Source organism: Piliocolobus tephrosceles, chromosome 7 (assembly GCF_002776525.5).
Source record: "Piliocolobus tephrosceles isolate RC106 chromosome 7, ASM277652v3, whole genome shotgun sequence".
NCBI lineage: Eukaryota > Metazoa > Chordata > Mammalia > Primates > Cercopithecidae > Piliocolobus > Piliocolobus tephrosceles.
Window position 1 is genome coordinate 94,533,214 of NC_045440.1, and position 120,034 is coordinate 94,653,247.

The 120,034-nt window shown below is 39.5% G+C and overlaps 1 protein-coding gene and 1 pseudogene across 1 annotated transcript; both read left to right on the forward strand.

The window, feature by feature from the left end:
• Window positions 1–7,292: 7,292 nt before the first annotated feature.
• On the forward strand, window positions 7,293–72,570 carry TMEM67 (transmembrane protein 67). The gene is made up of 28 exons (XM_023222860.2): window positions 7,293–7,565; window positions 8,195–8,283; window positions 10,868–10,961; window positions 18,813–18,912; window positions 20,357–20,426; window positions 20,523–20,597; window positions 27,523–27,585; window positions 35,882–36,036; window positions 36,160–36,268; window positions 37,245–37,331; window positions 38,091–38,156; window positions 40,883–41,039; window positions 42,176–42,299; window positions 43,798–43,903; window positions 47,233–47,289; window positions 48,810–48,908; window positions 51,309–51,407; window positions 52,085–52,171; window positions 53,279–53,378; window positions 53,473–53,612; window positions 55,708–55,848; window positions 59,682–59,762; window positions 60,845–60,961; window positions 64,609–64,725; window positions 64,830–64,934; window positions 65,559–65,661; window positions 70,924–71,066; window positions 72,014–72,570. The coding sequence occupies exons 1-28, from the start codon at window positions 7,343–7,345 to the stop codon at window positions 72,092–72,094; spliced, it is 2,988 nt and encodes a 995-aa protein (XP_023078628.1). The 5' UTR covers window positions 7,293–7,342; the 3' UTR covers window positions 72,095–72,570.
• Window positions 72,571–109,992: 37,422 nt separating this feature from the next.
• Window positions 109,993–110,520, forward strand: LOC111549716 (annotated as a pseudogene).
• The last annotated feature ends 9,514 nt before the right edge of the window (window positions 110,521–120,034 follow it).

Below are 120,034 nucleotides of genomic sequence, written 5' to 3' on the forward strand. Positions count from 1 at the left end.
GCAGGAGGTTCGTTTGAGTCCAAGAGTTTTAGGTGAGCCCTGGGCAACATAGTGAGCCACCCCCAACCCTGCTTCTCAAAAAATTTTAAAAATAAAATAGCCGGGTGTGGTGGTGCACACATGTAGTCTCAACTACTTGGGAGGCTGGGGCAGGAAGATTGCTTGAACCCAGATGTTCAAGGCTTCAGTAGGCTATGATGGCACCACTGTGCTCCATCCGGGGTGACAGTCTGAGACCCAATCTCTAAGAAAAAATAGGAAAACAAAATAAAATTGGCCAGGGGTGGTGGCTCACATTTGTAATCCCAGCACTTTGGGAGGCTGAGGTAGGAGGATCACTTGAGTCCAGGAGTTTGAGGCCTAGGCAATGTGCCAAAACCTCATCTCTACAAACAATACACAAATTAGGTGGGCATGCTACTGCCTGTCTGTGGTCTCAGCTACCCAGGAGACTGAAGTGGGAGGATTGCTTGAGCCCAGGGGGCTGAGGCTACAGTGAGCTGTGTCCATGCCACTGCACTCCAGCCTGAGTGACAGAGACCCTTTCTCAAAATAAATACAAAAATAAATAAAAATAAAATAATGACAGAAATAAATGCTTACAATATGCCAAGCACAGTGCTATGCTAAGGAGGCAGTGGTGACCAAAACACACACACACACACACACACACACACACACACACACACACACACGATCCTTGCTTTCACAAAGCCTGCAGTTCCGAAAAGTAAAACTAATGAAAGAATTACCCAACTAAATGTGAATTTACTACAGTGATAAGTGCTATGGATGAGAAGTCCATGGTACTCTGAGAGAATTTCACAGGAGAGCCTGGCCTGGTCAGGAATGGTGGGAGATGTTCCCTGAGGAAGTAATGAATGAGCTGCTTGGAAAGGAGGAGTTAAAAAGATAAAAGGAAATTGCTGGGAAGGGGAGGGAGTGGTCCAGGCAGAGAAGTGAAAAGGCTTGGCAGCATCCAGGGAAGGAAAAGAAGGCCAGTGCAGGTACAGAGCACAGGAGCACACAGGACAATGCAGGGCTGCAAGAATAAGTCAGACCATGCTGAGGGTTAGGGTTCATGTTAAGGACTTTGATCTTTCCATCGGAAAAACAGCAGGCAGATGATATATTAGGACTTACATTTCAAAAGAGTACTCCAGCTGAGGTATAGAGAATAGATTAGAGAGTGGTAAGAGTATGTTCATGAAGACAGGTTAACAGGTTATTTTGGCTTCCAGTTTAATGTGACAGTTTAAACACAGGTATTTATCTCCACTCCTTCCGGAAATTCTAATAAATAACAGAGAAGAAACTTTTGAAAAGACAAAAACTAACAAGAATAAAGAGAATAGGGTAAGAGGAACAGCAATAAAACTTTGCAAGCAGGAAGCAAGTGGATAGGTGATAATTTCCTCTGTGGATCCAAGAGAGCTGAATCCTAGATTAACAGTGGGAAGAGCTAAGAAGCAACCTTATATGCACCAGAGAAGTCCTCAAAGGCTTAGGAGACAATAATATCTTCTGTTTGTGTAGGGGAGTGAAAACAGAAGTGATTGAACATCAACTTTCAAAGCACTTTCCTTCCAATACCTAGAAACCTGTCTCTCTCCCACTCCAACAAAAGATTGAAAGTTTATTCTCAGTGCATTTGCAAACAGGGATTCTATTTAATATATGTAAAAGAAGGGCATCATGTGAACGATGAAACTCACACCCTCTTAATATTACACCCAGGATTAAAATCTCCAAGGAGAAGAATCTTTCTGAGAAATTTGATCATCTCAATAGGCTAGAGAAAGGGGACAGGAAGAATGAGGGAGTGCCCTAAGAAACTACCCAGGCAGTGAAACCCCGTCTCTACTAAAAAATACAAAAATCTAGCCGGGCGAGGTGGCGGGCGCCTGTAGTCCCAGCTACTGGGAGGCTGAAGCAGGAGAATGGCGTAAACCCGGGAGGCAAAGCTTGCAGTGAGCTGAGAACCGGCCACTGCACTCCAGCCCAGGCGACAAAGCGAGACTCTGTCTCAAAAAAAAAAAAGAAACTACCCAGGCAAGTCACTCTACACATTGTTGCCTGGTCAACAAGCCCTTCCTATCTTTGTAGAGCCTCTAATTAGCTTGTCAGTATACTTACTCTTTTTTTTTTTTTTTTTTTTTTTTTTTTTTTTTTGAGACAAAGTTTTGCTCTTGTTGCCGGTTCTGGAGTGCAATGGCGCAGCCTCAGCTCACTGCGACCCTCACCTCCTGGGTTCAAGCAATTCTCCTTCCTCAGCCTTCTGAGTAGCTGGAATTACAGGCATGCACCACTACGCCCAGCTAATTTTCGTATTTTTAGTAGAGATGGAGTTTCACCATTTTGGCCAGGCTGGTCTCGAACTCCTGACCTCAGATGATCCACCTGCTTTGGCCTCCCAAAGTGCTGGATTACAGGCATGAGCCACCGTGCCTGGCCACCCACTTTTGTATGTGTGTAAATTGCAAAAGATCACCAGATTTAGGAGGAAAGCCTTTTATACAAAACATAACTTCAAAGAAACAGTTTATGCAACAGAGGAAAACTTTAAAACACTACTTGTAATGTACTCCAGGAAATAAAATATTGCAGCATGGAAGAATTAAAAAATACCACAATTAAGATATAGCCAGAAAACAAATGAGAGCTCTTAGAAATTAAATGTATAATAGAAGAAATGAAAAGTTCAATGCAATGTTTGACAGATAAGCTCATGAAAATCTTCCAGAAAGTAGAATCAAACAAAATAAAATGAAAAATGAAGCCTGAGCTTGGTGGCTCATGCCTGTAATCCCTGCACTTTGGGAGGCCGAAGTGGGCGGATCACCAGAGGTCAGGAGTTCGAGACCAGCCTGACAAACATGGAGAAACTCTGTGTCTACTAAAAATAACAAAATTAGCCGGGCATGGTGGCACATGCTTGTAATCTCAGCTACTTGGGAGGCTGAGGCAGGAGAATCACTTGAACCCAGGAGGCGGAGGTTGTGGTGAGCCGAGATAATGCCATTGCACTCCAGCCTAGGCAACGAGCAAAAAAACTCCGTCTCTCTCTCTCTCTCTCTCTCTCTCTCACACACACACACACACACACACACACACACAGAAGCTGGGCACAGTGGCTCACGCCTGCGCCTGTAATCCCAGCACTTTGGGAGGCCGAGGTGGGCAGATCACGAGGTCAGGAGATCGAGACCATCTGGCTAATAAGGTGAAACCCCATCTCTACTAAAAATACAAAAAAAAAAAAAGAAAATTAGCTGGGCGTGGTGACAGGTGCCTGTAGTCCCAGCTACTCGGGAGGCTGAGGCAGAAGAATGGTATGAACCCAGGAGGCGGAGCTTGCAGTGAGCCGAGATCACGCCACTGCACTCCAGCCTGGGCAACAGAGCGAGACTCCGTCTCAAAATAAAGAAAAGAAAAAAGAAAAATGGAAAAATAATCTGAGAAAATTAGAGGAACAGTCCATGAGGTCTAGTGTCTGAAAAATAGGGTGTCCGGAAGGCAAAAAAAAAAAAAAAAAAAAAAATGGAGAGAAAGTCTTTAAAGGAATAGTTAATAGAAGAAATCATTTCCCAGTGTTAAAGGTCATGAGTTTCTTTGTTGGATTGCAACATTACAACATGTGTTCCACACAAAAGATGACAATGAAACATGCCCAGATGTATCACTGTAAAATTAAGAAAAATGAGAAGGTGGGGCACAGAGAGGAACATCCTGAAGACTTCAAGTGAGTAAAAAACAAGTTACACACAAAAGGTTAACAAATCAAAAGGGCACTAAGTGTCTGGAGACTGGAAATAAGCACAGGGTTCACCACACAAGTACCCCAGCTGTAAGATCTGAACCTCACTAATTCCCCTTTCTGCACAACCTCCACTTCTGTTTTTCACCTTCTTTGTAATATTTTAATTCATTAATCTTGTCTTGAACTTACTTGCCTTTAGCTTTTCTTTATTCCTGCCCAGAAAAGCACATCCAGAGATTCAAAGGCAACAATAAAAGACAGGGCTTAAGAGTGTGGGCTCTGCATTATCCAAAGCGAACTTGTCACAGAACAAACCTCAAAATTAGGGTTCAGCCTGAGTGGCGATGTAGGTTCTCAGCTTCATGCAGGAAGGAATTCAAGAGCAATCTGACAGAATAAAGTGAAAGCAAGTTTGTTAAGAAAGTAAAGGAATAAAGAGTGGCTATTTCATAGGCAGAGCAATGGCATGGGCTGCTAGACTGAGTATATTTATGGTTATTCCTTGATCATATGCTAAACAAAGGGTGGATTATTCATGAGTTTTCCAAGAAAAAGATGGGGAGTTCCTGGAACAGAGTGTCCTCCCTTGTTAGACCATATAGGGTAACTTCTCTAAGTGGGCATGGCGTGGGCAAACTGTCATGGTGCTGGTGGGAGTGTCTTTTACCATGATAATCCATTATAATTAGCATATAATGAACAGTGAGGATGATCAGAGGTTGCTTTGGTCATCATCTTGGTTTTAGCAGGTTTCAGTCCTCTTCTTTACCTATCCTGTTTTATCAGCCAGGTCTTTATGACCTTATCCTGTGAAATCGGTCCTGCCAACCTCCTATCTCAAACTAACACAGGAAAGAAAATAAAATACTGTGTGTTCTCACTTATAAGTTGGAGCTAAACATTGGGTACAGATGGACACAAAGAAGGGAACAATAGATACTGGGTGCTACTTGAGGGTGCGGGGTGAGAGTACAGATCAAAAAACTACCTATTGGGTACTATGCTTATCACATGGGTAAGGAAATAATCTGTACCCCAAGCCCCCGAGACACTCAATTTACCTATATAACAAACCTGCACATGTACCTCTGTACCTAAATTAAAGTTTAAAACAACAACAACAACAAACCGAAGAAAAGTATGGGCTCTGGTGTCAAATTAACAGGGTTAGAACCATGAATTAAGTGTGACCTTAGAGAGTCACTTATACTTTCGAAGCCTTGGTTATTTCATGTAAATTAAAGGTGATGATAACAGTCCCAATTTAGGATCAAATGAGATATTGTAATACCGGACACATTAAAAGTGTCTCCATGGGACTAGCCCAAACTGGGCCTACTCTGTTGATAACAAAATATCGTGTTACCTTTTAGATATAACAGAGCCAAAAACTGCAAGTCATGCAGCCCAGGCATGTACATTAGAAAAAGCTTGGACCTCTAACAACACCCAAAACCAATGAATCCTTTCCTTGGAACCAAGAAGACCAGGACATGACTGGAACCTGAACTTGGAACTCTTTCAAAAGTGATGGGTTCATTTGACTGGAGGATCGGGCCTAAAATCGGCCTCTACGTACCTTTTTCTAAATGGTCAAATTTTAAGTCCTCCAATCAGCCTGCCAGGACACATTCGTAAATCCTTTCCCTTGGCTTTCCAAGCCCATGAGTTTACCCCAGATGCCAAATCAGGGAGACAGATTTGAATGCACTCCTATATCCTTGCTGAACAGTTGTGCAAATAAAGCCTTTTTTTCCTCAAAAGCTTGTGCCACATAGTATTGGCTTCTGTGCGCACATTGGATACAGAGCTCATTTGCTTGATAACAAAAACAAGCTATTAATACCTATTATTTCTATTATTATTCACCCCCCAGCGCCCCACCATGTTAAATATTCCTATAACTTTCATTTCTACCTTAAAATTTTATTTATCCAATAAGTTTTCACTTAGAAACTATCTGCCACAGATAACTTTCTTTAATATCACAACCATCTACCCAGCCACCCAAATCAGAAACCTGGAAGTTATCCTTGATTCTGTTTCTTTACTTCCTATGTCCAAATCATAAAATTCTTATAATTCTTCTTCCTGAATAGCTCCTTTATTCATCCTCTCCTGCCTCTCCTTTCCTCCATGGCTCCAATTTAGACTCTAGATTTCTACCTTAGCCTCGCAAGTGGTCTCTAACTCTAAAAGTTTGCATATATTTGTCCAGGATTTTTTTTTTTTTTTTTTTGATACAGGGTCTCTGACATCCAGGCTGGAGTGCAGTGGCACGATCACAGCTCATTGCAGCCTTTGGGCTCATTGACCTCCTGGGCTGAAATGGTTCTCCTGCCTCAGCCTTCCAAGTAGCCAGGACCATAGGCATGTGCCACCCACCCAGCTAATTAAAATAAATCTTATTCGTAGAGGTGGAGTCCCACTATGTTGCCCAGGCTGGTCTTGAATTCCTGGGCTCAGACAGTCCTTCTGCAGTGGCCTCCCAAAATGTTAGGGTTAGAGGCATGAGCCACAGCATCAGGCTTAGATTCTTTTATTCACAAGAGGTGTAAAGGTGATCTCATTTTATATACATGTCAACTAAAGAAAAAAATAAGGCTTTTAAAGACTCAAAGTTAGTTTTATTCGGAGTCTTACTGAGGAATGCAACACTGGGGAGTCGTTCAAAGAGTTTATGTTATACTGCTCCAAAGCAGCGGTTCTGCCCACAGTTTCTATTATCAAGGGATGGAGTTCTGCATGTGCTCAAAAGTTACATTAAGCATGCTCAGAAGTTACACTGGAGCAAAATCTCATCAAAGTTTTGGTTGGAGAGTATATCTGATTATAGGTTACAGAGGCATAATCTTTAATCCTGTCAGACGTTATCTTACCTACAGGAAGAGGCAAGAGCTATGATCACTGAACGTGTCTTTTTAGAAAATGAAGTGATTCAAGCAACAGTTTTGGAAACCTGTGCTCTATCCTCTTACTGTCTTTAGGGCATTCTTCTGGAGGACTGTGTTCAGTCACTGAGTCAGGGGCTTTGTGAAATTCCGCTGGCAACAGAATGAGCAAACATGGTCTCTTCCGTTTCCTACTTTGTCTCACATACATGATTTCCTATGCTCAAACCTGGCAGGAAAAATTTTTTTATTTTTTCAGTGCTTGAGCTATAGTAATCCTTCACTGAGTTTTAAGTCAGTGGGGTTTTTTTTGACATCAAATTGTTAAACTACAAGTCATGTTTCCTTTAACGTGAAAATTACCTAGTCTGAATAAATTCTGATGTAAATATAACTCGACAAATTATGATATTTTCAATTTACGATGGGTTTATTGAGGGGAGGGGGCAGCCCTATCGTAAGTAGAGGAACTCTATACACTTTTGAAAATACCGCTGGGCTTCAGGGTTAGCCTGCCTCTAACCCACTCTTTACTGGACCTGCCAACTTCGCGCAGGGTTGGTAACCTAGCAACCAAGAAACACCAGCAGTGACTTCCGGTACCCAGACTTGGGTTGTCCAATCAGCTCAGCGGAGCTGCCGCAGAGGCTGATGGGGGGCTGACGCCTGTGAGGCTTCCAGCGTCGGTACCATGGCGACGCGTGGTGGGGCTGAGGTGGCAATGGCGGCTTGGTCCCTCTTATCCTCCCGGGTCGTGGCCGTGTTCCTCCTGTTGTCCCTCCTTCGCTTCTTACAGGCCCAGACCTTCTCTTTCCCTTTCCAGCAGCCGGAGAAGTGCGACAACAACCAGTATTTTGATATCTCCGCGCTCTCCTGTGTTCCGTGTGGAGCTAACCAGAGGCAGGATGCCCGAGGTAAGACGGTTTGAGGTGGGCCCTGGCAAAAGTAACACTCCCGCCTTGGTCGACCCCTAGTCTCTGGAGATGGAGTTTCATCATGTTGATCAGTCTAATCTCGAACTTCTGACCTGAGGTGATCCACCCGCCTCCGCCTCCCAAAGTGCTGGGATTACAGGCGTGAGCCACCGCGCCTGGCCCGAATACATATATATTGTTTAGTGACGTAGAAATGTAAAATTTCCAGCAGCAGTTAAGTAGTTGAATAGTTTAGTTATACTTGCACTTAAAATGGTAGCAACACAATACCAGCTGTGTGACAGTCTAAGACCTTTAAGTATAATAACTAATTTTATACTCATACTAATACTATGAGGTAGGTACCGATTTTTTTCTCCTTTTTATTGTAGAGGAAGCCAAGGCAGAGAGTTTAGTAATTTGTTCAAGGTCGTGCAACCGAGTAGGAGTACTAAGTTTGGAACTCAAGAAGTATGTTTCTGGATTTGAACCCAGGCAGTACTGGCTCCAGAATCCTGCTGTTAATCACCATACTGCTTCTCAAGATCTTCAGACTTATTAAAAGTTTCACTATCTTGGAACTTTATTTTTATTTATCAAGGATAAAGTTGGCTTTTTTTTTTTTTTAGGAACTTCATGTGTATGTCTACCAGGATATCAGATGATCTCTAATAATGGAGGACCTGCTGTTATTTGTAAAAAGTGCCCAGAAAACATGGTATGCATAATTTATTTTAAAATAACTTAACTGTAAAAGTAATAAGTTAAATATCTTTATTTTTCAAACTATAATTTAATGTTTAATGTTTCCCCACAAACTTTAAAATTACTATGCTAACTTTATTTTTACTAGAGTAACTTTTGGGAAATCAGCGAAATTTTATGCAAACTTGGAGAAAACAGAAATGTATTTCTTTTAAAATCTGAAATCCCAAAAACCACAAAGCTGTAAAAATTTTAAGTTTTTGTTTTTACTCATAGAATAACTCGATTATGAAGAAAATTAGATGAATAAGGAATATATAGAGCAGTTTGGGATGTGTGCAATTTGGGATGTGTATATTCTTTGACTGATGCAAATGGAGTTGTCTTAGACCTACCATGTCAACAGTTTATATGATTATTGATGTTCATAATGATATCTGAGGTGTAATTAGTTCATGAAATACCAATTGCATTAATAAATAGGTTAAATAATGTCTGTTTCTGTTTTGTTAGTAATTTCATTATATTGTAATTTTTGAAAAATTAGTAAATAGTTACTATATATGATAATTCTCAATTAACAAATATATTTTTCAATCATGTTGGATAATTAAAAGTCTGTGTAACAGTTCTGACATTTACAGTAATGTTTCTTCTCATTGTCATATAAAAAATATTCTGGGAATTTAATATGAAGTTATCAATTGTCCCAATTTACAGCTATCTGTATTACTTGTAGTCTGATTACCATTTTTTATATTACCATTTATTTTATATCTTTATAATAGATTACCATTTATTTTATATCTTTGCAAATGTTGATCCTACCTGAATTACCCATGATAAAATGCTGCTAATAAAAAGTGGTCTCACAGCAGATTTGTTTTTCAGTGATATTGTTTAAGTTATTGTAATCTTTAAATTGTCCTATATAGGCCAGGCACAGTGGCTCACGCCTGTAATCCCCGCAATTTGGGAGGCTGAGGCCAGTGGATCATGAGCTTGGGAGACCAGCCTGGCCAATATGGTGAAACCCTATCTCTACTAAAAATACAAAAATAAGCTGGGCATGGTGGCGTGTGCCCGTAGTCCCAGCTGCTTGGGAGGCTGAGGCAGGAGAATCACTTGAACCCAGGAGGCAGAGGTTACAGTGAGCCAAGATCACACCGTTGCACTCCAGCCTGGGTGACAAAGTGAGACTCTGTCTCAAAAAAAAAATAATAATAATAATAAATAAATAAATAGTCCTATATAAATGTATTGCAAAATAGGAGTATTTCTTGATAAATTCAGTCTTTTCAACCAAAATTTAAAATAATTTGTGGCATTGTTTTTGTTCTTTATAAACTTTGGGTACAACGGTGTTTGTAATTATTGTGTTTTCTGCCCCAGGCTTTTCCTAAACCATATACTATAATAAGCCCAATTTTGAATGCTGTCATACTTTATCAAAAACCTTTACTAGGCTGGGCGCAGTGGCTCATGCCTGTAATCCCAGCACTTTGAGAGGCCGAGGCAGGCGGATCACGAGGTCAGGAGATCAAGACCATCCTGGCAAACATGGTGAAACTCCATCTCTACTAAAAATACAAAAATTAGCTGGACATGGTGGCATGTGCCTGTAGTCCCAGCTACTTGGGAGACTGAGGCAGGAGAATCGCTTGAACCCGGGAGGCGGAGCTTGCAGTGAGCCAAGATTGTGCCACTGCACTCCAGCCTGGTGACAGAGCGAAGACTGTCTCAAAAAAAAAAAAAAAAAGTGTACTAGTACAAGCCATAAATGGATAGAAGAAAATATTCTCATGAATCAATTTCAACAACTGTGTATAATTTATATTTCATAAAATTTACCCATTTTGGATCATAAATGAATTTTTTTTTTTTTTTTGAGACAGAGTATTACTGTTGCCCAGGCTGGAGCGCAGTGGCGTGATCTCAGCTCACTGCAACCTCTACCTTTCTGGTTTAAGCCATTCTGATACCTCAGCCTCCCAAGTAGGATTATAGGCGTACACCACCACAGCCAGCTAATTTTTGTATTTTTAGTAGAGACGAAGTTTCACCACGTTGGCCAGGCTAGCCTCAAACTTTTGGCCTCAAGTAATCCACCCACCTTGACCTCCCAAAGTGCTGAAATTACAGATGTGAGCCACCGTGCCTGGACTAAATTTTTTATGTATTTGAATTTTTAAAAATTAGAATAATGTTTTAGAACAGGTGAGATTAATCTATTAACTGACTATTGATTCAATCTTTTTGTGTTGTGTTGTGTTTTATATTTGTAAACGGAAAAACGAAATGACAAATAATTATGAAAGTAGGCATCCATTTGAATTAAAGATCCTGAAGAAGAGAGAACTGTTATCCAGAGTTAATCCTTTAATAGTTGTCAGGACATAGTAATAATATAGAGCTTAATTTTGGAATATAAGCATGAATTATCTCTCCAGGGAATTTTTATGTGGCTCATATATGTATGATTTATTTGAATGTTCACTGCAGTTACATACTATTATGGCATTTTGAACTTACATGATTATGAAGAATAAAGTTAATTAAAAAAGAGAAAGGCTTTTTTTTTTTTTCTTTTAATTTAGAAAGGTATTACAGAAGATGGCTGGAACTGCATTTCTTGCCCTAGTGGCTTAACTGCCGAAGGAAAATGTCACTGTCCCACTGGCCATATTTTAGGTAAGAATTAGATTCCTTACAAAGAAGTAGTGATAATCTTCATTTGTGTTTTTGTTTTTGTTTTTGAAAAGGGCATTAATTTAAATAGTTAAACGATTACTTACTATTTTTGTAGTGGTTCAAGCAATCCTCCTGCCTCAGCTTCCTGAGTAGCTAGGACTGCACACATACACCAGTGCAGCTGGCTGATTTTTAAATTTTTTGTGGAGACTGGGTCTTGTTATGTTCCCCAGCCTGGTCTTGAACTCCTGGCCTCGAGAGATCTTCCTGCCTCAGCCTCCTAAAGTGCTGGAATTATAGGCATCAGTCACTGTGTCCAGCCCTTAATAGTGTTTATAAAAATTATTTTTGTACAAATTTAGTGATACTTAAGACATCAGCAGGCATTGAGAAGAAAATACAGAGTTTTGTCTGAGTTTTTTGAAACTCTTAATTGTGTAAGATTAGATGGTTACTTCTTTAACATAACATGATAAAATATGTATGTCTCAACTCAAAAACCAAGTTGATGCTTAATAGGGAAAAAGTGTAAGCGTTCCTATTAATGTCAGGACCTGGAAAATGATGCAAACTATGCACTTAAGTAAGAAAAAAAAATATTTATCACTGGAAAAGAAAAGGTAGGCCGTTAATCCCAACATTTTGGAAGGCCAAGGCAGGTGTATTGTTTGAGCTTAAGAGTTCGAGACCAGTCTGGGCAACACAGTGAAACCCCATCTCTACAAATAAAAAAGAAATTGTTCAGGTATGGTGGCATGCACCTGTAGTCCCAGCTACTCGAGAGGCAAAGGTGGGAAGATCGCTTGAGCCTGGAAGGTTAAGGCAGCAGTGAGCTGAGATGGCGCCACTGCACTCCAGCCTGAGCGACAGGGTAAGACCCTGTCTCAAACAAACAAGCAGAAAAAGTAAAATATCATTGTTTACAGATGATTTGATTGTATGTTTAAAACACCCAAGAGAATGACTAAAAATTACTATAAACAGTGATGAAAGAAAATACCTCATACACAATAGCAACAAAAAGGAAAAAATAAGTAGGTATATCCTTTTTTTTTAATTTTAATTTTTGGATTTTTTTTGAGACAAGAGTTTTCACTGTTGTTGCCCAAGCTAGAGTGCAATGGTGCGATCTCAGCTCACTGCAGCCTCCCTCCGGGTTCAAGCGATTCTCCTGCCTCAGCCTCCCGAGTAGCTGGGATTACAGGCATGTGCCACCATGCCTGGCTAATTCTGTATTTTTAGTAGATAACAGGGTTTCTCCATGTTGGTTGGCTGGTTTTGAACTCCTGACCTCAGGTGGTCCGCCCGCCTCAGCCTCCCAAAGTGCTGGGATTACAGGCTTGAGCCACTGCGCCCGACCTTGGCATATACTTTAGAAGGAATGTACAACATAATTAATTGAAGAAATTTGTGAGTATTGCTGAGGGATATGAAGGCAGGCTTTTATAAGTGAAAATGCATTCTCTGTTTTTGGATGGGAAGATTAAATATTAGAAAGATGCTAACTCTCCTACCAGACTGTATATTTTAAAGGACCCTTGGAAATTCTATGAGGATATTATTTGTTTGTTTTGGGGTAATAATATGCAAATAGATTCTGAACTTTATCAGGAAAGATACATGAGATCTAAGAAAATTCTGGGAAGGGAAAGAAGGAACTACCCCATCAGATAATATGCATGTTATATAGCTACTGTAATCACATGTATGACAGACTTATGGGTACACAGACTGATTGATGGAACTTAGACAATCAGAATAGATTCAATTCATATGGGAATTTGGTATGTGCAAAAAGTGGCATTTCATCCAAGTGGGGATAAAACTGATAAATGGTGCTGGAAAAACTGAGAGAACACCAAGTTGGGTTTCTACCTTATTTCTGAGAAAATTGAACTCCAAATGAGTCAAATACTAAATATGAATATATGAAAGTTCTTAAAGAAAATGTAGGAAAAACTTGTATAGTTTTGTTGTAATAGGCCTAAGTATAACCAAAAATACTCAATCACTTTGGAGGCCTAGGTGGGAGGATTACTTGAGCCAAGGAGTTTCTGACCAGCCTGGGCAACATAGAGAGACTCTGTCTCTCCAAGAAAAAGACAAAAAGAAAAAGAAAAGAAAAACCACAGAAGGAAAAAATTGGTAAATTTATAAAATGCCATAAAAATTATAATACCAAAAACCAAACTACAAACTAAAGAAAAATATTAATGCATACAATAGACAGAGGTCAAAGTTCTTCAATAAATGTAAAGGTCCTACAGATAAATAAAAGTAAGATGAATAGCCCAATTTTTAAAATAGCCAAAAATCATAAATAAAGTTCACATAGAAAAAAATATTTTAACATGAGAAAAAATGTTCAACCTTACTCAGAGTAAGAAAATGTACATTAAAGCTAAAATGAGATTTTACTTTTAACCTACCAGATTTTATTATAAAACTTTTTCGACCAGGCACAGTGGCTTACACCTGTAATCCAGCACTTTGGGAGGCCAAGGTGGGCAGATCACCTGAGTTCAGGAGTTCAAGACCAGCCTGACTAACGTAGTCACTACTAAAAATTCAGAATTAGCCGGGCATGGTGGCACATGCCTGTAATCCCACTTTCTTGGAGGCTGAGGCAGGATAATTGCTTGAACCCGGGAGGTGGAGGTTGCAGTGAGCCAAGATCATGCCATTGCACTCCAGCCTAGGCAACAAGAGTGAAACTCCATCTGAAAATAACAAAAAGAAACTTTTTCAAGTTTGACGATGTATTTATAAGGATACAGCGAAATAGTTATTCATGTATTAATAGGGAAAATTATAAGTTAGTGCAACCTCTGTGGAGAGAAAATTTACAGTGTTTATCAAAATTAAAAATACAGATTATCTTTGCCTAGAAAGCTCTCATCTAGAAATTTCTTATTTGGATACACTTAACTATATGCCTGAAGAAGTGTTGAATGTTTTTTTCTTGCAACATTATTCCTAAGACAAAAGATTGTAAACAATATAAGAGTCTATCAAGATGAGATCAGCCAAATAAATTATGATATAGTCAAACAATGGTATAGAATGCAATTGTGGAAAAATAAAGAGGCAGTTCTACACATATTACTATGGAAAGAAATTTAAGATATATTGAGTAAAAAAGCAAGATATAGAATAATTTATTCATTCATCTACAAGTATTTATTGAGTACCTGTTATTTATCAGCACTGTTTTATGTATTTGGTATTCCACTATTTATCTTTTTAAAGACCATTATATATGCATATGTGCTTGTATATGCACAGGCTATTTCTGAAAGGATTCATAAGAAACTGGTAACAATGCTGCCTCCTGAGTGAAGAACTGAGTGCCTGGGAATGGCGGGAAAGAGACTTAATTTTCATTTTAAATGCTTTTGTGCTTGGTGCGGTGGCTCACGCCTGTAATTGCAGCACTTTGGGAGGACAAGGCAGGTGGATCGCCTGAGGTTAGAAGTTCGAGACCATCCTGGCCAACATGGTGAAACCCCATGTCTACTAAAAATACAAAAATTAGCTGGGCATGGTGGCAGGTGCCTGTAGTCCCAGCTACTTGGGAGGCTGAGGCAGGAGAATCACTTGAATCTGGGAGGCGGAGGTTACAGTGAGTGAGATCATGCCACTGTGCTCCAGCCTGGGTGACAAGAGCAAAACTGTCTCAAAAAATAAAATAAAATAAATCCTTTTGTGCCTTTTATTTTTATATTTTATATATTACCCATTCAAAGATTAATTTTTTTTTTTTTTTTTGAGGCGGAGTCTCACTCTGTCACCCAGGCTGGAGTGCAGTGGCCGGATCTCAGCTCACTGCAAGCTCCGCCTCCCGGGTTTACGCCATCCTCCTGCCTCAGTCTCCCGAGTAGCTGGGACTACAAGTGCCCGCCACCTCGCCCGGCTAGTTTTTTGTATTTTTTAGTAGAGACAGGGTTTCACCGGGTTTGCCAGGATGGTCTCGATCTCCTGACCTCATGATCCGCCCGCCTCGGTCTCCCAAAGTGCAGGGATTACAGGCGTGAGCCACCGCGCCCGGCCTCAAAGATTAATTTTTAAATTATCTCAATTTTTTTTTTTTTTTCGTTTTAACAAATGTTTTTTGTAGTGATGGGGGTCTTAGTATATATCTCAGGCTGGTCTTGAACTCCTGACCTCAAGCAGTCCTCCTGCCTTGACCTCCCTATATGTGGGATTACAGTTGCCTGGTCTTATTTTTTTTAGAGACGAGGTCTTCTTATGTTACCCAGGCTAGATTCAAACTCCTGGGCTTAAGCAATCTACCGCACCCAGCTTCTTAGTAGTTTCGTTGGCACTGTTGCCTCCATTGAAAATATTAACTTGATTCTCACGGTATTTGGGGGGTGTATTCTTAGGGATGTGGCTAATGAAAGTTTTATGAGTTGGATGGCAATATGAAATTTATTACACTTCATGATGTACTATTTCTACTATAAATTTTAGGATTATGGGAAGATGAAGGTAAGTCAGATTTAATTATAAATTTGAAATAAAAACTGTTAAGGCCAAATATGCTGGCATTTATTTAAAGTAGTGCAGTTCAGTAGAAATACAATGCAAACCAAATATGTAATTTTTAATTTTCTTGTCTACACATTAAAAAAAGCAAAAAGAAACATGAAATGAATTTTAATAATATACTTTATTTAGCCTAATATTATTTGAAATATTATCCTTTGAACAGGAACAATTTTTGAGATATCTTCATTCTTTTGTTCTTCTTTTTTTTTTTTTTTTGAGTTTCACTCTTGTCGCTCAGGCTGGAGTGCAGTGGCACAATCTCGGTTCACTGCAACCTCTGCCTCCCAGGTTCAAGTGATTCTCCTGCCTCAGCCTCCTGAGTAACTGTGACTACAGGCACCTGCCACTGCACCCAGCTAATTTTTGTGTTTTTTTAGTAGAGATGGGGTTTTACCATGTTGACCAGGCTGGTCTCAAACTTCTGACCTCAGGTGATCCGCCCGCCTTGGCCTCCCAAATTGCTGGAATTACAGGCATGAGCCACCATGCTCAGCCCGTTCTTTTGTTCTTAATAAAATTTTGAGATTTCAGTTCTGGCTAGGCACATTTCAAGTGGTCAGTAATCACAAGTGGCTAGTAACCACAGTCAACAGTAACTGTATTGGACAGCACAAGTTAATATCAAGAGAAAATACATACTAGTACACTTGCTATCAGCCATGTGTGTAAGCCAGTTAATTACTGGAAGAATGAAAACTAGTTTGAAATCTTATATAGTTAACCACTCAAGTTATGTTTCTATTACTGTAGCTATGTTATTGTAATTCTTATAATTCTTCATTCCCTAAATTAGATGCTCTTGAGATATCTGTGGATGAGAAGGAGGGGAAAGGAACGTTGTTTGCTGCTTTCTCTAAACAGTGGCTCTGACATCTTCTGGCCCCTTTGGGTTAGGTTACAGCTGTGGAAACAGTATTTTGCTATTTTAGAGGGTACTATTACGTGATTAAAATTCTCTATGGTGCAAGAGAAGGGAGAGAGAATAGGGTATTATTTTACAAACATTATCATGGAAGTCCTCTCTGGAAAGGTGAAATCTAAGAAAGACTTGAAGGAAGGGAGGGACAGAGCCATGAGGATGACTGGGGAACATCATTCTAAGCAGAGGGAATAGCAAGTACTAAGGTTCTAAGATGGGAGTATATTTGGCATTTTTCAGAGAACAGAAAGTACACTAATGTGGCTAAAGCAAAGAAGTAAAGTAAAGTGGAAGCATCTGGGTCTGAAAAATTGGGGTGATAGTGTGCAGATCATGTAAGACCTTTATGCTGTGTTAGTGACCTTTGAAATTGTCCTATGTGAGATGGGAGACCATTTGGAAAGTTTTAAGCAAAAGAGTGACATGATCACACTGAAGTTTTAAAAGCTTCACTTTAGCTTCTGCATGGAGCACAAAACCAGCACTCCAGTTAAGATGCTGTTACGAAAGCCCAGGTGATAGATGTTGGTGCTTGGGCCAGAGTTTTTTCTTTTTTCTTTCTTTTTTTTTTTTATTTTTATATTTTATTTTTGGACAGACTCTTGATCTGTCACCCAAGCTGGAGGGCCGTGGCATGATCACAGCTCACTGCAGCCTTGACCTCCTGGGCTCAAGTGATCCTCCTGCCCCAGCCTCCTGAGTAGCTGGGACTACAGGCACGTGCCACCACACCTGGCTGTGTGTGTGTGTGTGTGTGTGTGTGTGTGTGTGTGTGTGTCTGTATAGAGATGAAGTTTTGCTATGTTGTCCGGGCTGGTCTTGAATGCCTGGCCTCAAGCAATCATCCTGTGTTGGCCTCCTAAAATACTGGGATTACAGGATGAGCCACTGTACCCGGCAGGCCACGATATTAGTTGTAGAGGTAGAGAAAATAATTTTGTTTCTGAATATATTTTGAAGAGAGAGCTGACAGAATTTGCACATTAATTTTTTTATTTTTATTTTTTAATATGGAACATGAGGAGACTCTTAAGGACTGGAACCACAGTAAATAGTCAAATGGAGCTGTCATTTATTGAGACAGGGATGACTGTGGGAGGAACAAGTTGCTCATCTTTACTTTTGTTAAAATAACTTTTTACTACCATGCAAAAACTTAGAGCATTATGGATAAGACTTAAAGTCCTTTTTGACCATTTTTCCCAATACTGTTTTACTATTGCTCCTTCAACTCCAAAGTAACTGGTTATTTGTGTGTGTGTGTGTACATGTGTGTGTGTACGTGTGTGTGTGCATGTGTGTGTGTGCACATTCAGAATTTTTTTCCTGTTATATTGTAAGGATCTACATTATATAGCCTCAAGAAACATAAGTGGTATGTTTGCATAAATGTTTCATACACAAATATTGTTCTAGCATACTTTTTTCAGTTAATGGTATACTCTGATACTCTGTTAGATTTACCTGATTCTTTTTTTTTTTTTTTGAAACAGGGTCTCACTCTTGCCCAGGCTGGAGCGTAGTGGTGCGATCTCAGCTCACTTTAACCTCCACCTACCAGGTTCAAGCAATTCTCATGCCTCAGCCACCTGAGTAGCTGGGATTACAGGCACATGCCACCACACCCAGCTAATTTTTGTATTTTTTTAGTAGAGACAAGGTTTTGCCGTATTGGCCAGGCTCGTCTTGAACTCCTGGCCTCATGTGATCCACCCACCTTAGCCTCCCAAAGGGCTGGGATTGCAGGCATGATCCTCCTCACCTGGCCTTACCTGATTCTTTTTCATCTGTTCCATAGTATTTTGTAGCATGGATATACCACCATTCTGCTATTTTAAATATTCATGTTGTTTCTAACAAATAACGCTTCAATGAATATACTTATGTACATGTTCAAGTGTTTCTGTAGGTTAGGTATCTAAAAACAAAATTGTAGTGTTGTAAGGATGTGAATTTGAAACTTTAATAGATACTACTAAAAGCCTTCTAAGTTGCAGAAATGTATCAGTAATCTATGAAAATACTTGCTTCGCTATCCCAGTGTGACAGAAATGTATAGATAAGAGGTAAGACAATTTTGAGGAAAAAAATACTGACTTAATTGTTATGATGACGTGGAAAATGATTTTCTGTATTTTACTATGTGAAAATAGGGAAGGCATCACTTCTTTCTTTTTTTTTGGAGGCATGGATGGGTATGAAGGGATCACTTCTCTATACTTTATTATGGAGATACTTGTTATGCCTTTAATGCAAATAAAGTGTTTTGAAAATTAATAGAATAATGGTTACAATTGGGTTTTGTTAAATATTTTTTGAATATGTAGAAGCTTATGTGTTTACTATGAGTTACATCTTTTTTTTGTTTCTAAACTGTTTAGTGGAAAGAGATATTAATGGAACATTGCTGTCTCAAGCAACTTGTGAGCTCTGTGATGGAAATGAAAACTCTTTTACGGTAGCAAATGCTTTAGGAGACAGGTAAGCAGTGTGATGGGGCTGACTTCATTAATATCATCTTATACTAATGTATAATTTGTACTTTTAAGAGTGTTTTCCTATCATATCACTTAGTTCACTTAGTTTTCACAATAACCCAAGGAAGGATATAAGTAAACATTAACAGATACAGAAGCTGAGGCCTAGAGCTTGAGAGACACTAAGGTTCAAATTTTGGTCCAGTCTATTAGTTGTCTGACCTTGGATAGCTCACTACTTTACAATCCCTTGTCTTTGGAATGGTACTATTGCCACCCACTTCATAGGCTGTAATGGCTCAGAAATAAGTAAGTACAGTTCTTAGTATAGTGCTACATAGTAACCACTCTGTAAAGGGTAGCTATTTTTGTTTGTTGTTATGTAATTGGTATATAATCTCTAATATAATTATGTGCTAAGTACTGTACTAAAGCACTTATAATACATAAAACATTAATGTATACTAATAATAGCCCAGGTACCCTGACTTATAGTCCCATTTTCTATTGCTTCCTGTTCCCCCTTTGTGCATGTGTTTGTGAAACACACACACACACACACACACACACACCCCTGCCTGCCTATATACTTCCCTCTAATTTAAGCATATATACCAATTTCAGCTTCTTTAATTTTTTTAGAGGCCTACATCATGACTCCCTCCAGGCACAGTTTTTTCTTTAGTTTCCAAGTTTAATACAGAATATAGTTGAGCAGCTTTTCTGAGGGCTACTTAGTGTTGGATCATCTTTTCTCTAAGGCTGACCTGAGTTACGGCATCCAAATACCAATTTTTTTTGCCCCCCTAATCTTTCCCCAAACCTCGTCTGTTTTATGTCATGCCCCAGCCCCACTCCTACCTGCTCTATTTTGCAAGTGAAGAATACCTATATATTCACTCATCACTGGTCCAGTACCCTCCCCCATCTATCTCATTCATTAATGAAAATATGAAGTATTTTTCTAAAATAAACAAAGATGATAAATAGAATTTATTTAAAAGTGTTGGCTATAGCTTTGATAGGAGCTAGAGATGCATTTCTCTTCAGCTTATGCTACCTTTTTACTTTGTGGCACATAAAATAAGGAAAGTATATTTGATATAACTAATTGTAAAAATTGATTGGGTTTCATTTATATGAGTTTGTTGGTCTCTTGTTAGTTGAGTGACTTAATTATCTTTGATATTCAGAATTATTCATTCTGTACATTCCATGTGGTTAAAAAATACTCTTCTATTATTGACTAGTTTTACATACTTTATACTTTGTAACACAGAATGGCCTAAAACTATTCAAATCCATGTTATTTTAAATTTGTTTAACATATTTACATAATTGCTTACTGAATGAATCTACTCTAATCCATTGTTTAGAAAGACAGCTTTTCTATTAGGTTTAGTATAATTTATTAACATTTTAAAAATTATTTTTGTTATATTGAACAGGTGCATCCGATGTGAGCCAACATTTGTTAATACCAGCAGGTCCTGTGCATGTTCAGAACCTAACATTTTCGTAAGGCTAACCAAATTGATAAAGTGTATATATTTTTAATTCAATTGCTTATGCCTTTTCATAAGCTTCTATTTTTTCCCTCATTTATTTATGAAGACAGGGGGATTATGTTTCAGCAACACAGGGAATTTTCCTCTACGTAGAATTTCAACTGCACGTTATGGAGAAGTTGTGAGTATGCTTCAATTTTTTTGGTCTGTTGTTAAGAAATTTTCTATATTTCATCCATTAGTAATTAATTTCAGGCTAGAATGAGAAACACTTTTGTATAAATCATTTTAAAACAAACAAAAAAAATCAATCTAAGAAACATTAGTCTAATAATTTAGCATTATAATTTCTAAGTACAGTACTGAGTCTGTACCATAGCCTGTTTGTTTTTCAGTGTGCTACAGAATGTTTACACTAGAAATATCTGGTATATGTTCTGTGTAGGATGCAGTATAATGCATTTACGGGCACCAGAAACTCTAGATTTGAACCCTGGATTTGCAAGTCATTAGTTTTGTATCCTTGGACCTTGAGAAGATTTCAAAGCTTCAGTTGTCTGTAAATTGAACATAATAAAAATACCTTTATCACAGTGTCTGTACATAGTAATCATTAGAGAAATCAGGATTATTCTTAATTTGGTCAGATTGTTCCTTATTATTTTATTTTATTTTTGTTTGAGATGGAGTCTTGCTCTGTTGCCCAGGCTGGAGTGCTGTGGCGCAGTCTCGGCTCACTGCAACCTCCACCTCCCGGGTTCAAGCGATTCTCCTGCCTCAGCCTCCCAGGTAGCTGGAGTTATAGGCACCTGCCACCATGCCTGGCTAATTTTTTGTATTTTCAGTAGAGACAGGATTTCACCATGTTGGCCAGGCTGGTCGCGAACTCCTGACCTCGTGATCCACCCACTTCGGCCTCACAAAGTACTAGGATTACATGCATGAGCCACCACACCCAGCCAATTGTTTCTTATTTTATGGATGAGAGCATTGAGGCCTAGAGTTAGAGCTTTGGCAGCAGGTGCTGGTGATAACCACTTCTAGGGTATAAAATGGAAAGTAAGTAGAGGAATTGGAACTACAGAAGTTGCAAATCCAAGAGAACAGGAGTTAGATGACTGGGAGTTAGAATAGGAATTAATGAATGAACATTGAAGATGCTTAGTACGCCAGAGTTAAGGGTGGACAAGGTGTGATCTGGTTGTTAATATCATTATTGTTAATATTATTATTGAATATAGGAGTGATTAAGAAGACTGTGAGGATAGCAATAATGAGGGTGGGATCTAGGATCTTGATGAATCAGGCAAAAATTCCTCTCCTCCAGTATAGTTTTGTGAGGAAGACAGGCAAGTACCAAGTAGTTACAAGACAGCAAAATAAAAGCTAAAATACATAGGGAGCTCTGAGATTATCCAAAAATTGGCTGATCTGTAACAAGATATGTGTCTTCTGGGGCATTCTTCTCCAGATTGGAGTGCATATCTGTATATGATTATTAAATTTGCAGGCCTTTAATTTTCCTTTTTCAAAAAATTTAAGTTGAAATAATTTTGCTTCAAGTCCCAGCAATGACTCTTTGTTCTTTCTGGTCTGAGATCCCCAATCATTTAGTGGTCATGTCCCTTTAGCTTCCTCCAATCTGAAACTAGGTCCTCAGTGTTTCCCTGTCTTTCATGAATGCAACAGTTTTAAAGATTACAGGCCTTACCATCCTGCAGATACTTTCCTCATACTGAGTAACTGCTTAGATGAAAGCCACAAAAAAGATGTCATGTTCTTCTCAGTGGACTGCATCACATCCAGGGGCACACAGTGTCTACCTGTGCTGCCACTGATGTTGTTAACCTTGATCACCTGCCCTAAAGTCACCATGACTACCATAAAGTTACCATTTACCATTTGTAATTGATTAGTATTTTGTGAGGAGTGTTTCTGAGATTACACTTCCTCACTAACCTTTAACTCACTAGCATTAGTCTCCATTGTTGACCACTACTGTGATGATTGCCAAAGATTAATTTTTGATTTCCATCCACATTTGATTACTTCCACATTTATTAATTGACATTCTATTATAAGGAAGAACTATCTCTTCTTCCCAATTTATACACTTATTTTTTAAAATTCATGTCCACGTGGATGTGTGGGTTCCTAATTTATTCAGTTAGTTATAATCCAGCATACTTATTATTTGTTTAGGTGCTCAAATTGTCCTACATCTGGAATAAAAGTCCCTTCAAGTTGGCTCCTGTGTATTTTTTTTTGTTTTTTGTTTTTTGTTTTTTTTTTTGACACGTTCCCATCATTCTTTGAACGTTTACTTACTTTATGGTACAAGATTTCTAGGCTAATCTTGTACTTTTCCTGCCTCAGACCTGGAATCAGCCGTTACTTTCTTTCTTTCTTTTTTTTTTTTTTTTGAGACAGAGTTTCACTCTTGTTGTCCAGGCTGGAGTGTAATGGCACAATCTCGGCTCACCGCAACCTCCACCTCCCGGGTTCAAGTGGTTCTCCTGCCTCCGCCTCCCGAGTAGCTGGGATTATAGGCATGCGTCACCACACCCAGCTAAATTTTTGTATTTTTACTAGAGACAGAGTTTCTCCATGTTGGTCAGGCTGGTCTCGAACTCCTGACCTCAGGTGATCCCCACCTCGGCCTCCCAAAGTGCTGGGATTACAGGCATGAGCCACTGCACCTGGCTGGAATCAGCCATTTCCTTAATCAGTTTTGTAGGATAAATATTTAGAAACCGAGATTAACACACTTAGTATGTCCTCTCAGCAAACATAGCTAGGAAATATACACATATATACATACACACATCTATGACTATTTCTGTGTCTGTGTATATATACTAAAAGGGCTGGGCGTGGTGGCCTGTAATCCTAGCACTTTGGGAGGCTGAGGCAGGTGGATCACTTGAGGTCAGGAGTTTGAGACCAGCCTGGCCAAGATGGTAAAACCTCATCTCTGCTAAAAATACAAAAATGGCTGGATATGGTGGTGCGCTCCTGTAATCCCAGCTACTCGAGAGGCTGAGACGGGAGAATCACTTGAACCTGGGAAGTGGAGATTGCAGTGAGCCAAGATCGTGCTACTGCCTTCCGGCCTGGGTGACAGAGCAAGACTGTCTCAAGATAAAATAAAATAAAATAGCTCATACTGATCCCTTTAATTCTGAAGCAATACTTCAGGGTTCTTTCTAACCTTTCCCTTTGATAGGTTTGAAGTATCTTCTCCAGGAGTGAGAAAGCTGGGATTCATTATCCTCAATTTATTTATATGCTCAATGTGACCAATCTTCCAACCCCCTCACTTTCTGTTCCACCCCCACATTCTCCCTCCTCTGCTAGCACCGTGCAGTTGACCCATTATAGACTTCTTTGATAGGTGGGTAGGGAGGAACTGTTCCATCCTTAATGTTGTTCTGATTCAGTTAATGTATTTCATTTAAACATACCAGATTTTTTAAAAGTTAAAAATAATTTAAAACTAAATTAAAAAAAAAAAAAACCACCTCGACCCTCCCCAAAACTTTCCAGGTCCCACATGCAGACACTGCAGTGGTGACTGGAGGATTGGGCACTGGGAACAGGAAGGACACCACTGCTCGGCCTGGGGCACCTGAAGGACAACCTGGAGCACTCCAGGAGCACAGCAAAGGTCTAGCAGAGCCAACACTGGTGCGAGCAGGGAAGAGCAGCCTGACGGGCTTGTGGGGCAGCTCCCGCCACTGTGAAGAAAGGCTGCCTGCAAGGCAATGGCCGTAAGAGGCCAGCAAGGGGTGCCTGCTGTCTCAGAGGACCCCCCAGTCCTGCCAGGATGCCATGAGGCAGAGGGTGGAGGAAACGAGGTCAGCCCGATTCCACATCGCTGCATCCCACATACTGTCCAATGGCAGGGAGGAGAGGCGAGGGGCCCATAGGAGGAATGAGAAGAGTGGTTCCATTTGCCATGAATGTCTGTCTCTCGTCTGTCGAGGCTCAGACCTGGCCAGGGATAGCATGACGTCACCACAGCAATTGTGCACTAAACATACCAGTTCTGAACACTGATTCTTTCCTAAGGACGGATTTGAGATTCCTGATTTTAAGTCATGTTGCAACTGCTTTTCAGACTGGTGCCGTGTAGCCAGATTATAAAACGTGTAAGCAAAATCTAGTTAAGATGTTTTGACTACCCTAGCCTAGTCTCAGTTTGCAAGAATAAGAACTCAATTTTATCCATGTACTTGTAAGTCAGTCAGATTCTAAGGGCTTGTTTAAAGTAATTAAACTCAGACGAGATTAGATTAATTGATAAACCAGAATACATGTTTATTAGTTTTATGTTGAGACGGTAATTGCCAGTTAGACTGAAATATTTGTATTGACTCCATAACATACATTCTTCCTAGTTGGAAAAGTCTACTTTGAACATTAAGGTCGGAAGTTTTCTTAGAGAACAAAATTGGAACATAATTCTGTTTGTATAATTTTATAACAAGGCATCCAATCCTACTCATCCTACTCTTGGAATATACTTGCTAATCAGAAAAAATTTTCACATACATGAGTTAGTGTCTCCCCCCATTCCCTTTCCCTCAAAGACATTAATAGTGAACTACCTTTGTGGTTTTTGGTTTTCCCAGCTTTTATTTTGAAAAATTTCAAAATTGCAGAAAAACTGAAAGAATTAAACAATGACTATGCATATGTCTTTCACCTAGGTTAACGAATTATTAATGTTTTGCCACATTTGCTTTCTCTCTCTATATATATAAATATATACACACACACAATGTTTTTTTCCCCTGAGCCATTTGAAAATAAGTTGTAGACATGACATTGCACTCCAAATACTTTAGTGTGAATCTCCAAAGAATAAGGCATTTTCCTAGAATCATACCCAAGGAATTTAAAGTTAACATATTATTAACTGATATCCATTCATACCCAAATTTTCCCAGTTGTTCAAAAGTGTTCTTTATTCTCCCTGCCTTTTTTCGGGGAAGGGATACCTAGGATCCAATCAAGGACTAACTGCAGTTAGTCTTTCTAGTGTCCTTTAATTTAGAACATATCCCTGCTTCACTTTGCTTTTGTGGTTTTCTCCTCTGTGTTTTTCTGATTGTTTTCTCGTGATTAGACTCAGTGAAACATATTTTTGCAAGATATTATATAGATGTTGTATACCTCCCATTGCATCACAACAAGGGGCATGTAATGTCTGTCAGGTTGTCCAGTTATTGGTGATACTAAATTTGATTGCTAGGCTGGGCGTGGTGGCTTTCTCCTGTAATCCCAGCACTTTGGGAGGCCGAGGCAGGTAGCTCACCTGAGGTCAGGAGTTCGAGACCAGCCTGGCCAACATGGTGAAACCCCAACTCTACTGAAAATACAAAGATTAGCCGGGCATAGCAGCAGGCTCCTGTAACCCCAGCTACTCGGGAGGCTGAGGCAGGAGAATTGCTTGAACAGAGGAGGCAGAGGTTGCAGTGAGCCAAGATCGCGCCATTGCACTCCAGCCAAGGCAATAATAGGGAAACTCCATCTCAAAAAAAAAATTGATTTCTTGGTCATAGTTGTGTCTGTCACTTCTCTCCATTGTAAAGGTATTGTGATTAATATGTTAGTCTGAGACAATGTAAATATCCATATCCATTTTAGTATTCATTAATGAATCTTGCCTGTATCAGTTATCAAACTGGTCATTTCTAATAACAATCCTATTATTCCCTCTACATTTATTAGCTAGCAATTGTCTGTAGAAGCACTTTACTTTTTCTCTGTTTTTTTTTTTTTTAAAAAGCTTTATTATGAACTCATAGAATCTTTGTTTACTCATTGTGTTATAATCTGTTACTGTTATTCTTCTTTTCGAAGTTCAAGTTGTACCAAATTTGAACTTTCTTTCAGCATAGCACCTGTGTTGTTTTGACGTAACTTTAGACTTTGGGGATTTCCTTGGTTTCTCTATACCATGTTCCAGACTCACCTTGTATAATTATATTTTTTAATAGTTCCACAATATTCTGGCTTATGCATTAAAATTTGTATAATGGTATCTCCAGAGAATATTTAGGTTTTCAGTTATTAACTATATTGTCATCAGCCATTTTATGCACATAAATATGCTTTCCCATTTAGAGAGATTATTGCTTTAAGATAAATTTCCTAAGTGTTCCTAAATTTCTGGGTTAGAGTATATGGATATTGCTTTATAAAAGTATCACGCACCTTTAACACTATCAGTGGCATTGTATGTGGCTCCATTTTACATGCATTTGTCAGTACTGTTTTGTTGCATTTCATTTTTTACCAGTTTGTGTGCATGTGTTCTTTAGCCTTCTATGCATATTTTTTTTTACAAAATAAGTTTTGCTTATTAAATATACAAAAATAGTACCTCATAATTTTATAGATTTCTCTGATCACTGTGGTGCCATATTCATATAATTTAGTTGTATCACTTATGTGTGTGCCCAGACAATTTTCTCTGAATGGTGCTTCTTCGTTTCTCATATTTTAGCAAGATGTGCAGATAAGCTTTAAAGCAATGTTTTTTAACTAGAGGTTTTTATCTGTAGCCTTCAAAACTCATGTAATTGCCTTGGTCTCATCTGGAGAGACTGATTCCTTTTTGTTTGGGATGAAGCCAGGCATGTTTTGTTTTTAGAAAGTTCTGCAGGTGATTGTGATGCCCACCATTGTTTGAGAACCACCACTTTGGAGATGTGAAATTATTTCCCCCCATTTTGTTTTATAGCTTGCCAGTTCAGTACAGTATTTACAATAATTCTAAACCAGTAAATGTTAACCACTCAATACTAAGTCAGGATCTGTTATTTTTTCTTTTGCCACTTTATTTTTTATGTTAGTGAAATAGGCATGTAGTATTTTTGGATTTTAGACACATTTTGTCTCATTATATCTTTTGCCTAAGTGTGATTATTTTGTAATGCGGTCTTATTTATAATAATTGACATTGGTTAAAATCAATTCTTGTATTCCTATTGGTATCTTTTTTCTACTAACATTGTGAAAGTAATGTGAGACATTTCCCATTCAACAATATGCATATTGAGGTCATTTGAACTCAAAATTTATCTTTTGGTTTACAGGGCGTGTCTTTAACTTCAGAATGGTTTGCAAACTATTTGCAATCATCAGCAGCTGCATGTTCGGTAAGTTTGAATTTTTAAAAATAAATTTCATTTTATTTTGAAGAATTATACCATTTATTTATCCAGATAATAAAAGTTTTATTTCTAAGTAGCTATAGCTTCTTGGTCATAATCTTATAAGAAGAATAAACCCTTTCTTGTGGGCTGAAAGGGAATATATAAAGAAGATGTTATTTAGTGTACACATATTGGATGTCTCCAAGCTTTTTTAGCTGAAATGGAGTGTTGGGGGAAACTGACTGTCATTTAGTAAATGTTTATTGATGACCTACTGTGTGCCAGGCCCAATTCTTAAATCAGGTTAGATATTTCAGAAAAAGAAAAAAACAAACCTTCATGGAGCCACAGCCTAAGTAAATGTCAGGTTGTGCTAAGTGCTATGAAGGCAAATAGTTAAGAGTAAAGTACATAGAGGGGGTGGGGGATGATATTTTATATAGTGATCAGGACAGACATCTCTGACAAGGTTATAGTTGAGCAAAGAACTGAAAAAAGTGAGAGTGAGCCATGTAAACATCAAGGAGAAGAATGTTCTAAGCAGAAACCATAGCAGGAGCAAAGACCTCAAAGCAGAGTTTACTGGCTTATTCATGCCTAAGAGAGGAGGAGGAGGCTGGAGTGGCTGGAGCAGAGTGAGCAGGGAAATGAGTGGAAATGAGGTCAAGGATGTAGGGAGTGGCTATAGCAAAGCCCTGGAGCTTATTTTAAGGGAAATAGAAGGATTTCATGCAAAGGACGACATGATAGAACTTCAGTTCTTGAAAGGATCATTGTAGCATGGAGAATAGAATTTTTGGGGTAAGGGACCATTTAGGAGAGTATTAGAGTAATCTGAGTGAGAGGCAGTGGACCATTGCACAAGGGTGGTATTACAGAAATGAGAGAAGCGTTTGCCTTCAGCTTTGCTTTGAAGATTTAGCTGGCAGAATTTACTCATGAGCTGGATAAGGGGCAAGAGAGAAAAAAAGTTCCAAGTTTTTCACATGAATAACTGTAAAAATGGAATTGCCTTTTCCTGATAGGGAAAACTGAGAAAGAAGATTGAGAGGCAAACTCAACAAATGATCTCATTTTGTTGTTTATAAAGCAGATTACTTAAACAAAATGGATTAGATTTTATGTGTAAGATCTAATATGTAAATTATTATTCTTTCAAATATAGTCTGAGTTTGTTTTAATGCCATGCTATGAGTTTTTCCTTAGTTCTTCTTTCCGTTTCTTGTCTTTATATTTTAGCCTAAAATTTACAATGAAAATGTTTGTGTTATTTCTCTTCCCAAGTGGAAAGTTTATTTTCTACTTAAGCTAGAGGAAAGGTTTTTTTTTTTTTTTTTTTTTTTTTTTGAGACGGAGTCTCGCTCAGTCGCCCAGGCTGGAGTGCAGTGGCCGGATCTCAGCTCACTGCAAGCTCCGCCTCCCGGGTTTACGCAATTCTCCTGCCTCAGCCTCCCGAGTAGCTGGGACCACAGGCGCCCGCCACCTCGCCCAGCTAGTTTTTTGTATTTTTTAGTAGAGACGGGGTTTCACCATGTTAGCCAGGATGGTCTCGATCTCCTGACCTTATGATCCACCGGTCTCGGCCTCCCAAAGTGCTGGGATTACAGGCTTGAGCCACCGCGCCCGGCCGAGGAAAGGTTTTAACAAGCAAAAGAATACAAACAAAAATAAATTTTCATTAAAATAGGTAAAAAAAAAAAAAAAAAAAAAAAATTTTTTGTTGAGACGGAGTCTCACCCTGTTGCCCAGACTGGAGTGCACAATCTTGACTCACTCCAACCTCTGTCTCCTGAGCTCAAGAGATCCTCCTGCCTTAGCTTCCGGGCAGCTGGGACTACAGGTGCATGCCACCACCATACTCGGCTAATTTTTCTATTTGTAGTAGAGACAGGGTTTTACCACATTGGGCAGGCTGCTCTCAAACTCCTGACCTCAAGTGATCTGCCTGCCTCTGCCTCCCAAAGTTCTGCGATTACAGCTATGGGTCACCATGGCTGCCCTAGCATAGGCAAAATGAAAACAAAGTAATATTTTTTCTTTTTATTTATTTATTTTTTAAATTATACTTTTAAGTTCTAGGGTACATGTGCACAACGTGCAGGTTTGTTACATAGGTATACATGTGCCATGTTGGTTTGCTGCATCCATTAACTCATCATTTATAAGAAATAAGAAATTACTTATTTCTCCTAATGCTATCCCTTGCCCAGTCCCCCACCCAAAGACAGGCCCTGGTGTGTGATGTTCCCCACCCTGTGTCCAAGTGTTCTCGTTGTTCAGTTCCTACCTATGAGTGAGAACATGCGGTGTTTAGTTTTCTGTCCTTGTGACAGTTTGCTCAGAATGATGGTTTCCAGCTTCATCCATGTCCCTGCAAAGGACATGAACTCATCCTTTTTTCTGGCTGCATAGTATTCCATGGTATATATGTGCCACATTTTCTTAATCCAGTCTATCGTTGATGGACATTTGGGTTGGTTCCAAGTCTTTGCTAATGTGAATAGTGCCGCAATAAACATGTGGGTGCATGTGTCTTTATAGTAGCATGATTTATAATCCTTTGGGTGTATACCCAGTAATGGGATGGCTGGGTCAAATGGTATTTCTAGTTCTAGATCCTTGAGGAATTGCCATACTGTTTTCTACAATGGTTGAACTAGTTTACAATCCCACCAACAGTGTAAAAGTGTTCCTGTTTCTCCACATCCTCTCCAGCATCTGTTGTTTCCTGACTTCTTAATGATTGCCTTTCTAACTGGCACGAGGTGGTATCTCGTTGTGGTTTTGATTTGCATTTCTCTGATGGCCAGTGATGATGAATATTTTTTCATGTCTGTTGGCTGCATAAATGTCTTCTTTTGAGAAGTGTCTGTTCGTATCCTTCACCCACTTTTTCATGGGGTTGTTTGATTTTTTCTTGTAAATTTGTTTAAGTTCTTTGTAGATTCTGGATATTAGTTCTTTGTCAGATGGGTAGATTGCAAAAATGTTCTCCCATTCTGTAGGATGCCTGTCCACTCTGATGGTAGTTTCTTTTGCTGTGCAGAAGCTCTTTAGTTTAGTTAGATCCTATTTTTCAATTTTGGCTTTTGTTGCCTTTGCTTTTGGTGTTTTAGTCATGAAGTCCTTGCCCATGCCTACAGCCTGAATGGTATTGCCTAGGATTTCTTCTAGGGTTTTTATGGTTTTAGGTCTAACATTTAAGTCTTTACTCCATCTTGAATTAATTTTTATATAAGGTGTAAGGAGGTGATCCAGTTTCAGCTTTCTACATATGGCTAGCCAGTTTTCCCAGCACCATTTATTAAATAGGGAATCCTTTCCCCATTTCTTGTTTTTGTCAGATTTGTCAAAGATCAGATGGTTGTAGATGTGTTATTTCTGAGGGCTCTGTTCTGTACCATTGGTCTATGTATCTGTTTTGGTACCAGTACCATGCTGTTTTGGTTACTGTAGCTTTGTAGTACAGTTTGAAGTCAGGTAGTGTGATGCCTCCAGCTTTGTTCTTTTTGCTTGGGATTGTCTTGGCAATGTGGGCTCTTTTTTGGTTCCATATGGACTTTACGGTAGTTTTTTCCAGTTCCGTGAAGAAAGTCATTGGTAGCTTGATGGGGATGGCATTGAATCTATTAAGTTACGTTAGGCACTCGGGCCATTTTCACGATATTGATTCTTCTTATCCATGAGCATGGAATGTTCTTCCATTTATTTGTGTCCTCCTTTATTTCGTTGAGCAGTGGTTTGTAATTCTCCTTGAAGAGGTCCTTCACATCCCTTGTAAGTTGGATTCCTAGATATTTTTTCTCTTTGTAGCAATTGTGAATGGGAGTTCACTCATGATTTGGCTCTCTTTTTGTCTGTTATTGGTGTAGAGGAATGCTTGTGATTTTTGCACATTGATTTTGTGTCCTGAGATTTTGCTGAAGTTGCTTATCAGCTTAAGAAGATTTTGGACTGAGAAAGTGGGGTTTTCTAACTATACAGTCATGTCATCTGCAAACAGGGACGATTTGACTTCCTCTTTTCCTAATTGAATACCCTTTATTTCTTTCTCCTGCCTGATTGCCCTGGCCAGAACTTCCAACACTATGTTGAATAGGAGTGGTGAGAGAGGGCATCCCTTTCTTGTATTTTCAAAGGGAATGCTTCCAGTTTTTGCCCATTCAGTATGATATTGGCTGTGGGTTTGCCATAAACAGCTCTTATTATTTTGAGATACATTCCATTGATACCTAGTTTATTGAGAGTTTTTAGCAAGAAGGACTGTTGAATTTTGTTGAAGGCCTATTCTGCATCTGTTGAGGTAATCATGTGGTGTTTGTCGTTGGTTCTGTTTATGTGGTAGATTATGTTTATTGATTTGTGTGTATTGAACCAGCCTAGCATCTCAGGGATGAAGCCAACTTGATCGTGTTGGATATGCTTTTTGATGTGTTGCTGGATTCAGTTTGCCAGTGTTTTATTGAGGATTTTTGCATCGATGTTCATCAGGGATATTGGTCTAAAATTCTCTCTTTTTTGTTGTTGTGTCTCTGCCAGCCTTTGGTATCAGGATGATGCTGGCCTCACAAAATGAGTTAGGGAGGATTCCATCTTTTTCTATTAATTGGAATAGTTTCAGAAGGAATGGTACCAGCTCTTCTTTATACCTCTGGTAGAATTCGGCTGTGAATCCATCTGGTCCTGGACTTCTTTTGGTTGATAGGGTATTGATTATTGCCTAAATTTCAGAGCCTGTTATTGGTCTATTCAGAGATTCAACTTCTTCCTGGTTTAGTCTTGGAGAGTGTCTGTGTCCAGGAATTTATCCATTTCTTCTAGATTTTCTAGTTCATTTGTATAGAGGTGTTTATAGTATTCTCCGATGGTATTTTGTATTTCTGTGGGATCAGTGGTGGTATCCCCTTTATCATTTTTTATTGCGTCTATTTGATTCCTCTCTCTTTTCTTCTTTATTAGTCTTGCTAGCGGTCTGTCAATTTTATTGATCTTTTCAAAAAACCAACTCCTGGATTCATTGATTTTTTGGAGGGTTTTTTGTGTCTCTATCTCCTTCAGTTCTGCTCTGATCTTAGTTATTTCTTGCCTTCTGCTAGGTTTTGAATGTGATTGCTCTTGCCTCTCTAGTTCTTTTAATTGTGATGTTAGAGTGTCAATTTTAGATCTTTCCTGCTTTCTCTTGTGGGCATTTAGTCCTGTAAATTTCCCTCTGCACACTGCTTTAAATGTGTCCCAGAGATTCTGGTACGTTATATCTTTTTTCTCATTGGTTTCAAAGAACATCTTTATTTCTGCCTTCATTTCATTATTTACCCAGTAGTCATTCAGGAGCAAGTTGTTCAGTTTCCATATAGTTGAGCGGTTTTGAGTGAGTTTCTTAATCCTGAGTTCTAATTTGGTTGCACTGTGGTCTCAAAGATAGTTTCTTGTGATTTCTATTCTTTTACATTTGCTGAGGAATGCTTTACTTTCAACTATGTGGTCAGTTTTGGAATAAGTGCGATGTGGTACTGAGAAGAATGTATATTCTGTTGATTTGGGGAGGAGAGTTCTGTAGATATCTATTAGGTCTACTTGGTGCAGAGCTGAGTTCAAGTCCTGGATATCCTTGTTAACCTTCTGTCTTGTTGTTCTGTCTAATGTTGACAGTGGGGTGTTAAAGTCTCCCATTATTATTGTGTGGGAGTCTAAGTCTCTTTGTAGGTCTCTAAGGACTCACTTTATGAATCTGGGTGCTCCTATATTGGGTGCATATATATTTAGGATAGTTAGCTTTTCTTGTTGAATTGATCCCTTTACCATTATGTAATGGCCTTCTTCGTCTCTTTTGATCTTTGCTGGTTTAAAGTCTGTTTTATCAGAGACTAGAATTGCAACCCCTGCTTTTTTTTTTTTTTTTTTTTTTTTTCCATTTGCTTGGTAGATCTTCCTCCATCCCTTTATTTTGAGCCTAGATGTGTCTCTGCAGGTGAGATGGGTCTCCCGAATACAGCACACTGATTTGTTTTGACTATCCAATTTGCCAGTCTGTGTCTTTTACTTGGGGCATTTAGCCCATTTACAGTTAAGGTTAATATTGTTATATGTGAATTTGATCCTGTCATTATGATGTTAGCTGGTTATTTTGCCCATTAGTTGATGCAGTTTCTTCCTAGCATCAATGGTCTTTACAATTCAGCATGTTTTTACAGTGGCTGGTACCGGTTATTCCTTTCCATGTTTAGTGCTTCCTTCAGGAGCTCTTATAAGGCAGGCCTGGTGGTCACAAAGTCTCTCAGCATTTGTTTGTCTGTAAAGGATTTTATTTCTCCTTCACTTAATGAAGCTTAGTTTGACTGGACATAAAATTCTGGATTGAAAATTCTTTTCTTTGAGAATGTTTTATATTGGCCCGCACTGTCTTCTGGCTTAGTTTCTCCCAAGAGATCTGCTATTAGTATTATGGGCTTCCCTTTGTGGGTAACCCAGCCTTTCTCTCTGGTTGCCCTTAACATTTTTTCCTTCATTTCAACCTTGGTGAATATGACAATTATGTGTCTTAGGGTTGCTTTTCTCAAGGAGTATCTTTGTGGTGTTCTCTGTATTTCCTGAATTGGAATGTTGGCCTGCCTTGCTGGGTTAGGGAAGTTCTCCTGGATAATATCCTGAAGAGTGTTTTCCAACTTGGTTCCATTCTCCCTGTCACTTTCAGGTACCCCAATCAAACGTAGATTTAGTCTTTTCACATAGTCCCATATTTCTTGGAGGCTTTGTTCGTTTCTTTTTACTCTTTTTTTTCTCTAACCTTGTCTTCTCGCTTTATTTCATTAATTTGATCTTTAATCACTGATACCCTTTTGTCCACTTGATGGAATCAGCTACTGAAGCTTGTGCATGCATTACGTAATTCTTGTGCCATTGTTTTCAGCTCCATCAGGTCATTTAAAGTCTGCTCTATACTGTTTATTCTAGTTAGCCATTCATCTAATCTTTTTTCAAGGTTTTTAGCTTCCTTGCAGTGGGTTCAAGCATCCTCCCTTAGCTTGGAGAAGTTTGTTATTACTGACCTTCTTAAGCCTACTTCTGTCAATTTGTCAAAGTCGTTATCCATCCAGCCCTGTTCTGTTGCTGGCAAGGAGCTGCGATCCTTCGGAGGGGAAGAGACGCTCTGGTTTTTAGAATTTTCAGCTTTTCTGTTCTGATTTCTCCCTATCTTTGTGGTTTTATCTACCTTTGGTCTTTGATGTTGGTGACCTACAGATGGGGTTTTGGTGTAGATGTCCTTTTTGTTGATATTGATGATGTTCCTTTCTGTTTGTTAGTTTTCCTTCTAACAGGTCCCTAAGCTGCAGGTCTGTTGGAGTTTGCTGGAGGTCCACTCCAGACCCTGTTTGCCTGTTACAGCGGAGGCTGTAGAACAGAAAATATTGCAGAACAACAAATACTGCTGCCTGATCCTTCCTCTGGAGGCTTCATCCCAGAGGGGCGCCTGCCTGTATGAGGTGTCAATCGGTCCCTCCTGGGAGGTGTCTCCCAGTTAGGCTACACGGGGTCAGGAACCCAGTCGAGGAGGCAATCTGTCCATTCTCAGAGCTCAAACGCCATGCTAGGAGAATAACTGCTGTCTTCAAAGCTGTCAGACAGGGACATTTAAGTCTGTGGAAGTTTCAGCTGCCTTTTGTTCAACTATGCCTTGCCCCCAGAGGTGGAGTTGGCAAAGGCAGCAGGCCTTGCTGAGCTGTGGTGGGCTCCGCCCATCTGGAGCTTCCCCTGGCTGCTTTGTTTTCCTACTCAAGCCTCAGCAATGGTAGATGCCCCTCCCCCAGGCTGCTGCCTCCCTGTGGATCTCAGACTGCTGTGCAGGCAGTGAACAAGGCTCCCTGGGCATGGGACCCGCCGAGCCAGGCGCGGGATATAATCTCCTGGTGTGCCGTTTGCTAAGACCATTGGAAAAGTGCAGTATTTAGGTAGAGTTGTCCTGTTTTTCCAGGTACAGTCTGTCATGGCTTCCCTTGGCTACAAAAGGGAAATCCCCCGACCCCTTGCACTTCCCAGGTGAGGCAATGCCCCACCGTGCTTCAGCTCACCTTCCGTGGGGTGCACCCACTGTCCAACCAGTCCCAATGAGATGAACCAGGTATCTCAGCTGGAAATGCAGAAATCACCCATCTTCTGCATTGATTATGCTGGGAGCTGCAGACCGGAGCTATTCCTACTTGGCCGTCTTGGAACGGACCTGCACAAAGTAAAATTTTTATATCAACTTTTGCATAGACTGTTCAGGTTCATGTTACTTTTCTTTGCCATTGTTCTGTTGTAGGTATATGCCAATCTAACATCTTGTCAAGCGCTTGGAAATATATGTGTGATGAACATGAATTCTTACGACTTTGCCACATTTGATGCATGTCGACTATTTCAGTTTATCTTTGAAAATACTGCTGGACTGAGCACTGTTCATTCTATTTCATTTTGGTAAGGATATTTTAATTGATGAAATGTTATTTTGACTGAATTCAGTGCAGTTATTAATATATTCACAAATATTAATAAGAAATATTTATTCTCCATTATTAAAACAGTTGTAACTGTTTATAGGAGACAGAATCTTCCTTGGCTGTTTTATGGAGACCAGTTAGGATTAGCACCTCAAGTGCTCAGTTCTACCTCTCTTCCTACAAATTTCAGTTTTAAAGGAGAAAACCAGGTAAAAATGTCTAATATCATTCAAGGATAACTACATTTTGATTTATAATTTTAAAAGGTAATAAGAGGCCAGGCGCGGTGGCTCATGCCTGTAATCCCAGCACTTTGGGAGGCCGAGGCGGGCGGATCACGAGGTCAGGAGATCGAGACCATCCTGGCTAACACAGTGAAACCCCGTCTCTACTAAAAATACAAAAAATTAGCCAGGCATGCCGGCGGATGCCTGTAGTCACAGCTACTCGGGAGGCTGAGGCAGGAGAAGAATGGCGTAAACCCGGAAGGCGGAGCTTGCAGTGAGCCGAGTTGGCGCCACTGCACTCCAGCCTGGGAGACAGCGAGACTCTGTCTCAAAAAAAAAAAAAAAAAAAAAGGTAATAAGAAAGTTACAGTTCTTACCTTTTTAGGTTATTGCTACAAACTCAGTTACTAAACTAAATATAAATGTCAACAACTTACAAGAACTAAACAGTATAGAGTTTAGCTGTCGTATTGAATGTGTGGATACTTCTGGATTATGTGGTTATGACAAGAAGTAGTACTTGTAGGGTTGGGAAGAGTAGTTTTCAACACCAAGTGCAAAAAATCTCTGTCCTGTTTTTCCATACCTTAAAGAAGTGCTTCCAAAGATTGACTGGGGCTCTGTGACATCGCTCAGCACTTCACAGGGCCAAATTCCTACCTCTAACTTTTTGACCTTCCAGAATGAGGAGATACTGTTTTCCCACACTGCCTCCTATTTAACAGGTTCGAAAGGAGGCTATCTGTTCACTAGGGCTGCCTCTCAATTCTAGAATAATAATTTTCATGCAAAAAAAAAGTCCAATTATTTTAGGTGTATTTAGTCATAGAAATAGATTAATTAAGCCTCAAAATAAAGGTAATTGAATGTAATTTGTCAATGATGAACATTTCTTTATAGGACATTGTATGACTTTCAGAGTATTTGACCTGATTTTGCTCTTGTTTTCTTTAATCAGAATACAAAACTGAAGTTTGTTGCTGCTTCCTATGATATAAGAGGAAATTTTCTCAAGTGGCAAACTTTAGAAGGAGGTGTTTTACAGGTAAGCACAATTCTAGTTAAAGAATTAATAATGTGCATTATTTTTGCCTGAGGCAAAGAGGAAAAGATTAGATTATTGTATGAATAAAGCATCAGTTACATACTACAGTTGATTTTTTTTCTGATGCTTTAAATTAGAATTTCTTAAGTTTCTTTTTTTTTTTTGAGAGGGAATGTCACTCTCTCGCCCAGGCTGTAGTGCAATGGCACGATCTTGGCTCACTCAGCCTCCCAAATAACTGGGAGCTGGAACTACAGGCGCCAGCCACCACGCCTGGCTAATTTTTTTTTTTTTTTTTCTTGAGACGGAGTCTCGCTCTCTCACCCAGGCTGGAGTGCAGTGGTGCGATCTTGGCTCACTGCAAACTCCGCCTCCCAGGTTCACGCCATTCTCCTGCCTTAGCCTCCCGAGTAGCTGGGACTACAGGCGCCCACCACCACACCCGGCTAGTTTTTTGTATTTTTAGTAGAGATGGGGTTGGTTTCACTGTGTTAGCCAGGATGGTCTTGATCTCCTGACCTCGTGATCCACCCATCTTGGCCTCTCAAAGTGCTGGGATTAGAGGCGTGAGCCACCATGCCTGGCTAAGTTTTATTTCTTTAAAGTTATGACTTTAATTTATAACAGATGTTCCCTTAACTTTTCATATCCTTGATACATTACATAAGTATGATGTAGAGCGTATATCCATGTTTGGGTGAGTGTAAGAATAGAAAACAGTTGTGAGAGATATTTATGTGTGGTATTATTTTACTGTAGCTTTGTCCAGACACAGAAACGAGGCTAAATGCTGCTTATTCATTTGGAACAACCTACCAACAAAATGTAAGTTTGAAAGATATTAGACTATATTTTAGCTTTATTTTTCAAAATATCATATCAGCAGTAATTGGAATAATACTTAAATTTTGAGATTGGAAATTTTTTTTCTTGTTTTTTTTTTTTTGAGATAGAGTTTTGCTCTTGTTGCCCAGGCTGGAGTGCAGTGGCGCGATCTCAGCTCACTGCAACCTCCGCCTCCCAGGTTCAAGCGATTCTCCTGCCTCAGCCTCCCGAGTAGCTGGGATTACAGACATGCCACCATGCCCGGCTAAAGACGGGGTTTCTCCATGTTGGTCAGTCTGGTCTTGAACTCCCCACCTCAGGTGATCTGCCCTCCTCAGCCTCCCGAAGTGCTGAGATTACAGGCATGAGCCACTGTGCCTGGCCAGAAGTGTTTTTAATAGTGATGAATAATTTCACTAATTAATATAATTTTTTATTACCTGGGTACAGAAAAGCTTGATTTCAGTGGCATAAACAGAGCACCTTGTTATCTATAGAGGTTTTTGTTTTGTTTTGTTTTGTTTTTTGAGACAGAATCTTGCTCTGTTGCCCAGGCCGGAGTGTAGTGGGGCGATATTGGCTCACTGCAATCTCGGCTCACTGCAATCTCTGCCTCTTGGGTTCAAGCAATTCATGTGCCTCAGCCACCTGAGTAGCTGGGACAACAGGCATGTACCACCACACCCAGCTAATTCTTGTGTTTTTCATAGAGATGGGGTTTTGCCATGTTGACCAGGCTGGTCTCAAACTCCTGGCCTCAAGTGATCCACCAGCCTCGGACTCCCAAAGTGCTGGGATTACAGGTGCGAGCTACCTCGCCCAGCCTAGAGTCTTAAACATCATATAATATTACATATTCGTAATAAATTGTTTATCTGCTTCTAGGCTTATAGGTCTTAAAAAGTAATGCTTACTTCTGAGCATTTTGAAATAAGGTAAAAATGCTACTTTTTTTTAAATGACTAATAAAGAGTTACTCCCTTCTTCTACCCCCTAATAACAAACAACAATAATTCCTTCATCTTCCTCCATTTTTTTCTTTCTCCTTCCTTCTCTGACATTCCTTACTTTGGTACCTATTTTGAAATTACATTATCTTACTAAGGAATATTATGAGCCATTAAATACTTGAAAGACATGCATGTATTAGTCCATTCTCACACTGCTAATAAAAACACACGGAGACTGGGTAATTTACAAAGGAAATAGGTTTAATTGACTTACAGTTCAGCATGACTGAGGAGGCCTTAGGAAACTTATGGTGACAGGAAGAGAAGTGCTGAGCAAAAAAGGGAAAAGCCCCTCATAAAACCGTCAGATCTCATGAGAACTCACTCACCATTATGAGAACAGCATGAGGGTAACCGCCCCCATGATTCAGTTACCTCCCTCCAGTCCTTCCCATGACACATGGGGATTATAGGAACTACAGTTCAAGATGAGATTTAGGTGGGAACACAGCCAAACCATATCAATTCATTAGTCTGTAGAAATACATCTTGATAAAGTTCTACACACAACCATAGAACAAAACCACAACAAAAAATACCATTATGGAAAGTAGATTGGAAGAATCTACTAACAGTGATTACCTCTGGATAGTGGGGTCAGAAATTATTTTTGTTTTCTTGTTTATAATTTCCAAATTTTCTACCATGAACATGAATTTACTTCTTTTGTCAGAAATGATTTACATGTTGTTGTTGTTGCTGTTTTCAAAATAAATGTTACTGTGCTTCTAACATAGGCCAGAAAGATCAACATTTATGTAATGCCTGTCTCTGTGTGCTCAACGTTTTATCATTATTATCCCATTTGATTCATAAAATAACTATGTGAGATACATAATATCTGTGCTTCACAGATGAGGAAATTATGCCAAGTAATTAGGTAATTTACTCAAAGACTTGTGTCACATAAACAGTGGAGCCAATGTTCCATCAGGTTTAAAAAGCATTTTTATTTCATTGAACCTGGCCAACTCTCAAGTTCTTCGTAGTGTAGTAGGCAAAACAGTTATATAGACAAATAATTGCGAAGAATATGATAAGTGTCATTCTATAGGTTTGTACAAGGTGCTGATTCCTGGGGAAGTATAGAAAGGCTTCACAAAGTAAGTGATACTTGAGCTTGTATAATGAATATGAGTTTTCCAGGAGAACACAGTGGGGAAGGAAATGTCAGACAGAAGCCACATTTGCAATGACAGAGAGGCATACAGTAGCATGGCATATTTAGAAACTACAAGTTGATTAGTATGAATGGACCACCATAGACAGATAGGGAGGAATGAGAGATAAACCTGGCTTGGTTAATGGAAGGCAGATCATAGACATCATTGTACAGCAGGAGAAAAAATTGGGAGTTTATCCCATGGGACAGTAGTTTTAAACCTTTTCACTGATGTACACTTAATATTGAGAATGAAAGCATACCTCCTTCATCTGAGTTGAGGCTCAAGAAGTTTTCAAAGTTCTCAAAGCAGTTCTTTACTATTAGTGTTTTTGGTCCTTATAAAATAATCATATTTACAGTATTCAGGTTTTGGAAGGCAAATGGAAATGCATATAAACAAGGTAGTATAAAGATATTTTGCACAACTAGAAAAACATTCTGAAGATAATAAATATGCTTGCTAATTTTCAATTGTAATTTTTTTTTTTTTTTGCTTTTTAGTGCTTTAAGTTGCTGTTTTATGTGCTTTTATTTTCAATTTTACTTTTCAGTGTGAGATTCCTATCTCTAAGATCTTAATTGACTTTCCCACTCCTATATTTTATGATGTGTACCTTGAATATGCTGATGAAAATCAACATCAATATATTTTGGCTGTGCCTGTGTTAAACCTAAATCTTCAACACAATAAGATATTTGTGAACCAAGGTAAGACATCCATACATACCACTTTTTCCCTGAGCAGAAATCAATAAATAAGTTAACCTACATGATAATTTAATAAACCACATAAGAAAGGTCATGAATTCTCTCTTATATGGTTCTATACAGTGTGCCAAAAAATAAAACAGTATATTGATGGTGGATTTAGAAACTTTTACTAATTTTATTACCAGACATGTTGTTAAGAAATTATACTGTTGCTAAGGGTATATCCTGAGAAACATTAGTAGAACTGTAAATTGGGGCTTTTTCTTCAAACTGTCCTGAATATGCTTTTTTGGACAAATTAGTTTCTTTCATTATTACTCATATTATAAAATTCCACTTTTTCAGGTAATTTGCAGGGAAAAGCCTTCCAAATTTATGCAAAGTTCAAACAATCAGAAGACATTCAAGTCCAAGGCGCGGTGGCTCGCACCTATGATCACAGCACTTTGGGAGACCAAGAGGGGAGAATTGCTTGAGCCTAGAAATTCAAGACCAACCTAGGCAACATGATGAGAACCTGTTGCTACAAAAAAAAAAAAAAAATTAACTTGGTGTGGTGGTGCACTCTTGTAGTTCCGGCTACTCGGGAGGCAGAGGTGGGAGGATCACTTGAGCCCAGGTTGAGAATGCAGTGAGCCATGATTATGCTACTGCACTATAGCCTGGTCAACAGAGTGAGACCCTGTCTAAAAAAAAACAAAAGAGGCCGGGCACGGTGGCTCACGCCTGTAATCCCAGCACTTTGGGAGGCTGAGGCAGGCAGATCACGAGGTCAGGAGATCAAGACCATTCTGGCTAACACGATGAAATCCCATCTCTACTAAAGAATACAAAAAAATTAGCTGGGTGTGGTGGCGGGCACCTGTAATCCCAGCTACTCGGGAGACTGAGGCAGGAGAATGGTGTGAACCCAGGAGGCAGAGCTTGCAGTGAGCCAAGATTGCGCCACTGCATTCCAGCCTGGGCGACAGAGTGAGACTCCGTCTCAAAAAAAAAAAGAAGACATTCACATGGGTTAGAGAAGGCCATTGTCAGGTGTTTCTTATACTAGTAGCTTTTTGCAGCCATCTTATCTAAAGCAATAATTTTGTTTTAAATTTGTACAGTAAACTTTTTTCTTCTTATAATAAAAGACAGCAACTCTGGCAAGTGGCTTCTAACTCGGCGCATTTTCTTAGTGGATGCAGTAAGTGGACGAGAAAATGACTTAGGAAGTCAACCAAAAGTAATTCGAGTTGCTACCCAAATATCACTGAGGTAAACAAATGTCTAATGATATTATTTATGGGAAAATATAATGGAAGTGTTTGCCAGTCATTAGTAGATGAAAATAGTAAGGACAACTGAATTGGAACAGTTGGTCAGGTTATTTTAGGTATATGTGTAAATTGGCATAGACCAGTAAAAGTGAATAGCCAAGGGGGAAACTATATAACAGAAGAGTGTGAGGAGTTAGGTCAAAATTCACATGCCAGGTCCCCCTCTAGACCTGCTGAATTAGAATGGGTTGTGAATAGCTAAGTAAATACCAGTGAGCTGAAATTGGTGTTTTAGAAAGAGCTTGCCAGATGGTTGGTGATATTTAGGACTCCCCTATCCTCATTTCTTTCAGTGACTTTTGTTCTGGGTTTACCCAGATTAATTATCAACACCCTCCTCTTCCTAGGATAACCTAACTGTGATCGTACCTTAGGTTAGTACTGCACCACTTAAATTTTTCTTTCTTTTCCAGTGTGAGATTTCTAAAATCTTAGTGACTTTCCCACTCTAATGTTTTATGATGTGTACCTTGAATACACTGATGAAAATCAACACCATCATCTCACAGTAGTTTGGTACTTTGAAGTACTTCAATATACTTTTTTTTTCAGTTGTTTCATTTTGATTCTCATCATCTTATGAGGTAAACAGTGCAGACACTTTGTTATGTATCATGCTGAAATCCAAATGTACTGTGTTTTCAGCATTTCTTCAATCTGCTAATACAGTGTTCTAGTAAAAATGAAAATGCACCTAATCAGACTTGATGTGTTCTTGATGAAACCATGCTGGCCCCTAGTGATTGGCACTTTCCTTTTTGAATTCACAAACTATACAGTACTAATGCATTGAATTTGGCAAAATGAACCTCACTTTGTGCCATAACCATATTACAGCTGACACTTTTTTTTTTTAATTAAAAAATTTATTTATTTGTTTATCTTGAGACAGGGTCTTGCTATGTTGCCCAGACTGGTCTTGAACTCCTGGGCTCAAACAATCTTCCCACCTTGGCCTCCCAAAGTGCTGGGATTACAGGCATGACCCACTGCACCTGGCTTGACATATATTATTTTGTTAAGAATTCATCTTTCTCTTTTGAAATCAAGATCTTATCTCCCTTTCTTTAGGCTTCATGTAGCACTGTACTTTTGATTATTCCTCAAAGATAGTTTATAGTGCTTCAGTGATTTCATCTGTAAACTTCATAGGACTTGGATTGAGCTTCTAATTTATCTCAGATGGTACATTTTTAGTTTGTTTTTCCTTTAATCTTACACCATCAGATGGTATATTTTAATGTTCAAGTCTTGATCACTGAAGATAGCTTGTGTTGTCATCATTAGTTTACGTGTAACCTTCCTTAGTCCTTGTTAACTGATTGGTTCTGAGATCATCAGACAATTCATATTAAATTCAAAAGAAAAGGTAAATTAAATGTATGTTTAAGGGCCTGGATATACTGATTACTATAAATGTATTTTCTTTTAAATAGCATCCACCTTGTACCCAACACAATAAATGGAAACATCTACCCTCCCTTAATCACCATTGCCTACAGTGACATTGATATCAAAGACGCCAACAGCCAGTCTGTGAAGGTGAGTTCCTGACTAATCAGTGCCCTTATATGTATAAATAGAGTATAATACTGATTCAGTTTACATTTTGGTCAAAAGACAGTCTTTTTTTTTTAAGTTCTAAATAAACCTTTCTCTACATATAGTCAAGTCTTAATTATTTTTTACTAATAATGGTAAGAGGTGAGTTCGTATGGATCCTGAGTATAAAAAAGTAAGAATGGATTATGTTTTTCAGTAGAAATCTCACCAGCAGCTCAGTATCCTTGTTCGGGTTACTGGGGTATGCTGAGATGTGCAATGTCTGCTCCTGTTCTTTTTGGCCACCTTGGTTTTGTTAAGATTTTGTGGGCCGGGTGTGATGGCTCACGCCTGTAATCCCAGTACTTTGGGAGGCCAAGGCAGGCGGATCACCTGAGGTCGGGAGTTCGAGACCAGCCTGACCAATATGGTGAAACCCTGTCTCTACTAAAAATACAAAAATTAGCCGGGCGTGGTGGCACGCATCTGTAATCCCAGCTACTCTGGAGGCTGAGGCAGAAGAATTGCTTGAGCCCAGGAGGTGAAGGTTGCAGTGAGCCGAGATCACGCCACTGCACTCCAGCCTAGGCAAAAGAGTGAGACTCCGTCTCAAAAAAAAAAAAAAAAGAAAGATCTTGTGTCTTTGCCCAATTAAGCCAGGAACTCAGACTTTACAGTGGGCATATGTGTGCTCACCAATCCATGACCTACTTAATAGAGACATACTTCAACAGGCAGAAGAGATGATAATTATCAGCGTTATAACTAGTACAGCTAACATGAACTAGAGGATGTAGTTTGGACCTGCAGCCAAATAGGTTTCCCACTACTTCGCCAACTAAATTAAACTTAACTACAGGACAGAAGGCCTCTTCTGCCTGGGTGGGCCTGTATATGGAAGTGAGACCTCTTAGGCTGCACTGCAGAAAATGAGCTTAGAGAAGGTTGAGCCACACATGCTCAGTTCCTCTTCTCGACTTCTCCAGTCAGATAAAGCATCCTCGCTTTGAGGAGGGATACATGAGAGAGGGATAGAGGTAAAAAAACAGAGGTAATTCTTCTATACTTTTTCCTCCTAGAGATTAAGTGGCTATTCCCTTCTTTCCCTAAAAACATGAGAAGTGGAGCATAGCATTTCTTACCTCCAAACTCTGTAAGAGCTTTGAATTTCTACTATTTTACTTTTGTATTTTAATATTCTAGTTCCTTCAGCCGGTGCTTTTGGCCTCTCTGTTGTGCTTGTACTTGTACTTGACTGCTATTGGATTCAAACTTTAATTAAGTAAAAATACACATGTAGTATAACTTTTAAAGATTTTCCATCCTCATTTGTATTACCTAATCCAGTGCTAAAATTAGTTTCCATTGACCGAGCTTGCATACACTGTAATGAGAGGAGAAGAAAATCCAAAACATACTTGGTAACAACAAAAGTCTGCCTGGTTTAAAACTTCCTGGAGTGGTATTATGAGTAATCAAGAATATATTTATTTTCAGCTTGACCAACATAGTGAAACCCTATCTCTACTAAAAATACAAAATTAGCCAGGCATGGTGGTGCATGCCTGTAATCCCAGCTGCTTGGGAGGCTGAGGCAGGAGAATCACTTGAACCCGGGAGGAGGAGGTTGCAGTGAGCCGAGAGCGTGCCATTGCATTCCAGCCTGGGCAACAAGAGCAAAACTCTGTCCCAAAAAAAATAAAATAAAACAATTGTGTGTGTGTGTGTATATATATATATTTATTTTAATGTAAAACACTTCTGAGTCTTTTCTTTAAATATTATTCTTGTCCAAAATAATTCTAAACTAAGCCTTAATAAATTGAAAAATAGCAAATAGAAAAAAGTTAAGTCCGCTGGTTGTGGTGACTCACGCCTGTAATCCTAGCACTATGGGAGGCCAAGGTGGGCAGATCAGTTGAGGTCAGGAGTTAGAGACCAGCCTGGCCAACGTGGTGAAACCCTGTTTCTGCTAAAAATATAACACACAAAAAATTATCTGGGCATGGTGGTGGTTACCTGTAATCCCAGCTACTTGGGAGGCTGAGGCAGGAGAATTCTTGTTGCTTGAACCTGGGATGTAGAGATTGTAGTAAACCAAGATTGCACCACTGCACTCCAGAGTGAGACTGTCTCAAAAGAGAAAAAAAAAAAAGTTAAGTCATGAAACTACATTGATAAAGTCTACCTCAAATTACTCTAATTATAAAATATACAATTCTTTCATCATTTCTTAATTTCTCATGGCAGCTGTTGCAAAATTTTACGTCAGTTGTAAACATGCAGCTATGTCTCTGCCCTTTATCTGGTCTTGAGCAGATCAGGACCATCTAATACGAATTCCTTAAGATTTCCTCTTTAATATTTCAGAATCTCTGTTTCATTGTCCTTCCCATTTCTTGTTCCTGTTTCCAAGAAAGAAGGTCCCCTCCTCTCTTCCTAAACTAATCTTCTATCTAACTCGTTTATAGTACATTTTCCAATATCCTGTTCCATCCCTAATGTCTTATTCAGACAGCCTCTCTGCGAGTCCCTTTCCTTTGTTTATAAAAACTCTCAGATTGCCTTATCTTAAAAACAAACTAAAACAACCAACCAACCAAACAAACATTTTACTCAGTTCTGCCAGCTGCCCAGCTTGCTAATGTATCTCTTCATTTCCCAACCATTTACTCTTTCATCATTTGCAGTCTGGCTCTTGCCATTTACTTCTTTGAAAACCCCTTTCATGAAAGTCAGCGATGGTTTCCACATATAGTGGCTTTCTTTACCTTGACATTTATACAACATTTGAAACTGTACTCAATGTCCTCCTCCTTCTTGAAACTCCCTATTCTGTGACCATGGTAAGACTTAGGTATCTTCCTCTCCTACCCCTCACAGTCCTCTTCTCTGACCTTTTACTAGGTTCTTCTTTCTCTTGTCTCTTAACGTAGTGGTATCTTTAAGATTTTGTTCAGATCTTTGATTAATCTACAGTTTAGCAACTGGTGGTTTACCCAGTTGCTAAACTCCTAATGTACAAGTTTAGTCAAATTCCTCAGTTACAGAAGTCTATCAGAAAATGAAATATGGTTAGTCTGTGCATGAATTTAACTTATCTCCTAACAAGCCCCGTTTTTAATGTGCGTGAAAGAGATATTTAAAGTAGCACAAATAATTCTCAAAAGCATATCTATTTACATGTAAGTAAAGGTCAACTCTAGTAATATTGAGTTAGAAACTATAGTGTTTATGGTAAAACCCAGCTACAAATGTGTTTTTATAAGAAAAGTAAGTTTGTATTACATAATTTCAGTATAGCTAATTTGTTTTGTTTTAAATACCAGGTTTCTTTCTCAGTCACATATGAAATGGATCATGGAGAAGCACATGTCCAGACAGATGTAAGTTTATTTTAACCTATTAAAATATATACAGTATATTTTATAATTAAATAATTTCAGATGTGCAAGAAAGTTGCTAAAGCAAATTTGCCAGATATTCTTTTCCCAGCCTCCCCTAATGTTAGCATACATAACCTTAGCACAATGATCATAATCTGGAAATTAATATTGATGTAGTCCTATTAACTCATCTACATACTATTTGAATTTCACTATTGAATTTTTTTCTGTTTTAGGACCCAATCTAGTGTCACATATTGCTTTTAGCTGTCATATCTCCTTAGTGTTTTACAATGTGTGACAGATTCTTAGTCTTTCTTGACCGTAATACTTTTGAAGAGTACTGGTCCCTTATTTTGGCCCTCAATTTGGGTTTGTCTGGTATTTTCCCATGATCAAATTGAGTTCATACAGTTTTGGCAAAGATGCCATCAAAGTGATGCTATAATAATAAATAAAAATAAGTATCTCATGGGGAAGATTCTTTGAAATTATGCAAATATTCTGCTTCTTATTCTTCTTATTCTCTCCCTCTCTTTTTTTTTTTGGAGACGGAGTTTTGCTCTTGTTGCCCAGACTGGAGTGCAATGGTATGATCTCAGCTCACTGTAACCTCTGCCTCCCGGGTTCAAGTGATTCTTTTGTCTCAGCCTTCTGAGTATCTGGGATTATAGGCTTGTGTCACCATGCCCAGCTAATTTTTTTATTTTTAGTAGAGATGGGGTTTCTCCATGTTGGTCATTCTGGTCTCAAATTCCCAGCCTCAGGTGAGCCACCGCACCCAGCCGGCCCTCTAATTTTATTTTATTTTATTTTGTTTTAGATGGAGTCTTAATCTATTGCCCAAGCTGGAGTGCAGTGGTGTGATCTCGGCCCACTGCAACCTTCACCTTGCTGGTTTAAGCAATTCCCCTGCCTCAGCCTCCCTAGTATCTGGGATTACAGGTGCATGCCACCACACCAGGCTAATTTTTTTGTATTTTTAGTAGAGATGGGGTTTCACCATGTTGGCCAGACTGGTCTTGAACTCCTGACCTCAGGCAATCCACCCGCCTCAGCCTCCCAAAATGCTGGGATTACAGGCGTGAGCCACCACGCCGGGCCCTCTAATTTTATTGAATAGCATCCATTGATGATTCTTACCTGCAGAAAGTTTCACTGTGATATTTGTCTGATGGTGATTTTCTGTTTCCCTAATTACTTTTTTATTTATTAATTTAGAACTTTACTATAAGGAGAAACTCTCCCTTCGCTCACATTATTTATTCAATTATTTATTTTTAAATCAGTGTGAACTCGTATTTATTTTATTCTAGTAATTATGATATGTTATTATTTGTTTTCTTGTTCAAATTGTCCCACATTTGGCCATTACAAGTTCCTCCAACTTGACTCCTTTGTCCTTTCAACATGTCCTACCCCACCATTTTTTTGAGCACTTCCTTACTTTCTGTTCACAGTGTTCTTGAGCACCAATGAGAGAAATTACATAAATTCTCAATTGTTCTTTTGTTTTTTAGATTGCTTTGGGTGTATTGGGTGGGCTAGCTGTTTTAGCATCTCTTTTGAAGACAGCAGGATGGAAGAGGCGCATTGGGAGTCCCATGATTGATTTACAGGTATAATCTCAGGAGTTTTTAAATAATATTTTAATCTTTTGACTATTCTGGATCCTTTTCATAAGACACAGTTAGAGGATAAGTAAAGAAGTTGCATTGAATTTTTCTGGGGTATGTAATTAGGATAAGTATTGCTGGGTCATATGGTATATGCGTACCTCATTTTCTTCCCACCATACTGTATGCCAGTCTATATTCCTACCAGCAGTGCTCTTCTTATTTCTGCACAAACTTGGCAACACTTGATATTTTTCCAACCTTTCCAATTTTTGCCAATCTCATGGCATATAGTAGTATGTCACTGTTGATTTCATTTTCATTTCTCTGTACTCTTCATATACATTTTAATCATTCAGGTTTTTCCTTCTGTGAACTGCCTGTTTATATCCCTTGCCTACTTCTCTATTATGTTTCCAGTTTTTCTTGTTTATTTTGAAGGATTTTTTTTATTTTCTAAATGGTAACCCCTTTTTGGTTTCTGATGTTGAAATATATGAACAAATAAATATGTGACCCATCTGTCATTTTTATCCTTGTGGTCCTTTGTTTAACAGAAACTTTCAGGTTTGTTTTTGTTTTTGTTTGTTTTTTTGAGACAAGAGTCTCACTCTGTCGCCCAGGCTGGAGTGCAGAGGCACGATCTTGGTTCACTGCAACCTCCACCTCCCGGGTTCAAGTGATTCTCCTGGCTCAGTCTGCTGAGTAGCTGGGATTACAGGCATGCACCACCTTGCCTGGCTACTTTTTTTATTTTTAATAGAGACAGGGTTTCACCGTGTTGGTCAGGCTGGTCTTGAACTCCTGGCCTCATGATCCGCCCACCTCAGCCTCCCAAAGTGCTGGGATTACAGGCATGAGCCACCATGCCTGGCCAGAAACTTTTAGTTTTGATATCATCACATCTGAATATTTTTTCAGTGCTTTTAGGATCTTGTTTAGGAAAACCTTCCCTATATCAAGATCACAAAGATAGTCTACATTTTATTCTATTAACTTTATACTTTCACTTCATATTTAACCTTTTATTTTTATCAAACATTTAAAAAATATTTACCATGTACCGGGCACTTTTTAAAGCTGTATGTATGTAATTTTCTTAATCCTCACAGTAGCTCTTTGAAGTTAGGTTATTATTATTATTCGCATTTTACACATGAGGAAATTGAGGCAAAGGTTAAATTTTCTACTCACTTGATTTTTACAACAACTCAGTAATAGATATTTCCATTTTGCTGATGAAGAACATGAGAAAAGTTACAGGGTAACTTTAACCAAAGTATCTTTCTGATTCCAAAGCCAGTGAGCTAAGGAATCAGCAGGGGGACTTGATTTACTAGTTGGGATAGTCCAGAAAGCCTTCCCAGAGAAGTGAACTTTAAGTGGGATTATCTCTTCATTCTACAATAGTCACTGAGGCTCTACTGTCTAAGTGTCTGGCACTCTGCCAGGAACTAGAGGCTGTGATAGTGAGCAAAGACAGACATAGTCTGTGCTCAGAAATCATGAGAGCTTACCAGAGAGAGGAAGAGAAGAATATTTGGTAAAACAATGCCCATTTTATTCCATAAAGTATTTGAGATGAAAGTATGGAGCAGCCGGGCGCGGTGGCTCAAGCCTGTAATCCCAGCACTTTGGGAGGCCGAGACGGGCGGATCACGAGGTCAGAAGATCGAGATCATCCTGGCTAACACTGTGAAACCCCGTCTCTACTAAAAAAATACAAAAAAAACTAGCCGGACGAGGTGGCGGGCGCCTGTAGTCCCAGCTACTCAGGAGGCTGAGGCAGGAGAATGGCGTGAACCCGGGAGGCGGAGCTTGCAGTGAGCTGAGATCCGGCCACTGCACTCCAGCCCCGGCGACAGAGTGAGACTCTGTCTCAAAAAAAAAAAAAAAAAAAAAGAAAAAAGAAAGTATGGAGTGGTTAGTCATTGACTAATTACATGACTGGAACTGGCAGATGAGGCTAAAAAGTTAATTTTGGCCCAAATTGTGAAAGACCTTGTGGATCAGGAATTTATATTGCAGTGAGGAGTTGTTCATTTTTAACAAGGGAAGTGACACAATCCAATTCACATTTTAGAAAACTAACTCTGGTGTTAGTGTGGAGGAGAGACTAAAGGGGACTAAGAGAAAATTAGGAAGCAGTTCAACTTTCTTAGATAGTGAAAGATGAGAAGAGTTGAAAAAAGAGGCTACCAGGAATGGCCAGAAAGGTAAGGAACCAAAAGGTAGCAAGGAGGAGGAAGCAGGTGGTCTTTATAGCCAGATCATATGTGGATATGTGAAACGAGGTTTCAGGCTTAAGAAATGTAGTGGATGATGTATAAAAGTGGTAGTATTACTAAAAGTGGTTTATACATTGAGTTTTAAACAGCTGTAATTCTTGTTTTTTAATTGCAGACAGTTATGAAATTCTTGGTGTACTATGCTGGTGATCTGGCCAATGTTTTCTTTATCATCACAGTGGGAACAGGTCTTTACTGGCTTATTTTCTTCAAAGTGAGTGAGTTTCTGAATTTACCCCAACTGCCAGTATCGGAATAATTGAAAAATTTTCTTTATAAAGGAACTATTTTTGTTTGGGAGAATTTTTGATCAACAGTATTAAGAAAAGTGCCGGGGCCGGGCGTGGTGGCTCAAGCCTGTAATCCCAGCACTTTGGGAGGCCGAGATGGGCGGATCACGAGGTCAGGAGATCGAGACCATCCTGGCTAACATGGTAAAACCCCGTCTCTACTAAAAAATACAAAAAACTAGCCGGGCGAGGTGGCGGGCGCCTGTAGTCCCAGCTACTTGGGAGGCTGAGGCAGGAGAATGGGTAAACCCGGGAGGCGGAGCTTGTAGTGAGCTGAGATCCGGCCACTGCACTCCAGCCTGGGCCACAGAGCAAGACTCCGTCTCAAAAGAAAAAAAAAAAGAAAAGTGCCCAACTCTCCATTCCTTGAGTGTGCTGAGCTTATCAATTACATCACTATCTTCCTCTTTTATGCTTTCTTTGGTTTTTAAATTGTGCTTAATAAAAACCTTGTTCAATTGGAAGACTTACGTGGGGGGATCCTGTGAGTCCAGAATCGAGTCCTGCCCCGGCAGCATACTGAGACCTTCCTTTCCCCCCCCCAAAAAAACAAAAAAAAACCTTTGTGTGATTATATTTAATCAAGTAATTTTTATTATAGGCACAGAAGTCTGTCTCTGTTTTGCTACCAATGCCAGTTCAGGAAGAACGTTTTGTCACTTATGTTGGATGTGCCTTTGCTCTGAAGGTAAGTTTTAAAGGACAGGTTACCAAATTTAAAAGGCCTGCTAATGAACTAATAAGTCTTTAAAATTAAAATGTTTTCAAAAATCTTTGGTGTGAAATTCACTTTGGTTTTGAAAGAAAGCATTAATTATTTTATGCGGTAAATTTACTTTTATTTGTAGTAGATGCTCAGTCTGAAAATCTGCCTTAAATATTTTTTTCAAAGAAGCCATAAATTTGTTTGGCTTATTTGATAAAATGATATTTCAGTATATAAATTTCCTTAAAGTCTGATGATACATTCACAATGGGACAAAATGTCTTCAGGCATGAATTTTGTCTGCATTAATCAAGGATAAAGTGTTGAGATCTTAAAGCTGTTTTGTCTGTCTCCAGATTCCTTTGCTCCTTTCTTCTTATGACCCCCATCCTCAACTCAGTGTTCTCTATCAATGTAGGTGAAGCTCTTTATATGCCTCTTGGCTTATCCCATTGTACTGTGAATATTAACTGTCTCCTTTTTCCACTGACTGGGAGCTTCTCGAAGTGAAGTATCCCATACTTAGATTTTTATCCTTTATTTGATCAATAATGCAACAACTAGAAAGAATGCCTCAGTTTAAACATATTGCTTCTATAAATGAGAAAGATGTGTTTCAACAATGCATTATGTAAAAATCAGAAATCTTAATAGCAGAAATAGAAAAAACAGAGCATTCAAAAACTTTAATTAGGAAAAACAGACTATAGTTGAAAATATCTTTACTTATAAAGAAGTCAACTGATCTACAAAACGAGGTCTGCTTCTAGAATCTTTGGGAAAGAGTCAATTATATAAGTCCCTATGTGAGGAGGAAAAATGTTGCCTCTTTTCGTATTCCTATTTTAAAGAAACAAATAAAAAGGAAAGGTAAATTAAAATGTATATGAAAATTCTGTGAATTTGGTGATTCCAGGTTATCTGATGAGCTTCTAATGATCCCTAGTGGTATTATAACTTCATGTGAATTCACTTATAAAAGTATATGTTCTTGTGATAACAGTATGTTTCTTAAAGAGTCAATATTGGTTTTATAAGCAGGCTTAATGCTGGTACTTTTTCAGGTGTTTTATTATATGTCATTCTCAGGCACTACAATTTTTGCATAAGCTCATATCCCAGATTACAATAGATGTATTCTTTATTGATTGGGAGCGACCTAAAGGAAAGGTTCTTAAAGCTGTTGAAGGTAAGTGAAATAAACATTTGTACCAAAATTCTTTTGTTATCCTTGCAGAGCAAAGGAGGTAGAATTCTTTTACTCATTTTATTTTTCTGACCAGGTGAGGGTGGTGTACGAAGTGCCACTGTTCCTGTAAGCATATGGAGAACATATTTTGTAGCAAATGAATGGAATGAAATTCAGACTGTGAGAAAAATTAATTCACTATTTCAAGTACTTACTGTCCTCTTCTTTTTGGAGGTATAAACTGTTTGATGTGATTATATGCAACTTACATGTACCTTATAAATATTAAACTAATATAATTCCAACTAAGTTTTCATGACAGTGGAAGATTTCTCTAAAGGTTGAAATATTGTTGTGAAGCCATTAAAAAGGAGTGACTTTATGTTATTTATTTTACCACAATTTTTTTTTTTTTAAGTTTACCATCTTAAGCATTTTTAAGTGTAGAGTTTAATAGTGTTAAGTCAGCCAGGCGCAGTGGCTCACGCCTCACTTTGGGAGGCCAAGGCGGGCGGATCACCTGAGGTCGGGAGTTTGAGACCACCCTGGCCAACATGGAGAAACCCTGTCTCTACCAAAAAATACAAAATTAGCCGGGCATGGTGGCACATGCCTATAATCCCAACTGCTCGGGAGGCTGAGGCAGGAGAAGCGCTTGAACCCGGGAGGCGGAGGTTGCAGTGAGCAGAGATCGCGCCATTGCATTCCAGCCTGGGCAAAAAGAGCGAAACTCTATCTCAAAAAAAAAAAGATAGTGTTAAGTACATTCGCATTGTCATGCAAAATCATCACCATTCATCTCTAGAACTCTTCATCTTGCAAAACTGAAACTCTATACCCCTTAAACAACCCTGTACCCATTCCCTGCTACACCTAACCCCTGGCAACCACCATTCTATAATACTTTCTGTCTCTGTGTTTTTGACTGCTCTAGGTGTAAGGAGTGGCTTTAAAACCAATAGTTTGTATCAGAATCCCTCGGGGATCTTTTGTAAAATACCTATGCTCAGGCTCACCGTTAGAGACTATGTTTGATGTAGTAGCTTTGAGGTAACCACAGGTATCTATGTTTTGAAAAAGCTCCCTACTCCCTGATCCATATTCTCCCCTGCATTAGAATCACTATTATAAGTTTGATATTTTTCAACTTATTGAAAACTTACTATGGACTATGTTCTGTGCTAAGAGCTGGAGCTAAAATGAACAAGATGCAACATATTTATTATACATTTGCAGTTATTTCATGGATTTAGTTGAAATTATTAAAGAAAGTATTCAGTACTAAGTATAAGACTGAACATGGAAACCATTTATATGGGAATAGGTTTTCTCAGGAATTATCTGCTTAATTAAGATTGAATATAAATCATTAACTCTTAGGTCTGTCTGTCTTCCCTCTTTTTTCTTCTTTCTTTCCATTCTCTTTCCCCTTTCCCTTCCTTTACTTTTGTAAAACTAGTAGAAGACTTTTTGTATCCTTAGAGCTTTTAAATAATATGAGCAATACTTCCAAAATTCACTTGAAGTAGTATTTTGGTTTTTCTTAAATAAACAAATAAAATTTACATATGTTTATAGTTTACAATACAGTGTTTTGATATATGTATTCATTGTGGAATGGCTAAATCAAGCTAGTTTATCTGTTACCTCACATACTTCTTTTCTTTTTGAAGGGGTGTGTGTGTGTGTGTGTGTTTAGGAGTTTCCTCAGCTTTAAAAGATGTTACATGAAAAAGTTTTATAGTCAAGTAAGTTTGGAAAATATTGGATTCAGTATAATCATGTAGCACCTTTTACTGTAAAACTTCTCAGAGCCTTTATTCTACAAGGGTGGGAAGCATGGAGGTGAGTGTAATGGATGGACCAAATGTATTTAAACATAGATTACTTTTTCAAAGAACTTATGCCCTTTAGAAGACATTTTGTAATATACTGTTTTAAAGTATAAAAATGTTTAGTACAGTGCCTGGCACATGTCAAATACTCATGAAATACTAGTTGTTGGTTTCAGTCATTGGTAGTTTACTAATGAAAGTTTTATCCTTTTAATTAAATTTGTAGTCTTGTCAATGTGTATGACAATAAGGTTATATTTGACCCTTAGTCATATTGAGAAGAATGCCAAATGAACTAACTAAATATTGTGTAATAAATACTTTGTAGTTAAGATACTGGATAATAATTATTTTTATCTAGATTTTCTACTGTTTATACAAACTTGGATATTTTAGTTTTTCAAGGTGAGTAGGGAGAGGTTTTCTATTTTCAGTCTAGAGTAGTTTTCTTTATCCATGTCTGTTTAAATTATTACTTTTCCTTTTTACTCCAGGTTGTGGGATTCAAGAACTTGGCATTAATGGACTCATCTTCTAGTCTTTCTAGAAGTCCATCTAGCTATGTAGCTCCTTATAGCCGCATTTTGAGATATGCAGTGTCTGCTGCTCTTTGGCTAGCCATTGGAATTATACAGGTAATATTACTTCTAAGTAACATTGCTTCTTCATAACTCTGCCTACTTACTGATTATCATCAAACATTGACCACATCCTTCTTTCTGTAGCAGAAATAAGGTGACAAGAGCAATAAGCTAATAGTCAGTTTTTTTTTTTGTTTTGTTTTTTGAAACAGTCTTCGCTCTGTCGCCCAGGCTGGAGTGCAGTGGCATGATCTTGGTTCACTGCAGCCCCTGCCTCCCAGGTTCAAGCAATTCTCCCACCGCAACCTCCTGAGTAGCTGGGACTGTAGGCGCCCACCACTACGTCCAGCTAATTTTTTTGTATTTTTAGTAGAGATGGGGTTTCACCATGTTGGCTAGGCTTGTCTTGAACTCCTGACTTCAGGTGACCCTCCTCCCCTCCCAAAGTGCTGGGATTACAGGTGTGAGCCATCGCACCCAGCCAGTAGTCAATTCTTATATTGTGTTAGTCACTGTACTAATTAACTACTGTTGATCCATCACTTCTTGGCTTTTAGGCTAAGATCAAGTGTAATTACTGTAGATCCTTGAACAACATGGGGTTAAACTATTTGAACTCATTGAGAGTAGAAAATACAGTGTTCACAGAATGCAAATTCTGCATCTGCAGAGGCCCAACTTTCTGTATAGATGGGTTCCAGCAGGACTGAATGTGGGACTTGAATATGGGTGGATTTTGGTATACTTGGGGGTTCTGGACTCAATCCCAACATACTAAAGGACAATTGTAATTGCTTTATACCTAATAATGCCTCAATCTTTATAATAGCCCTCAGAGATAAGCTCTGTTATTATCCTCATTTTATAGATGAGGAAACTGAGACACAGGAAGGCTAAAAAAAATTGCCTGAAGTCATGTGACTAGTAACTGACAGAACTGGAATTTGAACTCAGACAGCCTGATTTCAGAGTTCACGTTCTCGTTGATAGTGGGGCTCTGAAGGGCCTTTGAGAGTCTGCAGCTTTATAGTCATAGGACAGACTCCTTGTTTAGTTTATATGTAAATACAGGGACAGATAAGCTACCCTAAATATGTTGTTTTCTTTTGAAACATAACTTACTGTTTACATTTATTTATATATCATGAAACCTTACTCAAATTGCTCGTATCCCTTGTGGAGTTTTTATTGAAATATTTATTAAAATGACCAAAAGTAAAAATAAGTCTTTTTAGCCTCAGGTCCCATGGATCTAGTAGAGGCTATAAAGAAAAAAAAAAAAAAAAAAGGAAAGAAAAAAAAGAAAAAGAAAGAAGCAGCAAGCATCTAACTTTCAGGTACTCATAAACAGAAAGAGTCCTTCTGTTTAAAATTTCCTTCACTTTTATAATCAGCACATGAAGATAGGACCTCTAGAGAGACCACTTTTAACTTCCTATAGCTGGCTAATAGCTGTCTACCTAGAACAGCCTACTTTTAAGGATCTTTTGAGATTTTTGTTTGTTTGGTTTTTGTTTTTAGAGACAGTCTTCCCCTGTCTCCCAGTCTGGAGTGCAATGATGCAATCATAGTTCACTGCAGCCTCAACCTCCCAGGCTGAACCAATCCTCCTGCCTCAGTCTCCTGAGTAGCTGGGACTATAGACACATGCCACCCCACCCAGCGATTTTTTTTTTTTTTTTTTTTTTTGAGACAGAGTTTCACTCTTGTCGCCCAGGCTGGAGTGCAGTGGCATGATCTCGGCTCATTGTAACCTTCACCTCCCAGGTTCAAGCGATTCTCCTGCCTCAGCTTCCCAAGAAGCTGGGATTACAGGGGCCTGCCACCATGCCCAGCTAATTTTTGTGTTTTTAGTAGAGACGGGGTTTCACCATGTTGGCCAGGCTGGTCATAAACTCTTGAGCTCAAGCTATCCTCCCATCTCGGCCTCCCAAAGTGCCAGGATTACAGGTATGAGCCAGACTGAAATATTTTTAAGAGAGCATATTCTTAGAGAATTAGGTCCAGGTGGTGGTATTCAGTAATCTGTGTATTAACTTTTTAAATATATATTTATTTTAAATTGATGAGACTTACTCAAACTTGAAACTACAGGGATAGAGTTAGTAAAGGATAGCTGACAACCAGAAAAAGAAAACAAACATATTAGAATTGGAAACAAGATAGAATCAAAAGAGTATGGAGTTTGATGTTTACCATCAATGTAATAGTAAGGAAAAATTTTGTATAATATACCAATATATTTTGTGAGTATATCAGATTCATCCGGATGTAGAGAGTCTAAAGCAGTATCATCTGAAACTTTTCATATTTGGTTGAATATAACACAATCAAAAACAAAATAAGAGTGGCTGAAATCAAAGAGAACCTTATCTTTCCCATGAAAAAGATAAGCAGAGGTCCAAAGTACAGGGCTGGAGTGGAATGGTGGCTTAGTGCTACTGTCAGGACCCAGAAGCCTGTCCTTCTGCCCAGCCACAAGGGACTTCCATCTCCACAGTCCCTTCATGGTCCATAATGGCCAATGAAGTTACAGGAGGGAATTGAAGTAGGTAAGCTCACCTTTTCTTTAACAGCCTTTTCAGAAGTGCCTTTCAACATCTTCTTGGCTAGAACTTAATAGCATGGCCACACCTAACTGCACTAACTTTCAGCTGGGCAGCAGTATATCCTGCTCAAGGAAGGGATCTGTTACTAAGGAGAAAGGGTTGTTGGGACAGCACCTAGCAATCTCAGACACCACCATCTAACTTCATTCTTTGCATCTCACTTTGCTGTCAGCTGGATAGTAAACCTTTTCTCTCCATGGTAATATTCTAAAATGATCGGTGTTTATATATTTGTCAAGAATCTTTGAGAGTTCCTTTAACAACCTGTTACAGTTTTGTAAATTTGTCTAAACTCTTCTTGATTCTAATAATGTCAGGCTTTATTGTTCACTCCTTCTATTTCCTTAAACCCAGCCTCTTCAGCTTTTAAGTGGTGTCTTTTAATTTTTAAACCTTGAATATTGCTGTTTTTGACATCCTTTAAAGAGGTTTAAAATATGTATATAGAGTATGTAGGAAAACATTTTCAGCAGTCAGCTACTGTAGATTCACTTATCCATTCATTCACATATTTGAGTGCATTTTATGTACTGGATGCTGTGCTGAGCTTATGGATATGCTGTTACAGGAACAAATGACAGATTGTGCCAAGTGCTGTGAAGAGATGCAGCAGGGACATGAGATAGAGAGTAAAAAGAAGGGTGGGGAGAGGAGGGTAGGAATGGGGGACAGTGGGGACAGCTTTAAATAGGGGAGTTAGGAAATTTTACCTTTTTGTGAAACATGTCTAAAAAGATGTACCAGGTAAAATTTTTATTTATAAAATTTCTGTTTCTACTATTAAATCTAAGAAAACACTGGAAACCATTCCATATGAATTTTTAATACTTTATAGTCAGAATACTAGATATATGCTTTTTATGTGCTGTTCTGGCAGAGAAAATTAATTTGAAAAGTAGAGAATTTTCTCATGTCTTGGAATTTAGATGAGCAAAATGACAAAACCAAACATAAATCCGACCATCGATGCATTGATTTGTCCTACATTTTTAAAAGACTTTTTCTTTCTTCCCACATGTTTGTCATAGCTTGTTTTAATGACACAGAAAGTTTTCAAAACTCAAAATAGGTTCCCTCAATGACTCAACACAATTTCAAAATCCTCCTCCCTTCGACAGAAGACTCAGAAATGATAAGTAGGACTTTATCACATAGGAACTGTTAAAGACCACTGTGCTTTTGGTTGGAACTTTTTTTTCCTTAAGATACTACACTGTGGCTGTAACAGAAAATTAAAATCCTAAAAGCTAATAAAATAAACTTGGCTTAATGTTTCAGATCGTGTTCTTTGCTATCTTTTATGAGAGATTTATAGAAGATAAAATTCGACAGTTCGTTGATTTATGCTCTATGAGTAATGTAAGTACTTTCTGACTTCATCTTGCAACTGTTACTTTCCCTTTTTAAAGGTCATCAGTTCGTTAAGAGAGGCTTTAAAAGTGATTTGGTATGATTGAATTTTTGGTCCAATTTTCCACTGGTTGTTAATTCCAGAGATAATTATAATTTTTATATTATCTAATTTTAATATTTTAATAATATTACAAGTTAATATTTACTGCCTTAGTTTTTTCATCTTTTTTTGTTTATTTGTTTGTTTGTTTGTTTGTTTGTTTTTGGAAACGGTCTTGCTCTGTCACTCAGGCTGGAGTGCAGTGGCACCATCTTGGCTCACTGCAACCTCTGGCTCCCGGGTTCAAGCAATTCTCATACCTCAATCTCCTGAGTAGCTGGGATTACAGGTGCGCACCACTCTGCTGGACTAATTTTTTTTTTGTATTTTTGGTACAGATGGGGTTTCACCATGTTGGCCAGGCTGGTGTTGAACTCCACCTGCCTCCAGCCTCCCCAAGTGCCGGGATTACAGGTGTGAGCCACTGTGCCCAGCCTGTTTTTTTCATCTTTATTTACAGTTTCTTAATTATGAATTTCTTATGCTGCCAAGTAGTTCATTAATTCCAGCACCCCTGAAAATTGTTTGTATATCAACGCTGTTTCTTCTTTTCCTTTCTTTTCTTTTTTTTTTTTTTTTGAGAAAAGGTCTCGCACTGTAACCCAGGCTGGAGTACAGTGGTGCAGTCATAGCTCACTGCAACCTTGACCTCCTGAGTTAAAGCAATCCTCCCACCTCAGCTTCCCAAGTAGCTGGGACCACAGGTGTGCACCACCAACTCAACTTTTTTTTTTTTTTTGTAGAGAAAGAGTTTCCCTATGTTGCACAGACTTATTTCTCCCTTTCTTGGAAAATATCTTCAATCTCTTTTTCAAACACTTTAAAAAAAACCTTATTATCCTTGATTACTGTATTATCCTCTTTATATATTTCCCAAGAATACAATCTTCATTATTTTGGGAAAAAGAAAGCAATTTTAAGGAAAACTTAATTTTTTATTGTTTTGCAGAAGAGTTGCTAATTGCTTCTTTTTATTGTCTTTATATAGATATCAGTGTTTCTGTTATCCCACAAATGTTTTGGATATTACATTCATGGTAGATCAGTACATGGGCATGCAGATACTAATATGGAAGAAATGAATGTGAACCTTAAAAGAGAAGCGGTATGAAAATGTTTTACATCTTTTTGTTTTTAAGTTGAGAAATGGATTCTTATAAATCTTGGATTTGTTTTTTTGAAAAAAGCCTTTATTGATAACTTTTTTTTTTTTTTGAGATGGAGTCTCGCTCTGTCACCCAGGCTGGAGTGCAGTGGCGCAGTCTTGGCTCACTGCAGCCTCTGCCTCCTGGATTCAAGTGATCATCCCGTCTCAGCTTCCTGAGCAGCTGGGACTACAGGCATCTGCCACTACACCTGGCTAATTTTGTATTTTTAGTAGAGACGAGGTTTCACCATGTTGGCCAGGCTGGTCTTGAATCCTGACCTCAGGTGATCCACCCACCTTGGCCTCCTAAAGTGCTTGGATTACAGGCGTGAGTCACCGCACCTGGCCTATTGATCACTTTGAAAGTTGCTAGGGACTGCCAGGCATGGTGGCTCACGCCTGTAATCCCAGCACTTTGGGAGGCCAAGGCGGGTGGGTCATGAGGTCAGGAGATCGAGACCATCTTGGCTAACACAGTGAAATCCTGTCTCTACCAAAAATACAAAAAAGTTAGCTGGGCGTGGTGCTGGCGCCTGTAGTCCCAGCTACTCATGAGGCTGAGGCAGAATGGCGTGAACCCGGGAGGCGGAACTTGCAGTGAGCCGAGATCGCACCACCGCACTCCAGCTTGGGCGACAGAGCGAGACTGTCTCAAAAAAAAAAAAAAAAAAAAATTGCTAGGAACCAGCTCACCCTGAACATCCACAAAGGCAAAGAATCTGATTTTATCTTGTAGTTCCTATATGAACTGTATTTCACAGTAACCAAATAATTCATGAGGGAAAGTTCCTCTTTATAGAAGAAAGTAGAAGGAATTCTAAGTTAGAAAAATTACCATTTTGCAGCGACTAATGGATTGATGAATGTAATCTGCCATCATCAGTGGATGCTAAACAATTAAGTGATTGTTGACAGGGAACTTTATAATGAGGGATCAGGTTGACGTAATTTAGACGCCCTGTAAATAAACATAAGGATAACTGACCTATACACTTCCTGCCATGATGTAGTAGTAAGTATATAACACCAATTAAGTATTTTTGCCTAAAAAACTGAACCTGAGTATAATCAACCCTCTAGCCTAATCACCCAGTTTACAGGAAATACAAGCGATAAAGGGACAAATTAAATAGTGCCATAGAAGGTAATTAGCCAGGTCCGGGTATAGGCTGCCTCACAGGATAAATTACTCAGTGTCTCCAGACAAATCAGTGGCATGAAAAGAAAAGGAAGGATGATGGTGCCAGTGTACGAACATTATAAGAAAGGTTTGAAAAACAAACCAATCTGATACAATGTGTGGACTTTATTTGGATCCTGATTCAGACAATCCAACTATTTAGAAAATCTGGGAGATTTTTAGTGGACTAAATGTTAAGGAATAACTAATTTTGTTAGGTATGAAAATGGCATGGTAGTTATTTATTTTAAAGTCCTTGTTAGAAATGCATACAAAGCATTTACAGATGAAATGACATGGTCTGGGTTTTACTTTAAAATACTCTAAGAAAAAAGAAAATTTGGGAGGATAGATGAAACAAAATTGATAAAATATTAGTAATTGTTGAAGCTAGGTAATGAGTGGTTTACTGTTCTCTCTACTATGTACATTTGGAAAACTTCCATAATAAAATTTTTTAGAGAATAGGATGTGCTTAAGCAGAAAAACCAAGAGGATTTAGTGATTAAGGGCCATACCTGTGACTTGTAAGAATTTGATACGTGATAATGGCATTTCAAAGAAGAATTTATTTAATACATTGAACTGGATCACTTGATTAAACATTAGAAATTACCTTGTGATTAAAAAGTTAAATGTAAAACATGAAGCCATAAGAACCTAGAAAAGAATATTTCAGACTGGAGGATGATATTTTAAGGATAAAGAATAGAAAGCATCAAAAAATATTAATTGATGGGTTACTTTATTAATATAGTACATTTACATATCAAGCAATCATAAATAAAAGGTAAATTAGAGTAAAATACTTATAATAAACATGACAAAGCTATTGATAACAATATTGAAAGTTATGCAAATCACTAAGAAAACACTAAATTAAAATCTCAATGGAAAAATGACCAATAGACACTAATAAACCTCTAAAAAGATTTTAACTCATAATCAGAGAGCTGAATATAAAAATAATGATTTTCCCCTCTTCAAATTAGCAAAAATTTTTTTAGAAAAGCTAATACTTAATAGCATCAAGGACACAGTGAAATGGGCAACCACAAAGCTACTGGTGGCAGGTTGAATTTATGCAGACCTTCTTGAAAGTGTTTGGGCAACATATATACCAAGAGCTTTTTAAGGTTCATGATCTTTAATTCACTGATTTTATGAATGTTAACTCAAGGAAAAATTAGCAATATGAACAGCTACTTAAATTCAGGATCTTTATCACAGGAGTTATTTATAAGGGGAAAAGTATGTAAAAATTGGAGAATATTAAATAAATTGGCTTACCTTTATGGTGAAATCTTAAGTAGATGGTAAAATCATGTTTTAAAGAATATTTAATGACATGGGGAATTGCTCAGGCTATAACGTTAAGTGAAAAAGAAGTCAAAGTGAAAAAGAAGTCATCCCAATTTTATGCTATTTATATGTACATCCCTTAGAAAAAAGACTGGAAATGAAATTCCTTAATATATCTATATTTCTGGGTGTTGAGACTAGGTAATTTTTTTTCTTTTCTTTTTTGTATTTCTCTTTATTTTGTAAATTTTCTGCAATGGCATGAATGTTTTTAATCAAGAAAAAAATTTTAAATAAAGAAGTTCACTATATGTATTCTCCCTTTAACTGTATAGAAAGACAAAGAAGGAAAATATTAACCTCTGGAGTAGGTAGACAGGCTTTATGTAGGCCAGAGAACTTGAGTCGAGCCTTGAAGCATCAGTCAAATCAAAAATTTTTTACATATTTGTGGTTGTCAGGATCCAAGTTGTATAAGAGAAACCCAAAATGGGTATGGATATCTGGTTCATAACATTAACTGTTTGGTCACGTATCACTATGTTTTATTGGAATTAATTAAGGAAGCATCTCAAAAATGTTTAGAAAACAAAAAAGATCATTTGCAATTATAAAACTAGTTAACTCCAAAGCAAGACCTTTCAGCATACATTAAAAGAGCAATAATCTTCATTATAAGGGAAGCTAAGAATATCAATATACAATAAACATATATATAGTCTTTATATCATCTCCTTTGCTCTACTTAAATATATATACTCTACCTAAAAATATATATATATGCTCTACCTAAATATATAAATGTATGTGATAAATATATAAATAGATATATTTATATATTATAGATAAATATACATATATTTTTCTTTTTATTTAAAGTAGAGCAAAGGAGATGATATAAAGACCTGCAAGGGAGTATGAATTAGAATAAAGTAGAAATTAGCAAAATCTGGGAACCTAGGATAATGGTAGAATCTGTTTCTCAAATACAGTTTCAGTGAATTTCACTTAGCACTTGAATCTTGTAATACATGATAACAGCTAAAAAACAGTCTGTATTTTCTTTTTGAGTCAGGAAATTTTTTATCATTTTGATCTTAACTTAAATTCTTTAACTTTTCAGGAAAATTTGTGTAGCCAGCGAGGTTTGGTACCCAACACAGATGGTCAGACTTTTGAGATTGCAATTTCTAACCAGATGAGACAACATTATGACAGAATTCATGAGACACTAATAAGGGTTTGTATAAAGTACAGTTCAGATATATTCCATCAATATTTAATGTGTTTTAGATACCAAGAACATAAGACTTTGTATTTATTCATTTCTCTTTTTTACGTTAGAAAAATGGTCCTGCTAGACTATTGAGTTCATCAGCAAATACTTTTGAGCAGAGTATAAAGGCATATCATATGATGAATAAATTTCTTGGCTCCTTCATTGACCATGTATGTATGTCAACATTTATATTTAAGCTGGGATCAAATGCAGTTTTTAAAAGGTTAAGTGGGAATGTCAATTATTTCTTCAAGTCAACCAAGTCAGTAAACTTAGAACCCCCCTGCTTAGGACCTTCCCTTTTTTTGTCTGTCACATTCAATACTTAGGAATAACATATTTTTAAAAGACATTTCTAGCATTAACAAACTACGGCTTAGGGATAGAGTTAGGTTATGCAAAAGTAAAATGAAATTTTCTGTGTCTGTTAATATAATGATGATTCCCTTATACTATGTCTGCACTGGAATTTTGTTAGCCAGTTACCAAAATATTACTGTATTATTCATTATTGAAATCCTTGTGTTATGCTATGATTGTATTTCTGAAAAGCATTTTATAAATTGATTTTCAGTATATCTAGCCGTAAATACTACTAAGGGCATTTAAAATTTAAAACATTCCTATAGAGAAGTTTGTTACAGGTTTTAGTGTAGTAAATTCAGTCTTTTTGAAGAACAGATTTTCTTTGTGTACTATTCATTTTTCATTTTCTCTCCTGCTGATTTTACATTAATTGCAAAGCATTTATTTCACTGCTGTTTTTGAAATGATGCTGTCTTTTTTTTTATTAGGTTCATAAGGAAATGGATTACTTTATAAAAGATAAGTTGCTTCTTGAAAGAATTCTTGGAATGGAATTCATGGAACCAATGGAAAAAAGCATCTTTTACAATGGTATCTTTTAAATCCCTTTGTAGAACTTGATAACTATTTTCAAAGTTTGAGAAAAAAGTGCTTGTAGATATTTTTCTTTTTTTTTTTTTCTTTTGAGATGGAGTCTCGCTCTATCGCCCAGGCTGGAGTACAGTGGTACGATCTCAGCTCACTGCAAGCTCCATCTCCCAGGTTCACACCGTTCTCCTGCCTCAGCCTCCCGTGTAGCTGGGACTACAGGCACCCACCACCGCGCCCAGTTAATTTTTTTTGTATTTTCACTAGAGACGGGGTTTCACCATGTTAACCAGGATGGTCTTGATGTCTTGACCGCGTAATCCGCCCGCCTTGGCCTCCCAAAGTGCTGGGATTATAAGCATGAGCCACCGAGCCCAGCTGATATTTTTCTTTTGATTTAATAATTTTATGGATAGGTGCATTGGTTCATACCTGTAATCCCAGCACTTTGGGAGGCCGAAGCAGGTGGATCACCTGAGGTCAGGGGTTCCAGACCAGCCTGGCCAACATGGTGAAAATACAAAAAATACAAAAACTTAGCCAGGCATGGTGACAGGCAAATATAGTCCCAGCTACTTGGGAGGCTGAGGCAGGAGAATGACTTGAACCTGGGAGGTGGAGGTTGCAGTGAGCTGGGTTCACTCCATTGCACTCCAACCTGGGTAACAAGAGTGAAACTCTGTTTCAAATAATAATAACAACTTTACATGAAAACAAAGGAAACATAGTGAACTCAGTTAACCTCCTGAATTATAATTCTTTTCTGTGTTCTATTTTATTATGTCATATAGCTGGAAACAAACACATAAAAGATTCTATAAGAAAGTAGAAAAGGTGAATTTCAGAATCAACAGTCTGCATAGAAGAGATAGTAAAACAAATAAAATTCAGATTTTATTGGAACGTTCGTTTAATGCCAAACATATGAAACACTTAAAGAAGAATAACATTTGTGATTAATCTTTAATACTTAATTTTTTATCTTATCCAAGTTTGTAAAAATTGCTAATATTTGTGACAGGAATAGTGATTAAACCTAGTTTCATATTAAAAACATAGTATACATGTCATTTGTAGTATGACTGATGACCTATTGTATGAGTAAGAATAGAAGTGGTATAACCAATGCCCTGGCCTAGATATCATTTACCCATATGTTATTGCATGCCAGATATTGTGTCAGTCTGAGATACACAGACGAATGATCCCTACCTTGGGTATCTTGTTTAACAGACTATAGAAGACAAACATGTGAATAAAGAGGGTGGTACTGGCATAGAAGTCTGTACAGGCACAGGTTGTGCCGGGGACAGAAGGGAGCATAGAAAATCTAACCAGATATGAGGTAAAGCCAGAAGAGGCAACATGGAGAAGTTTGAACTGAGTTTTAAAAACTCAGTAGCTGTTTGTCAACCGAGAGGATTAAGGTAAGAGAGGAAGGCAAAGACATTCATGCAGACAGGGAAAAGGGGATTCAAAAACAGTGCGCAAAGTGCATTATGCACTTTCTTTCTTTTTTTTTTTTTTTTTTTTTTTTGAGGCAGAGTCTCGCTCTGTCGCCCCGGGCTGGAGTGCAGTGGCCGAATCTCAGCTCACTGCAAGCTCCGCCTCCCGGATTTATGCCATTCTCCTGCCTCAGCCTCCCGAGTAGCTGGGACTACAGGCGCCCACCACCTCGCCCGGCTAGTTTTTGTATATTTTAGTAGAGACAAACTTTATAAAGTCTGATATGAAGTGGGACACAGTGGAAGAGAGTACTTGAAAGATAAAGAAAGCAGAGACCAAATTACAAAGGCCTTGCCTGATACACTAAGGAGTTTCACTCTGTCCTGTAAACCTGTTGTTTTTAAAATTTTTTTTTAAATTTTTTGCCCCACAAGATGTATATAAGTTGATCCATGGAGGTGTGAGAAGAAAATATTAAAATATCTATTTGTATATATTTGCAATTTAATCATAATTAATCTATTTTTAAATTTATATGGAGTAGTAATTAATAAAATATTTCTATTATATCTATTATGGGTTGCATGCTCAACATCTTATTCTGATAGGGATGCATGATCAAAATGATTTAGAAACCACTGCTAATGGGGCCGGGCGGTGGCTCATGCCTGTAATCCCAGCACTTTGGGAGGCCGAGGCAGGCGGATCACCTGAGGTCATGAGTTCAAGACCAGCCTGGACAACATGGTGAAACCTTGTCTCTACTAAAAATACAAAATTAGCCGGGAGTGGTGGTGCATACCTGTAATCCCGGCTACTTGGGAGGCTGAGGCAGGAGAATTGCTTGAACCCAGGAGGCAGAGGTTGTGGTGAGTTGAGATCGTGCCATTGCACTCCAGCCTGGGCAACAAGAGCAAAACCTGTTTAAAAAAAAAAAAAAAAAAAAAAAAAACAGAGAAAAAAAAAAGAAAGAAAAGAAAAAGAAACCACTGCTAATGAACATGGATATATCACTGAAGGGTGCTAAGCAGATCTGATTTGTAAATTGGAAGAATTACTCTGTCAGTAGGTTACAAGTTGAGTTTAAATAGATGCAAAATTGTAACAGCATAGTTTAGACATTAGGATTATAGCTTTCCTCCAGGGCATAGTGGCTCACACCTGTAATACCAGCCCTTTGGGAGACCAAGGCAGGCGATCACTTGAGCAGTTCAAGGCTGCAGTGAGTTATGATCATGCCATAGCACTATAGCCTGGGTGGCAGAGCAAGACCCTGTCTCTGCAAAACAAAAACAGACAAACAAAAGTATTGTAGCTTTCAAAGTCTTCTGGTCTTGGATTCAAAACCTGACTCTACCATTTACTGGCTTTGTGAACTTTGAGAAACTTGCTTAGCCTTTCTGAACTTTAATGCCTTCTTTGTAAAATTGGTTACAATCCTCTAAAAGTTTTGTGGAGTTATTATGTGTTAATATAAAGAACCCAGTAAAGTATCTGTTATGGACAGGCACTCAGAAAAGGAAATGTTATTATTATTATTTTTTGAGATGGAGTTTCACTCTTGTTGCCCAGGCTGGAGCGCAATGGTATGATCTTGGCTCACTGCAACCTCCGCCTCCCAGGTTCAAGCAATTCTCCTGCCTCAGCCTCCCAAGTAGCTGGGATTACAGGCATGTGCCACCACATCTGGCTAATTTTCGTATTTTTAGTAGAGGTGGGGTTTCACCATGTTGGTCAGGCTGGTCTTGAACTCATGACCTCAGGTGATCTGCCCACCTTGGCCTCCCAAAGTGCTGGGATTACAGGCGTGAGCCACCGTGCCTGGCCCTATTATTTTTAATAATACAATAGTCACTTTCTTTCTTCCTGCTTTTTTCTTCCTTTCTCCTTCAGTCTTCTTTCCTCTTCCTAGTATCTTCCTCCTCTTTCTAACTGTGTTCTTCCATCTCTCTATCTTCTTCTTCTTTTTTTTTTTTTTTTTGGAAATGGTGTTTCGCTCTGTTGTCCAGGCTGGAGTGCAGTGGCACAATCTTGGCTCACTGCAACCTCCACCTTCCAGGTTCAAGCAATTCTCCTGCCTCAGCTACCCGAGTAGCTGGAATTACAGGCGTCAGCCACCACGCCTGGCTAATTTTTGTGTTTTTAGTAGAGATGGAGTTTCACCATATTGGCCAGGCTGGCCTCAAACTCCTGACCTCAAGTAACCTGCCCACCTCAGCCTCCCAAAGTGGGATTACAGGTGTGAGCCACCGTTCCTGGCCTCACTATCTTCGTCTTCATCAAGAGATGATGAGACTATGAGCTAAGGCAGTAGCAGTGGGGCTAGAGAAGAAAGGATTGCCAGAAATGTTAAGGGAAAAGACTAGTCAAAAATTATCCAGACTTCTGGCTGTGTGACTAAGTGGGTGGTGGTGCCTTTCAATAACAGAGGCAATACAGAGGGAGGACCAGGTTTTGAGGGAAAGAGGATGAATTTAGTTTTCAGTATGTTGCATCTTGAGGTACTTTAGGACATCTAGGAAGAGGTATCCAGTAGGCATTAAATATAAGGGACCAGGTCGTAGGAGAAAATAGAAGCACACAATAAATTGAGGAGTTGCTATCATATGAAGTCATTGCTGGAGCAGTGTTAGTAGAAAATCACCAAGAGAGAGCATGTAAAACAGGTTTATTTTTAAGATTATAGATGCAAGTATAATGTGCATATTTTGTAAGGATATAACTTATAGGTCAATGAATTTTCACAAACTGAATATACCCCTGTAACTAGTACCCTTTCAAGAGAGAACATTACCAGCACTCCAGATGCCCCCTTGTATAAAGCAGATGTTCCTGACTGGGTATCCCCAGGCTGCTTCAGTGGTTTTCTGGATTTCCCTGAAATTGTTGGCAAGACTTGTATATGTATAGTTTTTTGTTTGTTTGTTTGTTTGTTTGTTTTTTCCTGGTGAAAGGGTCTTTAGCTTTCATCAGGCTTTTGTGGTTTTTTGTTTGTTTGTTTGTTTAGAGACAGGTTTTTGCTCTGTTGCCCAGGCTAGAGTGCAGTGGTGCAATCATATTAATAGCTCGCTATAACTTTAGACTCCTGGGTTCATGCACTCCTCCCATCTCAGTCTCCCAAATAGCTAAGACTACAGGTGTGCACCACCAGATCCAGCTTTTCTTTTTTCTTTTTTTTTTGGTAGAGATGGAGTCTCCCTATGTTGCCTAGGCTGGTCTTGAACTCCTGGCCTCAAGCAGTCCTCCTGCCTCAGCCTCCCAAAGTGCTGGAATTACAGGCATGAGACATTGTGCCCGGCCTCATCATAATCTTTTTAAAAGGGTGTTCACATCCCAATAAGGATGAAACCCTCTGGTGGAGTGAGAAGAGAACTTAGAGCAAAACCTTAAGGGGACTATTTGAAATACATTCTTGAACTCTTGAACACTGTGTACTATTCTGTGCCTTGCTGGGTTTTTTCTCTAATTTACTCTATCTCAGGGAATGTTTGTAAGATTAATGTAGCTTTTAGTTACATAAAGAAATAGAGAAAGGCTATTTATTAACTGGTTTTTGAAACTTACACTACCAGCAGTTACCAACCATTGGTCCTAATGTTAAAACTGCTTTTTAGGAGGTGTTATGAGTTTTTTAACTAACCTCTTTTAGATGAGCAAATCTTAAAATTTTCGTTTATTTTTGTGTAAGCCATGAAGTGTTGTATATAGTATGTTTCTAATGTGCTGTTTTTAAATATCCAGATTTTGTCACCAGAAATTTATCACAGACTTGTTCCTTTTTTAAATTTCTAATTTATATTTTCTAAACTTTTTTAATAGATGAAGGTTATTCTTTCAGCAGTGTCCTGTATTATGGAAATGAAGCTACCCTTCTTATTTTTGATCTGCTGTTCTTCTGTGTTGTGGATTTGGCTTGCCAAAATTTTATTTTAGCGTCCTTCCTTACATATCTACAACAAGAGGTAAATTTTAAAAATTTTTCTACATTTTCCTTCATTTTCTTGAGAGAAATATGTTAGAAGTAGATATTTTCATAGCAAAGAGTAACAATGTCTACTTTTACTACAATTTTTTAAAGGTTTAGAATATGACTAACCCCACTAAAAGGAGGAATAACATTTTAACCAACTGTACTCTGTCCTTTAGGGTCAATGAAATACTGGGGTCTAGTGGAGGGCATCAGTTGCTTGATTATACACGGAAGATGAATCCTATAGGAAGACATTTAACTACTAGTCTCCTAGATGCTACAAGTGAACAGTAATTAGAGTCCCATCCACCCTCTCCACCAGATGTTAAGTAACAAAAAAACAGGCACTGGAGAGCTAGCTCAGGGCTCAGCACCAAAGGGAAGCCCCCTTCAGCCTGCAGCTTTGACACCTGCCCTACCTGTGTAGATGAAAAGCAACTTTGTGTATGAGTGTGGACCCTGAAATAGCGATTTCAAGAAATGGCAAATCTGTTCTTGAAATGGTGTTATTATCAACTAAATATTCTCCACTATGTCAAAGAAGTATATATGAGTAAGATGCAATTTATTAGTCCTTGACAGTGATCTAGAATTGTGCATAAATTCTATCCCTAACGAGTAGATTCTTTTGATGTTTCCTTAGTTTTAGACTTAGAAGAAAGTTGCCTTTCTAAATATTTTAAAGTGTATCCCTGTGAACCTGAGAGAATTTGTATTATTAATTCATAAGAATTTACTCTAAATGGGAACATACATTGCTTTGAAACTATGAACAAAATTATCATCTTGAAATAATTTTGTGTATCACCATGTGATTCAGATGCCTGATACATGAAAATAGTTGAGAGAATTAGCTAATTTAATCTAGATATTTTAACTGATGTGCATATTTAATTTTGTTTATATTTCTTTTCATTCTGAATTGTTTTAATTTTCCAGATTTTTAGATATATCCGTAATACAGTAGGACAAAAGAATTTGGTGTCCAAAACATTGGTGGATCAAAGATTTTTGATTTAACTTCCTGAATAAATAACTTAAAGACTCAGTATAATCATGGCCAAAAAAAATGTCGTGATACCAGGTTAGTTTGCCATATTTTTAAAACTTTTAATGCAAACTATTCTGTTTTTGTTTTTTATTTGCAGAAAGATTTATTTTTATAACTTGGGAATATATGTGATAAAACAGAAAATATTGTTTTCCCATTGTGTGTGGTATTTAATGCAGTAAATAATAAATTAACACTGACAGTGAGGCCAAAAAAAAATCTAAATGTTGCTTTCAGCATAATACTTTTTAATGATAATTAAAACAGTCCCCATCAATTTTCTCTGTGGATTATTTTATAAACTGAGAGCTGCCTGAATTTTCTCACATTGACAAAGTAATTTGATTCCAAGATTAAGACTAGTTTTCAGTTTGATATTTTCATGTTTTGTGTGCTTATGGTTAAATAAATGTTGAAAGATATTTTCAAGTTTACTTAGAAATTTTAAATTGTATTATTGCTGATTCAATTTGCATTATTCTAATTGCTTACCCTAGTTGGCAGTGGATTAATTCACTGTTGGATTAATATGCATCTCATGAAATGATATCTTTTCATTCCTTTGTATACCTGTATTAGGTCAGTATGTTCTTTCCATGCAATATATTTGCATTTCTAATATAGTTTACATTTATTAAGTTATTATATGTGGCATTTTTCCCAATATTTTTTATACATTTTAATTACTTAATATTTTAAGAGTTATCTTCCAAAGTTTTGCTTTTCAATTATGTTTAAAGATTGTAAATAGCAAACAGTAAGGCTGGGTGCCATGGTTCACGCCTGTAATCCCAACACTTTGGAAGGCCAAGGCAGGTGGATCACTTCAAGTCAAGAGTTCAAGACCAGCCTGGCCAACATGGCAAAACCCCATATCTACAAAAAATACAAAAATTAGTTGGATGTGGTGGCCTGTAATCCCAGCTACTTGGGAGGCTGAGGAACGAGAATTGCTTGAAACCAGGAGATGGAGGCTGCAGTGAGCCAGATAGCACCACTGCACTACAGCGTGGACGACAGAGCAAGACCCTGTCTCAGAAAAAAACAAAAACAAAAAACTGTAAATGTATCATGTTTCTCACTGCTTTCTATGTTAATGCTGTGTAAATACTTAAAATGGAATACTGTATAAATATTGTTTATATTTTCTCAGTTGAAAATATATACTAAAACATTTGGTGTTTCTGTTTTCTATTTCATTAATGTATATCTCATGGAGTAGCATTTAGGAATATAGCATTATTGGGGCAGAGGTCCCAGCCATTGCCAAAGTTGAATCTTTTACATTTCCCTGAATCTTGAGGATGACTGAAAAGGAAGTCTTTGAAAGTGCAGTTTCTGAAGGATCACAGTACAGGAATGCCTTTATAAAAGCTGCAGAGATAAATACATGTACTGGCATGGATTTTTAAAACCACTCAGTCAGAAGCGTATGAAAGAAATTCAACCATCATTCAACGTAGAAGAAGTTAATTTTAGTGCAAATGTTTTTAAGTATTAAATTTCACAATAAAGGATCAATTGGCTTACTTGCTGATAAATTAAAACAGAGAAAACATTTAAAATCATTCTAAATTAATTTTGTATGATATTTTTATTTTGGTTAGATGCATAAAAAATGTGTTCAGATTTTCATACACTATCGACTCCTTTGTTCACATTGTCACAATTTACATTTCCTGATCATGTGCATAGTTATTCACGAGATTCATTACCCTTTGTCTATTTCTGTAGTACCCAGTCACTGTACTTTGAATCTTATATCCCTGATTTTACTGGTTTTCTAGAAACATTTGATGTCTCTTCATCATTTCATAATGAAACAAAACCTAGAGAGGTTCTTTATAAGCTGTTGTGTACTTTGTGTGCTCCTTAGAAATGTACAGGGCCCTAAAATATTTCTGTAGACCAGTGTCTCTGTTATGGGAGTTTTGTAAATGCTTGCTTCTCTGGCATTGCTGTCCTAACTACCTTTTCAGAAGGCTTTGCTGATTACCTACATTGAGGAACATTCAAAATGATCATTAACTCAGCGCTTACAAGCGTGAAGCATGTATCTTTTTTATAAATAGTGACAAATATAAGCTGAGGGGAAATAAATGTAAGTCAAGGAGCAGTGAGCAGTGCGGCTTAATGGAAAATGCTCCAAATTGAGCAACAGAACCTGGATTCAAATTAGAATTTTGCCTGTCACTTACAAACTTTGGTATCTTGAACAAAGTAATTTGCCATAATTGAGCTTCATTCTACATCTTTACAATGAAAATAATATCCTTTGCTTACCACTTGTTGTAAGGCTTAGTTTCATGTGTGTGTGCGTGAGAGAGAGAGAGAGAGAGAGAGAGAGAGAGATGGGGTCTCCCTCTTGTCACCCAGGTCGGAATGCAGTGGCATGATTTTAGCCCACTGTAACCTCCGCCTCCTAGGCTCAAGCAGCCCTCCACCTCAGCCTCCCAAGTAGCTGGAACAGCAGGTGCGCGCCACCACACCCAGCTAATTTTTTGTGTTTTTTTTTTTTTGTAGAGACAAGGGTTTACCATGTTGCCCAGGCTGGTCTTGAACTCCTGATCAAGAGATTCACCAAGTGCTGGGATTACAGGTGTGAGCCACTACATCTGGCCAGGATTAGTTTCTTAAAATGTGATTTTAACGTTGAGTAAATATGAATGCTGGAATTTTTATTTTTAGTTTAAAATATCTGCCCCAAAGTATATTTTTATATTGCTAATAAATTAATAATATGATATTAAAACTCAGATTACTGATCTCAATAACTGACCAATGAAAATTCTGAGCCTGCCTTCTTCCTCAGCAACCCCCAGCTCCACCAGGAAGAGGCCCAGATAGAGGTCAGCGATACACGTAAAACATAAAAGAAGAAAATACCCCTGTGGGAGACACAGTTCATGATAGAGGGTGGAGAGAACAGGAAGAGCGTAGTATTGTCTCTGCTAGGGAGAGTTTTTTCATTTGCTCATTCATTCCAACAATGTTTCTACCTCTTCCCACTCCCAGCACCTCAGAAGGGTCTTATAATTAGTAGGAGAAACAGGTAAATTAACCAATAATGACAGCAACATGAAAGGTGCTGCAGTCTCGGGGTATGATGTAAGGAAAGCTCTTAACTGTACTTCTGGGTCATCAGGGCTTTGACCTCAGAGAAGCGGATTTGATCTAAGATTTTAAGATAAGCAAGCAAACAAACAAACAAACAAAAAAACAAATGCAACCAAAGCATGGAACAGTAGGTGCTCAGAGACAAAGCAGCACATGGCAGTTTGGGGCACTACGGGCAGTTTGAATACAGAGTACATGTACTGCTTATATTTTAAAAATTGTGTAAGATGTTTTGTCATTTTAAGAAACTTCCCTTCTGGGGAGTGATTGCCCCTCCTGGGGCTCTCCAATTCTTCTAGACAGCAAAGGACTCAGGTGGGAGCATACCTTTGATACACGAACTATAGCCCTGAGCCACACCTCCTCTGTGGCCCTGAAACCCCAGGAGGCAATGTTCCTCTTCCTTAAATCATCCCAGGACCAGGTAACAGGCAACTAGGGACTACCTCTGTAGTTTACAGCACACTGAAATTATTCCAACGAGCCGATCCCAAACTGTTGACCCCGCCCTGCCTTACCATTTCCTCGGAAATTCCAGTAAGCGCCCAGGCTCTCCCCTGGCTCCTGGTGCTCCCGCCTCCTGACTGGCGCTTTCCCCTGTGGCTGTGCATGATGTGCCATGCCATCTGTTTCTAGGACCTGTGAGTGTAAGAAACTTTTTCCTGTCTCCCCTTGTCATTCCTCACTCATCACTACATAAAAGAACACAGAGCAGTATGTTTGGAGGCTTTGGAGGGCGATGAGGTTGGAAAGGAAAACAGGAGTCACATCATTAAAGGTTTTTATGTTGGGCCACATCTCCATCACTTGCATGGAATGTTTAACCAAGTTGGAGATAAGTGCTCCTGCTCTCTGTTGCCTGGCTGCATGTTGTGGTTTGCAAGAAAATACATTGCCCCACTGCCCATAAGAGAGGCACCAAGGGTAGTAGTTGAGAGCACAGACCCTGGAGCCAGACTGGCCTGTGTTTAAGTCCTGGCTGCACCACTTACTGGCTGGGCAATTTGAGCAAGTCATGATTAAATTTTCTCATCTGTAAAAGAGATAAATAGTACCTGCCTCAAAGACGTATTGGGAAGATTAAATGAGTTATTGTGTACAGTGCTTAGAAAAGTGGCTGGCACGTAGTAAATGCTATGTGAATATAAGCTGTGTAGTAGTAATAGTAGTAGTAGTTCCCATTAATATTTAGTGCAGAAAAAGAGACCCAGATTAGACCCACTAGAGACTACATTAAGACACTGTCTCCTTACTGAGTGTGCTAGAAGTAGCGGTAGACAAACTGCCTGCCACACAGTTGTCTGTGGGTTTTAAAAAATAACTGCTTCTGTTATTTTTATAATAATTATTGCTTCCATTGTAATTATTATCATTACAAGGAATACATGGCTGTGGCCCAAGGATGGATAAATACTCCCAGATGATCAGTAGAATGAGGTCCAGGAAGAAGTCCACAGGTGTGTGGATATGTATATGCACACACATGACAAGGGTAGCATGCAGTGCAGTAAGGGAAAGGTGTTTATCGATGTGCCATTGAATATCCCAGTGGAAAAAACGCATGCCCCTATGTCATACTTACACAAAAATCACTTTCAGGTAGATGCTAAATCTAAATGTGAAAGGGTAAATGGTAAAGTTTCTAGAAGATAAAAGGGGAATATATTCATGACTTTCATGTAGGTCTTTTAGTTTTTTGTTTTGTTTTGAGACAGGGTCACTCTCTGTTGCCCAGGTTTGAGTGCAGTGGCACAATCATGGCTCACTGTAGACTCGACCTCCCAGGCTCAAACGATCCTCGCACCTCAGTCTCCAGAGTAGTTGGGATTACAGGCACATGCCTCCCTGCTTGAATACTTTTAAATTTTTTTGTAGAGACAGAGTCTCATTATGTTGCCCGCGCTGAACTCAGACTCCTGGCCTCAAGTGATCCTCCAGCCTCAGTCTCCCAAAGCACTAGGATTACACACCTGTGTGTGAGCCACTGCACCTAGCCTGCCAAGATTTCTTAAGATCCCAAAAAGGCTGGGCATGGTGGCTCATGCCTGTAATCCCAGCACCTTGGGAGGCTGAGGTGGGTGGATCACTTGATCTCAGGAGTTCAAGACCAGCCTGGGCAACATGGTGAAACCCTGTCTGTACCAAAAATACAAAAACTTAGCCAGGCATGGTGGCGTGTGCCTGTAGTCCCAGCTACTCAGGAGGGAGGATCACTTGAGCCCAGGGATGTGGAGGTTGTAGTGAACCGAGATTGCATCACTGAACTCCAGCCTGGGTGACAGAGTGAGACCCTGTCTGTCTCAAAATTAAGACCCAAAAAAGATGAACCATAAAATAAAAGATTTGTAAACTGGACTTTACAATTTGCATTAAATTATACTTTTATAAATTTATATGTGTAAATTTGGAATTTACATTAAAATCAGGAACACTGTACATCAGAAGACCCCATTATAAGAATGAAAAGGCAAACCTCGATAAGAGAAAAAAAATTGCAAACAGATTGGACAAAGCACTCCTGTCCTGAATAAAGAACTCATCAAATCAATAAGAAAGACAGGCAACACGATAGAAAAATGAGCAAGACTTAAGCAGCCATCCCTCAAAAGAAGGTTTCCAAATGACCAGTAAAGGCCTGTGAAAAGTGCTCAACCTTGTTAGTCATAAGAACGCAAAATAAAACCATGTGATACCACTACAAAACCAACAAAATGGCTAAAAGTTAAAAACTTAAAATACCATGTGTGGGCAAGAATGTGTGGAGCAGAAGAGCTTTCATACCGTTTACTATGTAAAGTGAGGGGATTCGAGTTAATCTGTAACTTTTGGTTGGACTATCCTGAATCTTAAAGACAGGAAGACCCGAAGCCTTTGCAGTTTGTACTTAACCAAACCCATGGCTGACAGCAGATGGCAGCGGAGCGCACAGTAAGCTTTTCAGGACCGGGCTGGGGCCCTTCTGACTGTAGCTCACAGGTAGGTGTGCTCACAGGACGGCGGAGGCAAGAGGAACGCCATTCTCCCTGTCCTCCACTTCACTCCTTGTCCCCCTCCTAACTTCTGTCGTCTCTCCGTTTACTGCACCAGAGTGCTGGGCAGCTCAGATGACTACAGTGCATTCTAAATCTAGTGCTGAGTTTTTAAAACCCAGGTTAGGGAATTGAATGCTAAAATTAGAGATGATATACTTTCATCCATCTCCTAGGGAATAGGGTCACAAAACAGGTCATGCTTCAGAAAAAATTTAAGAACAAATTATCTAATGATTCGAGAATCTTCCTTCATTTTAATGAAATACATATTACATTAAAATCTCTTTAAAAATCAAACTCTTATCAAAAGTATATAACACCCTTTTTCTATATACAATTTCCCCAATGGGACACTAGGTGCTAAGGATTTGGAGGTAGATAAGACCTTGCCTCTACTTTTACAGAGCTTATAGTTAAACAGAAAAGACAGAACAACAAATTAATAAAAGCACAGTAAGTACTGTGTTCTTATCCTATTGCTGCTGCAACAAATTACCACAATTGAGTGACTTAAAGCAACATAAAAGTATTATCTTATAATTCTGGGTGGCAGAAGTCTGAAATGGGTTTCACTGCACTGAAATCAACTTGTCAGCCTGGCTGGGTTTCTTCTGGAGGCTCTAAGGAAGATCCCCTCTTTGACTTGCAAGGACTTCTGTGATTACATTGGTCCCACTGGATAATTCAGGATAATTTTCCCATCTCAAGATCCTTAGCTTAATCACATTGGTGAAGTCCCCTTTGCTGTGTAAGGTAACGTATTTATAGGCTCTGGGGATTAGAATATGGATTTTTTTTTTTTTTTTGGTGGGTGGGTGGGGGTGTGTGAGGGCGTTATTTTGCCTACTATAGAGCACTATCCATCTGTAGGGTACAAGAACATAAAACTAGCATACTTCTGATAGTTGGGTAGTCTGGAAAGGCCTGTGGAGGAGATACTTGAACGGAGACAAAGCAGAGCAGTAGCTAGCCAGGACTATAGGATGGTAATGAGGCTGAAATTTTCCAGATAGGAGGAAAAGCATGTGCAAAGGCCCTGATGTGGGGGTAGCCTTGTCTACCGAGGGTCTAGATTGACCATTTGACAGAATTGACTGGATTCAAAAAGGGATTTATTTAGAGTTAAGAATATAGTTTCAAAGTAAGAAAAAAACTAAGTGCCTTATTCCGTTTAATTCAGGTTTTCAGTCTTCCCCATTACAGCAAACAGAACAAGATTTTGTCCCTTTTTTTTAGCTAGCTGAATGTTGTTCAATCCACTGAACAGTTCTCATTTTTTGGAGCCTCTCTCAAAGCCATCATTACACACAGTTTCAAAGGATTGTTACCTAGAAGGGTGACAGTCCAAGCTCAGAACACAAAGCCAAAGTCAATGATCTAATCCTGTTTGGGAAAGGTCTGCTCCTTGCTGGGATCAGCTATTATTCTGATCATGTTTTCATGTTGGCAGTTTTCTTTTGCAGCTGCTCTCATTGTGAGGAGTTAAGGGACAGCTGGTAGCAGACCAGGGCTTTAAAAAAAAGGTTTTAAAATGAATCATAGAGCTCTTTTTCCTCTTATGTCACTTATTGAGCTTTGAAACTCAAACCAGCTGATTGGAGATAATCGTGGCCAGTGTTTGCACGGCGCTTTGATTTTTGATATTTTAATAAGAATTTAGATGCCTTTCTATATATTTTTAGCTACCTTGTATCACATGAGCACAACAATGCCAGCTGCCAGAGAGACTCATTAAATTGACATTTTAAATATTTCTATAAATGACTAGAACACTTTAGCTTTAACTCGCAGAGGGTAAAAGGCTATAAGATTTTACGCCCAAGAGTATCTGTCCTGTAATCTAAACAAAATGGAACTCCAAACCCATTCCTCTTATTCTGTCTACTCTCCTTGGTTATAAAACTGCAGGAAGAGCCATCATTTAATCACTTTTTTTTTTTTTCTGTATGCTAAGGAAGAAGAGGCACAGTAGAATTATAGCTAAGAGCAAAGACTTTGAATTCTGACAGGCCTGGCTTTGAATTCCCAACTTCTCTATTTCCTTTGCATATGATCATAAGCAAACTCTCCCACCTCTATGAGTCTCTTTTTTTGTTGTTGTTTTTGTTTGTTTGTTTTGAGATAGGGTCTCACTCTGTTGCCCAGGCTGGAGTACAGTAGTACGATCTCAACTCCCTGCAACCTCCGCCTCCCGGGTTCAAGCAATTCTCCCACCTCAGCCTCACGAGTAGTGGGGATTAACGGGCATGCGCCACCATACCCAGCTAATTTTTTGTGTTTTTAATAGAGATGGGGTTTTACCATGTTGGCCAGGCTGGTCTCGAACTCCTGACCACAAATGATCCACCCACGTTGGCCTCCCACAGTGCTGGGATCATAGGCATGAGCCACCGCACCCAGCCTATGAGCCTCTTTATCTGTCAACCTGGATAATATCTGCTTCAAAAGGGTTGTCATAGGATTGAGGGAGATAATAGAAGCACAGTTGTTAGCACAGTGCCTGGAATAGGTCAGCATACAATGAATACAGTACGTCATTTTGACTGAATTATTATTTTGACAGCCACAAAACAAATTCATGTGACATATTTACTTATTTGACCGCTTCTGTGGTATGCCTGAGGGGAGTATAGGTACAACATTCCAGAGAAGGAGAGCTGGCGCAAGGACAGTGCTCCAGAAAAAACAGTAACAGTTTCAACTGACCACAGGCTCAATATGGAACAACACTGGGATGAGATTGTTAATGTAATTTAAGGCCACGTTAATTGAATGTCCAAAATAAAGGAGAAAATGGCCCTATTGGGTGCTATTCACACCTTATTCATGGTATTGTTTCTGGTTCTGAACGTGTCTGGGTCTCAGTACTTTGATAATTGGATTTTATTGGGAGGGTGGTGATCAGGATGGTGAAGGATGCTGAGATGCCCATGCATAATAGAAAGAACTGGAGAAAAAATGAACCAGAACCATGATGGTGTTCTTCAAATATTTGTCCCATAGAAGAAGGAGCTGATATCCATATAGCTCCCAGGTGCAGAACTAGGCTCAATGAATGAAAGCTATGAAATGGTGAATTTCAGCTCAAGAGGGAAGAATTTTTAGATAATTTAGAGCTGCTCAAATAATAGTGGCTTCCTGACATTTACATCCTTCTGCATATGCATTATGGAAATGAGACAGGGATGCTGAAAGGAGTTATCTCTCTTGAGGGAGGGATAGACCACATGGATTGCACCATCTTTTCCCAATTGACCATTTGGGTGTACACATAAAGCCTTCCCATACAAAATTACAACATCGAAGGAGGCTGCCTATTTGGCCTCCTGTGATGGTGAGCTCTGAGAACTGAAATAAGAAACCTTAAAGCTAACTGCCTTACAGGCGGAATAACCGGATCATAATAGACTCATTTATATAGTTGTACTATCTTGGGAAGTATAACTTATTCCATAATGATGTGTTCAGTAAGTCATTAAGTAACAAGCATTGTTATTCAGGTCTTGAGGGACTCTGTAAGTAAGTGGGTTAGAAAAGAATCTGAAATGATGGGGATAAAGTGAAAGCTGTGTGACTTAATTCTTCCTCCCAAAAGAAATGGGCTCCAAAGTTAGATATATATTTAATTGGGTAGTGGAAAGTACACTGAACTGGAAGTTCAAAAGTTTAGGTTTTAGTCTTATCTCTATTGATAACTAGACCTTGGCTAAATCAGTTACACTTTCTAGGCTTCTGTTTCATTTATAAGTCCAATGATCTCTAAGTCCTCTTCTTTCTCTAATGTCATGATCTGCAATTGATAATGTTCTACATGTAAAATGCTGGATGAAGATGATTCATGTTCATTAGAGCCCACCTGTTCTTGGACATGTCATTTATCTTAAAATTTAGTTTTATATATTTTAATTTTTATTTATTATTATTTTTTGAGATGGAGTATCGCTCTTGTCGCCCAGGCTGCAGTGCAGTGGCACAATCTCAGCTCACTGCAACCTCTGCCTCCCAGGCTCAAGCGATTCTCCTGCCTCAGCCTCCCAAGTAGCTGAGATTACAGGTGCATGCCACCACACCCAGCTAATTTTTTGTATTTTTAGTAGAGACAAGGTTTCACCATATTGACCAGGCTGGTCTCAAACTCCTGACCTCAGGTATCCACCCACCTCAGCCTCCCAGAGTGCTGGGATTACAGACATGAGCCACCACGCCCGGCCAGTTTTATATATTTTTAAATGGCAGATAATAATCTTGAGAAGGTGAGCATGGCAGAATTTATAAAAAGTACAGCAGTTTAAACTCAGACAACATATGCGAAAAAATTGTTATGACCTTGCCATTTAAACATGACTCATAGTATGAATTATGCTGCAGCGAAGCCCTGAATTATTACCTCAAAATAAATCAACCTGTAGGAGGATATTGATAGTTGCCTGTGGAATATCCATTCTCCCCTTCTTCATTTTATTTTATTTTATTTTTTTAAAAAAGAGACAGAGTCTCACTCTGTCATCCAGGCTGGAGGGCAGTGGTGCAATCATAGCTCGCTGCAGCTGCAGCCTACCAGGCTCAGCCTGGGCAGTTGGCAAGTGATCCTCCTGCCTCAGCCTCCTGAGTAGCTGGGACTACAGGCATGTGCCACCACGCCTGCCTAATTTTGGTATTTGTTCTTTCTTTCTGGTTGTTTTTGGGGTTTTTTGGGGGTTTTTTTTTTTTTTTTTTTTTGGTATTTTTTGCCTAATTTTTTGCCTGCCTAATTTTTGTATTTTTTGTAGAGATGAGGATCCCACTGTGTGGTCCAGGCTGGTCTTGAACCCCTGTGCTCAAGCAATCTTCCCGCCTCAGCTCCCAAAGTGTTGGGATTACAGGCATGAGCCACGGTGCCTGGAACACTGGTTTCATTTAGGATGGAATCTTCTTAGTTTCCATTGTGGCTAAGAAGCCCTGTTCCATAGTGGCCAATGAGAGGCAAGGAGAAGTCTGCTGATGGGTCATCTGGGAAGGCTATTGATTTCCTCATAAAAAGGAATAAATGGCCGGGCATGGTGGCTCACGCCTGTAATCCCAGCACTTTGGGAGGCCGAGGCGGGCGGATCACGAGGTCAGGAGATCGAGACCATCTTGGCTAACATGGTGAAACCCCATCTCTACTAAAAATACAAAAAAAACTAGCCGGGCGTGGCGGCGGGTGCCTGTGGTCCCAGCTGCTCGGGAGGCTGAGGCAGGAGAATGGCGTGAGCCCGGGAGGCGGAGCTTGCAGTGAGCCGAGATCGCGCCACTGCACTCCAACCTGGGCGACAGAGCGAGACTCCGTCTCAAAAAAAAAAAAAAAAAAAAAAAAGGAATAAATATGCTGGTACACACTTTTTGCCCTTCTTCTGTCTTCCTGCCTGGAATGTGTTCATGATGCCTGGAGATGCAGGAGCGTGAGTTTGTACAGCAGGCGGGTAGAGAAGCTGGGTCTTTGACCACTATCTTGAGCAGCTGTGCCAGCCCCAGGCTGCATCCACTTCTTGTTACTGGGAAGGACAAAGCCCTATTTACAGACAGGTCTCTATTCCATGCAGCTTAATGCAATCCTGACTCATAAAGTACCTCCAAACCACTGCTCCCCAGTTGTTCCATGTCAGGTACACCATAGTATGAACTTACTTCACTTGATATCCTCCAGAAGGTCCTACCTCTTAAAAGAACATATAGCTACATGCTATGAAGTGTTTTCGGAGAAGACACCACCACCATCACCACCATCATCATCATCATCACCCTCAACAACAACAAGAGCAACAAACAAGTAGTAAATATTTACCGTGTGTCTTAAGGAACTTTTGATTAATTGACTGACTTCAAGCAGCACTGCTTAATTCGGGAACACTTATCAAGAGAAAAGAAGCCAGGGTCAATGACTCACGCTTGTAATCCCAACACTTTGGGAGGCCAAGGTGGGTGGATTGCTTGAGGTCAAGAGTTCAAGATCAGGCTGACCAACATCCAGCTACTGGGGGGGCTGAGGCAGGAGAATCGCTTGAACCTGGGAGGCAGTGAGCTGAGATCACATGACAGCATTCCAGCTTGGGTGACAGAGCAAGACCCTGTCTCAAAAAAAAAAAGTATTAACTCACTTTCTTGAATAGCCCTTTTAAGATTATACCTATATGTTGGGCCATAAAACTGTATTTAACTGCTAAGAAGGCAAACAAAATTATCGTTAGTCAAGTGTTTAGTTCATTTTCATTATAACATTTCATGTTATATTTATGTTAACACTAGTTGTTTTTATGGTTATTCATTTTATAGGATATTGGAGTCTCTTGTAACATTATGTGTGTATTACATTTATGCCTATTTTATAGAAATTAAGAAATAATTTTACAATTTGAGGTAATTATATAAGTTAATACTTTGCTTTTATGACATGCAGTTGGTTCTATTTATGGCTTATGTGATGCTGAGTTATTGGTCAGGATGCCACTCTGTTATAACCATTGTCCCAGGGGGAAAATAGACTCTTCTTTGTAGTAGTACACCTGTCACAGTTTCCAGGAATGCCTGCACTCCATTCAAGGGCAGAAATAGGCATAATTTTCTTCTTCCTGTAAGGATTTGTCACCGTATGTCCCAGATGGACAGAACAAACTACTTCCTTGAGCTGTCACTCAAGTCTTTCTTCAAAAATCAGGAGATTTCCTTTATCGGTGCTGTGTGTGTGTGTGTGTGTGTGTGTATCTTTTCACTAATGAGCCGTGTTCACTTCCCAAGCACTAACACTTGCTACAGCACCTCCACTCCTGCTCACTGGGTCTACTCCTCTAACTCCCTCTAAGCATGGCCATATCCCTCAAATGCAGCCAGGGGCCTCTTCTCCCTGTGATCACGGAGGCTTAGAGCTGGTTGGCTCCTCAGTTCCTCTGTGGTTCCCACAAGAAATGCAATCTCACCAAGCATCCTGTGATTTTTTTTTTTAACTTTCTGAGGATTCAAGAGGCCCCATTATGAAACAGCACAACATCTCCTCTCTCCCTTTCTTCCTCTCTCTCTTTTTCTCTCCCCTTCTCTCCATGGTATTTTTAATATATAGTGGATGAAAATATACACATATATATAATAATATATAAATAAGTATATAAAAATTTATATAAAAGCATACATATATAAATATAATAATATATAAATCAATATATTAAAATTTATATAAATGTATAAATATACATATAAATATATATTTTTTTCATCCACTGTTCCTGGCTCATAACTCCCATAGCCCTTGTTACAGTGTTTTGTTATAATCTTGGGGGGCACTTTAGGCCTCAGAATCAGGCTTTAGAAAATAGAATCTTTCTCTGACCTTCCCCCACCCTTCCTTCTCTCCCCAAGACAGGAATCTTCCCCTACTTTTCTGTCTTGGAGCTGACCATAAATTCCCTGAGCTACCTTGTGTGATTGTAGGCCATAAGACTCCCATTTCAGAAGGGGTCCTGCCCCATAACCTGGAGGACAGGCTTTGCTGGGTCTCCCCACTCAGTCTATGAGCATTAGATCATATTCTTTTGTCCAAATACATTTCTACATGGTTGTCAATCATGTCTATCCAAGGACGTCTCCATAAAAAGCCCAAGAGGACAGCATTTGGGGAATTTCCGAATGGCTGAGCACATGAGATAACTGGAGGGTGGAGTGCCTGTGGAAGCCCTGCGCCCCTCCCCCCATACCTCACTCTACGTATCTGTATTTGTATCCTTTGCAATATCCTTTATAACAAACTGGTCAATGTGTTTCTGTGAGCCACTGAGTTCTGTCAGCCACTCTAGCGAATTAACCCAACCTAAAGAGTGGTTGTAGCAATCCCAAATTGAAGCCGGTCTGTCAGGACTTCTGGAGGCCCTGACATGTGACTGGTACCTGGGAGCCGGGGTGATCCAGGGGACTGAGCCTTCAACCTGTGGGATCTGACACTATCTCCAGACAGATAGTGTCAAAATTGAACTATAGCGCTAGGTTGGTGTCCGCTGCAGAACTGATTGCTTGTTGGGGAGAAACTCCCAGACATTTGATCACAGAAATCTTGTGTGTTGATTGTTGTAAGAGAATAGGAAAAAGCACGCTGAGTATCATTTTATCCACACTTAGACCCTCCCTCTGGGTTCACCCAGGAGCTTCTTATAATATAACAAGCCAAGCCCAGCTTCTGTAGACTGTTTTTACCTCAGGCAGGATGGTATTTTCCTAACACAGGCCAAGCTCTCCCTGGCAGGAATTCTTGTTATAATCGTTATACACAAAAGGCATTTGCCCACTTATTTCCATGAATAATCCAAGAAAGTTCTGCCTTCACACAATCATTTCATGATCTCGTGTTTTGATTTTAGAAGTGACAGTACAGTGAGGGTCTGGACTTTCCTCAGCTTGTGATGATCATGGACACGAACAGAGTAAATCCAGGTGAAGCCAGGTCCTTGAGACCCGCAGCACATCTGGGATATTCACTCCTGTTACACTCAAATGTTCAGTGCTCCCACTTTCACACACACCACATGGGGAGCATAGAAAGCACTCAGCACTAAAATCATTTCCAGTTTTAAAATCACTGTGCCAAGTAAGAGGAGACAACCCATGTGAGTGGACCAGGCCTTTCTTTGAGCCCCCTTAAGTTTAAGTTATCTTAGAAAAGGCCCAGGGAAGACAGGGGGCCTGGAGAATGAAAGAATGGCCAGGTTAACAAGCACATGTGAGTACAAGGTGTGCATTTAGCTCAGCTGATGAAGCGAGAGATTAAAACAGACATGGAACTTGTCGAACATTTTGCCAACAATTGGACAAATGATTTCTATTACAATGGACATTTTGACTCTCTTTTGAAGAAAAATAACAGCTGTTGGTGGTTTAATATTACTAATATAATGGGACTATTTTTTCTGTCATTTACAGTCAAATGAAAGCCATTCGCTAATCTTCCAATCTATTAAGAAAACCCTGTCGTGTAATATCCAAATGAAATGGTGAGTATCCAGTTCCCAAACCAAATATTATGAGAAGCCCTGCCTCCTTCCAGGGTTCTCAGGATTCCTGGGAGGGTGTGCATGAGTGCATTCATGTGCTTGTGTGCATGTGCATGTGTGTGTGTGCGCGTGTGCTTGTTAGCCTGTGTGTGTGGTGGACGTCACAGCAGAGGAGCAGAGTGTGCAGAAGGCCTGGTGGCTTCTGTTCTTCAAGTAATTTCTCTCTCTGAAAGGTTCTGCTGAATTCCCGTTTCTCATCTTGCCCTGCAGCTATTGTTCTTACTTCTACGACTTCACCTCATTGGGTGAATCCCCTACAGGTTTCCCTTTCCTTCATTCTCCGAAGCACCATTAACATTAGACAATTGCATATTTTAACCTTTGCTGAAAGTCAGGGGTGATGGAGCGGGGCACTGCTTGGAAAACAACTTCAAGCTGTACATCAGGTCTTGCCATCCTCCAAGTCCTTTAGTCAACTCTCCAGCACAGGAAATTTACATTACTATCCATCCTTTTAGGGCCTGGCCTGCTGCTGTGCTCCTAGGGCCAACTTTCCTCTCTACCCTCATTCCTCTGTATCATCTTCTTGGAGTCCCCAGGGTTCTTGTACCTTTCTCCTTCGCCAGCAGAGACTCAGAAACTCTCTATACAGAAGAAGGAGCTCAGCAAGAACAGCCTGACTGGGAACTGGGGCTAGAGGTCTTATCTCAAAGTCTGCTTTGCTTTGAAGCACACTGTTTTTACTTAGATTGTATGCTACTTGGATTGGGTAGGGGCTCCAATGGAGGCTACAGGAAAGAGCTAAAGTCACTTCCATTGATACAGCCACCCCTCATTTTAGCACTGCAACTCCACCATCTCTCTACTTACAGTACAATTTAGTTATCTGCCAGAATCTGCTTTTTCCAGAATATGCCTTGGAGAGATCACCTTCTATAATCAAAAGACCCCTCTAGGTATTTCTCAAGCAAAAGAGCAGACTTGTTTATTCCACCTTCCAGAATGTGAAAGCAACTTCAGACATTTCTTTTTAAAATAGCAATTGGGCTGGGTGTGGTGGCTTACGCCTGTAATCCCAGCACTTTGGGAGGCCAAGGCAGGCAGATTACTTGAGGTCAGGAGTTTGAGACCAGCCTGGCCAACATGGTGAAACCCCGTCTCTACTAAAAATACAAAAATTAGCTGAGTGTGGTGGCAGGCACCTGTAATCCCAGCTACTCTGGAGGCTGAGGCCGGAGAATAGCTTGAACCTGGGAGGCAGAGGTTGCAGTGAGCCGAGATTGCGCCACTGCACTCCAGCCTGGGCAACAGAGTGAAACTCCATCTCAAAAAATACATAAATAAAAAATTTAAAAATTCTCCCAGCACTTTGGGAGGCTGAGGCAGGTGGATCACGAGGTCAGGAGATCAAGACCATCTTGGCTAACATGGTGAAACCCCATCTCTACTAAAAATACAAAAAAATTAGCCTGGCATGGTGGCGGGCGCCTGTAGTCCCAGCTAATCGGGAGGCTGAGGCAGGAGAATGGTGTGAACCCAGGAGGCGGAGCTTGCAGTGAGCCGAGATCGCACCACTGCACTCCAGCCTGGGTGACAGAGTGAGACTCTGTCTCAAAAAATACATAAATAAATAAATAACTTTTTAAAAATTAAGCATAATAAAATAGCACTTGATTCATTTCTGTAAAACTTGTAAAATATATGAGACAAAGTAGCACACATAAGAAGCCATATTTGTCCATTTCTTCCTGGCAACACAATTTCATAAAGTCCCTGACTCTGTGGGACATGCAGCTCTCTGGAAAGATGCTTTGAAGACAAAACAGGAGAGAGCACATAGGCCCCCCATGTCTCTTGCCTGAGTCACTACACTCCTTAAAAGATAAATGACCTGGTCCTTGCCTTGTCCTACACATAAGATAACGTCAGATGGGGTTAGTGATTATGCCTCTGTAATTTATAACCAGATGTACTCTTACACCCAAACCGTGATGTGATTCTTCTTTAATGTAACTTCTGAGGAAGTTTGATGTGATTTTGCAGGTATTGAACCCCCACCACCTATATATAAGCAGTGGGATGAAAAACTGTGCCAGAGCCGAGAGACTGCTCCCAGGCTCCAGGCCTTGGTCCATAGTCCCCAGGAAGACTTCTAAATAAAGCTAGCTTTAATTCTTTAAAAGCCTGATGCTTGGGCGGGCACGGTGGCTCATGCCTGTAATCCCAGCACTTTGAGAGGCCGAGGTGGGCAAATTGCTTGAGCTCAGGAGTTCGAGACCTGCCTGGGCAACATGGTGAAACCCCATCGCTACTAAAAATACAAAAATTAGCCAGGCGTGTTGGCACGCGCCTGTAGTCCCAGCTACTCAGGAGGCTGAGGCAGGAGAATTGCTTGAACCCTGGAGGCAGAGGTTGCAGTGAGTCGAGATCACGCCACTGCACTCCAGCCTGGCAACAGAGGGAGACTCCGTCTCAGAAAAAGAAGCCTGATGCTTTTTCTTTAGTCAACAAATGAAAGAGTGTTCAGTCTTCACTCTGTTTTTAGGATGTTGTCAAGTTTTACAATGGGAAAGAAGTCCCAAAATCATAGAATTTAGGTGACCTTAGCAATCGTAGCTTACCTTGCTCATTTGTGGTTCAGAAAGCTGAAGCCCAAGGCAGTTTTGTGGTAGGTCCAAGGTCACTGGCAAGCCCCTCAGTGGAGAGCTAGCACTCAAGTCTCCTCAGGACAGCCATAGCCAGGCTGAGAATAGTTTAATAGAGAAATGATCTAATTTAGCTGTCTTACCTGGCTTGTCAAGTACGAGTGTGGCACAGAATTCTTAGAAACAGGACTTAAAAGTTTAAAGCATATACAAATGATATGCTTAGGTATGCAAAAATATGTGCATACATATTAGTTTTACTGGTGAAACCTATCTGCCAATAAAGAAATTTATGTGTGCTGTCAAAAAACAGCACTTCCTTTAGTGCAGCTCACATTGCAATTCAAATTGTTACAGAAAAATGTGAGTAAAATCTCCTGCAAATAAAAAATGTGAGTCCTGGAGTCCCACCCGGACTTCAGTGTTTTTTGTTATTTGTTTTGTTTTGTTTGAAATAGGGTCTTGCGCTGTTGCCCATGCCCAGGATCGAGTGCAGTGGTACAATCACAGCTCACTGCAGCCTTGACCTCCCAGGATCAAGCGATCTTCCCACCTCAGCCTCCCAAGTAGCTGGGACTTACAGGCGTGTGCTGCTGTGCCTGGACAGACTTCAATGCTGAGCCTATTTTTTTCTCCTGAATAATTGCCTATAGGCAAGGTCACTTAGTGATGTATAACCCTTAGGGCTCTGCTCTCTGTCCCTAGAGCACACTTAAATATTTTTTTTATTATAAAAAGAGTGTATATTCACTTCATTGTAGAAATTTTGAAAACTACAGAAAACATAAAGAAAAGAAAACAAAAACTACCTGTAGTTCCATCATTAGAGATAACCACAGATTACATTTTGGTTTTAGCATATTTCCCTAAGACATTTTTCTTTGCATTACAAATAACATATGTCATATTTGTACTTTTTTCCATAAGGGTGTTACCATGTATACTATACACATTATTTTGTAGCCTGCTCTTTTAAGCACCACAGCGTAAGTATATCTCCCTGTAATTAAATATTCTTCAGAAATGGGTTTCAAAGATACTATTATTTTAAAAAATGGTTTCTTCCTAAAGAAGTACACACTAGGGCTAAGTTGATTTACTGAGCCCTTGAACTACTCATGATGACCTTTGAGAGATCACTCCAGGTCAAGCCCAGGCCCTCTTTAACATGGCTTCATGACCTGCTTCCCGGGCTGCTTTACTCCACATTGTTCCATCCATGCTCAAACCCTAAGTGCCACAGATACCAGAATGAATTCCTGCAATAAAGCAGTCAGTCATTCAGCCAGTCCATGTGTCTGTCTGCCCTCCTTCCTTCCCTCTCTCCTTGAGGTCTGAAAACCTTCCCTGGTCTCTCTCTGGAAAGCTCTCTCTTATTGCAGCTGCCTTACTCCTTACTCATCTTTTAGCTGTTAGTCTGCACTTCCCTCCTCGGGAAGCTTTCCCAGATCCCTTGTGACCAGGTCAGGTGTCCCTTTCCTAGGTCCCCACAGCCTCCTCACTTCGCTATTCGTAGCAGACACAGAAGGCAGACAAGAAAACTTGTTAGGACAGGGACCATAACTGCCTGGTGTGTTCACAAAATTGTATCCCCAGTACGGACAACAGTATGTGGCACATATTATATGTTTATTTATTGGCTTATTTTTTATGTTATGTATTTCCCCATGAGAATAAAAGCACTATGAGTAGGGGTCTTGTCTGTCTTATTAGCTACTGAATCTAACACCAGTACCTAGAATTCTGTTGACACCTTAAAGTATACTATCAGTATTAGTCTGTTCTCACACTGCTATAAAGAAATACCTGAGACTGGGTAATTTATAAAGAAAAGAGATTTAATTGGCTCATGGTTCTACAGGCTGTACAGGAAGCATGATACTGGCATCTGCTTGGCTTCCAGGAGGCCTCGGGAAACTTACAATCACAGTGGAAGGGAAAGAGGAAGCAGGAGGCCAGAGTAGGAGCAAGAGGGAAGAAGGAAGGTGCTGCACTCTTTTAAACAACCAGATTTCGTGAGAACTCACTCACTGTCACTAGAACAGCACCAAGAGGATGCTGCTAAATGATTCATGAGAAACCACCCCCATGATCCAATCACCTCCCACCAGGCCTCACTTCCCACACTGGGGATTACAGTTCTATGTAAAATTTGGGTGGTGACACACATTGAAACCATATCACTAGTCCATATTTTTTTTCTGTTTGTGGCTGTACATATATATATGTGTGTGTATGTATTGTTTTTCATAGAAATGAGATAACTTTGCATATGTTTTTTGTAACCTGCTTTTTTCACTCATCTATATATTGTAAATATTATTTCATGTTAGTAAAGTCTTCTATAAACATTTTTTTCAATCCATCTTCCATTGTTGGACCTTTAAATTATTTTTTGTCATAAACTTTAAAATAAATTCTAACCATGTAGAAGAAACATCAGTACAGCCTATGAGCAGAAGGGAGCCTTTCTATTTGATGCATACACGTGGGGATTACAAGGTGGCACAAGAGAGCTTTCCTTGCCCCTAGTCTTCTTGGTGTTCTGGAACCCGCCCACTCAGATGGGGTCTGGAAGTAGGTCTGACCTGGCCTCCTTTCTTCCTCTTCTACCTTCTAGCTTTTTACTGCTCAGCTTGTAAGATGTTCAATTTCCTCTGGTTTGTCCTGAAATGGAGCTGGGGAAGGGATAAAGAAAAGTGGCCTTTACCTCCTTCCCGCCAATGGTTCAGCCTCAGAGAGGAGTGATTAGATGTTTCTTCTCTATTGTGTGTCCAGCCACACAATTTTTACAGAGCAGTAGCCCCAAACATCTGTCCTTGCTTGTTTGGGAAATGGTACTTCATTCAATTTGCAAGCATTCACAGAGCTTTTCTTTTCTAATCAAACTGCTGCGAACCACCATTTAGCTAAAGCTTTGCATCTATTTTCAATTATATTTTTAGGAGAACATTCTAAAAGAGTAAGTTCTGGCTTAAAGGTTATATGCCTTTTTATTTCTTTATTTTGTTTTAATGAGAACAATTTTACTTTTTATTTTTTAATTGTGTGTGTACACAGTAGGTGTATATGTTTATGGAGTACATGAGATGTTTTAACACAGGCATGCAATGTGAAATAAGCACAGCGTGGAGAATGGGGCATCCATCCCCCAAGCATTTATTCCTTGAGTTATTAACAGTCCAATTATACTCTTCAAGTTATTTTAAAATGTACAATTAAGCTATTATTGACTACAATCACCCTACTGCACTATCTAATAGTAGGTCTTATTCATTCTTTCTAACTATTTTTTTGCACCTATTAACCATCCCCAACTCATTTCCAGCCCCTACTCCCCTTCCCGGCCTCTGGTAACAATCCTGCTACTCTCTAGTCCATGAATTTAATTGCTCCGATTTTTAGATCCCACAAATAAGTGAGAACATGTTTTCTGTGCCTGGCTTATTTCATTTAACATAACGATCTTCAGTTCCATCTATGTCGTTGCAAATGACTGCATCTCATTCTTTTTTGTGGCTGAATAGTACTCCATTGTGTATATGTACCACATTTTCTCTATCCATTCTTCTGTCAGTGGACACTTAGTTTGCTTCCAAATCTTAACTATTGTAAACAGTACTGTAACAAACATAGTAGTACAGATATCTCACCAATATACTGATATTCTTTCTTTTGAGTATATACCCAGCAGTAAGATTGCTGGATCATAATGGTAGCTCAGCTTTTAGTTTTTTGAGGAACTTCCAAATAGTTCTTCATAGTAGTTGTACAAATTTACATTTCCACTAACAGTGTACAGGGATTCCTTTTCTCCACATCCTCACCAGCATTTGTTACTGCCTATCTTTTGGATAAAAGCCGTTTTAGGCCGGGCACGGTGGCTCAAGCCTGTAATCCCAGCACTTTGGGAGGCCGAGACGGGCGGATCACGAGGTCAGGAGATCGAGACCATCCTGGCTAACACGGTGAAACCCCGTCTCTACTAAAAACTACAAAAAACTAGCCGGGCGAGGTGGTGGCGCCTGTAGTCCCAGCTACTCGGGAGGCTGAGGCAGGAGAATGGCATGAACCCGGGAGGCGGAGCTTGCAGTGAGCTGAGATCCGGCCACAGCACTCCAGCCTGGGTGACAGAGCAAGAAACCAAAAAAAAAAAAAAAAAACCAAAAAAAAAAAAAGGCCGTTTTAGCTGATATCTCATTGCTATCAATGATGATATTTCATTGTAGTTTTGATTTGCATTTATCTAATGATCAATGATATTGAGCAACTTTTCTGTTTATTTATTTATTTATTTTATTTGTGAGATGGAATTTTGCTCTTGTTGCTCAGGCTGGAGTACAATGGCATGATCTCAGCTCACCACAACCTCTGCCTCCTGTGTTCAAATGATTTTCCTGCCTCAGCCTCCCGAGTAGCTGGGATTACAGGCATGCACTAATCATGCCCAGCTAAATTTTTTTGTATTTTTAGTAGAGACAGGGTTTCTCCATGTTGGTCAGGCTGATCTCGAACTCCCAACCTCAGGTAATCCACCCACCTTGGCCTCCCAAAATGCTGGGATTACAGGCATGTGCCCAGCCTTGAGCAGCTTTTCATATACCTCTTTGCCATTTGTATGTCTTCTTTTAAGAAATGTCTATTCAAATATTTTGTCCATCTTTTGATCAGATTATTAGATTTTTTTCCTATAGGGTTGTTTGAGTTCCTTGTATATTCTGGTTATTAACCCCGTGCAGATGGGTGGTTATATACTTTTTTTTTTTTTTTTTGAGACAGACTTTCACTTTGTTACCCAGCCTGGAGTGCAGTGGCACGATCTTGATTCACTGCAACCTCCATCTCCTGGGTTCCAGCAATTTCTGGCTAATTTTTGTATTTTTAGTAGAGACGGGTTTTCACCATATTGGCCAGGCTTGTCTCAGACTCCTGACCTCAAGTGATCTGCCCACTTCAGCTTCCCAAAGTGCTGGGATTATAGGCATGAGCCACCGCGCCCAGCTGTTATATGCATTTTTAAGTCTGGTGAATACATACTGTCAAATTGCCTTCCATGAAAATTGCACCAAATTACATTCCCACCAGTGGTGTACAATAATGCCTCCCAACACCAGGGATAATCATGTTTTTGGTAGACAATTTGTGGTATCTCATTTCATTAATGTGCATTTCCCTAACCCATATGTTTTTAGGTGATAGATAAAAAGTGGTATCTCATTGTTGCATTAATTTGCATTTTTCTAAAGCTTATTTCTTTTAAAAAGTAATAATTTCAAAGTACATTTTTCTTTTTAGTAAACCAATAGAATTTTTTAATTTTCCTCTATTAATTCTGAGATCACCTGAGACAAGGAGACACCAGAGTTTTTAGTCACATCTCACAACCACACACTACAGGCAGTGGAGCTGAAAAGAAAGTGCTCATCTAAGCAACCTTACTGTTTTACAGATTTAAACAATAAGGCCGGGTGCACAGTAGCTCACACCTGTAATCCCAGTACTTTGGGAGGCCAAGGCGGGCGGATCACCTGAGGTCGGGAGTTCGAGACCAGCCTGGCCAAAATGAAGAAACCCTGTCTCTACTAAAAATGCAAAATTAGCCAGGCGTGGTGGTGCATACCTGTAATCCCAGCTACTCGGGAGGCTGAGGCAGGAGAATCACTTGAACCTGGCAGGCAAAGGTTGCAGTGAGCCGAGAATACGCCATTACACTCCAGCCTGGGCAAAAAGAGTGAAACTCTGTCTCAGAGAAATAATAATAACATAAAAGTAAAAAAAATAAAACTAGGTTGGGCATGGTGGCATACGCCTGTAATCCCAGAAATCTGGGAGGCCACGGTGGGTAGATTATGAGGTCAAGAGATCAAGACCATCCTGACCAACATGGTGAAACCCTGTCTCCACTAAAAATACAAAAATTTGCTGGGCGTGGTGGTGCATGCCCATAATCCCAGCTACTCAGGAGGCTAAGGCAAGAGAATTGCTTGAACCTTGAAGGCGGAGGTTGCAATCAGCCGAGATTATGCCACTGCATCCAGCCTGGTGACAGAATGAGACTCCGTCTCAATAAATAAATAAATAAACAAATAAATAAAAATAAGGCCCAGTGGTTAAAGAAAAATGTGTCTAATGAAAGCTGTGATAGTTTAATCAAACACAAAATGAGGTTATTTTGTAGCTGCAAAAATGTCTGTGTATTTCAATTTAAGCAATATTATGTAGCATATACTGTACTTGGAAAAAGTTACTCAACAAGGTGCACAAGAAAACACAAACATAAAACTCCTTTCAAGGACTCTATGTACAGAAGTAAGGGATTAATGTCAACAAAGTGCTTGATGAAAAGCAAAGGGTTAACAATGAAAATGTTTAGAATGAAACTAAATGAGGACAGTTGATGACATAGTCGAATTTATAGAAACTTGTCAGCACATAATGGAAAACAATTTTTTTTTCTTTTTTTTTTTTTTGGAGACAGAGTCTCTCTCCATTGCCCAGGTTGGAGTGCCATGGTGCCATTGCGGCTCACTGCAGCCTCCGCCTACTGGGTTCAAGCAATTCTTTTGCCTCAGCCTCCCGAATAGCTGGGATTACAGGCATGCGCCACCATGCCCACTAATTTTGTATATTTAGTAGAGAGGGGGTTTCACCATGTTAGCCAGGCTGATCTCAAACTCAGGACCTCAGGTGATGCACCCGCCTCAGCCTCCCGAAGTGCTAGGATTACAGGTGTGAGTCACAGCACCCAGCAGGAAAATAATTTGTTAGAACTATTTTACGGGTGAGGTTTTTAAAATATTATTCTGATAGGGAAAAAAACTTCACATATGACCACAGTTGTATGTACCTCCCATTAATCTGAATGTGGTTGTACAACAGCAGTTTCAGAAGATTGTGCTATCAGATGCCTCTATGTGGAGAAAGAATAGTCTATTCAATCAACAGGCACTCACTTATTCTAAACCTGGTGCTATGAAGGATCTGCTAAGGTCAAAGACAAGGTCTTTCTGTCCTGGAAGAGTTTATCCTAATGGACAAGAAAGACAAAGAAATAACATGAAACAGTATGATAAGAACTATGATCATCCCTTCTGAACCATTGTTGATCAGTCCCTGGGAGTTGTCAGCTCCAGGAAAGCTAGAAACAGGACAGACTGAGGTCGGACGCCAGAGACCGTAGGACCAAGATGCCAAAGCCTTGCCCAGAAGCACAGCACTGGTGTGGAGCTGAGATCAGAAGTGGAGCCAGGGCAAGCCTAGGGGACACATCTAAAGTCAGAAATGGCAGGGAATGGGGAAGAGGCAGGGCAAGGAGATGGGAAGCCTAAAGTAGGAGACCAGCGAAAGTTTGTGGGAAGAACATTCTGTTGTGTGAGGACTTTCTCAAGGCCCTATTGACCAACCCCAGGAAACCATCCACTGCTGACTGAAAGGCTCTACTCTCTGACCAAGTATATAACTGTAGGAGTGGTATAAAGTGGTCGGGGAGTCATCAACCTGAATTTTTGAGGCTTCAAAGAAGAAGTAGTGGAGAATGTGGTCTGGTCTGTTTGAAGGGTGGAGGACAGAAAGGAAATGGTGCAGCACGAGGCTGATAAATCGGTACCAAGAACAAACATTCATGGAGCACTTTCTCTGGGACAGGCCAAGTGTGAAGGGCTTCACACTCACGACCGTATTTAAGCCCCACAACAACCTTGTAGGATAAACTCTATTATTAGCCGTACTTCACAGATTAAGAAATTAAGAAACTGCAGATCCGAGATTTCTCTAAGGTTTCACACTATAATGTGAGTTCTAACTCTAGAACTCTATTATTAACTACTAAATATGCTCTGTGGGGCGTGACTATAAAGAGCCTTTCTCAGACTAAAGGTTGTGCACTTTCTCTTTTAGGTATGGTGATGCCTGTTTGGAGGTATGGCTTAATGTCATCAGCATAAACTTTAGAGCCTTTGGATCTGGGTTCAAATCACTATGACCTGGTGAGACTCCTTGTTCAAGGTAATTTTCTTAGGCATCATTTTCCTGTTCTGAATTAAGAATAATCACAATGTCTTTTTGCTGGAATGTTGTGAGACTTAAATATGACAATGTACATGAAAGCATCGGTTGACTACAAAGCTAAACGTAAATATTAACTGTTGTGCGTTCTGCTGTATTTTATATAAACCCTCAAGGCAGCCATGAAGCAGAGTGATATGAGAACCATCTGGAGACTATTTTAATGATTCAGACGAAGGATGATGACAAGGGCCTACGCCAAGGCAGTGGCAGTGAGGGTGGAGAGAAAGGACATATTTAAAGGATATTTAGGACGCTTTACAAAACAGAACCTAACGACAGATTGGATACAGAGAGGGAGAGGACAGGGGGTCAGAATGATTCAGAGTTTCATGTTGAGTAATCGGGTGAATGGTGATGTCATTAATTAAGGAAGAAGAGTAGGCAGCATAATATGTTCTATTTCAGGAATATTGTGATGAGGTGTCTATGAGACATCCAGTAATGTGAAATGTGAGTGGGACTATGAGGGGGGTGCTCAGAAAAGAGACGTGCCATAGACTCAGATTTGGACATCACTGGGTATTTGTGAGACTAAAACTCTGACAATAGATGTGATGTCCAGCTAAGACGTAAAGCAATGGTTTGTACTCCTTTAAAGTCAAGGAATCTTTCCACTCACACACAAAAATAAATGCTTATGCTAAAACCCAGTTTGCAAAACAGCTCAAAATGAAGCCTTTCTGGTTAAATCCAGAGTGAATTGCCTGGAGCCCACTTCTTGAGACAGTCTCTGAACAGGTTTAACTGAGCCCAGTTTGAGAACCACCTACATGGAAAAGAGAAGAGGGTGACTTATAACCACTAAACGGAGTCTGAAAGAAAGCAGCTTGTGCAAAATCAGACTGGAATTTTAGTTTTAGATTTTTTGTGAAAAGCTTTTTTGAAACTTTAATTATTTTGGAAGCTTCACCCAGTTATTTGCAGTACTAATACTCATTCTGGCCTGCTCTTACAGATGTTTGACCCTGTGTTTCAGCATCTATGTGTGCCCACCAGAAGCCACAGGGCCATTCAAATAAAGATAGTTGGCTGAGTTTCCAAGTCTGTCTTTCCAAGTTCACGCACATTAGTTTTCCTTCTTATCAGCAGAGGCTTGTCTTGTACACATCCTCTGGGTCATTCGCGCTGAGATCGCCATGTTAGTCCTAATTACCTTGATTCTTATGTGATCTCTAAACCAGATAAATGCCCATCCACCCAAGCAGTTGTTTAATAAAAGTTATCTTAAATATTTAACTTGTAAATGTTTTAAGAAGTCGAATTGGTGAAACCTTTTCTCCGAATTAAATCAATTGAGTCTGCTTATTATTTCAACACCATCAAGGGTTTAATCCTAAATCCACTAAGGGTATTTTGATTTGGTTATTAAATCAGAAACACCTAATCATATGATAAGGAAAGATAATAGGAGCAAGACACAGAGGAGAGCAGAGGGAGACCAAAGGAAAGAAGCAAGGACACCGGGTGATTATATTAACAGCTACTTTAAAAACAAAAACAATAGCACTCTAACATATCAGTGATCTAACACAATAAAAATTTATCTCTCACTCGAAGTTCAGCGTTGTGGATATTTATGATTGGCATGTGATGGTTCATATTGTGACTTGGATACGCTTTTAGACCTTCTACTTCTTTGCCTGGATCCTTTGCCACTTAGCGAGTGGATTGTGGACAAGAAGACTGCATGGGAGAGGTTTCTATGGGCCAGGCTGAAGGTGAGTGCATCACTTCTTTGCACGTTCCCTCAGCCAGAATGAGCCACAGAGCCAGGCTTATCTGCAAGGGGGGTTGAGAAGTATCATCTAGCCTTGTCCCCAGAGCTAAATGGAAGTGGAGAAAGTGAGCAGCAGCTGGTCTTTGGTACAGATGAAACAAAAAGTGCCCATGCACAGGTTTTGTAAAAATGAGGAAAAATGAATCCCTGGTACATAAAAATTTTCAGCCTGGAATTCTTCTTATACGGAAATCTTAGTCCGAAGGTCTGAGAGTGGTGCATATTGAATACTCCGAACCCTGTCACAGATATCAGTTAATTCCTAGATAGGAGGGAATTACTATGTTTTTCAGAGGTACCAAAGAAAATATTCATCAATTTTATAGATAAGATCTAATTCTTAAAACATTAAGAAAGTATTTTATTTCAAATAATGAAATAAAATATATTTGTATTTGTTGCAGCGGAGCATTATTATATAAACTTTTCCTTTACAAACTTCTCATAAAAACTTGTTCACATTCTTACCCCAAAAAAAGTTTTCAAAAAGCTAAACACTTACCCACTGAGTCATAGAATAATTGGAATTTTGACAGGAAGATAACTGTAAAACAGTTCTTTAAAGAGGAGCAGCACTCTGCTTTATTTAAACTCCACAAAGTAGGTAAGCGTTTTATGGGTCGTGGATTTTCTAATTCAAGGTGTTATGCAATATGCAGCTGGGCTTTGAATGGCTTCCTCCTTTGTTCTTCTTGCACGCACATGCCATTTGGTGACATCCTGAGGTCTGGGAGGCTATTGGATTAGACCTTCTGCAAAGGAAAGGTTATTCTACACCATGTATAAGAAAAAGCTTTGATGATTCACAAAATTAAAGCTTTTTACTTCCCAGCGGGGGAGATTTCCCAGCCAATATGTTGAAAGGAAAGTGGCTGTATTAAAACTTGCTCCCTGATAGAACCAGAGATCCCAGCTGGCTTTCGCAGGAGGGACACAGCATTATGACAATGTTGATTAGACAACTTTTAAACAGCACCAGTAGACAAAGGCATTTTCAGCCTCCAAAAAAGAAATGGAATGAGTGCCAAGTCTGCATTTGATGGAGAGTATAAGGCTTGTTCCAGGAAATGTTTTCTCATTATAGAGTAATGCTTGAGCAAGCACACATCAGTTTCATGCCCCTTCATGATTTGTCCTGTACCACTGGTTCAACCCATTGAGGGATGTCCGATAAGAAAAACTTTGCCTGAAAAAAAATTTTTGCCTTAGAAAACATAGGTTAATTGCATTTGACTTGGCTGCGAGTAACAGTAGGGTCTTCCATCTCTTTCTTGTCACCTTTTTAATTGCACTCAGTGTTTTTACTTCTTCTGCTTGAAGAGAGCACTGAAACAATGTGTACTGGTGTGTAATCGGCATCAGACTTGATTACTTAGTAATCTGTAAAGAACTTGAAACTCAATAAAAGAAGGTCTCAGTAGACGATTCCTTTTGGGGGCATATCAAAAGAAAGTTGTCTTTTTCTTTTCTTCCCCAATTTATTCAGATTTTTTAATGCCAGAATTCTATCCTTAATGTATTTCTATCTTTAATCATTCTGATTAGACAGCCATTGCAAAAATATCCGTAAAACAAGCAGTTCTCCAATTGTGCCTGGAGCATGGTGTCTTACAGAGTATGTTATGTAGAACACCACGGTTCTTGAGGTAATTATAGGTGCTATGTGAATGCAGGATGTATTCATTAATAACAGAATTATTCCAGAATTTATTATATGACTCACATATAATAGAAAAGTCACCCCATTTCGATTCTCTTTTAATCATTTTGTCAAGGAGAAAGTTTCAACTTAATGACATTTTTCCAAGTACTTCTTTTTAATGAGACAAGTTTCAGGCTGCGTGTCATCAGCAGACAATTTTATCTACCTAGAACTTAATTACATTTTATTCTCCTTACTTTTATTTTCATTTTTCATCTATGTATAGCAGTTGAAACAGATTGCCCAGTTATCAAATGATATACAGTTTTCTTTTAAAATGGTTGTAATGCCTAAAAGGGAGTCAATATAAAGGAAAATATCAAGTGATAAGAGTAAGTGGTTTATAGAACTCAACAATTAAGCTATCAGATCCTAGACTTTTATTTGATGAGAGACTTTTTTTATTGCTGTTTCAATCTCCTTACTGGTTATTGATCTGATCTGTTCATATATTCTCTATTTTTTTTTTTTGACATGGAGTTTCACTCTTGTTGCCCAGGCTGGAGTGTAATGGTGCAGTCTCAGCTCACTGCAACCTCTGCCTCCTGGGTTCAAGCGATTCTCCTGCCTCAGCCTCCTGAGTAGCTGGGATTGCAGGCATGCTCCATCATGCCCAGCTAATTTTGTGTTTTTAGATGGGACTGGGTTTCACCATGTTGGTCAGGCTGGTTTTGAACTCCTGACCTCAGATGATCTACCCACCTCAGCCTCCCAAAGTGCTGGGATTACAGACATGAGCCATCGTACCGGGCCATATGTTTTATTTCTTCATGATTCAGTCTTGGTAGGTTATATGTGTTGAGGAATTAATCCATTTCTTCTAGCTTATCCAATTGTTGGCATACAATTTGTTCAGAGAAATCTCTTTTTTTTTCTTGTGGGTTTTTTTTTTTATACTTTAAGTTCTAGGGTACACGTGCAAAACATGCAGGTTTGTTACATATGTACATATGTGCCATGTTGGTGTGCTGCACCCATTAACTCTTCATTTACATTAGATATACCTCCTAATGCTATCCTACCTCCCTCCCCCCACCCCACGACAGGCCCCAGTGTGTGATGTTCAATTCTCTTTTTTTTTTTTTTTTCTTTTGAGACGGATTCTCGCTCTTTCCCCCGGGCTGGAGTGCAGTGGCCGGATCTCAGCTCACTGCAAGCTCTGCCTCCCGGGTTGTACGCCATTCTCCTGCCTCAGCCTCCTGAGTAGCTGGGACTACAGGCGCCCACCACCTCGCCCGGCTAGTTTTTTGTATTTTTTAGTAGAGACGGGGTTTCACCGTGTTAGCCAGGATGGTCTCGATCTCCTGACCTCGTGATCCGCCCGTCTCGGCCTCCCAAAGTGCTGGGATTACAGGCTTGAGCCACCACGCCCAGCTTCAATTCTCACCTATGAGTGAGAACATGCAGTGCTTGGTTTTCTGTCCTTGAGATAGTTTGATGGTTTCCAGCTTCATCCATGTCCCTACAAAAGACATGAACTCATCCTTTTTAATGGCTGCATAGTATTCCATGGTGTATATGTGCCACATTCTCTTAATCCAGTCTATCATTGATGGACATTTGGGTTGGTTCCAAGTCTTTGCTAATGTGAATAGTGCCGCAATAAACATACGTGTGCATGTGTCTTTGTAGCAGCATGATTTATAATCCTTTGGGTATATACCCAGTAATGGGATTGCTGGGTCAAATGATATTTCTTGTTCTAGATGCTTGAGGAATCGCCACACTGTCTTCCACAATGGTTGAACTAGTTTACAGTCGCACCCACAGTGTAAAAGTGTTCCTATTTCTCCACATCCTCTCCAGCATCTGTTGTTTCCTGACTTTTTAATGATTGCCATTCTAACTGGCACGAGATGGTATCTCCTTGTGGTTTTGATTTGCATTTCTCTGATGGCCAGTGATGATGAATATTTTTTCATGTGTCTGTTGGCTGCATAGATGTCTTCTTTTGAGAAGTGTCTGTTCATATCCTTCACCCACTTTTTGATGGGGTTGTTTGATTTTTTCTTGTAAATTTGTTTAAGTTCTTTGTAGATTCTGGATATTAGCTCTTTGTCAGATGGGTAGGTTGTAAAAATTTTCTCCCATTCTGTAGGTTGCCTGTTCATGCTGATGATAGTTTCTTTTGCTGTGTAGAAGCTCTTTAGTTTAATTAGATCCCATTAGTCTATTTTGGCTTTTGTTGCCATTGCTTTTGGTGTTTTCGTCATGAAGTCCTTGCCCATGCCTATGTCCTGAATGGTATTGCCTAGGTTTTCTTCTAGGGTTTTTATGGTTTTAGATCTAACATTTAAGTCTTTACTCCATCTTGAATTAATTTTTGTATAAGGTGTAAGGAAGGGATCCAGTTTCAGCTTTCTACATATAGCTAGCCAGTTTTCCCAGCACCATTTATTAAATAGGGAATCCTTTCCCCATTTCTTGTTTTTGTCAGGTTTGTCAAAGATCAGATGGTTGTAGATGTATGGTATTATTTCTGAGGGCTCTGTTCTGTTCCATTGGTCTATATCTCTATTTTGGTACCCGTACCATGCTGTTTTGGTTACTGTAGCCTTGTAGTATAGGTTGAAGTCAGGTAGCATGATGCCTCCAGCTTTCTTCTTTTGGCCTAGGATTGTCTTGGCAATGCAGGCTCTTTTTTGGTTCCATATGAACTTTAAAGTAGTTTTTTCCAATTCTGTGAAGGAAGTCGTTGGTAGCTTGATGGGGATGGCATTGAATCTGTAAATTACCTTGGGCAGTATGGTCATTTTCATGATATTGATCCTTCCTATCCATGAACATGGAAAGTTCTTCCATTTGTGTGTGTCCTCTTTTATTTCGTTGAGCAGTGGTTTGTAGCTCTCCTTGAAGAGGTCCTTCACATCCCTTGTAAGTTGGATTCCTAGGTATTTTATTCTCTTTGAAGCAATTGTGAATGGAATTTCACTCATTATTTGGCTCTCTGTTTGTCTGTTATTGGTGTAGAGGAATGCTTGTGATTTTTGCACATTGATTTTGTGTCCTGAGATTTTGCTGAAGTTGCTTATCAGCTTAAGAAGATTTTGGACTGAGAAAGTGGGGTTTTCTAACTATACAATCATGTCATCTGCAAACAGGGACAATTTGACTTCCTCTTTTCCTAATTGAATACCCTTTATTTCTTTCTCCTGCCTGATTGCCCTGGCCAGAACTTCCAACACTATGTTGAATAGGAGTGGTGAGAGAGGGCATCCCTGTCTTGTGTTTTCAAAGGGAATGCTTCCAGTTTTTGCCCATTCAGTATGATATTGGCTGTGGGTCTGTCATCAATAGCTCTTATTATTTTGAGATACGTTCCATCAGTACCTAGTTTATTGAGAGTTTATAGCGTGAAGGGCTGTTGAATTTTCTCAAAGACCTTTTCTGCATCTATTGAGATAATCATGTGGTTTTTGTCTTTGGTTCTGTTTATATGATGGATTACATTTATTGATTTGCATGTGTTGAACCAGCCTAGCATCCCAGGGATGAAGCCAGCTTGATCGTGGTGGATAAGCTTTTTGATGTGCTGCTAGATTCAGTTTGCCAGTATTTTATTGAGGATTTTCACATCAATGATCATCAGGAATATTGGTCTAACATTCTCTTTTTTGGTTGTGTCTCTGCCAGGCTTTGATATCAGGATGATGCTGGCCTCATAAAATGGTTTAGGGAAGATTCCCTCTTTTTCTATTCATTGGAATAGTTTCAGAAGGAATGGTACCAGCTCCTCTTTCTACCTCTGTTAGAATTCAGCTGTGAATCCATCTGGTCCTGGACTTTTTTTGGTTGGTAGGCTATTAATTATTGCCTCAATTTCAGAGCCTGTTATTGGTCTATTCAGGGATTCTACTTCTTCCTGGTTTAGTCTTGGAGAGTGTCTGTGTCCAGGAATTTATCCGTTTCTTCTAGATTTTCTAGTTCATTTGTATAGAGGTATTTATAGTATTCTCCGATGGTATTTTGTATTTCTGTGGGATCAGTGGTGGTATCCCCTTTATCATTTTTTATTGTGTCTATTTGATTCTTCTCTCTTTTCTTCTTTATTAATCTTGCTAGCGGTCTATCAATTTTGTTGATCTTTTCAAAAAAACAGCTCCTGGATTCATTGATTTTTTTTGAAGGTTTTTTTGTGTCTCTATCTCCTTCAGTTCTGCTCTGATCTTAGTTATTTCTTGCCTTCTGCTGGCTTTTGAATTTGTTTGCTCTTGCTTCTCTAGTTCTTTTAATTGTGATGTTAGGGTGTCGATTTTAGATCTTTCCTGCTTTCTCATGTGGGCATTTAGTGCTATAAATTTCCCAGAGATTCTGCTATGTTGTGTCTTTGTTCTCATTGGTTTCAAAGAACATCTTTATTTCTGCCATCATTTCATTCAAGAGTAGGTTGATCAGTTTCCATGTAGTTGAGTGGTTTTGAGTGAGTTTCTTAATCCTGAGTTCTAGTTTGATTGCACTGTGGTCTCAGAGACAGTTTGTTATAATTTCTGTTCTTTTGCATGTGCTGAGGAGTACTTTACTTCCAACTATGTGGTCAATTTTGGAATAAATGCAATGTGGTGTTGGGAAGAATGTATATTTGTTGATATGGGGTGGAGAGTTCTGTAGATGCCTATTAGGTCCGCTTGGTGCAGAGTTGAGTTCAATTCCTGGAAATCCTTGTTAACTTTCTGTCTTACTGATCTGTCTAATGTTGACAGTGGGGTGTTAAAGTCTCCCATTATTATTGTGTGGGAGTCTAAGTCTCTTTGTAGGTCTCTACAGACTTGCTTTATGAATCTGGATGCTCCTTTATTGGGTGCATATATATTTAGGATAGTTAGCTCTTCTTGTTGAATTGATCTCTTTACCATTATGTAATGGCCTTCTTTGTCTCTTTTGATCTTTGTTCGTATAAAGTCTGCTTTATCAGAGACTAGGATTGCAACCCCTGCTTTTTTTTTTTTTTTTTTTTCCATTTGCTTGGTAGATCTTCCTCCATCCCTTTATTTTGAGCCTATGTATGTCTCTGCATGTGAGATAGGTCTTCTGAATACAGCACACTGATGGGTCTTGACTCTTTATCCAATTTGTTAGTCTATGTCTTCATTGGAGCATTTAGCCCATTACATTTAAGGTTAATATTGTTATGTGTGAATTTGATCCTGTCATTATGATGTTAGCTGGTTATATTTCTCATTAGTTTGTGCACTTTCTTTCTAGCATTGATAGTCTTTACAATTTGTCATGTTTTTGCAATGGCTGGTACCAGTTGTTCCTTTCCATGTTTAGTGCTTCCTTCAGGAGCTCTTGTAAGGCAGGCCTGGTGGTGACAAAATCTCTCAGCATTTGTTTGTCTGTAAAGGATTTTATTTCTCCTTCACTTATGACGCTTAGTTAGGCTGGATATGAAATTCTGGGTTGAAAGTTCTTTTCTTTAAGAATGTTTGATATTGGCCCCCACTCTTTTCTGGTTTGTAGAGTTTCTGCTGAGAGATCCACTGTTAGTCTGATGGGCTTCCCTTTGTGGGTAACCCAATCTTTCTCTCTGGCTGCCCTTAACATTTTTTCCTTCATTTCAACTTTGGTGAATCTGACAGTTATGTGTCTTGGAGTTGCTCTTCTCAAGGAATATCTCTGTGGTGTTCTCTGTATTTCCTGAATTGGAATGTTGTCCTACCTTGGTAGGTTTAGGAAGTTCTCCTGGATAATATCCTGAAGAGTGTTTTCCAACTTGATTCCATTCTCCCCATCACTTTCAGGTACATCAATCAGACATAGATTTGGTCTTTTCACATAGTCCCGTATTTCTTGGAGGCTTTATTCGTTTCTTTTTACTCTTTTTTCTCTAAACTTCTCTTCTCACTTCATTTCATTCATTTGATCTTCAATCACTGATACCCTTTCTTCCACTTGATTGAATTGGTTACTGAAGCTTGTGCATGCATCACGTAGTTCTCATGCCATGGTTTTCAGCTCCATCAGGTTATTTAAGGTCTTCTCTACACTGTTTATTCTAGTTAGCCATTCGTCTAATCTTTTTTCAAGGTTTTTAGCTTCTTTGCGATGGGTTGGAACATCCTCCTTTAGCTCAGAGAAGTTCGTAATTACCAATCATCTGAAGACTTCTTCTCTCAACTCATCAAAGTCATTCTCTGTCCAGTTTTGTTCTGTTGCTGGGGAGGAGCTGCGTTCCTTTGGAGGAGAATAGACGCTCCTCTTTTTAGAATTTTCAGCTTTTCTGCTCTGGTTTCTCCCCATCTTTGTGGTTTTATTTACCTTTGGTCTTTGAGGATGGTGACATACAGACGGGGTTTTGGTCTGGATGTCCTTTCCGTTTGTCAGTTTTCCTCCTAAGAGTCAGGACCCTCAGCTGCAGGTCTTATGGGATTTGCTAGAGGTCCACTCCAGACCCTGTTTACCTGGATAACACCAGGGGAGGCTCCAGAACAGCAAATATTACAGGACAGCATTGAGGAGGCGGTCTGTCTGTTCTCAGATTTCAAACTCCATGCTGGGAAAACCACTACTCTCTTCAAAGCTGTCAGACAGGGATGTTTAAGTCTGCAGAAGTTTCTGCTGCCTTTTGTTCAGCTATGCCCTGCCCCTAGATGTGGAGTCTACAGAGGCAGGCAGGCCTCCATGAACCACGGTGAGTTCCACCCAGTTCGAACTTCCTGAGCACTTCGTTTACCTACTCAAGCATCAGCAATGGTGGATGCCCCTCCCCCAGCCTCACTGCTGCCTTGCAGTTAGATCTCAGACTGCTGTGCTAGCAGTGAGTGAGGCTTTGTAGGCGTGGTACCCTCCAAGCCAGGCATGGGATATAATCTCCTGGTGTGCCGTTTGCCAAGACCATTGGAAAAGCACAGTATTAGGGTGGGAGCGTCCCAATTTTCCAGGTACCATCTGTCACGGCTTCTCTTGGCTAGGAGAGGAAATTCCCTGACCCCTTGCGCCTCCTGGGTGAGGCAATGCCCCACCCTGCTTTGGCTCACAGTCGTTGATTGCACGCACTGTCCTGCACCCACTGTCTGACAAGCCCCAGTGAGATGAACACGGTACCTCAGTTGGAAATGCAGAAATCACCCATCTTCTGCGTCACTCACACTGGGAGCTATAGACTGGAGCTATTCGTATTCGGCCATCTTGGAACCTCCTGTTCAGAGTAATCTCTTATAATCTTTGGTATTTCTATGGTATCAGTTGTAATATCCCCTCTTTCATTTATTTAGAGAAAGTCTTCTTCAAAGAGAGAGTCTTCTGCCGGGTGCAGTGATTCACGCCTGTAATCCCAGTACTTTGGGAGGCTAAGGAAGGCGGATCACAAGGTCAAAAGATCAAGATCATCCTGGCCAACCAACATGGTGAAACCCCATCTCTACTAAAAATAAAAAATTAGCTGGGCATAGCGGTGCACACCTGTAGTCCCAGCTACTTGGGAGGCTGTGGCAGAAGAATTGCTTGCACCTGGGAGGCGGAGGTTGCAGTGAGCCAAGATTGTGCCACTGCACTCTAGCCTAGGCTACAGAGCAAGACTTTGTCTCAAAAGAAAAAAAAAAAAAAAAAAAAAAGAGAGAGAGAGAGAGTCCTTTTTCTCTTTTTTTCTTAGTCTAGTTAAAGGTTTGTCAATTTTGTTTATCTCTTCAAAAAACAAACTCAATTTCATATAAAGAAGAAAATTTAAAGAACTAATACTTAATGTCTCTCAACCTCTTTCAAAAACTTGAAGAAGAGGGAATACTTCAAACTCATTTTGCAAGGCCAGCATTACCCTGATACCAAAGCCAGACAAGGATACTATAAGGAAAGAAAATTATAGGCCAATATTCCCGATAAATATAGATGCAAAAATCCTCAGCAAAATACTAGCAAACCAAGCTCAACAGTATATCATAAGAATCATTCACTATAATCAAATGGGATTTATCCCAGGGATGCAAGAATGGTTCAACATACAAAAATCAACAGATTTGATGCATCATATTTAAAGAATTAAGGACAAAAATCATATGATTATCACAATAGATGAAGAAAAAACATTTGAGAAAATTCAACATTCTTCCATAATAAAAACTCTCAACAAATTAGGTACAGAAAGAATGTACCCCAATACAATAAAGGCCATATGTGACAAACTCACAGCTAACATCACACTCAGTGGTGAAAACTTGAAAGCTTTTTCTCTAAGATCAGGAACAAGAAAAGGATACCCGATTTCTCACCATTTCTATTCAACATAGTACTGGAAGTCCTAGCCAGAACAGTTAGGCGAGAGAAAAAATAAAAGGCATCCAAATTAGAACAGAAGAACTTGTCTCTGCAGACAACATGATCTTATATATAGAAAACCCTAAGTCCTTCACCAGAAAACTGTTAGAATTAATAAACAAATTCAGTAAAATTACAGGATAGAAATTCAAAATACAAAAATCAGTAGAGTTTGTATGTAGTACAATGGATTATCTGAAAAAGAAATTTTTAAAAATCCTATTACATATAGCGGCAGCGAGGGGCTCACTGAGGTGCTCAGATTCTCGTAGCTGTGCTGGGATTTAACCACCATCATGTCAAGCAAAAGAGGAAACACCAAGACCACCAAGGAGTGCCCTTAGTGCACAACATCCAATGCGTTTGCTATGTTTGACCAGTCACAGATTCAGGAGTTCAAAGGGGCCTTCAACATGATTGATTGGAACAGAGATAGTTTCATCAACAAGGAAGATTTGCAGGATGTGCTTGCTTCACTGGGGAAGAGTCCAACTAATGGGTATCTGGATGCCATGATGAATGAGGCTCCAGGCCCCATCAATTTCACCATGTTCCTTACCATGTTTGGTGAGAAGTTAAATGGCACAGATCCTGAAGATATCATCAGAAATGTTTTTGCTTGCTTTGATGAAGAAGCAACTGGCACAATTGGGGAAGATTACCTGTGAGAGCTGCTGACAACCATGGGGGATGGGCTCATGGATGAAGAAGTGGATGAGCTGTACAGAGAAGATCCTATTGACAAAAAGGGGAATTTAAGTTACATTGAGTTCACACCCATCCTAAAACACGGAGCAGAAGACAAAGATGACTGAAAGAGCTTCAAGTTCCAGCCAAACATTCCTTGTTGCCACTTTGGGTATTTCTGAGATTTTTCTCTTGCATGCCCTTAGCTTTAGAGCTTTTGCATGTCCTGTTGTATTTATTCTCAGCCATTTGGGGCACATGTATCTTTATACTCAGACTGGAAATGGGACTTTCTATCAAAATCATTTTTAGAATAGAAAACAGGGTAATTGGCTGGGCGCGGTGGCTCATGGCTATAATCCCAGCACTTTGGGAGGCCGAGGCAGGTGGATCACAAGGTCAGGAGTTCAAGACCAGCCTGACCAACATGATGAAACCTGGTCTCTACTAAAAATACAAAAATTAGCCAGCATGGTGGTGCACGCCTATAATCCCAGCTACTGGGGAGGCTGAGGCAGAAGAATTGCTTGAACCCAGAAGGCGGAGGTTGCAGTGAGCCGAGATCCTGCCACTGCACTCCAACCTGGGTGACAGAGTGAGACTCCATCTCAAAAAAACAAAAAAAGAAGCCAGGTGCAGTGGCTCATGCCTGTGATCCTAGCACTTTGGGAGGCCAAGGCGGGAGGATCACAAGGTCAGAAATTCAAGACCAACCTGACCAACATGGTGAAACCAGTCTCTACTAAAAATACAAAAATTAGCTGGGCTTGGTGGCACAGGCCTGTAATCCCAGCTACTCAGGAGGCTGAGGCAGAAGAACTGCTTGAACTTCAGAGGCGGAGGTTGCAGTGATCTGAAATGGTGCCACTGCACTCCAGCCTTGGCGACAGAGCAAGACTCCATCTCAAAAAAAAAAAAAAAAGAAAAAAGAAAAAGAAAATAGGGTAATTTAACCTACCAGCCCCTCCCCCCATCACTGTGATCTATACAGAGTCAATATATTTTTTCTGAGAAAGTTATTTGCTCATTTTTTTCTGAACCATAATTAAACTTTATGGTAAAATTTTTTAAAAAATTAAAAATCCTATTTACAATAACTACCAAAAAATTTAAACAGGAATAAACTTAACCAAGGAGGCAAAAGACTTATACACTTAAAATTATAAAACATTGATGAAAGAAATCGAGGAAGACACAAATAAATGGAAAGATATCCCAAGTTGATGGATAGGAAGAATTAATATTGTTAAAATGTCTATAATATCCAAAGTGATCTACAGATTCAATGCAATTTCTGTCAAAATACCAATGACATTTGTTCGCAAAAATAGAAAAAAAATCCTAGAATTTATATAAAGCCATAAAAGACCCCAAATAGCCAAAGCAATCTTGAGCAAAAAGAACAAAGCTAGAGACATCATACTACCTGACTTTAAAATACACTACAGGCTGCCATTCTGAGCATGCTGCCCATGGGGTAATCCTGCTTCACAAGGAGCAGTAAAATATATTTTTAAATAAATAAAATAAAATATACTACAAAGCTATAGTAATCAATGCAGCATGGTACTGGCACAAAAATAGACACAGAGTCCAATGAAACAGAATAGAGAGTCTGGAAATATTAATAAATCCATGTGTTTATGGTCAATCGATCTTTCACAAAGGTGCCAAGAACATACAAAGGAGAACGGACAATCTCTTTAGTAAATTGTGTTGGGAAAATTTATTGTGTATGAGACCAGCCTGGTCAACATAGCAAAACCTGGTCTCTACTAAAAATAGAAAAATTAGCTAGGTGTGGTGGTGCACACCTGTAATCCCAGCTACTCAGGAGGCTGAGGCAGGAGAATCACTTGAACCCAGGAGGCGGAGGTTGCAGTAAGCCAAGATCATGCACTACACTCCAGCCTGGGCAACAGAGTGAGACTCTGTCTCAAAACAAACAAACAAACACCAAAATATAAGGAATGCTGTCTTAATCTCTCTGTGTTGCTATAAAGGAATACCTGAGGCTGGGTAATTTGTAAAAGAAAGAGGTTTATTTGGCTCATGGTTCTGCAGGCTGTATGAGAAACATGGCACTGGCATCTGCATCTGAGAGATCAGGAAGCTTACAATCATGGCAGAAGGGGAAGGGGAGCCTGTGTGTGCAGAAATCACATAGTGAGAGAGAGAAAAAATGAGAGAGGGAGGAGGAGGTGACAGGCTGTTTTCAACAACCAGTTCTCTTGGGAACTAAGAGTGAGAACTCAGACCCTTGAGAATGGCATCCAGCCATTCATGAGAGACCCCTCATGACCCAAACACCTCCCACCAGGCCCCACCTCCAACAATGGAGATCAAATTTCAACATATGACTTGGCAGAGCCAAACTGTAGGAAACTCAAATAACTCAACAGGGAAAAACAAATAATCTGATTTTTAAAATGGGCAAAGGATCTGAACAGACATTTCTCAAAAGAAGGCATACAATGAATGGTCAATAGGTTTATGAAAAAATGCTCAAAATTACTAGTCATCAAAGAAATGCTAATTAAAAGCACAAAGAAATATCACCTCACACCTGTTAGAATGACTCTTACCATAAAGACAAATGATAACAAGTATTGGAGAGAGAGTGGAGAGAAGCGAACCTTTGCACACTGTTGATGGGAATGTAACTTTGTGTAGCTATTACGGAAAGCAGTATGGAGGTCCTTCAAATAATTAAAAATAGAACTATCATAGGATCCAGCAATCCCACTACTGGGTGTATATACAAAGAAATGAAATCAGTATATTGAAGAGATATCTGCACTCCCATGTTCATTGCAGCATTATTCACAATATGCAAGATGTAGAATCAACCTACGTGTCCATGAATAAATGAATGGGTAAAGAAAATGTGGTACAGTTATCTCCTAGTATCCATAGGACCTTCCCCAGATACTAAAATCCACAAATGCTCAAGTCCCTTACATAAAGTGGTGTGGTATTTGCATATAACCTTTGCATATCCTCCTGCACACTTTACATCATCTCTAGATTACTTATAACTCCTAATACAATGTGAACATTCTGTAAATGGTTATTACATTGTCTTATTTAGGAAACAAAGACAAAAAGTCTGTATGTGTTCTGTACAGATGCAACTATTCATATCTTTCTCAAATATTTCAATCCATAGTTGGTGGAATCCACCGATGCAGAACTCACAGATGTGAAGGGTCCACTGCACATATACACAATGGAATACTAGTCAGCCTGAAAAAAGAAGGAAATTCTGTCAATAAGATGGATGGAATTGGGGGATATTGTGTTAAGTGAAATAAACTAGGCACAGAAAAACAAATACCACATAATCTCACTTACATGTGGAACCTAAAAATGTTGAGCTCATAAAAGCAGGAATAGAATGGTGGGCCCTGGGGGTTGAGAGTGGGGCTGAGCTATTGGTCAAACAGCACAAAATTTCAGTTAGACAGGAGGAATAAATTCAAAAGATCTATTGTACAACATGGTGATTATAGGTAATAACAATGCATTCTTGAAAATTGCCAAGAGAGTAGATTTTAAGTGTTCTCACCACAAAAAAGTATGGGAAGTAATGCATATGTTAATTAACTCGATTTAGCCATTCTACAATGTATACGTATTTCAAAACAACATATTGTATGCAACAAATATATACTCTAAAAATGAACAAAAATAAGTAAGTGGGCCAGGCACACTGGCTCACGCCTGTAATCCCAGCACTTTGGGAGGCCAAGGCAGGTGGATCACTTGAGGTCAGGAGTTCAAGACCAGCCTGGCCAACATGGTGAAGCCTCATCTCTACTAAAAATACAAAATTAGCCAGGTGTGGTGGCACACACCTGTAGTCCCAGCTACTTGGGAGGCTGAGGCAGAATAATTGCTTGAACCCGCGAGGCAGAGGTTGCAGTGAGCCGAGATCATGCTACCGCACTGCAGTCATCTCAAAAAACAAAAAAAAAAGTGCATCTGAAGTTGAAAACCACTTCACTAAATCACTTATAAGGCCTATATAGCTGTAAGCTTCTATCATTCCTTTTTTTTGTTTGTTTGTTTTTTGAGATGGAGTCTCGTTCTGTTGCCCTGGCTGGAGTGCAGTGGTGCAATCTCGGCTCACTGCAACTTCTGCCTCCCAGGTTCAAGCAATTCTCATGTCTCAGCCTCCCGAGTAGCTGGGCCTACAGATGCATGCCACCATGCCTGGCTAATTTTTGTATTTTTAGTAGAGACAGGGTTTCACCATGTTGGCCAGGTTGGTCTCGAACTCCTGACCTCAAGTGATCTGCCCACCCCGGCCTCCCAAAGTGCTGGGATTACAGGCATGAACCACCATGCCTAGCCTTTCATAATAAAGAAAGATATCTTAGCATTCCATGTAACTAGTTAAATGAAACAGCTTAATTGCCATCGTTCCTGGATTTAGATATTCACATATGTATTGCATGCATATTACAATTTGACACAAGAACTATACTGGGGATCTGATGGTGAGCAAGGCAGATGCGGTCTCCTCTCATAGAACCAACAATCTCATGGAAGAAGAGTTAAATAGACACACCCCAGTGTGTCTATGCCGGAGATTGTTAGGGTATAATGGGAGTACATAGAAGGGACATCCTCAGTAAATCTTAAATTTTATTATTCAAATTCTCTAAATAAAAATCTAAACATCCTTCTGTATGCTTGGTATTCTATTTACCTGGTCTAGCAGCTTATGATAGTGCAACATGTGCCAAAACGAAAAGTTAGAGATTTGAAATTTCAGGTTTGTGTTTGCTGTCTGTTTGTACATACAAATAAATGCTCAAGTTGACACTGGACATCAGTGTAGCCCCGAAACAAAAGCAAGTATGAAATTCTCTCCTTTCACCCCCTTCCTACCCGGAAGGCACTTTTAAAGACATTGCATTGCTTGTATACAATTTAGACTTTCATTTACAATCTGCTTGAACTCAGAATAGCAATAAGATGGAACCTATCTCAAGGACTCAACTAATGACGCATGCCATTTCATTTAAATAATAAATGGACCACATTCTGATGTTCTGGCTCTTTGGAGAAATTATCAACACTGTGATTTACATAGAAATAGACATGATTTGAAATCGAAAGAAAGTCTTCACTCACAGAACAGCTCTTGCATTAGGTAATTTTTGCTGAAATAAGCTTTTTTTTCTAAAAAGCTAAGAAGGATAAAATCATGTGATTGTTAAACCAAATTAATTCCATTTTAATTTTCTAAAGCAATGGGTCACAGTTAAAGTATTGGGGGACCGATATTAACTCTTTCAAGTAATATATACTGCAGTGGTCTTGAATAGTATCCTAGCAAACTAGAAATATTCAGGAAATTTCCAATAGAATATATATTGAATGCCAGCATCGTCATATGAGGATCAGTGCTGTTGTATTAACTTTGCATTATATTAGCTGACACATGAGGCATATATAGACAAAAGATCAGAGTTCCCCAGCAGTGAAGACACGAAACTTTCCATAAACACGGGCTTCCCTCCTTCAGCCATAGCACGGAGCACGCGCCACTCTGCCTGGTGCAGTACTATCCACGGACTAGGTAAGAAAGGACGGCCACTCAGGTCTCATGGTACCGGGGGTCTGTGGCTTCCTTCTCAGGCAAGCAAGTGTGTGGTTTTTCTGCCACTAACTTCAGGCAATGAAAACTTTTTATATGAAGAGTGTTGTCAGTTCACTCCCCAATCCACTCTTGCTATGTTCTCTCTGGCACTCTGATTTTTCCCCATATACTCTGGCATCAATTCCAACTCACCCCATGTATAAAACAAAGTGGGTTTTATTTTATTTTAATGTCTTATCATCCTTCCAAATTCAACATGCCCAGAATTGAGCCTCACAGCTTCCCTGGGGCCTCTGTACTTCCCAGGCAATCAGCTCTCCCTCCTTATTTTTAGTGTCTGACACCAGTAGACACCATCCTCTTCCTCATCATTCTTACTAGAAAGCTTGGTGTTGTTTTGGACTTTTTCCTCTACTTAATACTTTACTTCCAAGCCCCAGTGAGCTCTGCCATCTCTTCCTCTTCATTCCAGTTCCTTCCACCCTGCCTCAGCCCCTTGTGGGTTTGTGTCCCAATAACCTAAGAACCTCTTCCTAGTCTCCTTTGCCTCCCACATTATCCTTAAGCCATCCGGACTACATTCTGTAGCTAGACAAATTTTCCTAGTCAGCCTCTCCTGTTTCTGGGAACTCCCAGTGCTTCCCTACCAATGAATGCACTGCTGAGTATAACAATAACAGTGATGACAGCAACAACCTCTACCACGTCTAAGCACTTCTGTGCCAGGCCTGGGACAGACACTTTATATACACACCATCACGGATTTTTACAAAAGCCGCACAGAGTAGCTATGATCATCCCTAGCTCACAGCGAAGGAAACAGAGCATCGGAGCATTTAAATGACTTCCACATGGACAGGGTAGAGTTTCAAGTCCAAGTCTAACCTCGTACTGTATGTGTTAGGCCATGTTGCTTTCAAAAAGCTTGGATTTCCAGTTTGGTTCAAATGTGAGCAGAACCTTCTGATCTAACCTTATTGCTTACTGCTCTCTGACAGGTACCTACTACTTAGGAAGGTCCAGTGTGTGTCCCTTGAATGCTCTCCTCCCTACCTTTGCCTTAGTGTACCCCCCACCCCAGGAATGTTCCCTCTTCTACCTTCTGTTTATCTAAATGTTATTCATTCTCCAAGGTCCTGATCAAGTTCAACCTTCACCGTAGGCTACTCTCAAAACAGTGTAGTCCACCCTGGTATTCTCTCTTCTAAGAGTTAACATGTGGTCAGTCCTCCACACTTCATTTGTTCACAGTTTTGTCTCTCCAGTTAGACACGAAACTAGAGTATAATAGTCAGGGTGCAATGGCTCACATCTGTTATCCCAGCACTTCGAGAGGCCGAGACGGGAGGATCGCTTGAACCCAGGAATTTGAGACCAGCCTGGGCAACATAGTGAGACCTTGTCTCTACAAAAAATACAAAAATTAGCCAGGCATGGTGTCGTGTGCCTGTAGTCCTAGCTACTGGAAAGGCTGAGGTGAGAGGATCTCTTGAGGGCAGGAGTTTGAGGCTGCAGTGAACCATGATTGTGCCACTCTACTCCAGCCTAGGCAATAGAGTGGGACCCTGTCTCAAAAACAATAACAACAACAAAAGAATATAGAGTAGAATGAAGAAATCATGGAAATGCTTAGCAGGCCAACAGTACCTGTGGTTTTTTCATTGTTGCTTGTTTTGTTTTTGAGACGGAGTTTCACTCTTGTCGCCCAGGCTGGAGGCAATGGCATGATCTCGGCTCACTGCAACCCCCACCTCCTGGGTTCAAGTGAATCTCCTGCCTCAGCCTCCTGAGTAGCTGGGATTACAGGTGTGCACCCCCACACCTAGCTAATTTTTGTATTTTTAGTAGAGACGTATTTTCACCATATTGGCCAGGCTGGTCTTGAACTCCTGACCTCAGGAGACCCACCCGCCTTGGCCTCCCAAAGTGCTGGGATTATAGGCATGAGCCACTGTGCCCGACCCAGACCTGTGTTTCGATTCTATTTTCTGGCTGTGGGAACTCAGACACACTACTTGCCTTCTTGAAGCTGTTTCCTCTTCTGTAAAAGAAGATAAGAATCCATATTTGACAAGGTCGTTACACAGTATGATGAGAATAAAAACATGTAAAGCCCTTTCCAGAGTGCTTGGCAGCCTCTAAGACACATGTGAGTTTCTTTCCTCTTTGAGGGTAAGGCTATGACTCAGACTTTCAGAGTGATAACAGGTGATTAGCTACAGTTCATGGGCTTTACAGGATACTGAGTTGCTTGTTTGAAATGAGGCTTCGAGATGCAAGAGAAAGTATTCCAAGTGTCCAGAACCAATTTCAGGACACCTCTCACTCCAAGGGGAGAGAGAAGAGAGTGAGAGCAGATTGGGGAAGTGAATCTGTGATAAGAATTTCCCTGAAGGGAAAGCAGGGACTGGAACAGATACTTGAATATCCACGTTCATGGCAGTATTATTCACAACAGTCAAAACGTGGAGGCAACCAAGTGATCACTGACACCTGCATGCATAAACAAAATGTGGAATGCACGCGCAGTGGAATGTTACTCAGCCTTAAAAAGAAAGGAAATTCTACCACATACTGCACCATGGATGAACATTGAACAGATTATGCTGCTAGGTACCTATTCTAGGTACTTATATGAGGTACCTGGAATGTTGTATGGAATGTCGTATGTTTCCTGTAAGTACCTATTGTAGGTACTTACATGAGGTACCTGAAATAGTCAAATTCACAGAGACAGAAAATAGAATGGTGGTTTCCAGGTGTGGGGAGAGAAGGAAATAGTGTTTAATGGGAACAGGATTTCAATTAGGGGTGAAAATTTTCTGCTTATGGATGATGGTGATGGTTTCATGAGAATATGAATATATTTAGTGCAAAGGAACTATACACTTAAAGGTGATAGATTTTATGTTACATGTATTTCACCACAATAAATAATTTTTTTAAAAAAAAGAAAGAAAGAAAAAGACAGGGTGGAAAAGTGATGCAGCCTGCCCAAATTTTCACCCAATAGCAAGAGGACAGCCTGCACTGAGCAGGTTTACAAGGACATGAGGGACACAAGTGAAGTCCCATTTTTCTTTACAGCACCTGAGTCCTCTGGTTCAAAGGGCAAGTGACACAAGTATGGAAAAACTGACTCAATTGGGCTTAAACTATAAAGTGAATTTATTGGCTAAGACAACTGCTCTAGACCTGTGGTTATCAAACTTCAAGGAGCAGGCGAAGCTTGTGAAAATGCAGCTGGCTGGACCCCACCCCATGCTTCTGACTCAGGAGGGCTGGGGTGGGACGTGAGGGTTTGGCTTTGCAGCCACTGCTATGGGACGCAGAGGCTGCTCTGAGAGCCCTGTGTCCTGGAACGCGCATGTGTCACGGGTCTGGGGCTCTGCTTCCCCAGTCTCTTGCTTCTCTCCTCTGTCTTCCAATTTACCTGCAAGCTGATTCTCCCCACGAGAGCTGAAGTGTCTGCCCCAGCTCCAGGTCTCACTTCTGCATACCACATTGTCTACAACAGGAGAAACGCCCTGCATCCCCAGCATTCCTGGAACAAGCCAAACTAGATCACTTTAGATCTGAAGTCCCATCAACTAGTTACCCTGGCCAGGTGTGGAGGCTGTGGATTGGCCTCTGCTTGGTGCTGGGGGTGCCTCCAACTTCCCTGGAACCACTGGATCCCAAAGGGAAGCATGGGGGGAGAAATAGATGGCGGTGGCTGGGCGCGGTGGCCCATGCCTATAATCCTAGCACTTAAGGAGACCAAGGCAGGTGAATCACCTGAGGTCAGGAGTTCGAGACCAGCCTAACCAACATGATGAAACCCCATCTCGACTAAAAATACAAAAAGTAGCTGGGCATGGCGGCTAATGCCTATAATCCCAGCTACTCAGGAGGCTGAGGCAGGAGAATCACTTGAACCCAGGAGGTGGAGGTTGCAGTGAGCTGAGATCGCACCATTGCACTCCAACCTGAGCAACAAGAGTGAGAAAGAAAGAAAGAAAGAAAGAAAGAAAGAAAGAAAGAAAGAAAGA

What these genes read in the sequence shown, in the direction of transcription:
- TMEM67 (XM_023222860.2), top strand. Translation starts at nt 7,343, where the DNA reads ATGGCGACGCGTGGTGGGGCTGAGGTGGCAATGGCGGCTTGGTCCCTC. An exon ending in TAGAAGGAGGTGTTTTACAG is followed by an intron (nt 37,332 to 38,090) that starts GTAAGCACAATT and finishes ATTTTACTGTAG; the next exon opens with CTTTGTCCAGACACAGAAAC. An exon ending in AAAAAGCATCTTTTACAATG is followed by an intron (nt 65,662 to 70,923) that starts GTATCTTTTAAA and finishes CTTTTTTAATAG; the next exon opens with ATGAAGGTTATTCTTTCAGC.